The sequence below is a fragment of the Miscanthus floridulus genome, chromosome 4, assembly GCF_019320115.1.
Source record: "Miscanthus floridulus cultivar M001 chromosome 4, ASM1932011v1, whole genome shotgun sequence".
In the NCBI taxonomy this organism is placed as follows: Eukaryota; Viridiplantae; Streptophyta; class Magnoliopsida; order Poales; family Poaceae; genus Miscanthus; species Miscanthus floridulus.
The window spans coordinates 106,102,635-106,243,606 of NC_089583.1; the positions used below are offsets into that span (position 1 = coordinate 106,102,635).

Genomic DNA, 140,972 nt, shown 5'->3' on the forward strand with positions numbered 1-140,972 from the left:
AATCTGAGGTATTATTGAGTGACGGATAATGATACCTCGTGTAGACCTCCAATGCCTATTGATGTATGCTGAGGTGGTGATATCAGTACAGTGCAAAACATTACCGATTCGTAGATGGAAAATGTTTTGGTTATAGGGCCAAATTTCCACATACTAACTGCAATTGAGGGAGCCGTATGATTGCAGCTGATGTATTTGGATTTATGACGCGTTGTGTAAATCTACATGCCACCAACTAGATGTTGGTAAATTGCAATTCTATTGTAGGTCATTAAACAACAAACTGGATTCTCTTAGTGAAAGATTCAGTTGGGCCATTATGTGTATGAACATAAGATACTTAATGATGTAGTCTCTAAAAATCAAACACTTCCATATAAATGGATTAGACCCCGCGTCCAGGATCATTTGCTCTAAATTGAAGAATTTGAGCAATGAGTTTGGCAAATTTTGTGGTACCTTATGAGTAAGGCACACACTTAGGATAACATTGTAGATGCATAAATGTGCATTACATAGTATCGTTATGGTCCATAAAATGGCAAATGGAGTCACATGTATGTTCTTGAATTTCTTTAAGAAATTTGGTGGCTCATATTGATGTTATGACCAATAGAATTGATAATAATTTTCTCATCATCCTGAATGTAGAATGATCAAGGCAAATGTGCCTAATCTTGATGGGATCAAGAGAAAATTATTTTGTACGCAATACATATTATGGGATTGATGTATGTATAATACCCCCCAGATGATATGGAAGAAATTTGCATAATTATATAGTTTTCATATATGGTGCACTAAGTTGAGTGAAGATTTTCATCATCGCTTCTTAGTATTGAGTCCTCATTTGGAAACTATGCAATTCAATACATGAAAACATCATAGGGTATTTGTAGAATTGGGATACATAGACATATCCATAATTAATTGAATACCCATGGAGAGAGCGTAATCTCTCAAAATTGTGTTAGCGGTATTGTCCACTTAAACAAGATTCCTTTCCATCTGGTTGAATCCAAAATGATTCTACATAGAGCGAGGCAAAATCCAAAAGAATTTGCACTCATATAGAATATGTATACCATGTATGAGGTACATGATATTATTTGGTAATTGACAACATACTACATGTGGTAGTACGACATTAGGCTAATAATATCTCTAATGAAAATATGGAGACTTTTGCAAGCGTTTGCTTGTTGAAGTGAACTTCAAAACTGTTCCAAAGAACTCGCTTGCCTCCAATGAGTTGGAGGTATAATTGAGCCAAATATTTGATTTGGCATTTCTATGTACATGGATTGTATAATCACATTTTTGTGAAAAGAATGTGAGATTTGTCACACATGATCACTTTTCTAAATGAAAAATGATGACCGCATTCATGAGCATCCATTATGTTGTAAATTGCCATGAACCAAAGATCCCTGATAAACAAATAATTGAACACTTGTTTATGATTTCGGTAATCTTGCATCCTTTGTTGAAATCCCAATGAGGAAGTTGCAAAAGGTAGATGGATGTCACTTTCTGAATACTTTAGATTGGTAAAAATCCACGTGTGGGACTTGCATAAAAAAGCACAAGTGTGGCAATATCCAGAAATGAAATGAGCTTTTGGTTGGGGTTGAGCAATAATAGCAGTGATGCCATATGCCCCCAATGATATCATTGATATCTTAACGCTCATATTAGGAAAATAAATTCCATCCAATGCGAGTATGCAAAAAGTCAAAATTGAAAATATTAGCCCTATTCGTGTGTTGAGTTCATAAACCCGAGGTCCCTAATGGACTCGCTTCCTAACAAAACTCGACCCAACAGGCGGCCCAACGATAGCACACGCCTAGGCTAGCCCAGATACACAATGATAGGCCAAAACCACGATCCGGTCCTCGACTGGCACCTCCGGGCAGGAGATTTGGTCGAAGCCCCGACCTCTAGGTCACGGGCTCCGCCTCGCTCGACCTCTGGGTCATGGACTCCGCCTCACCCAACCTCTTGGTCACGGGCTCTACCTCGCTCGACCTCTTAGGTTCGTGCTTTGCCTCACCTAACCTCTTGGGTTTATGGCCCTGGCTGACGGGACATAGCCTGCCCAACGAAATGTTACCTAGGCAGGGCTCACCACTACTACAACCTAGGCATGGGAAATGAGGCATAACCACACGCGAACGACCCTCCGCCTTCCCAGGCAGGGTTTGGAGGGGCCCACCGACGGAATCTCCATCGAGGAGAGGCCAACTGGTCACCCAAGTCGATCGAACAACTTAGGCGACTGTCGAGAGATAGGTAAGGAGCAGTGGGATGCCCCATGAGAGTTATGCCAACTCTATCACGAACGATGGGCTCGGATTCCACTCGAACATATCCAATAGGAGCTCCCCGAACCCGTCACTCGAGCCGTCAAGGTAACTTTACCAACACCCGTTCTACTTTTCCAGTGCATGATCATTCATTCATCCATTCCCATGCATGCATTCATACATTCATCCATTCTCATGCATGTATTCATACACTCATCCATACATTCATCCCATATATCCAAGCATTGCACATGCAATTGTTGCATCATAACGCTTTGCATCGCGTTATGAAGCAGTAGTCGTCTCATTCGATATGAGCGGTGACCGACCAAGGTTCGAAGGCTTGCCCATGATGGGCTCGAGGCTGCCTCGCATCAAATAGAGCCAGGGGAGAAAATGTAGATGAGCCCCAGCGGCCATTGCCTAATCTGCTCAGAAGCGGACAGCGTCACCTCGACCTTCTCGTTTGATCTTGATCTCGAGCCATGCCCACAGAATCTCCATCAAGGGAAGGCCAGCGGGCCACCTGAGTTGGTCTCCTGAATGGCTTGGACATCTACCGGGAGGTGGGTTAAGGAGTAGTGGAATGCCACATGAGGGCTATGCCGCCCCCATTATGAACGACAGATCTGGATTCCACTCGGTCATACCCGTTAGTGAGCTCACCGAGCGCGTCACCCGAGCTATTGAGGCAAGTGACGTTAGCTCAACCCTTCCAGTTGTGGAAACCATGGATGGAGTGATGCACGAAACTCGACCAACCCCTACTGAGCCCAACGGGGCTTGAGGGCTTAGGCCACTCGACCCCGACTCAAGAGTCCAGCCGACCGCACAGGTTGTGGTCAGAATAGACATGGGCGAACACCCTAATCGGAAGAGACACAAGAGTCCACAGCCCCAAAAAAGAGTACCAAGGTGCTCAGCCTCCGACCGACTCCCCAATCGGCCACAGGCTTAGAGGCTACACCCACCAGGTTCGCTCGCGCATACCCGGTGGAAAACAGATTACCAGCGAGTCTCCTCCTCAGGGGCTTAGCACCTATGTCTGCATGGCACATCTTCGCTAGTCCCTTCCTCAGGGGTTGGGTGCCAATATCCCTCCGGCATGCCTCCGCGCCCTTCACCAGTCCTCCCCACGGAGGCTAGGCACTCGTATCCACTTTGCGTGCCTCCACGACCTTTGCCAGTCCTCCACATGGAGGCTGGGTGCCTAAATCCTACTTGGTTACCCTACATGGTACAACAAACTAAGGGGGAAAATACCAAAGTTTCAATAACAGCCCCTTCATGAATTCACAGAAGTCCCAAAGGGGCTCGTGGGCTCCTGTCGGGTTCATAAACCTGGAGTCCCCAATGGACCTGCTTCTCTACAAAACTCAGCCCAGCAGGCGGTGCAATGACAGCACATGCCTAGGCCAGCCCAGATACACAATGACAGGCCAAGACCATAATCTAGTCCTCGACCGACCCCTCCGGCCAGGAGATCTAGTCGAAGCCCTGACCTCTAGGTCACAGGCTCCGCCTCGCCCGACCTCTAGGTCATAGGCTCAACCTGGCTCAACCCCTTTCTCCGACCAAGGATACGTCGGACCTCTGCTCGCTGCTCTTTCCCGACCGACACGGTCGGGGACGACTAGGACCGACCGACCATGGACGCCCGCTCAGTGTGGGTCTAGGGAGCAGGCGGAGCAGATAAGGTAAGGCGTTCAAGTCAACCACAATACTGAAGACCGTACCTTGCCAAACCCTATGCACCTGCAAGATGGTGCCTCCAGGTCATGATAGACGGACACTATACAACCTTCCAGACGCGTTAGACCACAAATGGTATTATGGGCGCCGACATATGCCGTACCAAGCAAACACAGTAGAGCCTGCCAGACGTGTCTAGGCATAAATAGTATTATGGGTGCTTGCAGTCATCTTGTACTTGATGGTGTGAGCAACAAGACTAGACAACATACGTATACACTTTCTCTCTTTCTCTCTGACTTGTAAGGCCATTCCTTTCAACTATAAAAGGGGATGCGCTCTCTCCTAAAAAACGATGTTGTCTCTCTCTCTCGAAGACTCTCACGGCGACTCGAGAACACAACAGCTCAACAAGCTTTAGAGACACAAAGAGCATATGCTCTAATACTTAGCATACGTAGAGCCCCCGTCACTCTTGGCCACTCGGTTCAGAGTCTGACTGGGCCTCTAACACCCCCTTCTCATTCCTATTTGTTTGTAACCCCATAGGCCACAGCAAACTTTGAGCACCTAGGCTCAAGAATAAAGTCATCGACCGACTGAAACTGGATGTAGGACACGTTGCCTGAACCAGTATAAATATTGTATCATTGAGTGCTAGGCCACATCCGATCATAACGCACAACAAAACTACAAATATTTACTTGTTGGTCACTTTTCGCACCGACACCATGAGTTGATCATGTATGAATTTACTTGAACAGTAAATTATATAGCAAGAAAGACAAAATTTTGAGGTTCAAGGTAATACTTGATTATAGACTAGCCATTCTATAAAGGACAGGCGACAAAGTCGCTGCTAATGTTTTGGGATCCATTCCTGTGGGAATATATGAGATGATGTAAAATCATTGCCAAAACATAGGCTCTGTATATTATAGAAAGGAGTCCCCAAATTATGCACTATAGATTGCTATTTATTTAAGCAAATGGTTACTTAAATAATTTTAGATTTAATATGAGTCTTGAATTGGCATATGCAAAATATTGTGAAGTTAAGATGAATCTCAAATCACATATAGTGTTTACCTCATATTGGATAGGCGATAGAAAATCACTACTATCACTGTGAACGATAATCATTGCCAAGATATAGTCTCAATAATTATATATTAGCAAATTAACACATGGAAGGTGCAAACCAAATTGGTGACCTTGTAGTAGGGGAGCATAATCTATAAATATGTGCAGTAGATGTTATCCCACTACCTTGTGTTTATGCTAATAGTATAGGTTGATCACACTTTGAAGGTAGTCATATGTTAGGAATATGACAAAGACCTTATTGGGTGATTTAACTTGGAGGTAGTCACTATGTTTATAGAAACATAGTATAGACCTCAAACTATGAGACTATCACTTTGGAAGTAAACACCAAAATAGTGTAAACTGTGTGTAATTCATATTTAGATTGAGCAAGCACACGAGGATAGTCTCTATGTGTTGGACATAGTGTAGATCCTGCAGTAGTATTGAGATACTAGCTTGTGTCTGGCCAATCCAAAAGATGAATTATGACAATCATCTGTAGGTGTAGGCCCCTTTGCGGTTCATATTCAAAATTGGGTACGCACACTGAGGATCAAATCCCACAATAGCACTATGGTTCTACCTTGTATATGGCCAATTTTGAAAAATGAACAAAAGTAGTCACCGTGAAGGTGAAGGTCATTTGTTCTAAAACTTGATATTGAGTACGTACGTTGATGATAATCACTATGTATAACACAGTATAGATCCCGCAGTAGTACTATGGTACTACCTTGTGTATAGCCAATATGCAAAGTTTTAGAACATTATACACAAATGATGAGATAATCACATAAAATATTTGCATGAAAATGAATTAAGCACCTGGAGCTTAGGATATAAGCTATTGGGCTTAATTAAAAGGGCAAAATAAATTGCATATATAAAATAAATTGCATAGAAGAATAAAGTGGAATATATTGTTATTGGGAATGTCATATGACAACACTTTGAACAATATATTCAACACATCGGCTACATGTTATTGAGAATTGCCATGGGCAAACACTTTGAACAATGTAACTATGGTGGTACTCCCTCCATACCTACAAAGAAAGTCGTTTAGGACATGATTATGTTTACCAAGGAGTGATTAATTAGGGTAGAGTTATAGTAGAGTTTTACCTATTTGTCCCTAATAAATACGCCTATGGCTGCATTCCATAGGAGAAAGTTCCTGAGTTTTACTGGCAAGCGCAGTTAGTCCTGAGTCTGGTGGTGCTGTGTTTGAAACCCCGCGGACTCGAACTTTTTTGCATGTGGCTGCTGCTGCCGAATCTTTTTTGCATGGCACTGTTGGCTCACGCGCTGCTCGCTGTGGAGTGCTGTTGCTGCATGGCGCGCGCTGCATGCGTTCGTTGCCAAATTTTTTTGAAGCGCGCGCATTTCGTTTCCAAATTTTTGTTCTTCGCTATGAAACGTTCGCGTGGCGTGCTTTTTTTTGCTGGCGCGCACGACGACCCGATTTCATCACTGCGAAACGTTTGGACTGTCTGTCTACGCCATCTATTTAAAGGCAAGAAATGTTGCTTTCCTTCTTAGCTTCATGTTACGACTGTCCGGTGTTCTTCTTAGCTTTTGTTTCCATCTATCAAATGAAATGGTTGATCCAAGGAATGCTGCCTTTGATCTCAATGTCCGCATAGAAGAAGGTGACGGCAATGCTGGTATTGTGCCTATTGTTACTCAATTTGGATTTTCCTTTTATGATGTTCGTAGCATGCAAATTTCTCATTTTGTTGTTTCCTTATCTTTAGGATTTGATTTGAACCTTCCATTGGATGAATTTGGCGCTGTTGACTTAGGTTACGTTGCAAATGTTGCTGGTAATGCTCTCGGGTTGTTTTTCCTTTCATTATGCTCTCGGCTAAGTAGATGAATGTTATTCATTTTTTTGTTTTACTAGAACATGTTGTTGAGGTACCGATTGAAGGACATGGCCGAACAACAAACAAAACAAGTGTACCAAGCATTGTTAGCTAGGAGTAAAAATGGGAAACTTGGCAAGAAAGATACAAGCATTGTTGCTGATCATTTTGGACTCCATATTCGAACTGTACAGCGCTTATGGAAGCGAGGTAAAGACCAACTTGCCAATGACATTCCGGTTGTGGTTGCTAGTCAAAAGAGGGGTAGATGTGGTTGCAAGGCAATCCCTCTAGACTTGGAATAATTGCGTAGCATTCCACTCAAACAAAGAATGACTGTAGAAGATGTGTCTAGCAAACTTGGTATAAGCAAGTCTAGGATTCAAAGGTATTTAAAAAAAGGGTTGCTTAGGCACCACTCTAGTAGCATCAAACCGTACCTCACTGATACAAACAAGATGACTAGGTTGAAGAGGTGTGTTGATATGGTTGAGCAAGGTTTGGTTGGTGATCCAAGGTTTAAGGATTTTTTTGACTATGTGTTCATTGATGAAAAATGGTTCTACTTATCTCAAAAATCCAAGAAATATTATTTGCTACCCGAGGAAGATGACCCTCATCGCACTTGTAAGAACAAGAACTACATCTCTAGGCTCATGTTCTTGTGTGTTTGTGCTCGGCCAAGGTTTAGGAATGGAGAGTGTGTTTTTGATGGCAAAATAGGTTGTTTTCCCTTGGTAACTTATGAACCGGCGTTAGAAGAAGTCAAAACCGTCTTCGTGGAGAACTAGTGATCAAGCCAATTACTTCAATCATAAGAGATGTGATTAGGGATTTCATGTTAAACAAAGTGCTGCCCGCCATTAGAGCCAAATGGCCTAGAGAAGATGTGAGCAAGCTGATATTCATTCAACAAGATAATGCCCCTTCACATTTAAAATTGGATGATCCTGAGTTTTGTGAGGCTGCTAAGCAAGAAGGCTACGACATAAGACTCATTTGTCAACCACCCAATTCTCTGGATTTTAACATTTTTAACTTGAGTTTTTTTGGGCTATTCAAGCAATTCAATACAAGAAAGATGCAAAAACAATAGAAAATCTAGTTCCAGCCGTCCAACGGGTAAAAAGATCAATTGTTCACATGTTGCAATGTTTATTTAACATGAAAATGTACTCATTCATTGATTTTCTTCAACACATGTTACATAGGCATTCATGGAGTACTCCCCATGGAAAGCAAACAAGATATTTGTAACACTTCAAAGTGTTTTGAAGGAAGCCATGAAGGTTAAAGGGTGCAACAAATTCAAGATACCTCACATGCACAAGGACAAACTAGAGAGGGAAGATAGGCTGCCACTACAAATTGGATGTGAACTTTCATTGCTTGCTAAAGCCATTGCTACTGTCCCTGAAACTTAGAATGATCAAGTTAGTTTATGCAGATTAGAACATTCAAGTATGGAGATGCATGTATCTTAGGTTAAATCATTGTACCTTAATGATCTTTGTTTGCCACTGAGTGAATGTGCTCATCCAACTTCTTGATAACTTCCTCTGGCAAAATAATGGTCTCACCATCCATTTGAAGTTTGTGCACGTTAGGAATGTAGATCTCACACTCAAACTTCACCTGGTCATGCAATATCTGTGCTAATAGGTCATAGTCTTCATGCATGAGTCCACAACGTGCACACCTACGAGCATTGCGTCGTGCATGGAAGCAAGCTTCTGAGAAGACGCTGCCGACGTGCAATGTGCCACAGCGAGCACATTGCCTGCCCTCGACGGAGTCCAACACCTTGACGACGGAGACCGGCACCTCCTGCGGTGCCTCGTCAGAAGCCGACACCTCTATGTAGATGGAGTCCTCGACGTCAGGCTGCACCTCCATGATGGAGTCCGGCACGTAGATGGAAGCCGGCAGCGCCTCGACAGAGTCCTCTACGGAGAGCAGCGAATCGATGGAGTCCTTGACGGAGAGCAGCGCCTCAACGTCGTCCATGGCTCGATGGAGTCCTCGACGAAGAGCGGCGAGACGATGCTGTAGATGAAGGCGCGCGGCGAGGCTGCGGTAGATGAAGGGGCACGGCGTTTAAGGGAGGTGTGCGAACGGGCGTCAAGTGAAACGAAGCGGCCACGATTACTGCCGCTATGCACGCTCACGGAACGACAGACTCTGTGATTAATGCAGGGGCAAACGCGTCCATAACCACGACCGCGCGGCCAAGACGACAAACTTTGCGAAATCGGTGGTGTGAGCCAGGATGACTTTCTTTGTAGGTATGGAGGGAGTATGTGTTATTGGGAATGTTATTGGACAAACTCTTTGAACACTACCAGAAATTTCCAGCAAATAAAGGAACAGGAATGTATGAATTTACTGTTGTACATATTATGATGGGAAAAAGTCTACTTAACCCCCCACCTTTCATACTTGGTCTACTTCACCCCTCTAACTATGAAACCGTCTGTTTTACCCCATGAACTTTCCAAAACCGTCTATTTTACCCCCCGGGCGGTTTTTGACAGCGGTTTTTCTACAGTAACAACGTGTTTGCTACAGTAATGATGGGTTTGAATTTTTGTTTTCGGTTAATATTTGAAAAATCACAGTAAATCATAGAAAAATCATAAAATAAAAAATCTAATTTTGTTGGACTCCACATGAGTAGATCTATATAGTGAATATATAATACGGTATGTTTTAGTATAAAATTTTTACTGTAGCCTTAGATTAATTAGAAAATCTAATTTTGTCTGTAATTAATTGAAATAATTCATAGCTGCAGCTTCTATGGTCCAATTGTGGTGAAATTTTTATGGTACGCTAATTATTGTATGCTTGAACTATAGTAAAAATTTCGTACTCATTGGACTATGTATAACTTAGTTATAGATAAATTCTAATTAATTACAGACAAAATTAGATTTTCCAATTAATCTAAAGGTACAAAAAAATTTGTACTAAAGCATACCGTATTATATATTCACTGTATAGATCTACTCATGTAGAGTCCAATAAAATTAGATTTTTCATTTTATGATTTTTCTATAATTTACTATGATTTTTAAAAAATTCACCGAAAAAAAGAAAACTCAAAACACCGGCACTGTAGCAACCCACCGTCGTTGTAGCAGAACCGTTGTTACTGTAGCAAAACCGTCACTGAAAACCGCCCAGGGGGTAAAATAGACGGTTTTAAAAGTTCAGGGGGTAAAACAGACGGTTTCATAGTTTGGGGGGTGAAGTAGACCAAGTATGAAAGGTGTGGGGCTTAAGTAGACTTTTTCCTATTATGATGCAATTTTTGATGACGTATGATCTCAAAATATTTATTTACATGAGGTAAATATTGTGCATCATAATTCATTTAAAATGAATATTTACATGAGGTAAATATATAGTACGCTGCAGTTACGTTAAAACCTGGTGATGGTTGAAACATAGAAAAAAGTCTACTTAACTCCTCACCTTTCATGCTTGGTCTACTTCACCCTCTTAACTATGAAATTGTCTGTTGAACCCCTGAACTTTTTAAAACTGTCTATTTTACCCCCTGGACGGTTTTCAGCGGCGGTTTTGCTACAATAACGGTGGATTTGCTATAGTGCCAATGGTTTTGAATTTTTTTATTTATTTTTGGTGAATTTTTGAAAAATTATAGTAAATCATAGAAAAATCATAAAATGAAAAATCTAATTTTATTGGACTCCATATGAGTAGATCTACACAGTGAATATATAATACGGTATGCTTTAGTACAAAATTTTTACTATAGCCTTAGATTAATTGGAAAATCTAATTTTGTCTGTAATTAATTAGAATAATTCATAGCTACAGCTTCTATGATCCAATTGTGGTAAAAATTTTATGGTACGCTAATTATTGTATGCTTGAACTATAGTAAAAATTTCGTACTCATTGGACTATGTATAACTTAGTTATAGATAAATTCTAATTAATTATAGACAAAATTAGATTTTTCAATTAATCTAAAGCTACAAAAAAAATTGTACTAAAACATACCGTATTATATATTCACTGTGTAGATCTACTCATGTGGAGTCCAATAAAATTAGATTTTTTATTTTATGATTTACTATGATTTTTTAAAAATTCACCGAAAATAAATAAATAAAAAAAGAAAATTCAAAACCACCTGCGCTGTAGCAAATCCACTGTTACTGTAGCAAAACCGCCGCTGAAAACCGCCCAGGGGGTAAAATAGACGGTTTTAGAAAGTTCATGGGGGTAAAACAGATAGTTTCATAGTTGGGGGTGAAGTAGACCAAGTATGAAAGGTGGGAGGTTAAGTAGACTTTTTCCTTGAAACATAATTCTGAAATATATTAATAATCCATTTGGACTATCATGTAATTCACAGAATACAAAGGTGTTTGTGCAGAAATGCACAAACTTATCCAATCCTCCCACGGACGGTTCCTCAGGAGGAAAAACCGTCGCTTGGCCGCGCGGTTCCGCCGCCGTCCAGTTCGTCGCTGGCCGCCGTCAGGTGCCACCAGCCACCGCCGGGGTGCAGCCAGCTGCCACCGCCGTCGTAGGCCGGGACCTCAGCCGCGTGGGTTGGGGCCGCGTGAGGGCCCGGTCGCTGGGCGCGAGGCCGCGGCATGAGGCCGCCGGTTACGGCGAGGAGCAGGCCGCGGCGCAAGGCCGCTGGCCGCGGGCACGGAGCCAGCAGCGGCACGCGGAGCCAGCAGCGGCACGAGACCGCTGGACGCAGCGGGCGCAGAGGCCGCCGGCCACAAGGCCGCGCTGAGCTGCGGCGTAGGCGGCCGCGCGTCGGGGCGCAGGCGCGGGGCAAGAAGCCACACGCGCGCGTGCCTGGGCCATCGCACAGAGCAGCAGGGCCGCTTCCCATGGGCACGGGAGGCCGCGGGGCCACCGAGCGCAAGCGCGAGAGTGGCTCGGTCGCCGCCATTGGCGAGGACGAGGCCACGGACATGGGTGCCGCGCGTGTACGAGCGCCGGGGCGAGGACGCCACGCGGAGGGTGCAGGAGCCCCCGGCCACCGCGCGCGAGATGCCGGCACGGGGCCACCTCCGTGGGCTCGGGAGGGGCCGCTAGCCGCCTCGATCCTGGCTGCCGCCAACCACCAGACGCCGGAGTCTGGCCTGGCACGCGGGCTCGCTGTGGTTGCCGAGGGTGCAGACGAAACCGCCGTCTCCGGTCAGATGCAGTCACCACCGTGAGGTGGGCGTGAAGGCCTTGCCATCGGCCAGAGTCGGGCCGCACAAGGCAGGCGCCGACTGATCCAGGCACAAATGTCATAGCATCCACGGCCGCAACCACGATGCCCAGAAGCGAAGAAAACATGACGAACACAGTTAACAGGTTCGTTTCGTACCTTCTGTATGCGGAGATCATCAATTTAATGTAGAGGCAAGCAAATTTGCCTCGATATATGACTTATGTCACCGTTGATCTCCACTAGTGCAGGCCGATGTTATTCTTCGTCTTCCCTGCTGCAATCTGATGGCGGAAGATGATTCAGTAATGGAAGATCACGAGGCAATAAACCATGGCCGTATATTCGTTCTTGGCAAATCTCCAGCGGAGTGCTCCAGGCTTCGAACTTCTCAGCGGAGAGCACGTGCGTTGTTGCCCGTGGCCTCTGCTTCTTCACTTTCGAGAGATGGCAGAGAAGGCAATGGGTGCTGATAACGTGTTTAGCGTAGAGTGTCTTTGATGTAAAGCAAAAGATTCGAGAGACAAATAAGAGTGAAAACTCTTGTTAATTCATTGATCCATGGTTATATATATGTATGTATGTATGTACGTGTATGTATGTATGTATGTACGTGTATGTATGTATGTATGTGAAAGGATATTTTCGAAGGAGTGTCTTCTAAGAGAGCGGTCGATAACTAATAAAAGTGACTCACAGCACTCTCTTGCGTCTGTTGCTTTGAGACCGTGACGGGTCACACGACGATCGTTTACGTGTGGATGGTGCTCCGCTATATAGATAAATGCTGGAATTATTGATTAGGGACAAGTGCGCACTGTGCTGCTTTGACGGCGAAAGGTTTGTGATATGGGCGGCAGGGTTCATTCAAAACTCAAGGGCATGTTTGGATTGCATGAAAAAATTCCTGTTCCTTCATTTTTTTCTATAAAATTAAACTGATTCATGTGAAATTCGAAGAGGTCTCTTGCCTTTCCGTACCGGGCTTCTTCAGCTTCAGCTGGCTTGCACTGAACTGGCCACGCAATGTCGCAGGTAACTAGCGGACCTACTAATCCGCAAACGTTGGCTGGATAAGAAACCAACGAACAATCTGATCATCCCGCGACTTTATCTATTCTGAAAATATTCATTTTTTTACTTTTTCAGTTTTCATTTTAGAAAACTACAATACTCAGTTACTCACAATTTTTATGTGTAACATTTTGCTTGACAAAAGTTATCATCATACTTCTTATCATAACTTTTTCAATACATTTTTCGTCATAATTTTATAGACAAATTCGTGTTGACAACTTTTCAGCATGATATTTTTCTATTTTTCTTACCGAAAGAGACAGCTTTATATTAACTCGTGGTGCACATAAGTTAATAACACAAGCTATGAAACATGTTCAAACTGGCATTGGAGGCTAGACCGCTAGAGGGTTTCATTTCATCTAATCCCGTACGTCGCAATTAAATATTGTGGCTTCCCTATAAAACCATGAAATGAAATTGTTCCTTTTTATCAGCCCAAACCCCTCTAGATAACGTGACACTCTTTGTAAACCACGAAATGAAAATCCCGACTTACCATTACACCTTCAATCAGTACCAACATGTAAGATACACAAAACACAAGACTATGCACATTATAGGCCAGTTGTGGTTAAAGCAGATTGCAGTACGTCTTCTAGGTACTTCTCTGCAGCTGCATACTGCCTCCTTTTGTCCTCTATAGCTAGTGCAGCCAGAGCTTTATCCTGAGTACAACAGAGTACCCAAGAATTAGCAACGGATTCCATCAGAAAACAAAGAACAGAACAAAAGACAAAAGGCATACGGGAGGTAAATCCTGGTAGCTTCTTAATGTATCAGCTATGGGTTTTGTCCTCCTCTCAAGATCCTTCTTATGCTCAGCCATTTCCATTAACACACCATGATTGATCTCTGGTGTATAAGCCACTCAGTTAAGCATTGCCTGATACAAGACAAGACAACAAGTCTAAAAGGCATAGAAGTAGATTTCCTAATAATCAGACAAAAACGTGTAATGAAATAGCACACAAACTTGACCTTCAAAGGGACAAATATCTTGAACCATTGTGGAAACAATGAAAAGAGAATACCAAAACAGCTGGAAATTGCAGTAACACCTTTTTGGAGTAACAGTATCAGACCTTGATGTCAGATTATTTCACTTCACGATCAGATTACTACATTCATCGCTAGCTATCATCACAGTATTAAAACAGGTAATGGAGGAACATAAGTGTGCATCATCGGTTCAAAGCTTCACATGATACACATTTATATTCATTCCCATGTCCAGCAATCCAGTCAAAGATATACATCTCAAGATTCTCATATCAACATGAAAAGACTGAAGGTAGCTTAGAATATATATATGTGTTCGAGGATATGCTCAGTTGCTCATAGTGCCAGGAATTATTGAGCTATCGTTACATAGTGCTTCAGCTCACAGAAAACTTATGAGAGGTTCCATCCTACTAATAAGGAAAGAAATCCAGTGAAAGCAGACCTGACCTAAAACCACTTATTGAATGCAAAGTTCAATCAGAAAAGCTAGCTACATAATTGCATAACAGCTGATGTAAAGTCTATCAAGAGCTTCTTCAAATACAGAAACAGCCTGACTAAGATGATTCAGATGTTGCACATTCAACCTAACAATCATATATCAGTATTATCATACCCAATTAACTACTACATGGAATTTACTAGATTCTTGCAATAGTTGACAGTTTATAGCTAAAAGGCATATGATTCTCTAGTCTAGCGATGAAATGTATCAGCACAAGTTAGTTTAGGGATCGTTGTCCACACCTAGCAGGTCAAAAATCAAGAACCGGAAGCACAGGCTGAAGCCAACTCCATATTTGAATCATAAAATTCGTTTTAAAAAAATTGAATCATAAATGCTACTCACCTTATAATTTGAGACTTGGAGGATATACTGCCTGTCGGGTTCATAAATCCGGGGTCCCTCGTGGACTGGCTTCCCAACAGAGGCTCGGCCCAGCAGGCAACGTTGCAAACAACGCGCAACTCATGGGCCGGCCCAAGTACCTAAACGACAGGTCAGAAGGGCGATCCAATCACCGACCGGAAGGCCTGGCCGAGGAGGAACGGCGTCCATTTCCGACTCCGGCCCACCTTGCCGACCGGAGCACTCACTTCGATCTCCAGCCCGCCTCAGGACGGCCTCTCCGACCGGAAGGCCTGGCCAAAACATCGCTTCCGACTCTGCCCCGCCCACTCTAGAGCCTTCCGCAACCGCGCCGCCTCGGCGCGATACTCTACCGCCTGCGCGCGCAGCCCCGCAGCCGCCATTCCGGCGGCGTGGGACCGTACCTGCGACGCCGCGGCTACCGTGCGGAGGTAGGCCACCCCGCGCGGTGTGCAGTCGGTTCCCAGCGAAAGCTCCGAGGCCGCATCTCCACTGCCGCCTCGCCCTCCCGCCCCGCCCGCGTTCCCGGACTCCGCGACGAGGGAGGCCAACCACGCATTTACCCCGGCGACGGCGGAGGCGGAGGAGGCAGCCGTCGGGGCGGTGGGGTCGAGATGCTCGGCAGTGTGAGTGTGATCCATATGATCGAGCGGATGGTGGGTCAGTCCGTCAGTGGGTGGCCGGCGATGTTGAGGAGAGGAAAATTGAGTTTTACGGTCCAGTAGGCCCATTTCGTCTGTTGGGCCTAGCCAGTTCTGAGCTCAAATCAACACTGGGCTTGGTCTGGGCTTCTGTCAAACAAAATACATGTTTTTGAATATTATTATATCCGATGCCACTCTAAGACTACAAATTAGGAACCAATGGTGGACATATATCATTGTGTTGCTAACCTTGATGAGCTAGAAAAGAAGGACAAGGAGATCCAAAGGATGAAAATGCTTGTCAAGAACGGATGCAACTGTGAGGCAGAGCTAAGAGGATTGAGATTAGGATGTTGAGACACCCATTCATCATGGCTGGTGTTGGTTTCGACAAATATGAATGAAGGATTTTTCTTGAAACAAGAACATCTATGATTAAATTGAAAGCATATATAGAGTTAATATGAAGGAAGGATCAAAGGACCCCTCAAAAAAAGGAAGGATCAAAGGAAGAGATATCATCAATGGCATTTCTTGTGTCAAATTCGACAAGGGCGCCACCCTTAGTGAAGTCATGCTCAAGACTCAAGAGCAAGACCTCACAACATGTCATCATGGTCAAGTCAAATGAAGAATCCAACAAGGCCAAGAACATGAAACAACTATGCCACGAGCGTCCATATTCAAGTGGTAAAAGTGGCATCAAGTACGTTTGGGCCTACACGAAGACAAGTATAATCAAAAGTAGCACATGTGTTTTCAAAGATTATGTGGCTAACCTCAAATGACCTGAATCAATATCAAGGAAATGATTTATTCTATAGGACTACTCGAGTGGAACAAGTTGGATATTGGATAGTGGTTGCACAAATCACATGAGCGAAGAGAGAAATATGTTCACCTCCTTTTGACTAAAGCATGACTCAAGTGAAAAACATTGTGTCTGGTAACAATTGAAAGCAGTAGGTACTTTGGTTAGGTAAAATTGTTATCTTAAATGACAATTCAATTTATAACATTGTATTTGGTACATCCGTTGAATTACAATTCGCTATCCATGTCACAACTTTTTGAAAATGGGATTACAATTGTTTCTTTATGGACGAAGGTGTAACCATCTCTAGAAAGAGGATTCTATTGCTTTTTATGGGTTGTCTGTCCGGCAAGCTCTCTATTTGCAGCCTGTTTGCTCGCTCGTATACGATCGTGGATTATAAGTTGGAATAGTATTTTTCTCTCACACCAAACCAACCAGCAGTAAATAATCCACGACCGTTTACGACGAAACGAACAAGCTGTTGGTTGATTGCGCAACAAATAAAGCCCGAGACTTAAAAAATTGGCGGAATATATAAAGGATGGTTGTTTTAAAGATCTTAGTTTTCATGAAGCGTTACCAGCCCCCTAGTGGAAAAATCCACCCGTGCCGGTCAAAGATTTAGCATCAACACTTGCCGTCACGTATCAACATTAATTATTTAGGACATATACTTTTGTTGCTAACTTTTATTAAATGTTGCCGGTGATAGTAAAATTATCCGTGCCAATGTTATTCAAAACCGGCACAAATATTATCCGTGTTATTTTATTAAAAAGTTTGGCAGAGGATATTCCTCTACGAACCTGTATGGGCTTAAAAACCGGCAGTGAGGTGTTATGAAGTAGTGGCTTGATTTTGTTCCTAATAAGTATGTCTACGAACATACAAGTTTCCTTCTATACTCATTATTTTGTTGTTGTAAACCAAAAAAAAAAACAAAATTATATGTGGCACCTATTTAATGTGAACGTACAACCCATTGCGAGTATAGTTTTTTTTTTCCAACTAACCTTAATGAATGTAATATAACGCCTTTTCCTTCAAAAGATCCACTAAGGCTTTTCTTAGCTGTTCTTTCTTTAAGCTGAAGATCTGTTTACTAGTTTTTTCTTGACAAATAGAGCATCAGATGTGTGGAGGTAGGTCCCAAGGCACAAAAGATTTGCCAGCCCATAATCCCATGGTAGAGTACACACATGATAGGTTGTCTTATGGTCCCCAGCTGTCTTTGTGATGAATGAGCAAATGATCAATGAATCAAAACACATTGCCCTACTAGCTTTTCTGATGGAACTAAGTACTGGCACAATGCATTTATCCCTTTAATTATTCCTCCCAAATGAACCAGATGAGAGTACTTAACAGCCGCTTGAGTTGTAGCACATGACAAAATTGACAACGACTTAAGTGCTGTTCCCTGGTATGAACTGAGGTCAAAGGTGTTAATGAAGAGACACACGGGACACTGCCCAAAATATTCTGCTCCAGACCAGGGGCGGACACAGCGGTGGGGCGGGGGCTTAAGCCCCCCTACCTAAAGCGGAGCAGTGGAACCCTCTGTGGAGCCCCATGAATTTTTAGACAAAGTTCTATAATGTAGGAGGACTGAGACTTAAGATCGAGCAACAGTGTTGTTCAGCCCCTGAAATATTTCTTGGATCCGCCGCTGCTCCAGACAAATACCAAAACACACAAAAATAAAAAAAAAATCTCCAAACTTATATAATTAATATAGTATGCTCTAAGTCAGATTTAATCTTGGCTACCACAACCGTGCCTTCGGTTTTGACTCACGTAATGGCGTGTGCGGCGTGAGAGACGCAGACGGAGTATTAGTTTGCGATGAACTCATGATAAAAAAAAAGAGAATCCAAAAAAAGACAGCTTCTGAATTGCTGGTGTTGCTTAGTGGCACGCACGCTTCAGTCCATCATTTGCCAACCCACAGCTTGCCTGTAGAATTTTAGATTTTATTTCCTTATACCACCCTTAGTTAGCAAGATTTTCATATAAGCCACCTTTTTTTTAGCCTTCTTCGTTTGTACGAGTAGTAGTAGTAGTAGAGAAGAAAACACTGGACCGCCTTCACCGCTGCGCTGCTTTTCTGCTTCCTTTCACCCCCGCTTGCGCTCTCTCGCTCTCCTCCCTCCCTCTCTCTCTCTCTCTCTCTCTATCTCCTGCGCCAACCGGGCGACCGCCGACGGCCTGCCGCCCGCCTCCCTGCGCCAGGCGCCCAGGTCTTCGTCGGTCTCTTCGCTCCGTCTTCGTCGGGGTCCTTCGCCGGCGACGATCACCCATCACCCACCAGGTATGCGCACCCCTTCTCCTCCCTTCCTGCCGTGCGAAACTGAGCACCCGAACCCTAACTTAAGCTAGTTGGCTATTTGTATTCGGATCTGATCTAATTACAAGTGCCTATTAACTTCGATTTTTTGCAAAAATTATTGGGTGTACATACATACTTGTGGACGCCCATGTCCTTTACTGGCTCCGCCCCTGCTTGCCCAGTTAGCTTGCCCTGAAGTCGATTGGGAGCATATTTACTTGTTTGCAATGCTTACCGTACTACTTTAGCTCCTCAGAGCTTGGCTGGAATTCGAACTGACGGGATAGGAGTCAGGAGGAGGAATGGCTGTCTGTGTTGGGCTATAGCAGATTAGTCCTGCCGTTCACTTGGACCAACCCTGCATGCGATCTAGCAGATTAGCCCTTTGCTCACTCGAGACCAGCATTGCACACGAGCCTTGGGCCACTAATGGATTTACATTGCCTTGCATTTCCTGACATGGAAACATATATCATCTTGCATCTTATTTGGATTCTGTGTTATCTGTTATAAGTGATTATAAGTTGTCGGCAACAACATTATTCCATAGTATGTCTATTCTGTTGTTTGACCTCGTTACTGAAACAGAGCCATATCACAGGGTGCTGTACTCTCCTTTTTTCTTCTCAATGCAATGATATGCAGCTCTCTTGCATATTCGAGAGAGAGAAAAAAACAGTATTGTAGTTCTTGCTCCTAACTTCACCTGCAATCTTTACTGAATGTAAATATATGTAGTCACATGTTATTGTGCATTGACATGCGTTTCTTGATTGGTAGATATGTTTTTCTTTTCTCGAAGAGCAACGCAGGAGAGCTGCATGTTATTTCATTAAAGGAGAGGCCAGCGGCCAACTCCCGCGGATGTCTAGTTAGTAGTTACAGACACAAACGACCTCATGAGTAGTTCATGGAGAGCTGACGCACAAGACAAAGTACTCTAATTTTCCACTGCATCTAACACTACCGAAATACAAGGCCTGCACCCTCAAACACACAAGCATTGCGATGTTTACCTATTTCCCAAGCTGCAAGGATGATGAAGGGAATTCTGCCCTTTCTTTCTGTCCTTTAGAACACCTCTGACCACGCCATGCCACCACTTGTAGAAACGAGTGGCAGCAGGCTGAGGATCAGGGGCAGCCAAACCCAATTTTTCGAGGATGTACAGCCAAATCTGTTTTATGAGACATCACAAAGGGGACAAGCAGTGGGATGTGGCAGCCCTCTTTTAGCCAAACGATCTGAAGTCCAGAACCTATTCTTGATTGCTATCCAAATAAAGAACTTGCAGCGGAGCAGAGCCCCATGATTTCCAGACATGTTTCCATCGTGTAAACATGATGGCACCGAGGAAATATGCATTGTAAGCTGACTTGCTAGTATAGGACCCTGACTGAGTTAGGCGCCATATGTGCTGGTCTGATACATTTTGCTGCAGAGTCAAGTTATCTAGCAGATCCTATAGGAGAAGATATTCAGCGAGAACTTGTACAGTCAGTGCTCAGTTTTTTTTGTTGTTACAATTAAGGATATGATGGATGGTGTGCCTATTTTGTTACTTTCATATCAGTAATATCATTCGAAGCTATTCTTGTAAAACCTGGATGCTCAGATAGATTGTTATATGTAATGATAGTGTTACTCCACATCGGCAAAATTGGCTATTTTAGTTTTCTCAGGATGGGAGATTATCTGTTTGTTTATTTGCTTACTATCCATGCGTTTCTTGTTCGCAGCATCCTTTTGGGTCTCGTTTGAAAGAAGAATTAGGCAACACTTCTTTACGAATTGAGGATGTCAGTTTCTATGAAGGACCTGGACCCAGCTTTCCGTGGTTCTGGACAAAAGGAGTATCCTTTTCAGGATTTCATTTATTTCGTTCCATTAGTATGTTATGACTATGTTTTTAGCGTTTTGTCATCTTCATGCTGGCCAAATCTCTAACCTCTCCCCTAGTTTTTGGTAGTGATTTTTGGCAATGACGTGAGGTATCATACAAGAAAATTAAGAAATCATTTTTGGTGTAGCACGAGATAGCCATTTTTATATCACACACGGGAGCTGTAGAGGAAAAAAATCCTGTACCTGTTTGACATAGATTTATTAATTACTAATTTGTAATGTAGTCATGTACATAAATGAACTCTCCTGGGATATGCCCTCTTGGCATGTTCTATAAGTCTAACACAGTAGAAATTGGTGCTCATTTCCTGGAAAAGGTGTATGCATTTTTGGATAACTAAATAGCAATATCAATGAGCTAATGTAAAGATTGAGCAATTACAGTGAAGGATGAGATTATAATAACTAAAGCTTGTCAAAGTTGAGTTCATCAAATATTTATGGAGCATGCACTTGATCTAAAATTTACTATTGAAAATTACTCTACAACTCCATTATGCTTTTGGTCTAGGTCCATGAATGGCTATTGTTATCCTTAATACCTTGCAGCGGCTTGGAAATATGGCGTATTGAGAATTTCAAGCCGGTTCCTGTCCCTGCATCTTCATATGGAAAGTTCTTCATGGGTGATTCTTACATTATCTTGAAGGTATCAAAGGGCATGATATCTTCCTGTTATCAGTTTGCTTCCTAGATTTAGGAAAAACTATGTCCAGCCAAAAAAATTTTACTGGTACCCAGGCACTTAGTTGATACTCCCTCCGTTTCTTACTATAAGCCATATAGATTTCTAAAGAAAATTCCAAAATATAGATACGTATCAGCTCCCACGCCGATTAGTTTGGAAACCTTCCCACTGTACATAGCACATGCCTCAACCAATCCCTTAGATTTAGGAAGCAATCTGATTGGAAGAGAGAAGATGATCTGATTTTCTTTTTTTTTTCTCGGTCTCATATCCTTCCTCAAGCCGTGCGTTAATATTGGTGCTAAAAACTATATGGCTTATATTAAGGAACGGAGGGAGTATATTTCTAGAATTTACATCTGTTCTTCAATTGTTATTTGTCAAAATTCTTTAGCATTTTGCCAAACATCTTGGCAGTTCAATCCTTATATTGCACAATGCTAGGTTCATTCTATATGACTTTGACCCTGTGATTTTTTGGTTTAAAAAGAATGAAAAAGTTGTTTTAGCTCCTCTTATGCCACAGCCTAGATCTCACCATAGCCATAATAGAACTTACAAAATTACAATAACTTGTGGACTTGATTTGCTAGAAAAGTGTTCACAGTTTAATGTTTACAAGTCGTCTAGTCGAACCTAGTCGTCATGGGACCGACCAGGCGATTAATCGTGATTAGTCGTCGACCAGGCCGATTAGTCGAGCCTAGTCGACCCTGTAGTCCCCTCCTTTTTGCTGCCAATTTTAGAGCCTATGCACAAGCAGCCACCACCCACACTACCCAGAGCAGTTTATACCCTATCCAATTATCCAAGCACAAGCAGCATACCACATCAAAGGAGTATATCCAAGTCCAAGATCCAAGCAAGCATAAGCAATATAGTTCAGATTTGTGAACAGAGGAAGGAAAGGAGAGGAAGAACAGGCCAAACTGGTCGTCCCTGTCCTAGTCGTCGACTAATCGGACGACCAGCTTTCTGATCGAGCTAATCGCGTCGGTAGCCCAAATCGGTCACCAGGTCGATTAGGACGACTAATCGTGATTAATCGCAATTAATCGGACTACTTGTAAACATTGGAGTTTATTCTATGGGATAAAAGTAGTTTGCGAATATTTAAATATGGATGGGGACTTCGCTGTAGAGTTCTGATATTTTATGCATTCTGAGTGTTTTCGTAAACATGTAATACATTCTGTGGACTACAGATGAAAATGTATGATAGAGGAATTGTATATATGCTATATAATGTTATTAACAAGATCAAGGAGGACCAGCTAAAATAATCTGAGTCATTCCTTGCATGCAAACTACTGTTTGTAAATTTTAAATTATATACTAGATTCAATTGTATTTTACACTTGGCCTTATTTGTTATTTCCATTGACAGAGGGATTAAATACAGCAAGTAATATTATATTGTTACTGTAAAACTTCACTAAAATTGAAGATTTTTGTTAGTAGATATGGTAGATACATATTAAAGAAGGATTAGTTTAGTAAGCTGCAGTTCATGAAACTGGGTTTATTGAGGTTGTGAGCTATGCATAGTTAAATATTTTCTTATAAAATGATTAATTCAATCAGTAAAGTTCCATGTTATTGTAAAGTCTGTAATCCTACTTTGTTTTTGGGTAGTGTGTCACATGATTCATAGACCTTAATCAACATTTTAGTCTCTTTTCTTGCCATACGTATGGTATCACTATTTTTATTTGACTTACTATGCTTGGGGATTCAATTGGATTATGCTCACGGGCATGTAACTTATTCCGTATCTTTTCCCTTCTTACAGACAACAGCCTTGAAAAATGGTTCTCTTCACCATGATATCCATTACTGGATTGGTAAAGATACTAGTCAGGTAATTTTCTCATGTCATTTGGTGATACTGTTTCGAAAGGTAATTGAATCCAATTTTGTCCATGGTAGGACGAAGCTGGAACTGCTGCGATTTTAACGGTAGAGCTTGATGCTGCTCTTGGCGGGCGTGCTGTTCAGTACCGAGAAATACAAGGCAATGAAACAGAAAAATTCCTGTCCTATTTTAGACCATGCATCATGCCACAGCAAGGAGGAGCGGCATCTGGATTCAACCATGTTGAGGTCAATGAGCAGGATCACAAGACCCGCTTATATGTCTGCCATGGGAAGCATGTCGTTCATGTTAAAGAGGCAAGTTATCTGCGTGACTGTCTTTTTTATTCAAATATGGATATTCATGTCGTATAATAAGACTTGCCATTTTACAACCAGGTTCCCTTTGCTCGATCATCCCTTAATCATGATGACATATTTATTTTGGATACGAAGTTCAAAATTTTCCAGTTCAGTGGCTCAAACTCATCCATCCAAGAGCGAGCAAAAGCTCTTGAAGTTGTGCAGTACATCAAAGATACATTTCATGAGGGCAAGTGTGAAATTGCATCTGTTGGTGAGCATCTATTGACCTTGTGTGGTATTGGAAATTATAATTTCTAGATATGACTTTTTTCACTTTTCTTAGAGGATGGTAGAATGATGGCTGATGCTGAAGCTGGTGAATTCTGGGGTTTTTTTGGTGGCTTCGCCCCTCTTCCTAGGAGGGCACCTGCAGAAGGCAATGAGAAACATGAGGAAACTGCTTTCAAATTGCTATGGTAATCAACTGAGTTTTTATTCTGTATACGGGAACTCCTTTTGTTTGATTTGATTGCCAACTAAAACAGTTTCTACTTGAAATCTATTAGTAATCTATGAAATGTTTACTTTTCAGTTTTGACCAAGGAAAGCTGGAGCCTATCGACTGCCAATCTTTAGCACATGAATTACTTGAGACAAACAAGTGTTACTTCTTAGACTGTGGTGCTGAATTGTATGTTTGGATGGGCAGAATTACATCCCTGCAGGAGAGAAAGGGTGCTAGTGAAGCTGCTGAGGTAACATTTGTTCAGCTAGTTACTTATGCTATTTCATCGTATTCTTAGTGCTACACTATTGAAAATGCTGACGAGTCTTGCTGACACTTGCTGATGGGCTCATTGATTTTGTAATATGGCATAGGCTCCTTCAGTTTTTACCTTTAAGGTTGTCTTTTGAATCTATATTCCTCTATTTTTTAGAGGCTTGGTTACTTGTTCATGCTAATTAGAAATATTGCATATTTTCAGAATGACTTCTTTGTGTTGACTATGTTGTTGTGATGTTTACTATTGATTTGCCTAATTGCCTATGTAGAAATTGCTCTCTGATTCAAACCGAACAAGAACACATATAATCAAAGTGATTGAAGGGTTTGAGACTGTTACGTTCAAGTCAAAATTTAAAGAGTGGCCGCAGACGCCTGAGTTGAAGTTGTCATCGGAGGATGGAAGAGGCAAAGTTGCAGGTTATTATTTACAAATTTACTAGCTTCAGTTTTCCGCTTTTAAATTTTTTGAAATGCTTTACACCCTTCACAATTTGATCAATTGTGTTTCTTTGTGAAGCTCTTCTCAAACGCCAGGGCTTAAATGTTAAGGGTTTGATGAAAGCTGTCCCTGCAAAAGAAGAACCTCAATCCTATATTGATTGCACTGGCAACTTGCAGGTATTTCTGCACTTTTTATATTAGCTTCATATTTTGTATGTCATCATTTTTTGGCTTCCCCCCTTCTCAATGTTAGGCTGCAAACATTCTTATCTTAGTTGCCTTACAAGATTCTGTACGTTTAAAAATATTTTTGGACAAGCATTGTTGCAAATAGTGGTTTCAGAAAGGGCATATGTAGCTGGCATGGGTGTACAAATCCATGGGAGCTAACTAGCTACAAATTCACTTTGAGACAAGAAGTTGGAGTGTGCTTCCAAGTTGTGCGCAAGGCTAAATGTTTAATTCATTTTTTTTTGATCCATGTGGTTCATTTTATTTTTTTAGCTTCCATATGCAAACTAACAGTGTTCTGACTTACTTTTCCCCCTCGATTTGATAGGTTTGGCGTGTAAATGATAAAGACAAGGTTCAACTCTCATCCTCTGACCAATCCAAATTTTACACTGGCGATTGCTACATATTTCAGTATACTTATCCTGGAGATGATAAGGAGGAATATCTTGTTGGAACCTGGTTTGGGAAAAAGAGTATTGAGGTAACAGTGTTTTCCATAAATTGAATTTTGTTGTGAAATTTTTGTGTTTCCTGCTGATGCTTGTACCAATCTCTGTGACTTTCTAGACTGTAGTTGCCTAATTTTAGTTAAGTCATCTTTGAAGTTCATAAATAAGAACTGAAAAGGTTTGAAGTATCAGCTGACATTGATTTCATGTTCTTGGTTTGTGAACTAAAAACAAAAGGTTACCTATGCTGTTTGTGCATATTAGTGAGATGGATAACCTTATGCTCATTGATTATGTAGTCTTCAGTTATCTTTTTAAATCAACTTGAACAATAAAGGATTTTTTCAATTCTTATCCAGGAGGATAGGGTAATAGCAGTTTCACTTGCAAGCAAGATGGTTGAATCTGCTAAGTTTCAGGCTGTCCAGGTAACTCACTGATTTTCTTTATGTGGAATTGTTAAACTTGATATAAACCCTTTTGTCTTCTTTAATGTATCCTTGCTTTGTAATCAGGCGCGCTTTTATGAGGGGAAAGAACCGATTCAGTTCTTTGTGATATTTCAAAGCTTGCAAGTGTTTAAGGTGTACATGCATTTAATGGTCTTCAGTTGTATTGGTGTTACTAGTTAACACAGCAGTTTTACCATCCCAAATTGTAATTGTAGGGTGGTCTTAGTTCTGGATACAAGAGATTCATCGCTGAAAATGGTATTGATGATGAAAGTTATTCTGAAGATGGGCTTGCACTCTTTCGTATTCAAGGTTCAGGACCAGAGAACATGCAAGCTATTCAAGTTGAACCTGTAAGTTTTTTCCCCTTGAATATGCAGGAGACTTATGCATCATTATATTATGAAGAAACAAGGAGTAAGAACCCTTTTAACACACACCAAGACAGTCAGTAAAAAATTACATAGCTTGTCCTTGATTGAAAATTAGAACGACCTCGACCTAGATAAAGGGGATAAAAAACCTAACCCCCTCATGTGGAAGTGGCATTTTTATTCCCGAAGGTTTATGTGACTGCAGATTAATATTATATTATTATACCATCTTCCTTACCAGTCATATACTGTACTGTATCTATTGTTAGGTGGCCTCATCATTGAATTCATCATATTGTTACATTCTACATGATGAACAAACTGTGTTCACTTGGGCTGGAAATCTGACCACTGCATTGGACCAAGAGTTAATGGAGAGGCAGCTTGATGTTATTAAGGTGTGGAACTATCGTCCCTAGTTAGATATTTGATTATCTTGTTGCAGAGATGTAACTATTCAAAGTCTGTAGATTTTTTTTCTGTAAATTTAATCATAATCTCATTTGATGATTTACATGGACTCTGCACAAATGTGCGCTGTAAAATCTGAGCCTGATAGGAGGATAAAATGGTATCTAGCAGGCCCTTTAGTCCTTACCTGGCTTGTATTGGCCCTGACATACTAGCTTGGCTTCTGGTGGTTATGGAAATTGGTCCAGCCTCCAGCTGGAAATATCTTTGATATCACAAATCACCAGCCTGCTTCTGTAAAACCATCACAAATATCACTTCATTCCAAATTATAGAACTTCTTAGTTTTGTCATAAGGCAAAGTTCTCTAACTTTGACCAAGTTTTTTGAAAAAATATATGTTATCTACAATACCAAATAAATGCACTATCAAGACATATTTCATGAAGAATTTTACGAAACAAATTTGATGTTGCAGAAGTCCGTTTGTATTTCTATAAACTTGGTCAAAGTTAGAGAAGTTTGACTTAGGACAAATCTAAAGTGAACTATAATTTGGAATGGAGGGAGTGCTAATTTTCGTGTCTTATTTATTCTTAGTCAAATTACAGAAATGTTGTAGTTTTGAAGTGGCTGGTTTTATATGGGACATGGACTAATTCAGTAAAGAGGACTCTGGCGTCAGTCAGTTAAATCCCAGACCCGCTGGGATACATGGGAGCTACTAGCTGTTGCTTCCTAGCACTTTTCTTGTATTTCATCAGGAATATTCAGCTTGACATAGGCTGGACTTCCACTGTTCATACTTTCAAGTCATTATAAGAAGATTTTTATTGTATTTGTTATACTTTGCTATGCCCTTTTATTGGTCTATAAGTTTTTCTTCTCATTTTTCCTTTCTACCATGTACAGCCAAATACACAGTCTAGGTCACAAAAGGAAGGGTCAGAAACGGACCAGTTTTGGAGCTTACTGGGAGGCAAATCTGAGTACTCAGGCCAAAAAATGGTGCGAGAACTTGAAAGTGATCCCCATCTTTTCTCATGCATCCTGTCGAAAGGTAATCAAGAATGTAGATTGAGTAGTTTTGTTGGGAAAGTTATCCATGTTAATAGTTCAAATACATACTGATCTCATTCTGCTGTTTTCCCAATTAATGTTCCTAACCTGTTGGGTCCATGAAGGCAATTTGAAGGTAAGCACAGTAGACCTGTAATTTAGTATCTTATGCTGTATGCTACCTGTTTTTACATTTAAAATCTGTATTCGAAATCTATTGAGCAGGTCAAAGAAATATACCACTTTACTCAAGATGATCTAATGACAGAAGATGTTTTCATTCTGGACTGTCACACGAGCATATTTGTTTGGGTTGGTCAGCAGGTGGATGTTAAAGTCAGGTTACAAGCTCTGGATGTTGGGGAGGTAACAATTTATATTTCTACGCATCTGCTTTATAATCCATTTTTTGTTTTCTTCTCTCATTACTTCACGTTTTCACCAGAAATTTATTGTGCTTGATTTCCTTATGGAAAACTTTGCCCGTGAAACACCAATTTTCACCATTATGGAGGGGAGTGAGCCTCCCTTTTTCACTAGATTCTTCACCTGGGACTCCGCGAAATCACTGGTAAGTAGATTAGTCATTGGTTTAGCCACTGAAATTGTTTATTCTTGAACATCTGAGCAGTTTGAAGTCCATACAGTAGAGAACAGCATGATCGATGCTTTGATATAGTATTGGACTCCACATTCTCTCCGTTATGTTTTCAGATGCATGGCAATTCGTACGAGAGGAAGCTTGCCATTGTAAAAGGTGGAGGTGCTCCAGCATTGGATGTAAGATGCCTGATACCTAATGATTTCATGAATCACGATAGTTGTCCATGCCGATATATCTGTTAACTCCATTTCTTGCAAACATTTTTCTACAGTACAATAAAGTTTCTCCTTTCTTTGTGTGATTTCCAGTAGTTTTCCATGTTCTTTGACGCACACGCTTATGTTTCTTTCCCTGTATATGTAAGTTTTACTGTTCGTAGTTGCTTCTCATATTAACCAAACAGGCAAACACCAAGCCTTTTTTTTTCTCAGAATTGCCTGTTATTTCTTCAGTCATGTTTTGCAATGCAACATATATTTCTACACTGCCACCCTTTTTTTGTATGTTTGCATATGTCCTTTTCCCTGTAGTTATATGACTGACCATATTTACATAAATGATAGAACTCGTGCTGAACATATATTTACATAAATGATAGAACTCGTGCTGATTCTCATGCGTTTTCAGAAACCGAAACGACGAACAACCGTCTATTCAGGAAGGAGTACTACACAAGATAAATCCCAACGCTCCAGAAGCATGTCCTTCAGCCCTGAGCGCGTCCGTGTTAGGGGAAGATCTCCAGCATTCACTGCGTTGTCTGCTAATTTTGAAAGTTCAAGCAATAGAAATCTTTCCACTCCACCTGTAGTTAAGAAACTGTACCCGAAATCTGTTACACCTGATTCGTCAAATACTTCTTCTAAGTCATCTGCAATTGCTGCTCTGGCTGGTTCTTTGGATCGCCCTTCTCAAACTCCTGCTTCAGAATTCGTGAAAGGTATGTGATACCACTGTGCTGGTGGAAATTCTTGTAAATAGAAATATAAAACTTATTGTAGCTTACTTTTTCTCTGTAAAAAATTCTGTGCAAATTAGATGGCTCTGAGTCAGAGAAGCCAAAACAGGAGGGAGATGGTAAAGGTGTTGATACTGTGGCCACTAGAGTTGAATCTCTGACTATAAATGAAGATGTAAAAGAAAACGAGCCAGAAGATGACGAGGGCCTTCCTATTTACCCGTATGAACGTCTGAAGACCACAGCTGGTGATCCTGTTACTGAAATTGATGTCACGAGGCGAGAGGTGATTTCCTGATCTCACAATACTCTCTTGTTCTAAAAAAAAGTGTAATGGTCACATTATTTTCAATTTGGTGTGCAGACCTACTTATCTTCGACTGAATTCAAAGAGAAGTTTGGGATGACAAAGGAAGCATTTTGCAAGCTTCCGAAGTGGAAGCAGAACAGGCTAAAAATTGCTCTTCAACTTTTTTAGCCTGATCATCAACACTTCCAATGTCTCATTTAATCCTTGGGGTCAAATGGCCATTTGGTGATCTGTTCTATATCTGATTAGCCCATGGCAACTGCCGTCATTTTGCAGAACGCAATCACCATCTGCAATGACACATCAATTTTCACATTGTCCTGGATTGGTCTCCTTTTTCCTAGCTCTGATTTGTTTTGCTAGGTTTCTTATTCTTCCAATTCATAGGTGTGCTTTTTTCCCTTTTTCCTTTTTGTCAAGTGCTCTACATTGATTCAAGGGTCACACAGGTTTGATTCCGAGGCTTGAAATTTTTCTGTATCAACTCTGCCTTGCTGTGTTCTTTTTTTTTTTGGTTTTTGAGATGAGTTGCAGTTTGAGGGAGCGAGAAGTATGTACAGCAGAGTGCCGGCACTGTAAAATCACAATCAATATAGTTGTTTTTTTTGTGTAACTTAAGATTGTTTTCCAGAGAATTCCATGGAAATAGTTGATATGCATTAAATGTGAATGACTTATTTTATGCTCTTATATTTATAACAACTTAAGTTTTTCGGCTGATTTCATCGACCCTTATTTTATTAAATTCAACTCGGTTCATTTTCCTTTTGCCAAGGATGTAAACCATGTCTTGTCGTCAGTTTGTTTTTCTTTTACTAAAAGATGTTAAGTTAATAATGATGCATTATTTAAACTCGGGAGTTTTCTACGATGCACTTGAGCTGAACTAAGCCGAGCAAATAACCTATACTCGAGTTTCAAAATAACCGTACATCTTATTTTCGAGGAGTCAATTTTCTTTCAAGTTTGATCAAATATATATAAAAATATACTAATATTTATGATGTGTATTATGTATTATTAGATTAATTATGACGTATATTTTGATAATAAACTTATTTAGAGATACAAATATGTTACTCATCGAAAAATTGATGGAATGCTAATTGCTAAGTAAGAGAATATTGGAATTATTTTACACCATTAAAATTAACAAGGTTGCCCCTGCAAATAGCGCGGCTAGAGTAAGAGTTTTGTTCTTCCTGCCTACTACCGTGTGATTGCGAGCTGCTACTTGCTATGACAAACGGTAATGCTCTCCTTAGAGCGTCCGATGCTCCGGACGTGCCCTTTGTGGGCCTACGGAGCCTAATACGAGGTCTGCTCCTGGCTTCTCCAAAAAGAAAAAAGAAAATGATTCCGCCACTTTCTTCAACTCAACCACCCGTTGTTCCTGGCGGCATCGAGCTCGGTGCGGAGACGCGCGTTCTCGGCCTAGAGCCACGACGTTGCTCTCGAGGAACGACATGATAGCGACGGTCTCCTTGAGGATCTTGTGCTCTAGCAGCTCAGTGCGGAGGCGGGACTCCTGCTCCCGGAGCTTCTCGACGACGCACCGGCTGCACCTGCGCGGATGGTCGCGGGAAGTAGCACGAGAATGGTCCCCATGGCCGCGCAGCCGCCTTCCCGCTTATCTCCCTTCACTCCGCGGCATCAAGCTCTGAGTCGATGAGCCTCCATTCATCCAAGCAGCAAGCAGATGCTACGCTAAAAACGCATGTAGTAAGAGTATGTTTCTAAGTGTTTCATATGTTTTAGAGGTATGTTGTAAGTATTGTATATTGATGTTGCAAAAGTAGATCGGGATGTTGCACATGTTATAATGGCTATACACGTATGTTTCAAGTGTATGTTCGAAATGTTTCATCTGTTCCAGACGTATATTGCAAGTGTTTTATCTGGATGTTGCAAAAGTAGATCTGGATGTTGCATATACATGCATGTTGCAAGCATATGTTTCAAGTGTTCCGGGTGTTTTGATACGCATGTTTGCAAGTGTTTCATCTGGATGGATGTTGTATATATTTGTAATGGTTTTCAAGTGCTTTTCAGGCGTTTTCCACAAGTGTTTCAGACGCTTATTTTAAGTGTTTCATCTGCCTCCAGACGCATGTTGCACTTGTTGTATTTGGATATTTTAAAAGTAGATCGGATGTTGCATCTCCCTCCTTACTTTTCGCTGCCTCGCCTCGGTGTTTCCACCTCTTCTGGCGCTAGTTGGGCATCTGCCGCCCCCTCTCCCTCTTTCTCGATGCTGGTGAGGTTCGGGACGGCGTGGGCCCTGCGTGGACACGTGAAACGGCGCGGAAAACGGCTACAGGCACGGACGCCCCATCCATCTGAGCGCTAGCAAGCCCGTAGGACAAATCATAGCCCATGCATGCATTCTACCCTAATCAACAATATCGTCACATCCACAACCAATGGTCAAGTTCAACATGAATTAGTGCTGACTAGTAGTGAATATGCTGAAATGCTCAGTGGCTGAGAATATTTTGCCGTTGGTAGATGTTGACTCTCCTCAATTTATGAACCTTAGTCAACAGTCCCAACCGCTACGATCATATCTTTGATTCCTGGCTCCCCACAACGCGTTGTTCAGTAGCAACATTATTTGCCCTTGGTCAAAAAGAAGGGTTCGGCTTGTCTTTCTCCACGAGACCGCGCCATGCCTCGCGCCTGCACGGCGACCGTCGTCCTGGCGCTCGCGCTCCTCCCGGCGCTGGCCGCGGCCGCGGCGGCAGCCACCACCGTCTACCGCCGCGTGGCCCCCTCGCCCGGTCACGAGTGCGGCGTGCAGGGCACGTACGCTCCCAACAGCACCTACGAAACCAACCTGCGGGCGCTTGCCGCCACGGTGCCCGCGCAGGCGAACGCGTCCTCCTGCAAGTGTTCGCCCGGCAACCATGCCGGCGAACGCCCCGACATGGTCGCCGCTTCGGTGTACTGCTACTGGCGCCCGGAGGCGGGCTGGTCGCCTGACTGCGGCGCCTGCATCACGCGCGCCTTCAATTCGGCGAGGCGCAGCGGCTGTGCCCGTACCACAGGCAGGCCATGGTCGTGGTGGACGGCGGCGAGTGCAGCGTCAGCTTCCATGGCGTTCAGCAGATGGAGCAGAGCATGGGCCTCGGCAGCCCCGGGCGTAAGTCCCATGGTGAACAAGAAATCTATGCCCTTCATTAGACATTAATATAGGTCCCATGGTGAACAAGAAATCTATGCCCTTCATTAGCCCCTGTGCCCGTACTCATCTTTCTCCCTCTCTATATGAACCCCATTAGACATTAATATAGGTCCTGCTCCAATCTATGCCCTTCATTGTCTGTCCCATGGTGAACAAGAAATGGAAACTAAGAAAATGTTATATGTTCTCAGAATTTTCAGTGCTGCGGCAGGATGGGGATCATGTATCATTCCTTAATTTTTGCCAAGATATCAAAGAACTGACACGCTATATGTCCGAGCATGAAAAGTTAGAATTGAAGAACTTTACTGGGCTTTGAAGTCAACCGTACCACGATGCTTTCGTAAAAATAGCAGCCAAAACAATTGCTTTTTGTTTTCTTTACCATTTTTCCTCCTTTCTCTTTATTTCTCCTAAAATCTTCCACCTGAAAGGGTGAAACTGCCCCTGTGCTAATTGATATGCCTCTGGACAGCGCTGGCTTTCTTCGTCTGCCTCCTATATATAGCATGTTATAAAAAAACTAATTCATAAATATTTATGAATGTATAGAAAAGAACTTATAATTAGATATAACATAAAATATATTTTTATAATATGTTTAATCGATATCATAAATATTCATGTTCTTTTTATAAATTCTGTCAAACATATAAAAAACGTTGATTTAAGACAAGAATAATTTATTTAGAAACAGATGAAGTACAAACATATAGCATATATTAATTAAGGAGAATGCTCAATACAATGCGGCTACGATAAACTAAGAGAATATGTTTTGGGACTACTCCACCAACTCTATAGTCTACATCGCAAACTTTACCGTGGATCAACTTAAAAAACCCCTGGAGTATAAACATGGAGAAACTTCCTTATTTAGCATCACAAAATGACGCAACTCCTTATTTAGCACCGAAATATAAAAGTTCCCCAAAATAGCACTGACTTAATTTTTGATTCTCTAATGCCTTTAATTTGATGGGGGAAAAGACCATTTTGCCCCTATTTTTTTTCATGTGTAACACCAACACATTAATGTGATTTTCTTAACAGTTTTTTAACAGTACCATTTTTTGACATTGAACATATTTTGCCGGTACATTTTTTTACATTGAACAATTTCTTGCAGTACCATTTCTTTGCACAAATTATTTATGAATTATGACAGCATATTTTTTTGACAATGTACCACACATGAAAAACAGGGGCAAAACAATCTTTTTTTCCTCCAAGTTAACTGTGTTAGATGTCAGATCTAACGGTAGTGCTATTTAGAGCCCGTTTGGCCGGGCTACGAGCGGCTCCGACTCCTCTAACTCCTCCTCTGTTCATCTCCTGTAGCGACACTGTTTACCGGAGTCGTTTTTCTCTCTCCTCCTCCATCTCTCACTGACAGCGCCGGAGCCAGAGAAACTTGTTTTTTTTCTCCTCCGATTTCAGCTCCTGCGCGCTACAGTTGCGCTACAGTGTGGAAGCCAGAGCTGGCGGGAGCCTGGCCAAACACGCAACGCGCCCTTAGAGAACCAAAACTAAAGCCAAATACTATATTGGGAAACTTTAATCTTATTACGATGCTAATAAGGCATCGCATCTTTCTCCAATGCTAAAATAAGGAATTTTCTCGTAAACATGCCTTATTATATTGGACAGCGGAGCAGGCAGCCGCCAAAGGCGACCCAGATGCTGTGGTCAAAGTCGCGGTCCACGCGAGCCACTTGGGAGTTGCTTGCTACTAGGCTTTATAATCCACAGCTCCGTGACTCCATCACCGCCGCCACCAGTCAACACCACCATGAAGAATCCTTGGCTCCTATGCCTCGTCCCCCTCCTGCTAGCCGTGTCCTCGTCGCTGCCTCTAACCGCCGCCGTGTGGCGGCCGCTGCGTTTCCCTGCCGCAGGGCAGTCGCCTGTCGAGTGCGTCGGCGACGGCGTCTACGCTGCTAACAGCACCTACCAAGCCAACCTCCGTCGCGTCGCCGCCCTCCTCCTAGCCGAGGTATCCGCCACGCCCGGCCACTCTTACGCCACCCGTGCCGTCGGGTACTGGCCGAACCGGTTGGTGGCCAGCTCCCTTTGCTGGCCCGGCTACCGCTGCGCCGACTGCATCGCCGGGGCCTTCCTGGAGGTGGAGAGAGCGTGCCCGTACCGCAGGGAGGCCTTGTTTTCCGATCGCAACTGCACTCTCGAACTTGCCGAGATCCGCATCTTCGGGACTGGTGGCATCTTGCGTGAGTTCTTCTTCTGGCCTTCTGCCATGCTTCGTAAGTTTGTATACAAAAAGTCTTGCCGGTTTTTTCAATTTTAACAAGCTTTGCTTCTAGGGAACACAGCCTTAGCTTTGCCATGTCACCTATAGATTTGTGGCAACTGATCGACTGGCTCAGGATTGAGATTTAATTTGGAGACTTATATTGTCACACAATAGCCTAAGTTAGCAGTGGAATGTAGCAGCTATACAGATTAGAAGCACAGGAGTTTCAGGAGCAGGCTAAGCATTGTGTTCAGGCTTGTTTTGGCATGTGTTAAATTTCTTTTAGCTTTGTCGTGCTAACCTGTGTGCATTCTCGAATGCAACGGTCAGAATTCATATTCCATTGTTTAAATGAATATATGAGTTTGCTTTCTTTCTTACCCAGCACCTCAAATTTATCATTGCCTACATTCAAGTGTTTTAACTCAATGGCTATATACATTCATTCGTGGATGCAGAGGCCAGAGTGTTGTTCCTTCATCTAAAAAAAATGTTTTAACTTAAAACAATTTAGGAACTAATGTTCACTTACATATGCATTAACTGAGGTTCTTGTGTGTTTCATTTCAGAAGGGAACATACTGAAACAAGTCATGGCTGCGGGATTGGTATTTCAAGCAATTGGATTTGGTTGCCTTTTCTTCTTGCTATTTCAAGAATGGCGCAGCCGGAAAAGAGGCACTTCTATGTAAGACCCCACTTAAAACATAATAAGAGCTGATCGATCCCTTATGTCGTTCTAAATCGAACTATGCCTCCCTATATGATTTGAATTTTTTTCTTCTAGAAGCAAATGATTTGAATTTTTTTTATCAAAATGCCACACCTTTAAACATTTCTCTGAATTTGGAGTACCTGGATAAATATTTATTTACTTTGCTTTCTTACGTCATGCAGGGATTCCACCCCTCTTTCATCTGGAGATTAAAATGTTGGCAACACAATTTTGAGCTGCATTGTGTACAAAGGCATATGTAACAGTAAAATGGATGCATGAAGGGATCGGATTTTTTTTTTCTCAGGGGAATAAAGAATGAATACTTCCTCTCAACATTGAGGACTTCAATTTGATCGTTTCAAGCTAGTTCAAATGTTCATTTCACCTACTCTGATGTTTTCATTGGAATTTCATTCCCCACTTGTCAATATATCGAAATATGTATGTGATACAAAACCCCAAACTTGCTACGATTGAGCAGTACTCATGAATCATTAGTACCATATATACATCATATAAGTAAGAATGTGATCAACTGGGTCAACTACTCATTCTCACTTGCAAAGATCAAAACAGAATTACATCTTTGTTTTATCCTTGAAACATTATGGAGTTCTAGAAAAACATACCTCAGTGCTTGAATCATGAGTGTGTGCCAAAAGACGATCGAGTTATGTGGTCAATGTCGGTGCCGGCCGGCTCCACTATATCCTGTCCTGAGGTTATTAGTAGTCAAAGTCGTCCACCAGAAGCCTGCTGGTGACGGTACCTACGCGGCTAAACAGCACCTACGAAACTGCGTGGTACTACGTCACATGCAGACGTCAACAGTCACAACAAACAGTAGATCTTATAAACCATACTTTTTAATTAAAGAATAGTATTTTTCTCTGGTAACGAATCAGCGCCATGGTTTACGGTCGTCGTCCACACGGGGGCCACTTGCTACAGCTACACCCAACGGCCAACTCCTCTCCTCTCTCTCTCTCTCTCTATATAAACAACTGTAGTCCTCGCCAATCGCCATCACCCCGGTCACCACCCACCATCACGGAGAATCTCTCCCTCAGTCGTCGTCCTCCTGGCCACCTCGCCCCTCGCCGCCGCCGCATGGTCGGAGTCGGGCGTCGCATGCGGTGGGAGGAGCGGTAGTAGCTACGGGGCTAACAGCACCTACGAAGCCAACCTCCGCCACCTTGCGGCCGTCCTCCCGGCCGAGACCTCTGCCTCGCACCGTCACAGCGTGGACCGTGCCATCGGGTACTGGCCTAACCGGGTGGAGACCAGCGCGAGCTGCTGGACCTGGACCGACGACGACGGTGACTGCGCCACCTGCATCGCCGAGGCCTTCAAGGAGTTAGAGCGCGTCTGCCCGTTCCGCAGAGAGGCCACCTTCTCCGGTGACGACTGCAATCTCCGTCTTGCCGAGTTCCGTATCTTCAGCATCGATGTCTTCCGTAAGTTCTGCGATTACATACTGAGACTCGTCTCTTTTGTCTCGCTGCGAGATACTATTACTGCTTGTGTGCTGTGGCCAAGATTTCCTGAAAAGAAACGCCGCATGAAACAGTCCCTGTGCCAAAACTTAACGGTGGCAATCACCCAGCAGAGTCGCATCAGACACAAGAGCAATCGATTCACAATGCAAATAAGCAGTTTTGCCTGACAACTAGCCATGCAAAATTTTCAGTCAGATACAAACAAGCAGCTCGCCGTTTCGTACTTGTCAGATTAATGGCTACTGGATAGTTCACAATTACAGTGCTTTAAATTATGGATGACTTACATGGTAACATAGTTCTCTGAGTTTTTTTGAAAGATCAAAGTGCTCCGAGTTCGTGAAAACTAGTTTTATGACCGGTGCTGCTTTGAATCATGATTTTTTTTCTCCAGTACTAAAGATTGACATAGTTTGTTTCGCACTTCAACATTTGTCGAACACACAAAACTCAAAGCGTAGCATTTGTTCCGATGCAAGTGAGTTATACTAACACATAATTTCTCTTCGCCCAAACAGAATAGGTAAACTTTCTCAACTCCTACAAAAACAGGGCAAATATGTAAAAGTAATTCAAGACATATGCGAAATTTGTATTCAAACATATCATGATATGGTTCTGCTCCTTTCTTTCCATTACCTATATTCCATTGGTATTCATATTTAAACAGTTTATTCATGTTTAAACAGTTTTATTTAACTGATGTAATCAAGAAATATTGTTCAGTTATACTTAACATCAGGTTATTTTTCTGCATCACATTCCAGGAAGAAACCCAATGTTTGAAGCCTTTGCTATGGGGATCATATTTCAAGCAGTCGGTCTAGCATGTCTTTTCTTCTTGTTTATACAGGCTTGGCGGCATGACAGTAAAAAAGGCACCATGACGTAAGGACCCCCTTAATTGTCCCAAACATTTACCTGAGGTTAAACTGTTTTCCTGTCAAAATCATAAAAAAGTTATGTTAAACTACCACCAAACATGTTAGGAGTCTTGTGCTAACAGTACAAAACATGATAGCTAGTGATTTCAACCTCTCAGAATTATTTTTCAAATGAATTTAGTCTTTGTGCTTCCAATTGTCATACTCTTAAAGTTTTATCTTCCTTTCTAATACAGAGTAGCATGGAACTATATAAATTCCTCATTTCCTCTGACATATAATGCAGGCGTCACACCCCTCTTCTATCTGGAGATAAATAGTTGAGCCGCTTGGCCACAAGTTTGATGAACAATGGTTGTGAATATTCTTATTGGCGAATAATGGAACGAAGGATACTGATTTTCCAGTAGCTCCAAGGTCTTCAGTTTGATCCCATAGGGGGAAGTGAGTCATCTCATAGGGGAGGATGGCGTGTAATTCAAAACCCTAACTATTGCCTCAGTAATTGTGTGAACTCCATTTTTATATCGGTGCCTCTGCTAGTCGAAGGCCTCCGCCCCAGAGCGGAGCCTACGCCCCCTAGTGTCAAGCTGCAGCAAGCTCGCCCCTCTCTCCCACTCTCACTTAGAAAACCCTAATGAGTTTCCTCCTCAGGCCTTTGCCCTGGGACCTTCGCCCTGGACCTTCTATCCAGAACCTCTATCTTGGTACCTCGTTCAATTGGTCTTCGTCCGAAACCTATGTCTCGGGATCTCCGCATGAGACCTCTCCTAGATAGGGATGAAAGCAGTCGGGAACGATCGGGAAAACACTTTAACCATTCCCGCTCCTGTATTTTTTGGCCGGGAACGGTAGCGGGAACGGGAAAGCCGGACAGGAAAACGAATTTGATATTACAGGATATCGGGAACGGAAAATTTCGATCGGGAACATGTGGATTACGATCGGAAATCGATAACACAAAACGGGAACATCGATATATGTAACCACTTAAAATAGTTAGCTCGACGCAACAATTGCAACCATGCATAATCCATATTCAAACAAATGAACAATACACAGATAAGTTCATAAGATATTAAGATCATAGATTCATAGTCTCATAGTACATAGCTGATCATCTTCTGCCTCTTTCCACAAGGCTGATCATCTTCATCAGGCACAAGCTCATCACCCTCAATAATGATGGCATTTGTTGTATCTATTCCTTGCTGTCCACCCTTGCCACCATCAGCAGCACCACCATTTCCACCACCAGCAGCACCACAGCCACCACCACTGCCACTACCACTGCCGCCTACATCAGCGGCGCCAGCACCACTGCCACCTCCACTTGGCAAAGAAACCCCATCATCAGTTGCTGTTGCTGGACTAGATGCAGGAGTTGCACTAGACAGACACAAACCACTTGTTGACCTTGGCATCTTAGATCCTGTCAAGAGAAAAAATTACAGTAAGAATTCAGCCTGTATGGGGACCGCAGTAATGATGAATACTGTAACCGTGTACGTTTTAAATAAGCACTCTGCTCCCGCTGTTACCCAAATGTGCGTTAAAACAGCTGGAACGCAATAGAGAAACTGAGCAACAAAATTCTCCATGTTTGTCTCACCAGAAACCTAAAAATATAACTCCCACCTTGTGTCAGTTTTATTGAAGGGGCATCTAAGATGGCAGCAAACGGCAAACGACTACAACCCACTCCCCTTCAGATTCCTCCCGTTCCATCGGCAGAAACACCCATCTTCTCAAATCACATAAGATCTCCTGAACTGTGTTAGGGTGATTTAGTTTACCTGGGGTTGGAGTTGGAGTAGGAAGCATGGTGCTATGCACCACCACCGGTCCTAGCGGCTCCAGGATGAGCCAGCGCTTGGATCCTGACGAGCCAGCAGCAGAGGCGGCAGGACCCCCAGTCGGCGACGTCATTGGTCCGCCGGGGGTTTGGCCGGCTGGGGCGGCAGGGGCCGGCGGAGGGGGAGGAGGAGGATGGCTGGCGGGGCGGAGGCCGGAGGGCGCTCGACGGGGCGAGGTGGAGGTGGGGCACCAGGGGTCTGGCCGTTTGGGAACGTGGCCACGGGAGCCTGGAGGCCGAGCCGAGGCGGAGCCTGCGCCTGGAGGTGGACCCTGGAGGCGGCGCACCGGCGCTTGGAGCCTGGATGCGGCGTGATTCGCGTGAACGAGTCGGGGACGGACGGACGGTTAGGGTTTGGCGATGCCACGGTGGCGCCGGTTTTGTTCGACCGTGTGGGGACGGACGAGGAGTGCCTACTGGGCTGGGCCAGTGGCGCGGCTGCGTGGGAGTTTCCTGGGCTACATGTTGATGTGGGCTGAATATGAGGTATAGGTGTATAAAATACGAGAATACCGCATGTAATAGTCCCGACCGAATACGGGAACCGTGAATACGGTCGGGAAAACCCCTTCCCTGATTCCGTTCCGGTTCCCGCCGTAAATTCCCATATTTTTCTCTCATTTTCCGTTTTTTCTTAAAAAACGGTATGCGATTGGTTAATGCGGTATACAATGTCGGTCGGGACGGGAATTTCCCGTTTTCATCGCTACTTAGCCTAACACCGTCATTCTCGACCCCTATTTCTCAACAGTCGTGTACAGTGAGTCGTCAAGTCATACAAGCCCCACACAAGTCAACACATGGGGCCTATTACAGTGATGACACAAACACACCCGTCCGCCGTCCCCTCTTCAATCATTTCGCTTCGCACGGCTCTGCCAGACCCGGTCCGGCACCACGCCACGGCTCCTGCCACTGCCATTGCGCCGCGGGCACCATGGCCATGGTTGCGCACCATCACCACCTGCAACCCTCCCTCGCCACCGCCACCGCGCTCTTCCTCGCATTCACCTTGGCGTCTCTCGCCGCCGGGGACCCCTTGGGCCAGTTCTGCGGTACCAGCGGCAACTACACGCGCAACAGCACCTACCAGGGCAACATCCAGCGCCTCGCCGCCACGCTGCCCAGGAACACCTCCGCCTCCCCGACGCTCTTCACCAGGGACACCGTCGGCGCCGTCCCGGACATCGTCTACGCGCTCGCGCTCTGCCGCGGCGACACCAACGCCTCCGCCTGCAGCGACTGCGTCGCCACCGCGTTCCAGGACGCGCAGCAGCTGTGCGCCTACAACCAGGACGCCACCGTGTTCTACGACCCCTGCCTCCTCCGCTACTCCAACCTTAACTTCCTCGCCTCCGCCACCAACAGCGACGACAAGTTCCTCATCCTCATGAACACGCAGAACGTCACCGCGCCTTTCAAGGTGTTCGACGCCGCCGTCGCCGTGCTCCTCAACGCCACCGCCACCTACGCGGCCGCCAATTCGTCCAAGCGGTTTGGCACCGGGGTGGAGCGGTTCCAGACCTTCGACAGCAAGAACCCGACCATTTACGGTCTGGCGCAGTGCACGCCGGATATGTCGCCGGCCGACTGCCGGAGCTGCCTCTCGGGTATTATTCAGATGGCCCCCAACTATTTCAGCGGGAAGCAGGGTGGCAGGATTCTTGGTCTGCGGTGCAATTACAGGTATGAGCAGTACTCGTTCTTCACAAGCACCCCGCTGCTTCAGCTGCCGGAGCCTACCGTGGCGGCCCCGGCGCCGGCGCCCGCGCCAGCGGTGGTGAACGGAACGCCAACAACACCGACGACCGGAGGAGCACGAGGTGAGAATTGGGGGGATTGGATTAAAGGTGCCATCTTTTGCATCCACGCGCATGGTTCACTATCTGCAACAGGGGAATTTAGCAACAAGGCTAATGTTGCTAAGAACCGACGAAGTTGCTTCGATTCCAATAAAATAAGTAACCGACGAGTGTCAAGATCACTAAACCCTGAAGGGCTGTTTGTTGTTTGTTTTCTTCCGATTAGTTTGTTCAATAATTTACATTAAAATCGAGGAATCAAGTAAGCGAAGAACAAATCCCGTGCACGTGTCTGCTAGTTTTTCTATGTTTGTTGGTCTGATCTTGACATTAAAATGCAGTCCCGTAGCTATCAGTTGCCTCACTAGTCACTGCGAACATGGAACAATAGAAGTTCACACATTAGTACATGACCCGACTCCTGAGTTCTGACCAGTTCAACATCTTGGCTGAATCGGAAGTTCTAGTCAAGAGTCAGGTGTTAGAAGTAAGGGAAAAGTGATAAAAGAAACTCCTTTATCAATTGGTCTGACCGTCTGAGGTTAATTAACATTGGTCATATACACAGTGCATTTTCTAGACTAGTCAGTTCAGGCAAGATTGTATGACTGTTAACCATAAAGCAAAATCGGAAATATCATTATCTGTCATTTACTCCTAGATGAATTTCAGATTAAGGGAGGAGTATAAGCTAAGCTGGTTCCTAGAGTTCTTTCTTTGACCTGAAACATAAACGTGTACAGACAGGTATCAGTTACTTTAATTTGCTAGTCGTTTTATATGGCAAGTTAAGCTTAGTTGCTCTTGTCTTGCTCAAGACTTATGATAATGCAGCAATACATAAAGGCTGTAGAACTATGAACATCAAATAGTTTTCTCCTTTTGTGTAGCTTATTGATTTTTGAACAATAAGATTAATATTGTTAATATGCAGGGATGGAGGCATCCCTACCATCTAGGAGGGCTCCCTTCATTCCTCTTCTCTTCCTTCTTTTTGACCCACCCCTGTTAGTACATGTATATGATGTGCCGGATGCATTAACCTTTTTGGATTCCTGTTATATTACTTTAACATTGATCAAATTACTAATTGATGCTTTCCATTTACAGGAACAACAGGAAACAAAACTGGTAGAGTTTTAGCCATTGCACTGCCTATAGTTGCTGCAATACTAGCTACTATAGTACTTTGTTCATGCCTCTGGAGGAGGAAGAGGAAAACACCAGGGAAGTCAACACTTCTAGGTAAGTCCCTTGTGCAGACTTTTTTTTGTCATGTCTAGACATAATCCTCTTATGAAAGTAGGAAATACACTGATGTTTTAGACATCATTATTAATTACACGTTCTCTTATGACAGATACAACTAATCCAGAGGACATACAAAGTATTGATTCTCTCATTATTGATATATCAACTTTGCGAGCTGCAACAGAAAACTTTGATGAAGCCAATAAGCTCGGTGAAGGAGGTTTTGGTTCAGTATATAAGGTACGACTCAAATATTATATAGACCTTTTTTGTTCTATATTTTGCAGTTTTGGTACTCAAATATGTTCATTTGTACAGGGAATCCTCCCTGATGACCAGGAAATAGCAGTGAAAAGGCTCTCACAGACTTCTAGACAAGGGATGGAGGAGCTGAAAAATGAGCTTGTATTGGTTGCTAAGCTGCAACACAAGAATTTAGTGAGGCTTGTTGGGGTTTGCTTGGAGGACCATGAAAAATTGCTTGTCTATGAATACATGCCCAACAAAAGCCTCGACACTATTCTATTCAGTATGGTTACTCACTCAGCATATTTGAGCAACAGTGAAACAACTGGAATTTTACAGCATGCATTTATGAGTTTTTTGTCTACATCTGACAGATCATGAGAGATGCGGTGAGCTGGATTGGGGGAAGAGGTTTAAGATAGTTAATGGGATTGCCCGTGGATTGCAGTATCTTCATGAAGATTCTCAAGTGAAGATAATCCACCGGGATCTTAAAGCAAGCAATGTTCTATTAGACTATGACTTCAATCCTAAGATCTCAGATTTTGGCTTAGCAAGGCTATTTGGAATTGACCAATCACAAGATGTCACCAATCGCGTCGTCGGAACCTAGTAAGTGTTGTTAACATTCATTGCCCTTGTATGACCTATATATATGTGTACACTAATGTGCAACACAATATTCTTGTCATAGTGGATACATGGCCCCTGAGTACGCCATGCGTGGGCATTACTCTATCAAGTCCGACGTGTTCAGCTTCGGTGTTTTGATCCTAGAAATCGTCACCGGAAGAAGAAATGGTGGCTCCTATAGCTCTGATGAATCTGCTGATCTCCTTAGTTTGGTGAGTGCATAACCAATACAAAACTTTATGCCCCAGTTACAGTTTACAGTTACAGGTTTAGAGCAACAACATTGAAGTAATTCGGTTATCTAATGCAGGTGTGGGAGCACTGGACGACGGGAACATTGATGGAGATCATGGATTCATCCTTGAGCAGCCTTGCTCCGCGAGACCAGATGTTGAAGTGTATCCACATCGGGCTCCTTTGTGTTCAAGGCGACCCCGGAGATAGGCCGATGATGTCTACAGTGAATGTCATGCTTAGTAGTAGTACGGTGACCCTCCAAGCTCCATCTAGGCCGGCGTTTTGCATCCCAAAGAGTGGCTTCAACTCAGAGATGAACTCAGAAGTGTACCCAGGAGCTTCACAATCTGCAAGCAGATCACCTATGTCGCTGAATGACGTTTCAATCACTGAGCTTGAGCCCAGATGATGATGATTCTCCTCGAAGAAGTGGCGGACCAATAGGTATTGAGGGCGAAATACGTCCTTATTGAGTGTTGTGTTTTACCTGGGCCGAGCACGTAAGTGTGATCGGTATACAAAACTATAGTAAACTACCAATATGATTCTCCTATAAACTGTCAATGTAGAGGTGAGTAGAAATAAGAACGTGGATAACAGAATGTATCGGTGGTTCCTGAAAATGTCGTTCCTGTATTGGTTAAAGTTGTCAGCCGTTAAATTTAACGCAAAGTCGTCACTTCAATGGTGCGAAATAAGGATATGGCTAAAGTTCGTGGAGCAAGGACAACTTGAGTACTTAAAAGATGACCAACATCAGTCTTAGTGGAGAGTTTCATGATATTGTTTTCAAGATTGTCATGTTATATAGAATAAAATAAAATATGGATGAAACCCTCAATCTCAATGGAGAGCTTCATTCTATAATTTCATGGACATTTAATTTTATGACTCATAGCGAGTTGGTATTCGTGTCAAAAGTGTTTCATCCCCATGAAACTAATTTCTTCTCTCTCCTTAAAAACCATGTCACATCATAAAAAAAACGCTTATGTGGTAGCTCATTAATTACAAATGAAACTCTGATAAATTCCCACTGAGACTGGCCTTGCCACTGATAAGGTAGGCAGTTGTTTTAAAGTGAAGCAGGTCATTCAGTAAAACAATAAATAGAGGGAGAACTCCAATTTTTAGCCACCCAACTATTGTTAAAGTTTGTTTTTTGTCCACATAACATCAAAAATTTTGATCACCGAACCATCAGTAAAGAAAAAATTTGGCCATCTACCAGGTTTCAATGGTGTATTTGAATTTTCTAAAAATAACAAAATTTGGTTTAGTTTCTAAAATTTTATCGACATATTGGTTCTCTATTAGGAGTTATTGGTATTTTAATTTTTCCAATTTTAGTGTTTTATTTCTCGTAGCCATGTTCATTATTTATTTAAATCATCTACAAGTAGCACGAGTGTAGCTGCACATCAGAGCCGCATACGGCCAAGGCCCGCAGCCACGGAGGCAGCTTGAACCAGCGGCCTAGGACAGTGGCGATTTTTTTTTTAATTTTAACACTTTTTTAAAAATAATTTTAAATCTAACACTATTTTTTTTAACTAACACTTTTGGCCGCGCGTATTGTCATGGCGCGGGGCGCTGCAAGCGGGTGACGTGGCGAAGACCGGGGCCGCTGACCGGTAACGTGGCAGGGTCTGCCGCGCCACCGATCTTGGCGCGGCACTGACGCGCCATAGAGCATGACGCGGCAGGATCAGATAAATATTGCCCGCGAGCCGCCCGCCCTGCCTCTGCCTACCGCCCCTGCCCGAAGCGCCGTCGCCGCCGCGCCCGCAGCGCCTGCCGCCGCCGTGCCTGCACGCCGACCACCGCGCCTGCCCGCCCGCCCGCTCATATCAAGGTAGGCTCTCTCGATTTCATGTTATTATGATTGTTATTTTAGTTAGGGTTAGTGATTTAGGATAGTTAGGTTAGTGAATTTGTTAGGATTTGTTAGTGATTTAGGATGGTGATTTAGAATTTGTTAGGATAGTGATTTAGAATTTGTTAGTGATTTAGGATAGTTAAGGTTTGATTAGGTAGTTAGGGTTTAGGGATTGATTTTGGGTTTAGGTTAGGTAGTTTTGGTTAGATAGTTAGGGTTTAGGTTACTGTTAGTTAGGATTTTGGGTTTAGGATTGATTGCCGGTACTTAGTAGTACGTGATACGGCAATTTGGATGACTTAATGAAGTTTCGTCAAATGCTTATTTTTCTAGTGAAGTTGTTTAATATGTTTGTTAATGTTACTTTGAATATATCCATGTGCTTTCATATTATGTTCGTATTGCATAACAAGTAGTTCAAATTTTGCAATGCTACATAATGTTAATTTGAATATTGTTAATTTGAATATTCTAACCCTTTGTTTATTAATTTGTAACATGATGGCTCCTCCCACGCAGCACCCGTTGTATCCCATTCTTGAGGTGGAGTACGACGACCAGCACCGAGCACACATCTTGAGTGACACCGATGCACAGGTGGCCTTGCCTACTTTGAGGCCCCGCACGCACACCAGGGCACACTAGTGGGACGAGCGTTACGCGCCGTATATACGGCGTGTCGGCTTTCTCGAGCTTGTTCGTGTTGTCAACTACGGTCTTCCACCCCTTGACCTAGCACTACTTACTACAGCTGTAGATAGGTGCGAGTGCCTTCTTTGTACATAAACATTCTTATAACAAATTTGAGACAACTAACAGTCATTCTATTCTTATAACAGGTGGAGGCCTGAGACCCACACGTTTCACCTACCTTGCGGCGAGATGACCTTGACCATGCATGACGTGAAGGCTATCTTTGGCCTTCGGTTGGGGGGACTTTCAGTGACAGGGATAGTTGACAATGATCACTGGAGGGAACTGGTGGCTCAGTTCACTGGCTTTCTTCCACTGGAAGACGAGGCTTCCAAGAAAAATAAGTGAGCAATTCAAGCCTATTTAATACTTGCATTGCTTTCCTGCAGTCATCGGGTATCATTTTCTTTGGTCAATTTTAGGAAAAGTTCCGGTGTTTCGTCGTCCTGGATCACAGAGCGCTTTGAATACTTGGACCCACAGGCTGAGGAGGCTCAGATCGACATGTTCGCGAAAGTGTGGCTCTAGCACTTCCTTAGTGCTTTCCTCTTCCCAGACGCCTCGGGCAACACCATCAGCTGGATCTTCCTTAACATACTACGCCAGCCGTGGGAGAACATAGCGACGTATAGCTAGGGCAGCGCAGTCCTGGCATGGACGTATCGATAGCTATGCGTTGCCTGCCGTCGCACCACAAGGTATGCGAACCTTGGGGGTTGCTCCTACCTACTCCAGGTTTGGTGTTGGGAACGATGGCCCGTTGGGAGGCCCCTTAATACTGGTTTACCGGTAAGTACTTCGGTTCACTATATTCTTCGAGGCAGTTACATATAATGAAATTATTAATGGCTAATTTATTATCATGTTCAATGCAACAATGGAACGGTCAGGATACACTCCCTACAGCTCTATATATCTGGATGGAAGCAGAGTTAGTTAGAGGAAATGCGAGGCGCAAGTACAGGGAGTACACAGACGGTCTCGACGTCCTGACACAGCACCAGGTTACGCTCTCTTTACTATCATATATGTGTCTTGTTCGATATACACTATATCACAACCTAACTCAATTACAAAATGTTCAGGTGCATTGGTGTCCTTGGGATGCTCTGGAGCTCGAGTACTATCTGAGTCCTGTCATTAGGGATGAGTCAGACGAGTATCGCTGCAACGTCCCTCTTATTTTCTTCTACGTGGTCGAGATTCACTTGCCCATCAGGGTCTACAGACAATTTGAAAGAATAACAGGCTGCCCACCACCGCTTTACTCCGCCAACCAAGGATTGCATGGATGCGTTATCGATTAATAATAAAGCTATAATTCAGAGGTTTGTGTGGTACAACTAACATCGTTTTGTTGCAGGTATGACCACAGGAAGAGGTACAAGACCAAGGATTGGCGTGTGACACACAACGCGCACATCCACTTGTGGGAGACCAGGGAACGGCAGCCGGTCCAAGCGGGTCCTCCACACGACCAGCACATCTTCGACGAGTACCTGCGGTGGCTTCACAGGTCTACGAGGACACATATCAAGCCCCAGTACACTGAGGAGGCGATTGACAATGACTCGGAAGAAGATATGATCGAAGATGTGTACGACGTTGTCACTAGGAAGGACACATAGCTATAGAGAGCCCCGTTTCAAAGATATGTGGTAAGATACTTGAATGGTACAATTTATTATCCTTTTGGTATTAAGTATGTGTACTAAAACTGTCCAACTGTGTCTCTGTACCCAGGCGACACAATTATCAAGGATGTCCAACGAAGCAGCGTTTTGGCTTCACGAGTCTAGAGGGCAGGGGTCAGGCGTTCTCGAGGCTTTTGTGGAGATAAACATAAACTTGTCCGTTCTGAAAATATTTCTTTATTGTATATGCATTTAGGAAATGCACTAACTTTAACCTCTATTTATGCAGAAGGTGAAGAAGAGCTACAGGAAGCTAGCTCAGAAGCTAAGCTACATGGATATTCCTTATGTGGAACCACCACTCCCGGCGCGGTCGGATGGCACGTCTTCAGCCTCTTTGAGGACACCAGCCGACTCTTCTCAGCCAGTGACAGGTGCCACTTTCGCAGTGCGTACACCACCATATCATAGCGCTGGGAAGGACCCTGCAACCAAGGACGCTGATGACGACGACCCCCGGGCTTCCGCAAACAGCACGGCCAGTGGGACGATTGGCCGTAGGACGAGATCAGCATGTGTCAGCTAGGTGGTGCCCCGCTTGATACCCAAGGAGTCTCACAGGTACTAACAAAGGTAGTTTCTTTAAATACGTAGACTCCATGAACTAACGATCATAAATATTATAAGTAATCGTGCATATCATATACTTGCAGGGTACGAGCCGTACACAACGGCGACGCGACCACACCGACGTTGGCTACACTCCCAATGTGTTGCCAACAAATCTGAAGAGACAGAGGCGTCCGAGGGATCCTTACACTCCTGAATCTTAGTTTGTTAGGTCGAACGAATATTGACATCCGAAACTTGCAGGCTTAATTGGTTATGTTATGTCGAACTTATGTCAAACCAATGAAAATTTTATGTGGCTGCTTGTCAACTTGCACACGGACTCCATTTATTTGCTTTATATTCGTTACAGTGCGTCGCGGCAGCACTGTCGGCGAGATTAAGTAGCAACTAGTTCGGGAACCGGCAGTCCCGGTGTATCTCGACGACGGTGGCTGGCGTTTTGACCCCGATCCTCCCGAGCTTGGTCATCGTCGCCACGAAATCGCCGAAGAAGGCACCCTAGTTAGACGCGCAGTAGTCGACCCTGTTGCGCGACCCCATGTCGGACTAGAGCACCTGGTCGGAGCCCACCAGGAAGGGGTCGACGAAGCCGGGGTCCATGGTCCATGATCGCGTCGCTGTCGATCCTCAACCAAAAGCAGCCGATCTTCTGTCTGTGCCCAGGTTCTGCCGCGCCAAGAACGGTGGCGCGGAAGATCCTACCACGTCACCGGTCAGCGGCCTCTGTCTTCGCCACGTCACCCTCATGCCGCGGCACCATACATGACGCGACACAGGCATTTCGCCGCGCCATGACAATAGACGCGGCCAAAAGTATTAGTTAAAAAATAGTGTTAGATTTAAAATTATTTTATAAAAAGTGTTAAAATTAAAAAAAAATCACAGTGGCATGGTGGCCACCATGCACGCCTGGGCTGGCATTGCGTGGCAGCACAGTTTGGTGACATGGCGTCCGTGTGGGTGTTGATCCAGTGATCCTAAGGCTTCGATTGGAGCAAAGGGGGCATAACCCATGTGAGATACTACCCCATCCACAAACGAATCCAATTTTAGAACAATATTGTGTTTTAGTATATCAAGTTTGAACAATTATAGATGAAAAATTATAAATATTTACAATATCAAATTAATACCATTAGATTAATTACGAAAATGTATTTTCATAATAAATTAATTTAAGGCCTTAAATATGAATAATATTCACTAAAAACTTAGTGAAACATGAATCATTTTTTTGTGACACGCAACCCATAGTTACATTCTTACCGGGATGGAGGTAGTATCATCCAAGCGTGGATTGGGTTGATCCCCTCCCACCACCCAATCCCCTCCCAGGTGGTGGGTTCAATCCCTTTGATTCCTATGGATCATTTGGGACAGCGTCCATATATACTTGGATTGCCTAGGAATTGACACAATGCTGTCACACACACATGTATGACCATGGTTTGTATATATGCATACCGAGGTATTGTCTTCGACTTATGGTTATTTGAAAGTGACATAGGCATGTGATGTTGGGATGGAAATGGATTGGATTCACATGGAATCGGATCCGGATATCACCTTTTACGGAATTTTAATCCTCATATGAATATCGATATTTTTTGAGAGCTTCCTCGGATTACACGGAAAATAAATATATGCTACTACGAGCAATAAGATCCAATGAACACTAATTAGAGTATCCAAATGTTCCCAACAAGATAGTTCATGATTTTAGGAAAAAATAGAAAGTAGTTTCATATTTTTCTGTGCTAAGCTGAATTGGTTATGAATTTTCAAAGACTAAAACATGTTTAATAATTTTAGAAAAATAGAAAAAAGAGAGGCCACACTTGACATCTTTTGGGGGGGTGGTGGGGCGGGGTTGTCGGTTCGGTCTAGGCTTGGTTCACGGTGATATGGCCGTGTGGCTCATGGTGGATGCCTGAGGAGGCCACGGTGAATCGAATCCACGAGGTCTACAGGCTTGGTAGGCTTGGTTCATGGCGGACCAGGTTTTGGGATGAGCCAAACGGTGAGGAAAGGCTGCCGGGGCTGTCTTGGCAGGCTGGCATCTCGGCTTTTGTTGGGCTTCGGATGGGTTTCGGCCTGGTTCGTAGGGAGGAGAGGGGAAGGAAAGGTGCCAGCCACCCGTTGGGCTGAACGCCGCAGGGGCACACGGCGCGGCGACTGCTGCGTGCGCCGGCGTGCACCTGTGCTGCTCGGGGTTTGGCTAGGCTAGGCACGAGGGGTTTTCAAGGGCTCCAGTCGACAAGGTTTGTCCTTGAGGCCGCGCACTTGGGTGCCGTGGTCGCGGGCTCGCTACGAGTGTGCGCAGTTCCCACGTGCGCTCGGACACCGTGTGCAGGCGAGGCGGGCGCGCGCCATGATGCGCAGCGCCGCGTCGCCAGGTGCGTGCGGGGGCATGCGTTTTGCCGGGGGCGGCGGATTGTTCACGACGGCTGCATGCCCAGGCCAGGCATGTGTGTGGCGGTGCAGTGGTGAGCGCGGCATAGCGAGCTCGATCGTGAGGATCAGTGTCAAAGGAGGAGAAGAAATAGGAAAAGAGAGATAGAACTGGCCACTCTGCCGGCGCCGCTCCGCGAGTCCACCTGCAAGGCCCCGGATTTTGGCTTCGGCGTGCTCCTGTGTGTGCTGTGTCCGTGTGCCGGCGTACGGCGTGCGCGTGCTGCTGCATGCTATGGGCAACCACGGCCATGGACACATCGCCAAGCTGAGGGCTTTGCACGCTGGTGGCGACAGAAAGGTATGGAGGCTTGGGCATGCACGTGATAGCTTACCGGTGGGCTTGACGCGGAGCGGCGGCAGGACACGTGATGCAGGAAGGTGTGCACGCATACAGACGATGCGCGATGAAGTCGCGGCGGAGAAGGGCGGCGCCGCGGTCGTCAGCGCCGAGCGGGTTCGGGCGCGCGTCTCGGGATCCTCGACGTCGTAGCTCACAGCAGCTCCCTGCCCATCTGATCCTGAGGATGATGCGTCGAGGAAGTTGGACACCGTCAGCATAGGCATCCGTATGGCAGCCGCACGTCCATGACCAGACGTCGTCCCGAGCGCCGAGCCCGGCCTCAGCACCTTTGCGTCCTTGCTGGCCATGACGGCGGCCACGTCCGGGTCAGTGATGCGAATGGCCTTCCTCGTCGTCATCGTCGGGGCTTGGTGCTCATCTTCAGGCAGCTGATATACGAGGTGGAGCAAGCTGTGGCCATCATCACTGGACGCCGCGGGCATCCAGACAGCGCAGTGGCTGAGGCTGAGGGCGTCGGAGAGGTGGAACACGGCGGTGCGCAGGACGGCGTGCGTGTCTGGCTGGAGAGCACCTCCGGCTCAGGCTCCACCGTCGCGGCGGATGTGCTGCGTGATGGCGCGGACGACGCGCGCGGCGATCTCCTCGCGGCGCCTGACGAGGGTGATGTCGCGGTCCTGCTGGCGCACCTTGTCCCGGAGGAGCGCCTCGCGGGTCTTGAGGCGGAGCAGCTGCTGGATGAAGGTGGGGAGGGAGACGGCGACGGCGGCCAGCGCCTTGGCGGCGGTGATGGCAACGAGGGGTCGGCGCGAGTCCGGGCGGGCGTAGGTGAAGACGGCGACGAGGTGGACGAGGCCGCAGAGCACGATGAAGGCGCCGAACTGGAGGAGCACCCACCGGAGCGGCTTGAGGTCGGCGCAGGTGGCGAAGTGCAGCAGCTCCAGCGGGATGGACATGTAGGACGCCCCGATCAGGAAGTCGCTCACCTTCTGCCACTGCACCAGCGCCTCCACGGCGCCGTCCTCACGCCCGTCGCAGCCGCCGCTGCACCGCGCACCCATTGATCCCGTTCTCTGCATTCCTTGGGCGCACACAGCTACTCAAATTGAGACACCATATCAAACACTGCTCATGCAGCTAGACAGATCACCTGTTGATGACTCACCAAGCGAGTCACTGGTGGGATATAACAGATGAAGAGACCACTGATCCGTCTCTCTCCGTGTCTATCACTCTCAACTCTGAAGAGAAGAGTAGGGAAGAGGAAGAAGAGACGGAGAAGATGAACCACGGCATATCATGCATTGCAAGGAGAAGAGAAGCGGGGGATGAACAAGGAAGGAGGCAGGAGCAACACCGTTGTAGCTAGAGTGTAGGATCGAGGCCGAGCCAAGGTGGACGCTGGCGCTGCACTGCATTCAGAGCTAGCCATTTCAATAGCTTGGCTGCAGGTCTGCCGTGGCCCTGCCTCTAGATGCTCGGGATTCCGTCAGACTTCAGAGACAACCATACCCATTCCATATGCCTGCTGCGATGCACCGCATGCAGTATGTGGCCGACATCAACAACAGCACCCTTCTTTGCTGTGCACAGGAAGAAACAAAAGGGAAAGGCTGCTGAAGCGTGCTGGGTTGCTGCGCAGATGTAGAGTGAAGTGCAAGCACAAAGTAACACTGGAGCGTGTGTAGGGCGCGCAGTACGCGGTCGGTGCCAGGTCCAGGTTCCGGTGTCTAGCTCATCCCCGGCGGCCGCCGAGGGCGGCCGTGGTTACGTCGGCGTGACACGTCGTCCATCGTGCATGCACTCATTCGACGGATGACAGCAGCTCGGGTGTGATATTGATAGAGCAAATAGCCGTAACATTGGGCCTGCTCGCTTTGCTATTTGCAGTTGTTTGGGCCGTGGCTGTACAGAAAAGCCCATCGGCAGTAGGCAAAGCAGCCGATGCTAAACGCAAAAGCTACAAAGTTTTTTTTTTAGAGTTTTAGATCAATACCATGCTTTTTTAAAAATACCTAGGTATCTGAAAGAAAGAAGTTGTTTAGATGCAATTAATTTGGAGTTTTAGAAACTACGGTATTAATAAAACTATAGTTTTTTTGAGTCTAAAAAACTCTGTCCCAACCCTCTTTATTTTTGATAGAGCTCGGCGCGCGCGCCCACCTGTGATGGTGTCTCATTTTCACTTCTATTTTGAGACATACATGCTATTTATAGCAGCAAAGACACAACCAACTAATCCCAAAGGCAACGTATTGATGTGTACCCAAACACGTTATGGCTTTTCTTAAACAGAGAAACACTGCGGTTTCTAAATACTATGGTATTACATGCCTACGGGATTTAAAACCGTGGTTTCGCAATACTACAATCTTAGAAAATAGCAACACCCAAACAGGGCCTAAGACGCGCTTGGTCCTAGTCGTGAGGCAGCGCGCGACTCCCTCGTCCATGTGCGTGGCTGTGGATTGGCTGACTAACACTAGTGCGACCTATGTCCCCATTCTATTACAGTGGGCTGGCAGACTAATATGGTTGTATAGAATAACTTATGTATATTAGTTGTGTTTAATAACTTTTGTATATAAGTTATGTTTCATGATTTTTGTGTTTTCAAGTTTTGGCATAATATATAAGCCCTTTTTGTTTGAAGAAAATTTACGTTTGGCCCCCTAGAAGACTTAAACTCATCTTTCGACCCTAGGGTCAACGCTAGGAATCATGGCGCCGAGGTAACATGTCTCGGCGCCATAGATCTTGGCGCCGAGGTGCCTGGCCGAGCACAGCAAGCCATCCTAGATGGCGTTCACGTGGCTGGCACCTTAGCGCCACAGATCTTGGTGCCGAGCTCGGGGCCATAGATCTTGGCGCCAACCTCGGTGCCATAGATCTTGGCGCCGAGCTCGACGCCATGTATTCTAGCGCCGAGCATTGATTTAAAATCCAAAACCAAGTTTCCCTTGCCGACGCTGCTCTCATTTCTTCATCCCCTCTCGGTTTCTTCCTCTCCCTACCCCGCCCAATCTCTTGAATTGACGGATTTGACCTTGGATACTTGGATTTGATCCATACATCTTCGCGAGCAAAGTATCCTCTCTCCCCTTATCAATTTTTATGCATTGATTTGGTATATATTACGTCTATTTTGCAACCCTAGATATGTTAGTACCTAATGTTTGAAGTGATTTTTTTTTATTTTTTGTATTAAGTGACGGTAGGATGCCAAGGCGTGGTAAAGCTAGTAAGCCAAGGTAATCTCTTATCATCGTGTTATATTATGTTTTTATTTTTTGTATTATGTTTTATTTTTTTGTATTTATGTTCAATTGTAGTTATGGCCGGATGACCGAAAATGCCTTCGACCCGTTGCCTCTGCCGAGTGGTGTTCCAGTGCCCATGTGCTTTTGCGGCGATCCTTGCAAGGTAGCTAAGTCCGATGAAGAGGACACGTATAGGCAGAGGTATTGGATGTGTGCCAATTTTGTGTTTGAGCCTACACTTCGTCAGTGCCGTATTAACAAGATGGTGAGAAATTAATGTTGTTTAATATTTATTGTGTCAAATGAAGTCTTGCATGATTTATTTGTTTTGTAACAATTGCATTTGTTGCAGACCCCTCCACCACTCTATGATTTTGAGCAGTGGATCGACACTGAGATCAAGCTAGAAGACAAGGAGTAAATGCAGAACTGTTACGGTGGGAGGCAGAGGACAAGAAGATGATAGAGAAGAGACGCAGAGAGAAGGCTCTAGAAAAGGAGCACAAGGAAGAGGAGGAAAGGAGGCATGTTGCTTTGCACAGGGAGGAGAGGGAGAGAAAGCTTGAGTGTGCGCAGCGAGCGAAGGCAGCGATGGAGGAGAATCCCGATGCCTAGAGGAAGAGAGAGTGGCCTCGTTGCACTCAGTAGTCTTCATAACTTGCTATTTCTATAGTATATTCACGAACAATGTTGTCTAATCTTGAACTTTGCATTGTGTTGTCATGTAATGCACTTTTAGTTTGTCATGTGTGACAGCCCTTTTCTTTGCCTTGTCGAGATGCTTATTATGTTTAGGTGCCCATTTCTGATTATTACTCTATAGTGTCATTGCTTGAACGTGTTTATCGTTAAACCATGCAACTAGCCTATAAAAGGTGAATGATACAATGGCATTGACGGGCATGGCACGTATACCCTTGAGTACACTATTAAATGACTCTACCATGTTGCTAGTCTAAAACTCATACCTCCATCCACCATCTTTATAGGCTCTTATCCATTTCTCAGGTTCTCTCATCAATCCTCTCAGCCACTGCTTACCTTCTGCGTTTGTTGCTGTTTTTAGCTGCTCCAACTTCTCCTCAAAGAATGACACCTCAAGCATGCGAGCAACCTCCTCGAATAGAGGAAAGTTATCCTTCGTACCATCCTTCCGAAGTAAATTCTCGGCAAGGTGTCGAGTGCACCAACAGTGGTGCAAAGGTGCATACCCTGGAATCTGCTCCTGTACGGCACTGATTATGCCTTGGTGTCTATCAGATATGACACCTACCTCCCTATGAGGGCCAACGACATGGATCCTAACAGGCCGCAAGAACCATCCCTAGCTATCTTTGTTCTCCCTCTCCACCAAAGCGAAAGCCAAATGAACCAATACGTTGTCTGCGTCATAGGAAATGGCTACCAAAAGTGTGCCAATGTACTTGTCAAGCAGAAAAGTATCATCAATGGATAACACTGGACGACAATGCCTGAAGGCCTCGACGCACTGGGGAAAGCACCAGAATGCACAAAAGAATATCTACCTCTTGTCCTTCCATTCATTCGGCTTCAGGATATACTCGTAATGCATGCCTGGATTTGCTGCTTTCATTGCATTGAACATTACAGGCAACTACTCGTACCCCTCCTCCCAGTCCCCATATATCATCTTCCATGCCCATTGCTTTACCCTCCATGCTTTCCCATACTTTATGTCATACTTAAATATCTCCTTACTCATCTCTATAATTGTCCTGACCTTCAAGTTGGGCTGACCCTTCAAAGTTGTGTATAACTTTCTAGCAATGAGGGTAGAGGTCAACTGTCTATGCTCTTGTTTTAAATCTGTCTGGGCACAAGTGTGTGGACCTACAATTTTGGTGATCTTGAATTTCCCTGTGGCCTTCTGTTTGCGAGCACAGACCCTCCAATTGCAATCTGCCATCTCGCACACCGCCGTGTAACGGCGCTCCACATGGGAGTGCCTCACCTTGAATGGTCTCTTACGTCTCACAGAATATTCCTATAGCCACCTTCTTAAGGTGAGAAAGTCCTTGAAGACCATGCCCAACTGAATTTCCACGCTACCATCGGCCTCAGGAGCCTCTAGCAGCTCGTCATCTCTTCCTTCTCCATAAGCATGTTGAGAATGACTAAGGTCGCTGAATTCATGAACCAGTGGATCACGATCAGGACACAAGCGTCTGATGAGCTCCATTTCTTGTTCGCTCAAAGCTGCAACTAGGTGGTCATCATCAGAATCAACGGCCCTTGCTGTGCCATAGGGCTCCTCATCATCCGAAATATCAACATCTACACTATTAGAGGCCGTAAACCCTGGATCCACGTTGGTTGATGGAGGAACAGGAGCACAACCATCATTATCAGGATTGTCTCTTGCATTTAAAGCACAAATATGGATACCACTGAGACAAAGGAATGGAATAAACAAAGAATAATGAGAGCCAAAGTGTTACTAAATCACTTACAAGGATGATTCTAGGTCAAAGGGATCTCCTGAGGGGCACCTACAATATCATCAGTCCCACATTCTACACGGACACCAGGACATACACCAACCTCATTGGGGCGGATTGAGCATCGGGCACCACAACCGCATCTTCCACATCCACCTCATGGTTGGGTAACAGAGGCTCATAGGGTGCCAGATTCTCTGGTGCTGGCGACAACCCATGAGGGGGTGAATACCCGTGAGGGGTGGGATCGTTGGACAACTTCTGCACAACCAAATCCAAACATTGAAACTCATTCTTCATGACAGTTTTAACATATTTGTCCCATTGAGCCTCTGATGCAATTGGGACCAACCGCCTCAAAATTGTCCCTGACCTGCCATGGTGAAGTACCCCCTCAACTAAGATGGCATCTTCATTTGAATTGCATTTAAGCTCATCACGAGCCCTACCAAACAACTCACAAAATAATGGCCGATCATCGAATATCACTGGCACCCTTTGCATTCCAACAAAACTGACATTACCAAACTCATCTTCCTCCATAGTTCCTCTATGATACAGGGTGACTACGTTGTCCATCTAGTTGGTATACACATCAACCAAGTTATTACAGGTATATTATTATAAGATAACTAACCATAATATCTAACTATATTTGTTAACTAAATTACCTAACTATCGACCTAAACAAATAAGTATCTAAGTGTCTAACTATCTCTATAACAAGATAAGAGATTTGGTAACTACACTTGCTTACTAGCTAACTAAATCAATAGGTAACTAACTCCCTAATTATGTCTCTAATAATCTAATCTAACTAAATAAGCTACATACATATATTCCTAAGTATATAATATAACTAAATAAATAAGCATCTAACTTTCAACCTATGTAATTAAATTTGCTAACTAAATTTGCTAAATATTCTAAAAAAATACTAACTAAATTATCTAAAGTACATTAACTAATTTAAGTTAACTAAAAAAATACTAACTAATCTAAGTTACCTGGATGGCCTGCTCGCGCACGGCCCGAAGGGGTAGGGATGCGCAGGCCCGGAGCCCAGCCGGCCGGCAGGAGCTCCGGCTAGCGGTGGCGGACTGCCCTCGCCGCCGGACAGAGATGAGGAGGGAAGGGGCGACGAGGGCGGCCGAGCTTCGCACGGTGATGGGGGCACGGCGGCGTCCTGCTGCGGGCGCTTGCGCGGGGGTGCAGGAGCCGGGAAAGGGAGGGGCGCAGGGACCGGACGGTCACTGGTGGCCTGCTGCCGGCGCAGGAGGCGCGGTTGACGATGGCGTGGAGAAGGAGAGCTACGGTCGACGGCGGCGCAGGAGGCAGAGACAGAGCGCGCACGCGAGAGAGAGAGAGAGAACTGCGGCCGCGGGTTTTGAATCAATGCTCGGCGCCAAGATCTGTGGCGCCGAGGTGTCGGCCACGTGAACGCCACCTAGGTTGGCTTGCTGTGCTCGGCCAGGCACCTCGGCGTCAAGATCTGTGGCACCGAGACATGTTACCTCGGCGCCATGATTCATGGCGCCGACCCACAGGGTCCAAAGATGAGTTTAAGTCTCTCAGGGGGCAAACATAAATTTTCTTTAAAAAAATGACCAAATTATAAAAAATTAGGTCAAATGCATGGAGTGGTGTTGTGCGCTCACAGGTAGCGCGACAGGTCGCGCCATATCTGCGACCCATGCTAAAGTGATGTAAAATTTAACGGCCAACTGATTTTAGACCATAAGATACAAACAATATACCTTGACTAGCTAGCCAAGTCTAAAACAGGAACCAAATACACTTATAGAGGGCGATTGACCGAGTGAAGCAGACAGGCTTAGGCTCTATTTGAATCTCATAGTCTAAAGTTTAAACACTAAACTTTAGACCAGTTTAGCTCTTGAGGTTTAGCCAATGTGATAAAAAGTTCATTATATTAGTTCATTAGAGCATAAAAATAAGTTAAAACTGATATAAAGTTTTGCCCTTAATTTTAACCAACTAATCTATTACATTTCATGGATCAAATTGGACACCTAATAGTGTTGCCTGGCTAGATAGCTCAGGCCAAGAGAGAACAAAACACGCTCGGAGACCGCAAAGTCTCATCCAAAACTAATTCGCAAACTCTACCGTGCTCTGCGCGGAGCGCGCGACACGTGCTCACCCTCCCACTGCTAGGGTTTCGGCAAGGACCTCGCCGACGCCAGAGACGACAAGCTCGCTGGCATTGGAGGCCGGAGTTAGGGTTTTGAGGTAAATTCATCTTCTCACCGGTAGGCTTAGAAGTTGCGGCCGGGACACCGCTGCCGTGGCGGGAGATGGCAGTTGGGCGGGGTTGGCGGCAAGAGATGGCGGTTGGGCAGGATTGGCGGTGGCGTCTGTGATTAGGGTGGGTAGGTTCGAGGGGTAGGGCGGGTTGCGGGTGGCGAAACGAGGCAGAGAGAGCTGCTCGCCGCTGGTGGTGGAAGCCTAGGGCAGAGGCGGGGCGAGGGCGAGGGTGAGGACTTCGCTGCGGGAGAAGAAAGCGTGGGGAGGGAACCTCGCGAGCTTGAAAACGGGACCAGTCGCACGTTAACAGTGTCCAAATTACTTCTACAAATTTTCCTACCTTTCGAAAAGGTTTAGAACATTGTTGGAAAGAGAACTACGGGTCTCCGTTGAACCGTTGGTCCACCGGATCAAGTTCCTTCGGGACATGACATCCACGAATTTTCCTTCAAGTGCCCTGTTTTCTCCTCTTACTAGACTAGTGTAGGTGCAGCGTTCGCACCCTGAAATCCTGAATGCCCCTACTGATAGTGTGATGCTGATACCGCACCCGGCACCACCGCCCCAGCAAGTGCCTGGGATTGACACGGTGAGCCCGTGGGCCCCGCACGTCATCCACATCGTTTCCCCCCTGCGGGCCCCAACGAACTCGAATGGTCTTGCCTACCATTCTAGTCAAACGATTGTCCTCATGGTCTTTCAAAAAAAAAAAACATTCTCCTTATCAGTTGTGCAGCAGGATAAAGCACATTTCCATAATTCCATGTTCCGAACCTCCCTAACGAGTAACGACTGCGACGCACAGGCACAGCACTACCCTCCTCGATCACTTCTCGCCACGCACGGGCAGCCGCAGCGCCATGGCCGCGGCCACGGCCACGTTGGTTCGCGGCGCCTCCCCGCGCCTCGCCACGGGCCACCTCCTTTTCCTCGCCGTCGCTTCCCTCCTCCTCCTCCTCCTCTTCTCGCCGCGGGCCGCCGCGCAACCGTGGCAGGTCTGCGGGAACACCGGCAACTACACGGCCAAGAGCCCCTACCAGTCCAACCTCGAAAGCCTCGCCAAGGCGCTCCCCGCGAACGCGTCCCGCTCGGGGAACCTCTTCGCGGCGGGCAGCGTCGGCGCCGTCCCGGACGTCGTCTACGCGCTCGCGCTCTGCCGCGGGGACACCAACGCCACGGCCTGCGGCTCCTGCGTCGCCACGGGGTTCCAGGACGCTCAGCAGCTCTGCGCCTACGACAGGGACGCGGCCGTGTTCTACGACGCCTGCTACCTCCGCTTCTCCAACTTGAACTTCATCGCCAGCACCACCAACAACGGCGATCCCATCATCCTCATGAACTCGCAGAACGTGAGCTCGCCGGTGCGGGCGTTCGACGCCGCCGTCGCCGTGCTCCTCAACGCCACCGGCGACCACGCGGCGGCGAACGCGTCACGTTTTGGCACGGGGGAAGAGGGTTTCGACGCAAGAAGCGACCCCACCATCTACGGGCTCACGCAGTGCACGCCGGACATGTCGTCCGCCGACTGCCGGAGCTGCCTTGGGAACATAATCTCGGCGATGATGCCGCAGTACCTCAGCGGAAGGCAGGGCGGAAGGATTGTAGGGATGCGCTGCAATTTCAGGTACGAGGTGTATTCTTTCTTCTCCGGAGCCCCCTCGCTACGTCTGCCAGCGCTGGCGCCGCCACCGGCGCCATCTCCTGCGCCATTTAACGTGACGCCAACGGCAACCCCACCAGGTGAGATGTCAGCAACAGATTTCTCGTTTTTAGTTTTTGTTCGGTTTTAGCGCTAGATGTCTCAAGAACACGATTACACGAAAAAGAGAAACACATGCGCACGGTCAAACAACACAAATTCTCTCTATTTGTTGCCCACTATACTAGTTTCGGACGGCTGTTGAATCGGCCATTCCAAACAAACGACTGAAACTGTGGATCTTCTGTTTGAATTATTTGGGAACTACTTACAATATTGTGAACAGATTTTGGTCGCGGACACAACCGTGTACACCGGTTTTCTTTGATCATCTTGACATCTATGCAGTCCCGTCGCTATCCTTTACTACTTTGTTGACCGGAAACAGCGATTACAGTATGCAGAAGACTTAGTTTTTCTTTTTAATACAACAAGACTTCTTAGTTGGTTATTTCCAAAGAAGAAACACATACTATGCATCAAGGCATCAATACATACAAGTAAGCATAAAAAACCACAGCCTTGTTATCCATTAAATAAAAACAACCATGTATGCCACAAGCAACATAACTCTTGTGTAAATCATGTACGAGAACAATTTGCCTTTGCCCGTTCCATTGTGTTTTCATTTAGCATAGTGATGTCTGTCAGTCTACAAAGCAATTGGTTAGTTCCACTTCCAATGGGGATAAGGCACTAATCAATGTTAAGTGTTTTAAATTATCTCATGGTGCACTGCATGATATGCCAATTAGGAAAGGGACAGAAAAAGAAGAAAACTTGTCGTAAAGTTATCTTTATTTTATTTTTCTGTTAGAACTTTTTGCAAATAACATATTGCAAAGGACCATGCTGCTAGTCAACTAGTAGTCGATTTCCATAATGTTTGGGCCTAGTACCACTAAGGTTCTTAGTGCTTGGACTCAAGTCCCCTACAACTACAAGTGCTTGAGTCTATATATGCACCTTAAAAAGAACCTTGATTGCAGTAAAATATGTTTTGTACGAAGTGGTTCATATTATAGCTTTTCTAAGATTTGCAGCATGCTTTTTGCTGAAGTTTGTGGCCTTTGTTTACAGGAAGAACCAGAAACAAAACAGGACTTGCTTTGGCAATTGTGCTGCCTATGATTGCTGCGGTGCTAGCTATCAGTACTGTTTGTCTCTGTTTCTTCTGGAGGAGGAGAAAACAAGCAAGGGAGCAGACACCATCTTGTAAGTTTTCTTGACAATTTGGAACTGTGAACGGGTTTGCAAGAGGAACCAATATATACTTGACCTTTAAAGAACAATACATATTTGATTATATATTAGTATATTACTCACTCTTTCCAAATTGTAAGTCGTTTCGGCTTTTCTAGATACATAGCTTTTAGAGCCATGTATCTAGACATAATGTATATCTAGGTATGTAGCAAAAGCATGTATCCGGAAAAGCTAAAATGACTTTCAATTCGTAATGGATGGAGTATTTTTTTATTGATTATAAAGGGCATTATATATATGTGTTTTCGTTATATATATTCTGATAGATTCAACTAATGATGGAGACATGGAGAGCATCGAGTCACTTCTTCTTGATATATCAACTTTAAGAGCTGCGACTGGTAACTTTGCTGAGAGCAATAGGCTTGGTGAAGGAGGTTTTGGCGCTGTCTATAAGGTGCTACTCATACTAGCTCAATTCATAAAGCATTTTCATTTTCAGCAACTGAAGGTTCACACTTACGCAGGGCGTCCTTCCTGATGGTCAAGAAATTGCAGTGAAGAGGCTCTCACAGAGTTCAGGGCAAGGAATACAAGAGCTGAAAAATGAGCTTGTTTTGGTTGCCAAGCTTCAACACAAGAATCTTGTTAGGCTTGTTGGTGTTTGCTTGCAAGAACATGAGAAACTGCTTGTGTATGAATACATGCCCAATAGAAGCATCGACACCATCCTTTTCGGTACTATTTTTTTGTAATAATCTGTTTCCGACAGCACAAATAGTATCAGAATTTAACATTCTGACATGAGGTTTCTTGTTCAACTGCCAGATCCTGAAAAAAACAAGGAACTAGATTGGGGGAAGAGAGTCAAGATAATAAATGGAATTGCCAGAGGATTACAGTATCTCCATGAAGATTCTCAGTTGAAGATTATTCACCGGGACCTTAAAGCGAGCAATGTCCTTTTAGACTCAGATTATACTCCTAAGATTTCCGATTTTGGCCTGGCTAGGCTATTTGGAGGGGATCAATCGCGGGAGGTCACAAGTCGCGTCGTTGGAACATAGTACGTCTACTTCCAAACTAGGGGGCCACCATGCCTCCCACCCACTTACCTAAAATTTGCATGCAAAGATAAAACACTTTTTAGCACAATTAATTGTTAAGCTTTTGCTCTTTCTAGCCCCATGCCTCTATTCTTGACTAGAATGAATTTCCCTTCATGTTGCAGTGGGTATATGGCACCCGAGTACGCCATGCGTGGCCACTATTCTATAAAGTCTGATGTTTTCAGCTTTGGCATCTTGATTCTTGAAATCTTAACCGGAAGAAGAAGCAGTGGTTCCTTTAACATCGAGAAGTCCGTTGATCTCTTAAGTCTTGTAAGACATTCTGTTATCCCAAAACTCTCTACACAAGTAATTTGCTTCAAAAACACTAACAAAATTTGCATTTGATAATCGATACAGGTTTGGGAGCACTGGACCATGGGAACAATTGTGGAGGTTATGGACCCATCTCTGAGAGGCAAAGCTCCTACGCAACAGATGATGAAATGTGTCCATATCGGTCTACTGTGTGTTCAGGATAACCCGGTCGATAGACCGATGATGTCAACAGTAAACGTCATGCTCAGTGGAAACACTTTCTCTCTCCAGGCTCCACTGAAGCCAGTATTTTTCATTCCAAACTCAGCTGTTTATTCAGAATCATATCCTACAGCTTCCCAATCCACCGCTAACGTTACCTCAGGGGCGATATCACCAAATGAAGTGTCAGTCACAGAACTGGAACCAAGATGAGCCTTGAAAAGCACATGTTGCCACTTGCCAGAGCAATTGGATTATTATTGTACGAATAAACTGAACATGGGGCAATGCTCTAGCGTCTGTGTTATTGACTTTTCAGTTATGTTTCCACTGGCCCCTCTAATCATAAGTCGTATATTTCAATTAGCAAATCTGAGTCAATTGTGAATTTATCTGTAGATGGTTATTTGAATTATCGTTACTTATGTTTCCACAAATGCAAGGACTTATGGGACTTTTACAGTTTTACGACAACTTATGGAGGTAGTGAAAAAACTCAGTATCCCTCAATCAAACACCTTAATCACAGTGATGCAGTTAGATCCTGGCTATTGGTAACCGATGCAAAGTGTTAGATTAGATCCTGGCTATTCATGTGAATTAGACTAGAAAAGTTCTTTTACATCTGTACAGAGGGAGTACTATCTAAGGTCACGTCTTTAATGTTTTAGACAGTGTGATCAAACTGTTTATTCTCTGGTAATAAAGCTTTCCAGGTGGGGACCCCCCCCCCCCCCCCCCCTCCTAAAAAAAAAAATTTAAATGCTAAGATTGAAAATGTGATCTGATATAGAGGAAAACGGATCAAGAAGCCGTAGATTAGTTTGAAATTATTCTTGTTCAATGAATGGAAACCTTGTATACGTATATGGATAGTCTTGTATCTTGTACTCTATATTCTTGTTCAATGAATGGAAACTCAAGCCAGTTACTCTTACATGGTATCAGCTAGGTACCGTTCCTCTCCCTGACTCCTCCCCTACCTTGATGCCCCGTCTTCTTCCATGTTGCGACGCCTCTCCTCTTCCTCGTCGCGATGCCCCTCCCTTCCTCTACCTCATCGTCCCCTCCTCCAACCTGATCAGAACATGTTAATCGTGCGATATAATGACATAGGGAGGTAGCCTGGAGGTCAGTATTTTACTGACATTAGTGATGGTTCCACAGTGTGTTCGAAAGGCTTGAGGCACCGATGGATGTTGACACAATGATAGGGCCGATGGCTACTTGAGATACCAATGGCTACAATAGAAATGAGCAACATTGTGGTGAACACAGCGATGTTAGAGAAGTGATGCAATACATAAGAGAAGGTACAAGATAATCCAAGATTTAGATTTATAAGAGGGTCAATGTCGGATTATTTAGCTCCAGCAATGCCTAGCAACGTGATCGCGTAGATAGATTCAGATGGTAGCACACGAGACACAAGGGTTTATACTGGTTCGGGGGCACGGTAGCGTGCTAATCACTACTCTAGTGGTGCGACTACTCTTATTTAGCTCCGGCAATGCTCGGTTACAGGGGTTGTTGCTCCTAGCTACGAGGTATATTGGAACGGCGGATGGTGTCATGGTGGACGTGACGATCGCGGAGTCCTTACCCCTCTTTATATAGGTAGAGGGGTAGGGTTACAGCTGAGGGCGATCGGCGCTACAGATTGGATTCCTAGTTTATTACAACAGATCAATTCTATCCTACCATGGCTACGATGGCGGCAGATATCTTCGATACGTCGTGATCCCCAAGTTGGTAGTTGCGCCTAGTCCTCACGGGCTTCCTCCTTAGTCATCCTCGATGGGTCAGACACATGGCCGGTGAGGGTACCCTAGGCCTATATCTTTGACAGCAGCCCCCGCAGGATTTAATAACGAGCTCGTAGAGCTTCACAATCCGTCAGGTACTGAAGGTCCCTATAGCCTTCAGGTACCATAGGTCCCGATGAGCATCTCTCGGGTGCCGAGATGTTTGAATACAACCAGGGTGGCCCCGAGTATCGGGACGACTATGAGCTTCGCACTTACCAGCAGTAATGCCTTCCCGAGTCTCGAAAATCGTGTGGGCGGAAGTCTCCCGCCCATTTGAACGCATCGTTTGCGCATCATTGAATCCTGTGAAAGATAAGGATGGGGGTGCCTGGGGACTCGAACCGTTCCGTTCCCCATGCTTTTACCTTGTGGAACTCTCTCGATGCCTGAGTCGGCCTTTAATGACAACCACCAAATCCCCCACTACCGTCTTAGGGGCGCTTATTTAAGCAGAGGGTAGGGAGGCCAGTGAGTCTCACTCCTCCTTCCTTCCCCCAAATCCTCTAGCCTTAGAGTGAGTGCGAGAGTGGCGATTCAGCCCGTGCACCATGGTCCACGGCGCTCTTCGGCGGTCGCACCGTCGCTAGGAGAAGGTGTGGCAAAACCACCCGAAATAGCACACTTCGGAGACGCTCGTCTTCCACTAGACACTAAGCACCTCAAAGTTGGCTACATCGGACAGTTTTATCGAGCACACACCAAGGGAGAACTCGAAACAATCCACGGTTTACATCCAAAATCTAATAATCAGTATGAGCTTACAATACTTAGTCCATTTCATACAACAAGAGTTATTAGAAATTATTTATTACAATACCAGAGTTCAGAGTGCGAGAATTAAATAGCGGAATGAAAATAAGCATCTAGTGGATACGATACAAGGATCCATCTGTGCCCACCAGAAGAATCCTCCACACAAGAGCTACTCCTCAAGTTGCACCTGCAACAGGGATAAAAAACCTTGAGTACACAATATACTGGAAAGACTTACCTGATTAGTGGAAATAGTTTTCCGACTCTAAGGAATATGATAGACAATATGGGTTTGCTGTTTTCTTTTTATTTACGAAAAGCATTACTAATAGTTTATCCTTACAGTCAAGTTTTATTAGCAGTTATAATTACTTCATTAGCTAACCATTCTAGGTAAGCACCTATTCTACTTTCAAGCAAGGGTTGAGCCATCATAATCATTTTTTCCATCTTTCATCTTCTAGTTCTTACTACGGTGCTAGACCATAGCCAAGTCGTACCGTCTCACAGAAATAGTGATTCGCGAACCAATGTATCCCAGCTGGGTACCCCAAAACACACGCCCCGTTTGTACCCTAGGCACAAACAAGACCAACTCATTCCACTCCTATCACAGAGTCCAGATCACCGTCCAAACTTGGACTCCAAGCCCCCACACTTGAGACCTAGTCTCAGTATGGTGCTTATACCTCCACCTTTCTCCGCCTCCAATCAGTCGGTTCGAAAAGAGCCAGAACCCACGACAAGAGTGTAACGAGCCTTCCCGCTTCCATAAATAAGTATGTGCTTAGGATAATAAGTCTGTGACCTGACTACCATCCACAACAACGGACAGTCCTTAATCGACACGAACTAGGGAAAACAGTATAACGAAGCTAAGCCCCATTGGCCGTGGGACATAACCTGTTACACCCACCAATATCCATACCTATATCCCTGCCCTAGTCTCCATTTTTCCTTTCATCATTTTATCATGAGAGTAATTATAATAATCACCTATTATGAGTAACGGTAGGTTACTCACGCTACCGAAAACCTAAGCATAGCAGCTACTTGAACCTGTAATAGTAGGACTCATAGGACAGTTATATCAATGCATGTGGTTTTCATAAAATTCCTGTAACATAAATGCACACAACATGTATAAACAATGATTATAAAAAAATAAGGGTTATGCACTAGGGCTTGTCTTGGACAGGTGTGGTGTCAGCTGAGTCGGTTAGTGGCGGCTCCGGGACCTTCTCCTACACAAGGATCTCCTCCTCGTACTCCTCGACGATCTCCTCAAACTCATGATCACCGATGGTCACGATCTCCGCCAACTCGTTCTCTACATGCATGCGATGATGATGCAACACTTAACATTTATGTAACATCAACTCTTAAAATAACAATACGCATAATAAGCTACTAAGCTAGCTCTAATAACTGAGGTACTAAGCTAACTATCATCTTTACCAAGCAAAGTGTTGGGTTCAACTGACAAACACCTAGCTTTACAAATGAAGAATATAATTTTATTTCTACTAATGATTTAATGTATATTGAAACAAAGAGCATTTAACTACCCTAATGCTTAATCTATTCTAAAGCTATAAAAATTACAGTGAGCACATAATAATACAATGAAGCTATCATAAAAATTTTAGAACAAAAACTAACACCAATTTACCATAAAAATTCCTACAATATTTAACCTAATAATATTAATCACTCTCAAATGATTTAATAGCCCCTAGTATCAACATATATATATATGAACTAAATACACTAACCGATAGAGCACAATTTTAGGAACCTAACAAAATTTATTTCACAATTTTTGGACACCTATATGATTTTATACGATTTACCAAAGATCACCTCAAAAATTAAATTAGAAAGCTATTTCCAATTCCTTATGAAAAAGAAAAACAAATTCGCCCGCACGGCCCACACACATGAGGCAGCCCGCGGCAGGGGAATCCCGTGCGCATCGATGATTTTGCAAAAGAGACCTCGCACTTCTCTTGAATTTCAACTAAGTCCTGGCGCTATTTTCCCCTCTCTCAGAACTTCTCACTTAACCCCCTGGCCTTTCCCTAATTCGCCCGCGCGTACCCCCGACGACCCAGCGCATGGTGGCACGGTGAGCGGCGGCACTGAGCGCTTACGCCAGCCACCTGGGACCTACGTGGGCCCACCTAACGGGTTGATCACCATCTCCTGACCCGAGCGGCTACGCTAAGCGGCGGTGAGGGGTGACGAAACTCACTGGGAAAGGCTGCGGCGGCGTGCGACCATCTGCAATGGCGACGCCACTATTCTAGTGAGCTAGGGTAGCTACAGACCTAATCGGTTGGTGCATGGGCATCATGAGGCTACCATGGACCAGGCCGAGGTGACAGTTGGGGCAGAAGGTGACTAGAGGAAGGCTGGCCACGTGCAGCCGAGCCATGCGGTGGCACATCGTGGTGGAACAGTCGCACAGTAGTAGTGCGCAGGCGATGCACCCACCCATTGTGGCCTTCTCCAGCGTGGAGGCGCTGCCCCTATGCCTCATCCCTGGCTGCTCTGTGGTCCGTGCCACCAGCCCATGCCATGTCCCCATCCACCTCGCCCATCGCGAAAGGGGAGGCATGCTCCTGCGCCTAGGGAGGCCTACGCGTGCGCCCCCATCAACCTTGCTTATCGACAAGAAGGAAAGGCATGCGCCTGGGTATACGCTGGGTCATTGATGTCCCCCTAACTAGCGCATGTTGCAATTGCATATTTTAATCATTTCAAATGTTTCAAAGGTATACTGCAAGTGTTCGTACTAGATCAAGATGTTGCACAGGTTATAATGGCTATACCTATATGTTGCAAGCGTCTGTTCCAAATGTTGTAGACATATATTGCAAGTGTGTTTATTTGGATGCTGCATATGTTTTACGCATATGTTGCAAGTGTTTTATCTGAATGTTCCATATGTTTTGCAATGACTTTTCAAGTGTTTTTAGGTGTTTTTGTAAGTGTTTCAGATGCATGTTTCATATATTTTATCTGTCTTCATACATATGTTACAAATGTTTAATCTGAATGTTTCAAAAGTAGATCGGTGTTGCACATGTTGCAATGGCGCTAGTGGTTGGCAGATAGCGGCCTACTGTAGGGCTTTGGCTCCTACCTCGCTCCTTCCTCGTGTGGCGCACCTCGCCCTCTTCTCTCCTCTCTCTCTCCCCTCCCTTCCCTTCCCTCTATTTTGCTGTAGGATCTATAGGAAGATAAAGAAGGCCTAGAGAGGGGGTGAATAGGCCTATAAAAATTCAACTCAGAACTCTGTTAGAATAGGGGGCGGCACTACCGGCCTTACAGGGCGGCACTATCGCTCTACAAAAATTAATCTAACACAGTTGAGATTTAACAGATATGAACTTGACCCCACTAGCTGCTTAATCCTGCAATATAACTTCAAGATTCAGTTCGAAGACTAGATATCATAGAAACTTCACACAAATATAAATCGAGCAACTAAACCCTAACAATAGCTAGCAACAAAGTAAACAACAAGTATAGTAAAGACGAAGCATGTAAGACACAAGATTTATCCTGTGGTTCAGCTCACCACTAAGGTTTGCCTAAGTCCATATTGTTGAGGAAGCCACAAAAGGCTTGAGCTTGCCACAAATGCTTGCCTTACCCTCGTTCTCAAATCAAGAGAGTGAACTCTTGAAGTGAGGGGTGATTTGTTAGCTTTCGAATGAGGTTACAAACCTCCCAAGGCTACCACACAAGTTGGCAAGCACAAGGGCAATGCCTAGCCAGCTAGAAGCAAGCTCCAAGAGTAACAAACCCTAGAACCGCTGACCAAACATGAACCAAATGCTCTTAGACTTTGGGAATCAGTGGATCTACTCTCCAATCGAGTTTTGCTGCCTTTTCTCTCAAGTTTTGATGGTTGGAATCAAGGATTTGCTTGAGGGATGGAGGAGCAACAATGGAGAAGAGAGGGTGAGCTTTGGTTCTGTTTTCTCGAGCAGAATGACTCAGTAGAGAAGATGACTGTTATGGGCCGGGCCTGAAGGGTATAAATACCCCCTGAGTCCAATGGTCAGTTAAGGGCAGGCACTGTCGCTCTTAACAGGGCGACACTGCCGCCCTAGCCAAAACAGGTAATATGATCTAAAATTTGGTTGGCTATTTTGACTAGGTGAGATAATGTAGATCTGTGAATTTGAGCATCTGGTTCAACAGTTGACCAACTGTCCTAAAATCCCTCTTAATAGTACGACTTTCCCTAAACTAAAATTCAAAACATAAAAGAATTTAAACCTCTTTTGAGCTGGGTCTAGCCACCTTTCGTAATTAGGACACCTGTAACCTATACATCATCCTCATTCTTTGATTCCCTGCTTGTCATCTCGATAAACCTCATTAGTCCTCTAATTTGGTGGTCATCAATACCAAAACCCACAATAGGGCTTGATTGCACTTACAATCTCCCCCTTTTTGGTAATTGATGATAACCCAATTAGAGCTTACATATGATATGAAATCTAAACTGAGATTTTCGAATCATGGATGTAGGAGCCTCCCCCTAAATCTGTGAATAGAGATTTGAATTCTCAAACTAGCCTAAAAGGCCATGATTCACATTTTAGGTGTGATGGGAGCCTCCCCCTACATCCATGCCTATTGTGGGGTGCTGAACAAAGTGTCATAGGAATAAACATGATGCATATGACAGGTTATATCAGTTCAAGCACACAAGATTCTGGCTGATACAGTAGAGGGCAGCACTGCCGCCCTGACTATGTCAGTTAGGTAGCAAACAAATTTCTACAGCAGATCATATGAATATAAAACAACTTAAGCTCAGAATATGACAAGCTAAAAAGTAACCATGAATACATGTCCATATCCGAAGCAAATAAACTCACAAAGTAGCATAATTTCATAAAATAGAGTTTTGAGCGACTCTCAAACTCACAACCTGACAACTACTCATTGGATCTGAACATAAGCGCAGCAGCAAAGAATCATATGGCGTCGAAAAACTCAAAAAACTATTGACCCCTCTAATTTTCTCCCCCTTTGGCATCAAGTACCAAAAAGAGAAGAAAAAAAGAAGAGAGATCACTCATCACTGTCGGAGTCGACACGGGCATGTCCTGGCGACGTGGGTGTGTGAAGTGAAGCGTGCTGAATGTCGTGGAGGTACTACCCCAGCTGATGTAGAAGGCCCTAGCTAATCCATCGAAGGACGCGGTCTCCTGGAATATGTGCGAAGCAAAGCTACATGAACCTGTGGATCAACCTCTGTAGGGTGAATCTCTACACCAAGGTCCTCCTGCCTTGGGGGCTCCTCAAAATGCTACCCCTGTGGGTACCTATAGTACTGACTGAATGGCTCATATGAGTGCCTAAACTGCTGATCTTCTGGCTGCTCATCATGGTGCTCATCTGCCTGATCCTGCTTCTCATTAGAAGAAGAAAGGCGAGGCAAGTTAGGAAACTGAGGTGGTGGCTGCACTGGTGGAAGTGGTGGCAGCCCTCCATCTCCCTAGCATGTCTCACTGCTTCTTTGTTCTCCATTCGATCCTCATAGGCAGTCTATGAAGCATATGTACACTGAGCAAAAATTGCTTTCATTCATGCACTCATCTTTCCCCACTTTGACTTCTTCTTTTGTTCCCTAGCCCTGGACTGTCTCAGGAATATCTCTGTGTTCAGCTCCAGAAGGATGAACGCCTGCTGCCCCACTATCTCCAAGTCCTCCAGTACTAGTGTGCTAAGTAGCTGAGCCAAGCCCCCCTAAACCACCATGGATCTTTTTGATCTTATAAACAGTGTGCTCACAATCCTTAGGGAACCACATGTCAGTTACTCTCTTAATCATAAACATGAGGTAAGGAGTATAGGGCAAAGATCTCCTCCCATCATCCATGGCATATGCAAGCTCAACCCAAATAAACCTTGGAACATTAAATTTCTCACTGTTGGGAAACCTAGACAACACATTAGTGATATAGCCATTCAAATATGTTGCATTGTCTTTAGGGTTGAGAGTGATCCTGAAGAGATTGTTCATGATGTAATAAAAACTCTTGAGCTTTGTTCTTGACCAATCAGGAACTGCAAGATTTTGATCCTCCCACATGAAGCTTACTTCCATTGGTTCAAAACGATGCTCATTATGTATCCTCTCATATGCCCTGTGGATGTGTCCAAAACCAAGAATTCGATAGAAGGTGACAAAATCAATGCTGATAATGTCCGCCCATCAGTCATCCAATGAAGCTCATCCACTTCCCTATTCCAATAGTAAGTAGCATGGAATTGAGCAAGAATCTCCCTGTTCCACTCATACCTGAAACTCATGATGTCTGTCATCTCAAAGCGATCACAGGTCTTGATTGCTGTAGCAAACTGATGATCATCCCTGCTCTCCAAGTCACCAAAGTCAATGTACTGCATCTTGCTAATCTTGCCCTTGGACTTAGACAGAATGGATGTAGCATAAAAATCAGATTGGAAAGCATTCCAAAATCTATAATCAATACCATTTGATCTATCAGAAGAGTAGGGATCAATCTCTCTGGCTTCACCTATCTTCTTCCAACTCATGGAATAATCAACAACTCTATGATCATCACTGTTTTGGGGAGGAATGAGATCGAACCTATCGATGTTATTTCTCATGTAGCTGCTATCAAACTCTGAAATATGCAAAGGAGAATTAGGCCACACACGAATAGTTCTTCCCATCCTCTGAATGTTTTCCTCTTCAGCAAGGTCTTCATCAAGATCTCTGTCTCTAGGAGCATAGCTCACTTGCCCCTGCCTCTCTTGACCTTTTGCTTGGTTGTCAACACCTTCCTTTTACCTTGGTCCATCTATGCAATATAAATGAGACTTGATAAGAAACTGTATAAGATAATGAGTTAGACATAGCTGCAAGCAGGTTTTAACAAGAAAAAGAACTTTGAAGATGACATAGGAAACTATGCTGGATTTGAAATCAGCATGGTAGGGTAGCACTGCTGCCCCCTGAGACCGACACTGCCGCCCTTAGTAGCTTCACTATTTCATCTTCAATTTTCTCATTCTGGTTAAATCCTATTTCCAATAGTGTCTATTCATCATCATAATTTCAGAATCACAGTCTAAACAGAGAACACATGAAACCCTAGCCATGGATTTAAAAGATTGAGTATGAAAATCTTTAAAACAATTTTTGATAAGTGAATTCAATCCATTCTAAACTTCATCAGCTATATAAAATTGAGTATAGCAGTTAGAATCTGCAAGGGGTGCCATCAATGGTCCTAAGGGCGGCATTGCTGCTCTCCCCAAAATCATCCAACTGGTGAAATCCAAAATCAACTCGATTCAACCATCAAAAACCTTTCTAAATCCTTCACACTCCCCCTAGAAACAGAAATCCATGACCAAAAGCTTCACATTGCATAGATCAAGTAGGGGTTAGGGTTTCACCTTGCTTCCAAACCATTGGAGTGGAGGGAGAAGAGAAGAAACAGCTCAGCCAGGAGCCTCCTGCTAGTGACCAGCGAAGAAGAGTCTCGGCCGGCTATAGGGGCGGCACTGCCGAGGTGGCAGTCCGCGAAGAATGGTGGCGGCGTGCGCTTGTGAGAGAGGAAGAGAGAAGCACAGGCGTCGGCGTCGGCTGGGAGAGAAGGAGAGAGTTGTGTCAGAGGCCAGCGAAGGAATAAGTAGAAGAAAATGGGCCCCGCGACCCAGCCAAAATTGGCTAAAAACGGCTTAGTTTTTAGGGAGCGGCACTGCCGGCCATAATGGGTGACACTGTTGCCCTGCCAATTTTGTAGGAATTACGCTGTAACTTTATGACCTCCTTAACCTTAGATATGGATATATATTCTTTAAATATCATGACCAGTAAGCAATCAACAATACAAATAATGGTCATGACACTTAGTTGGCCTTTTAAAAAAGGTTTTGAGATACAATGTAATATCTTTTTAAATCATTTTCCTATATTGCTAGTTTGTCAAACAGAGATGTGCCATATTTCAAACCATGTTACGAGAATCAAGTATATTTAGCTCACTATGCAAAGCACAAAACCTTGACTCATCGAGAGGCTTAGTGAAGATATCGGCTAGTTGTCTTTCGGTGCTCACATGACAAATTTTGATATCTCCTTTAGTTTTGTGGTCTCTCAAGAAATGATGTCGGATGTCTATATGTTTGGTTCTTGAGTGGCTTACGGGATTGTTTGCAAGCTTTATGGCACTTTCATTGTCACACAAGAGTGGAATTTTGGTAAATTTACATTCGAAATCAAGAAGGGTTTGCTTCATCCAAAGTAGTTGAGCACAACATGCATCGGCTGCAACATACTCGGCCTCAGCGGTGGAAAGGGCTACACAATTTTGCTTCTTAGAACTCCAAGACACTAGGGACCGTCTAAGGAATTGACATGTCCCTGAAGTGCTTTTTCTATCTACCTTGCAACCGGCATAATCGGAATCCGAATAGCCAAGTAGATTAAACTTGGAGCCTTTGGGATACCACAAGCCAAGGTTAGGAGTGTGTACTAAATATCTCAAGATTCTCTTAACAGCCACTAAATGGCACTCTTTCGGGTTAGCTTGAAATATAGCACACATGCACACACTAAGCATTATATCCGGCCTAGATGCACATAAGTAAAGTAAAGAGCCAATCATAGAACGATGTACCTTGATGTCGATGGCTTTCCCTTCTTCATTTAGATCAAAAATGTCCATTAGTTGGCATGGGAGTTTTGATAGGCTTAGCATTCACCATGTTGAACTTGTTAAGCATATCATGGGTGTACTTGGTTTGGCTAATGAATGTTCCTTCCTTCATTTGCTTGATTTGAAATCCAAGGAAGAACTTCAGCTCACCCATCATGGACATCTCAAATCTCTTAGTCATAGTCCTACTAAACTCATCCCAATACGCATGATTAGTACTACCAAATATTATGTTATCGACATATATTTGGCACACAAATATGCTATTTCCAACTTTGTGAGTAAAGAGTGTAGGGTCGGCTTTGCCTATTTCAAAGCCTTGTTTGAGCAAGAATTCCTTAAGGCATTCATACCATGCTCTTGGTGCTTGCTTAAGCCCATAGAGCGACTTTTGGAGTTTATAGACATGGTTTGGGAACTTGGGATCTTCAAACCCTGGTGGCTGCTCTACATACACCAACTCTTCTACTGGGCCAGTTGAGGAATGCACTCTTGACATCCATTTGGTACAGCTTGAAGTCATGATGGGCAGCAAAGGCTAGAAGCATTCGAATTGCTTCAAGTCTTACCACCGGTGTATATGTTTCATCATAGTCCAAGCCCTCTACTTGAGTGAAGCCTTGGGCCACCAATCTTGTCTTGTTCCTTGTCACCATGCCATTTTTCATCTTGCTTGTTGTGGAAGACCCACTTGGTACCAATGACATTGGTATTGGGCCTTTCCACCAAGTTCCACACTTGGTTTCTCTCGAAGTTGTTGAGCTCTTCTTGCATAGCCATGACCCAATCCGGATCTCCAAGTGCTTGTTCTACCTTGAGAGGTTCCAAAGAGGAAATAAACTGAGTAATATTGACAAAAATTTGCTAAATGTGAGCGAGTTGTTACCCTCCTTTTGAATGCTCCCAAGAATGTTGTCAATGGGATGATCCTGTTGTATAGTTTGACGTAGCCTTGGATACTCAACACCTCCTTGTTCTTCTTCTAGACCTTCAGTCTCTTCTTGTCCAAAAATAGGTTCCAGGTTGAGCCCTTGAAGTGGTGGAGTAGGAGTTGAAGCAGCTGTTGCTGAGGTGGATGGGGCAGCACTACCACCCTGTTAATGTTCAGTAGGTGAGTGCTGCCCTTGTCGATGAAGTATGTCAGCGGAAATTTGTGCAGCAATAGCCTAGGGATGCTCATCATCAGTGGCTCGATCTTCTTGTGGCCTAATGTCACCTATAGCCATTTGCTTGATTGCCTCACATGGTGGATCCTCCTTTCCTACAACACTTGAATCAACTTGCTCCACTTGAGAGCCATTAGATTCATCAAATGTCACATCTATCGTGACTTCAACTCTTTCCATGGTTTTGTTGAAGACACGATAGTCATGCTCATTTGATCCATAGCCAAGAAGAATTCCTTCATCAACTTTAGGTACAAATTTAGAGGTTTTGGGTCTTTTGTTAAGTATAAAACACTTGCACCCAAACACTCTAAAGTATGACACCTTTGGTTTGTTACCGGTTAGAAGCTCATATGAAGTCTTCTTGAGTTTCTTGTGTAAGTAGAGACGGTTAATGGCATGGCAAGCGGTGTTGACGGCGTCACTCCAAAAGAGGTCCGACATCTTGTATTCATCTAGCATTAGTCCTTGCCATATCAAGAAGTGTACAGTTCTTCCTCTCTACTACACCATTTTGTTGAGGGGTGTAAGGAGTTGAAAACTCATGCTTGATGCCCTCATCATCAAGAAACTCTTCAACTAGAGTGTTCTTGAATTCAGTCCCATTGTCACTTCTTATCTTCTTGATAGGAAGACCGAACTCCCTTTGTGACCTTCTCACAAATATTTTGACTTTCTCTTGCACCTGGGACTTATCATAAACAAAGAACACCCAAGTGAAATGGGAATAATCATCAACTAATAACTAGACCATATTTGTTACCCCCGATGCTTATGTAGGCGACCGGTCTAAAGAGATCCATGTGAATCAACTCTAATGGTTGTGTGGTAGTCATGATGCTCTTTGGTGGGTGTGGTACACCTACTTGCTTTCCGGCTTGGCAAGCACTACAAATCCTGTCTTTCTCAAATTGAATATTGGTTAGTCCAAGAATGTGGTTGTCTTTTAGGAGTTTGGCCAAGTTCCTCATCCTGACATGAGCCAGTCGGCGATGCCATAGCCAACCCATGCTAGATTTTGCCACTAAACAGGTCTCAAGCTTAGCTTTACTTTTACTGAAATCAACTAAGTAAAGCTTGTTCTTGAGGTGACCCGTAAAGAAAATTGAGGAATCCTCCCTCTTAGAGACTTCCACACCCTTATCCGTGAAGATACAATTATAGCCCATCTCACATAATTAAGAGACGGACAGCAAATTATACTTCAAGGAATCAACATGTAAGACATTTGTAATTGAATGATCAAGTGTAATAGCTACTTTACCAAGTCCAATCACACCCCCTTTTGAATTATCACCAAATATGATATTCTCATCTGAATTTGTAGTTGGGGAATATGATGAGAACATACTCTTTTCTCCGGTCATATGATTTGTACAGCCACTATCAAGCACCCAACTTAACCCACCGGAGGAGTATTCCATGTGACACAAGTTTAGTTCCTAGTCTTAGGTCCCCTAAATATTCTTGGGGCCTTGCATGTTAGTCACAAGAACTTTAGGAGCCCAAATAGAAGCATTATGATAAACATTTTGACCATTGCCAACAAACTTGGCAAACACCTCTCCCTTGCTGTTGTGCTGCAAAACAAAGTTAGAATCCAAATATTGAGGAGGTGTCTTTGCCTTTGGTTGATAAGCATATCTATTTGGAGTGACCCAGATAGATTTCTTTGGTTTCTGAACAACCTGCTCTAGAAGTGACACCTTCTTCTTGGGCTTGACATGAGCAGAGGAGTAGGAGGTGGTCTTCCCTTTTCTATGGGGAGCGGCACTGCCACCCTTCACAGCGGCACTGCCACCCATAGGCCATGGTGCTGCTCTGGGCTGGCCTTGTGCCACCTTCTGTGTAGACCTATCTATACCTTCCTGCCCTTTGCTCACGAACTGAACACACTCATATCCATTTATTACCTTTCTCCCATTGGTTTCACCTCCATGAGTATGCCCAAGCCCATCTTTGATGCGTGGATTTCTTCCATCTTTGTATTATGGCTTCTTTGGTTTTTCGCCTTTACCACCAGCAGGTTTCTTACCTTCCATGCCCCTTTTTCCTAACATAGCATTGAGCCTAGCAATCTCCTTTTTCATGACCTCCAAGTTTGCAAGGTTAGTGGAATAAACTTTTAAGTCAAGATTATAGCATTTTCCACACCCTTGGCTAGTGGAGGGAATAGAAATATCATTTGTGTTGGAGGGAAGTGGGGTGCTCTTGCATAGAAGGTTATATTGCTTCTCAAGTTTGTTGTGCTTTTCAACTAAGACACAATACTTGTCATTGAGTGCAATATTTACCTTCTTTGTGAGAGCATGTTCTCTTTGTTCTTCGGCCAAGGCCTTGTTCAAAGAGTCCACCTCACTTCTCTCTAACTCAAGAGCTTCCTTACAGCCAATATACATCTTTTCGATTTCCTCAAGATAATCATCTCTATCGACTAGCTCAACTTTGACACTTTCTAGTTCCTCCATTAGATTCATGATGAAGAGCTTGGTTTTAGAATCTAACTTTTTAGTCAACTTAACATATTTCTCAACATCACTAGTATCATCATCACTAGAATCACTAAGTTCACTACTAGAGATGTCACTAGAAGGTGGAGGAGATTTAGCTATTTGATTTACCTTCTCACCCTTTGCCATAAGACAAACATGAGTGGAGCTGTGGTCATCATCATCGGACATGTTGTTGAAGAGCCTTGATATAGAGGATGACTTTTGAATAGCCACGGTTGCAATCTTCACATCCTCTTCACTTGACTCTTTAGTTGAGTCCCACTCATGCCCAATGTGTGCCTCTCCCATTTGCTTATATCTCTTTTTGTGCTCATGCTTGCCCTCATTGTTGTCTCTCTTATATTTGTTCTCTTTCTTGTCATAAGGACACTTAGCAATGAAGTGCTCCGTGCTGCCATAATTGTAGCAAGTCCTCTTCTTCTTGTTTGAGAACCTTCTTTGCACTATTTTGTACCCATTCTTTTTCAACCCCTTGTGATAGCTCTTCATGAACAAAGCCATGTCATCAATCTTCATATAATCAGCCCCATCATCTTCATCTTCACTTGAGGATAAACTTGGATCATCATTTTGTGGAGTTGACTGATTTCCTTGGGTTGACTTGTTGATGCTTGCTTGCTGCCCTTTACCTTGTTGGAGATGCCTTGATTGCTTGATTTGTTGGCCTTGAGAGCTACTTCCTTGATCTTCATGCCTTCTAGCTTGGCTTGCAACTCACCAAGTCTTCTCCTCTCATTAGCTTCTTCTCTTTGCATGTCAAATGTCAACAATCTTCCAAGCACATCATTAGGTGTGAAGTGCTCAAACTTCTTCATATCCCTAATCAAGGTGACTACGGTCTCATTTCTTGGTGAGAAGGCCTCCAACATAACCTTCACAACTTTGTGATCATCAAGCTCATCACACACATAGCCTCTAATCTTGCCCACCAAGGTCATTAATCTATCAAACATCTCTTGTGGCCCCTCTCCATCTATAATTACGAACCTATTGAGCTTGGCCATCAACAAATCAATCTTTGCTTTCCTCACTTTATCTACACCTTCATGTGCTAGATGCAAAGTGTCCCAAATCTATTTTGCAACATTGACATTCATCACTCAGTTGTACTCATTTCCATCCAAGGCACTAAGGAGAATACTTGTGGCTTGGCCATTGAGATGGACAGCAGCTAGCTCTTCATTTGTTGGTGCTTTGGGATCTTCCGATGGCTGCAATCCATTCACCACAATCTCCCAAAGACCGGGGTGAAGACCTACAAGATAGGCACTCATCAAATGCTTCCACTTGACAAAGTTTGTCCCATCAAAATGAGGCAACTTTCCCGTGGGTACATTGACAAAGGACCTTTTGTTATGGTTAGACAAATAAGAATAATTAAAGGATACGGTGGTATATTTGTTCTTATTGTTGTTGCTGCCCTTGTCCTTGTTATCCTTTTTGTCCTTGCTCTTCACCTCCTTGCTATCTTTTGAAGCATGGTATGACACATCATCATCTCCATCGTCCGAGCTACTAGAGAGCTCACTAGATGATGCATCATACTCATTCTTCTCTTGCTCTTGAGTTCTTGCTGTCCCTTCTCTTAGCTCTTGCCTCTCTTAGTGATTCTTCTTTCTTCTTTTCTCTTCTTCTTGTCTTTGAGACGCTGCTCTTCCTTCTTCTTTTCTCTAGCTTCTCTTGTCGAGATCTTTGCAGCTTTTCTTTCTTTTCTTGCCTTTCTTCTTTCGGCATTGGTGGTCTTGGGTTCTTTGATGGTGGCATCACTCGCTGTGGACATGGACAGCTCGCTGCTGCTGCTGACATCCTCAATGTGTACACCACTTGCGTCCACAACGCGAACGTTCTTCGAACCTTCTCCTTCTTCCATACTTCACGCGGTGAAGCGTATGCGAAGCAACCTCGCTCTGATACCACTTGTAGGATCTATAGGAAGATAAAGAAGGCCTAGAGGGGGGTGAATAGGCCTGTAAAAATTCAACTCAAAACTCTGTTAGAACAGAGGGCGGCACTGCCGACCTTACAGGGCGGCACTACCGCTCTACAAAAATTAATCTAACATAGTTGAGATTTAACTAGATATGAACCTGACCCCACTAGCTGCTTAATCCTGCAATATAACTTCAAGATCCAGTTCGAAGACTAGATACCACAGAAACTTCACACAAATGTAAATCGAGCAACTAAACCCTAACAATAGCTAGCAACAAAGTAATCAGCAAGTATAGTAAAGACAAAGCACATAAGACACAAGATTTATCTTGTGGTTCAGCTCACCACTAAGGTTTACCTAAGTACATGTTGTTGAAGAAGCCACAAAAGGCTTGAGCTTGCCACAAAGGCTTGCCTTACCCTCATTCTCAAATCAAGAGAGTGAACTCTTGAAGTGAGGGGTGATTTGTTAGCTTTCAAATGAGGTTACAAATCTCCCAAGGCTGCCACATAAGTTGGCAAGCACAAGGGCAATGCCTAGCTAGCTAGGAGCAAGCTCTAAGAGTAACAAACCCTAGAACCGCTGGCCAAACGTGAACCAAATGCTCTTAGACTTTGGGAATCAGTGGATCTACTCTCCAATCGAGTTTTGCTACCTTTTCTCTCAAGTTTTGATGATTGGAATCAAAGATTTGCTTGAGGGATGGAGGAGCAACAATGGAGAAGAGAGGGTGAGCTTTGGTTCTGTTTTTCTTGAGCAGAATGACTTAGTGGAGAAGATGACCATTGTGGGCTAGGGCCTGAGGGGTTTAAATACCCTCGAGTTCAATGGTCAGTTAAGGGTGGCACTATCGCTCTTAACTAGGGTGGCACTGCCGCCCTAGCCAAAATAGGTAACATGATCTAAAATTTAGGTTAGCTATTTTGACTAGGTGAGATGATGTAGATCTAGTGAATTTGAGCATCTAGGTTCAACAGTTGACCAACTGTCCTAAAATCCCTCTTAATAGTACGGCTTTCCCTAAACTCAAATTCAAAATATAAAAGAATTTAAACCTCTTTTGAGCTGGGTCTAGCCACCTTTCGTAATTAGGACACTTGTAACCTGTATATCATCCTCATTCTTTGATTCCCTGCTTGTCATCTCGATAAACCTCATTAGTCCTCTAATTTGGTGGTCATCAATACCAAAACCCACAATAGGGCTTGATTGCACTTACACTCGCCATGATAGTTCTATAAGTGCATCTAGCCCTTTAGTGGGTTTTGTTAAATTGAATGACAACAGAATTAAAGGTCTAATAAGTTTGCTAAGTGTTGAACAGGAAATTGAGTCTATTGCATATACTTATGGGTTGTGTATTAACAAGTATATACAAGGTTCAACTAGTAGGCAAACTTGATGATATGCCACATTGTGTTAAAGTGAATGCCAAACTGTGTATTGTTGTATTAGAAGTTTTTGGAAGCAATCTAGTTCAAGTAAAAGACAACAATACAAATAGAATCAATGAAATGGCTTCTATGTTGTGGGATATCATAGCATCATATGAAAGCAAACATACTTGGTAAATGATAATGTATAGTGAATATAAGTCAGTCTCTACATTGGTTTGCTTACATGGATGAATATATGAAAGATCAATTGGAATGTCAAGCCAAAATGAGAAGGGAATAAGGAATCATGAATTGGCTTGACCATATTGATGTTGATCCATGTATGTCTCTATGTGAGACAAATGGAAGCTTGATTGATCTCAACATTTATATCTAGAAAGTATTCAAGCAAGGATCAAAATATTGAAGAAATGTTTTTCAATGGATGTTTAATATAATGTGACTTAAGTATGGCTTGATAGGGTGAAGATAGCAAGGAAAGGGCTTCGAGGTACTAAGCGAAGGTGAAGGGCAAGTGATGACTTGGCGACCAAGGTATCATGGCTAAGGTGAAGAAGAGAGTACTTGCATTGAGTTGAGGTACTAATCAAGCTATAAAGAGTCATATTGTGTTGAGGATCAAATCATTAGTGGAAGTGACTTGAAGCCATAAAGGTGAACTCATATGTATGGAAATGGTTCAAGTCACATAATCAAGGTATAATGAGAATGAGGAAAACATATTTGATTATAGAAGTTTTCAATTGCCAAATGAAATGGCAACCAGCTCAAAGGCATTTACATTACTTTATGCTTTGAATTTGAGTTTAGGAAAAGCCGTACTATAAAGAGGGATTCTAGTACAGTTGGTCAACTATGCAACCAGATGCTCAAAACTATAGATCTATATCCTCTTACCTAGCCAAAGTAGCCAACCAAAAATCTCTAGATTCTACCTGTTTTGGTTAGGGCGGACAGTGCCAGCCCATAAACAACCATTGGGACCCAAGAGGTATAAATACCATTTGGGCCGGCCCACAACGATCAACCTTCTTCTCCAACTGGTTCAGTTCGAAACTAAACAGACCAAAGCTCACATCTCTCTCCTCCATTGTTGCTCCTTCAAGCTCCCAAGCAATCCTTGATTTCCACCATCAAAATTTGAGAGAAAAGGCAACAAAACTCGATTAGAGAGTAGATCCACTGATTCCCAAAGTCTAAGAGCATTGGTTCACATTTGGCCGATGGTTCTAGGGTTTGTTACTCTTGAAGCTTGCTCCTAGCCGGCTAGGCGTCGTCCTTGTGCTTGCCAACTCGTGTGGCAGCCTTGGGAGGTTTGTAACCTCATCCTATAGCTAAGAAATTACCCCTCACTTTAAGAGTTCATTCTCTTGATTTGAGAACAAGGGCAAGGCAAGCCTTGGTGGTGAGCCAATCCTTTTGTGGATGCCTCAACAACGTGGACTTAGGCAAGCCTTGGTGGCAAGCTGAACCACAGGGATAAATTTTGTGTCTCGCGTGCTTCACTTTGTGTTCTTGCTGGTTCAGCTCTTTGCTAGCTGTTGTTAGGGTTTGGTAGCTCGATCCTCTCTTGTGTGAGATTTCTATGGTATCCAGTCTTCGAACTAGATTTTGTCTTTCTGTTGCAGGATTGAGCAGTTGAGAGGGTCAGATTACTATCTGTGAAATCTCAACACTATCTGCTTTATTGTTGAAGAGCGGCAGTGTCCGCCCTCTGTTCTAATAGAGTTTCGAGTTGAATTTGTAGGATTGAGCAGCTGAGAGGGTCAGGTTACTATCTGTGAAATCTCAACGCTGTCTGCTTTATTCTTGAAGAGCGGCAGTGCCTGCCCTATAAGGCCAGCAGTGCCGCCCTCTGTTATAATAGAGTTTCGAGTTAAATTTTTATAGGCCTATTCACCCCTCCTCTAGGCATCCTAGGCAACATCAAGGTCCTTTCAATTGGTATCAGAGCCTAGCTCTCAATTTCAGGCTTAACCGCCTTGAGAGAATGATGTCGACAAGTGAGGAGGTATCTCTAGAACTTTTACTTTTAGATGGCTCAAATTATACATCTTGGTCTGCTAGTGTGCTTGATGTTTTTAGGACCATGAGTCTTCAAATAGAGTAGATTGTAGATGTGAGCATTTCACCTCCTCATGATGATTTGATCTACTTATCTACAGAGGAAGTGAAATGCTTACAACTCAATGCTCAAGCTGCTAATGTCTTATTTAGTGCTTTGAGTGAAGATGTACTTGATGCTATCATATTTGGAGATGGTAAACCACTTGGTGATGCTCATATCATTTGGACCACGCTCAAGGAAATGTATGGCAACTCCAAATGTGAAGAGAGCAACCTCTCATTGGAAAAACCACTTGAGGAATGCTCAACTTCATCAACAAATGATGAGCCTCAAGTGATTCTCTCAAAAGGCCTATTTGATCATGCGACATCCACTTCCTCGCCAACATATGACTTATTGGATGGTAATGAAATAGTTGGTGAGAACAATATTTTTACATGTGGTACTTCTACTTTCTTTAGTTCTTGTGAGACTAACATTTTGAAGGAAGAAGAAGCTTGTGATCGGTGGAAGCCAAATGATGAATCCACCTTATCAAGAAGCTCAACTCTCTATACCACTTCGCATATCGGTCTCATGGCAAAGAAAGAGAAGAAAGTGGCAAGTGAGAGTGAGAGTGATAGTTGTAGTGATGATGATGAGATCAATCAACACCTTGCACGTCTCAGCAAGAAAGAAAAGTTGATAGTGATCAAGTTCATAGAGAAGATTCAAGAGCAAGAAGAAGATCTCTACAAGCAAGAAGAGCTTCTCATTGAAAAGATCAAATGCTTGGAGAAGTTGACCAAAAAGCATGAAAAACTTAAGTGCTCTCATGCTCGCTTGGTCCAAAGGTATGAAAACTTGTTAATTGAGCAAACTCATACTATTAACTCTCTATCTTGTGTTGCTCAATTAGAAGATCAGAATTATATGCTCAAAGACAAGTTGGAAAGGCTTACTAGCAAAAATGAGACTTTGCAAGAAAGTCATGATAGGCTTTTGTGCTCTCATGAGAAGCTTATGGAGTCTCATCTCATGCTAGAAGTTGCTCATGAGGTTAGTGGTAACAACAGGTAAAATCATACCAACCTCACACTCATAAATGCACATATACACAAGTTTCATCTATTTTATCATGTGCTAACAAGTGTTGCTCTCAAGCAAGCCAACCTTCCGTTGAGCATGTAATTGTAGAAACTTATGATGATTCCATTGCAAAAGAAAATGAACAGTTCAAGGAAGAAGTTGAAATGCTAAAAAGGGACTTGATTCAATGGAAGGGCAAGTGTAATGCTCAACCTTCTCAAGATAACCATGAAGACATGGTGAAGAAGCTTGAGAAGGGACCAACCGATGCATGTATCAAGCCTTATCAAAAGGGTTACAAGTCCAACAATGGCAAAGTGAAGGGGATACTTAAAGAAGTGCAATATGCCAAGAATGCTGTAGTTCAGCCAGCTGCACAGACTACGGCAGTGCCGCACCTAGACAGAACAGGAAAGTTCCCAAGACCATCAAGGTGCAACGTCAATCAAAGAAGACTCTCATCAATTGCTTCAAGTGCAAGAAAGACAGGTCACTATGTCAGAGATTGCCCCTTGAAGAAAGAAGAGAAGGGCGTGAGCAAGATCCAAGAGAAGAAGAAGATGGCTCATGTCAAGTTCTCCAACATGGGACGTAATGCTTCTATGTGTTCCAACAAGGTCGATGACTAAGCCACACTTCCAAAGAACAAGACAAGAAGAAGCAAGAGGAAGTGTTATGGTTGTCATGAGAAGGGACATGAAATTGGCTCATGTCCTAATAAGAAAAGTGAAAGCTTGTCATCATCAACAAAGAGGTTCATTAGCAAGGTAGCAAGCAAAGTGCAAGAAGAGAAGGCTAGAAAGAACAAGAACTGCCTATGCTACACTTGCAAAGGAAAGGGACATTTAAGTAAGGATTGTCCCTTGGGTAACACTTCTAAGCTCAACTTGTCAATTGATTTAAATATGCTTAGGAGGCCCAAAAATGACACTTGTGCTAGAAAGATGATTGGTTCACCATGTGCTAGCACATAGGCCATTTGGGTGCCTAAGTCTCTTGTGACTAACCATAATGGACCCAACATAGTTTGGGTACCAAATTGTGCTTAGTAAGTGTTGTAGGTACTTGAAGGTGATATGAAGCTTTGGGGTGCTTGAGCAAGTTGATTGAAAATATTCACTCAAGCTATCAATCAATTCACATTGCATATTCTTATATGGTTGACCCGAAGATGAATCAATGGAAATACTTCAAACTTCATATTCACCTCGATAACTAGTACCTAACCCTTACTAACTAGCCACTTGACTGTGTGTAGTCTCTAATAGTTCACAAATATATGTGTGTTTGTGAATTATTAAGAGTGGCTAGAGTACTTCAAGTCTAAATGAATCATTTGCCATATGATGCTTTTAATGGCTCTCTAGTAGAGCAAGATCTTATTCATGTTGTAGGTAATGAGGAACCACCTTGTGGGGCAATCAAGAAAATAGCCATTGATGATATAAGACCACAAGAAGTACATGCTACAAAAGTGGAAGCTCCTCAAGTTGCTGCTATACCAAATTCCGCTGACAACTCTGATGCAGAGGTGCAGCACACCCCTGCTACAAATCAGCAGGGCGACAGTGCCGCACCCAAGGGCGGCAGTGCCGTCCCTCCTACATAGTAGCAGCTGACTCCACTCTAGTTCGTGGACAAATCTACAACCTTCATATGTGCAAGATGAAGATGAAAAGACCACCTCATCCATTACAATCAAGAAGGGTGATAACATCTAAATCTCAAGTGCAATTTATTTGAAACTAAACTCCTTTGTGTCTTGTGTAGCCACTTAGGATAATAGAAGCACTTGAGGATATTCATTGGTTGCTGGTCATAGAATAGAAATATGATCAAAATTGAATTGATCATCCACATCAAGCAAAATAGGTGACTTGACTTTCCTTTATGTACTTCAAACCAAGAAAAACAAGATGAAGCAAGTTTATGTTCGTGCACATTATGAGTTGGTTTGATGGATTTGGAATCTTGGTACACATTGGAGGATACAAGTGGATTTCAAAATGGCCAAGAATAAAGAATCAAGCTCAAGTCAAGTAAAAGGACTTATTACTCACAAGTCAAGAACTTCCTACTTGATGGAATCTTGTCATATGTTAGATTGCCAAATTCTCATTCTCATCTTATGGGCATCTACATGCTATAATGGTTGTGAGTATCTCTTGGCATAGTTCAAATTGATTACACTATTGTTGCCATGACCTAGACATAGAGTGAAAATCTCAAGTTCTTAAATGAATAAAGTGCTATGTGAGAAATTCAAATACTTAGAGCACTTATAAAAGGAGACTTTAATCTATGGCTAGAGTTGTGAGACTAATCTTTCTCTCTAAGTGATTTATGTAGTCTCACTAAATGAGAATATGTTTCTCAAATAGAGTGTGCTATTATATGAAGGCTATCAATCCAAAACCATGTGATGTATTTTCTCTCTAGCTAATTTGGATTAGATTTATCTATGTTAGCCACTCACCATAATATAGGTTAAATCTGCCCTTTGGACTTAAATGACCAACCATGCACATTTACATTTCCATTCCACTCAAAAGAATATGCATGAGACATCAAGGGAGATTTAGTCCATGTTATGAGGTTTCTCTATTTTGGTAACCCACTTGTCATCCACATATAAATGGTTACTAAATGGAAAACTAGTGCTTGTGTTACTAATGTCTTCTTGCAATTGAGCTTATTCATAGAAAATCAATAAGAAGATGTTGTGCTAATTTAATTCACAAGCTTAAAGGTTATTCTTCACCTAAAGAAAGATGTTGCTGCTAAAGACCATTTAGATCAAAAGTTTCAGTTTCGCTTGAATCAAGGTTGAGGTTGATTTGAATAAGCTATACAAGAAGAATTCACAAGATTATGAGTGTTGGTGAGAGGACTGAATGGATATAACATCTTGTATGTATTCTCAACTGAAATCACCTCACAGATTGGACAGGAAAAGAAGAAGAATCATCGATCATCAAATCTATCTAGAAAATTACAAATCTGAGTTAACTGCCTTCAAGCATGGATTTGGAGATTCAAATACTGATAAATTGACCTGAAACTTTGTGAGCATGCTATACACATCTAGTACTTGTTGCTATACAATTGGTATGAAGATTGGTTTTGAAGAAAATCAGTTTTGAGTTGGTTTCTGTCAGCTTCAACAGTGTAGTTTCAGATTTGAGCAGTTCTGGTAGAAAATTATTTTCACAGACCAAATGGAGTTCAAATGAGCTAAATTTTTTAGAGAAGTTAGAGGGCTCATAGATGACGATCTCTACCAGATTTCATGCATATTGGGATAGTGGTCTGAGAGATATGGATTTCTTTTTCCTTTCCAAGGATGACAGAATCTGAAAACTGACTGAATGGAATTGGATTGCATTGTGGCAACAAGATTGAGTTAGCTCTCAAGTTGGTCATGAAGAATCAGTAAATATAAGAAATATAAATTTGGTCTAAAGGAGTTTCAATGAAAGAAAAGAACTCACACAAGGGTCCAAATAAGTTGCAATCTGAGTACAAGCAGAAGCAAGTGATTGCAACTAGTTGGAACAAGAAGTAATCAGCTGAAACTATTGAATTGCAAGCAGTTTCAAGGAGTTCAAATCAGTTGAAGTATAGTGCAAGTCACTCCCTTGACCTCATATTGTTATTGTGCTTAAGTGAACTTTGTGTACTCTTGTATACACAAATTTAGGGGGAGCTTAGCCTATATCTTGTGGGATTATTGGTTTCTTTCAAGTGTTTGATGTGCAGTCCCACACATGGAAAAAGGAGGATGGGTAGTTCCTTTGGATTCTCTAGGTGTTTCACAATTATTCTAGGAGGTCTCGGTCTTTATAAACCAAGTGCTCCTAGTTTAAATGTTAAATGTCCCAATCCTTTAAATGGACCTTGATTTGGATGAGATGGAGAAAATAATTGAAGAGTGGGCTTTCATTGCTATTTCTCCTCTCTAAGTGCTCATCAAGTACCTATGATCCATCCCATTGATCTTCTAGGATCTTATCAATAAAGAGTGGTAACTCCTAGTTCATAACTTGCAAATTTCATGAATTTTACCTTTGCTTTCTGTGTGAGTTGCTCTAGGTAAAGAAAGAACTAAGAAACTAATATGGATCTTGGATGATCACAAGAGCTCAGTTTTACCACATTTCATCAAGTGAGAACTATAGTCATCCAAATCATTGAAGTCTCACCTATGATGGTCATATCGATGAAAATTTATGTCGTGATCTATCTACCTTGGTGGTGGTATGTTTCCTTGGTATAATTTCAATTGTTGCAAATTTATCATGCCTTGACCAAGATATAGGATGAACTTCCTTCGACTCTTAAACCGATTCTAGTGCATTTCACAAGTAATTCAAGCACTTGATGCACATATCAAGGGGGAGCCCATCCTATGCCTTGTGTCTTTTAAGACTAACCTTTTCTTCTAGTGAATTTGTGTAGTCTCTTGTTGAGAATGAGTCTCTCATGAGTATGCTACATTGACTCAATCCAAATTGGTTATCTCTCATATTCATTTGGATTGTGTTTTTATCTCTTAAGTAGCTACTCTCCATAATATAGCTTAAATTCCCTTGTTTGGACTTAATTGACCAAAAGTGCCTATGTTCTTGCCTTCCACATGTATATGTATGCACTATAAAAAAAGGGAATTTACTCTATGTTATAAGTTTTTGCAATTAGTGATCTACATGCCTTCCACATCCAAAATGATCATAGTTGTGAAATTCTCTTGTGCAATTTAATGCTATCTCTTGTCTTTATGAGCATTTCCTAGGTGACATTATGAGATATGGGCATTCATTCCAATTGGCATCAACTAGTGAAGATCCTTTCAATAGAACAACACTCGCACTTGTTGATCTTTGGGATTTCTCTTGGTTGGGCTGGATAGCTCTCAAAACAAGCTTTCCAGAAAGTCCAAGATCACTAAAAATGGAGTTCGGACTAAAGAGATATGACGTTTTCTGTGAGGTGACCTGTGCTGTTTCTGAGAGCTGCGGCAGTGCCACGTATAAGGGCGGCAGTGCCGCACTTGTATAGGTCTTGATGGCTAGTTTTTGAACTCCAATGTCTTGTTTTGGTTTTGGGTGTATATATACTCATCCCACGGCCCCTGGGCTAGCTACTGACGACCAAAACATTACAAAGCCTTGTGAAGACTCTCAATTGGTGTCAAAATTATGAAGATCATATTTCAATTGGTATTGATTGATAATCTTTAACTTGGTATATCAAGAAATATGTCTTCAGCTGATATCTCAATATGACAACAAGAGCTAGCAATGGACTTTCAATTGATATCAAGCACAAGTTTATGATATCTCCTTGAAAATGATGATGATGAGAGATGGGCACAAATGAAATTATCTTGCATAAAGAAGTACTAGCCCCATCAAAGCACTAAATCCAAGTATTGAAATCATCTTCATGGTGGAGATTATGAGGCTTAGAACAAAGGTATATCGCTCCATGAACTCATGTGTTACCTTTGTGCATCTAGGCCTTTACATGCTAGTGTGTGCATGTGTATGCAATTTTTGAGTCACATCATAAGTTTGTTCTTATGGTGGCGATTAGAGAATTCTTTAGATATTTGGTTGATACCTCTTGTGGTGATGGCATAAGTTTGTCTCATGTTATACTGTCATCTAAGTGAGGTATGAGCCAAATATGCTAACCTCTCAAGAATCTTGACCTAAAAGTTGCATACTTTGTTTGGTAGAAAATAGGTGAGAAATTCCATATGCTAAACTTTTACCTCTCTTGCCCTCACTTGTCAACCATCATTTCTTCCTTTTGGTGGAGAGATCCTTTTTGGAGATTAATGCCAAAGGGGGAGAAATATTGGGGGAGAATGTAAGGGGAGAGAGATTGATATGAGGATGGAAAGGGGTAAAGGAGAGTTTAAAAAAATATTGTGGTGTGTGTAAGGATAGTTTAAATTGATGCTCTTGATAAGGACTATTTATGCTAGTGTGTGGCATTCATGCCTTGAGTGATGCTTGTTTTCTCCTGTGCTGGTCAGGCAGGTGCGGCAGTGCCACTCTCTGGTGCAGGCAGTGCTGCCCTCTACTGGTCAGCAATCATTGAGTGCATGAACTGTCATGAGCATCATGGTTATCATGTTACACCTTGCACCCCATGGATGCTAAGATATAGGGGAGTTCCCACACTTCATCTTAAATATGTGCATTTGTCATTTGAGGCCAAAATTTGAATTCCTTCAATGCACACATTTAGGGGGAGCTCACTATATAATAGGATTTCAAAATCTTAATAGTTTATCAATCTCTTATAAGCTTTAGTTGTGTTGTCATCAATCACCAAAAGGGGGGAGATTGTAAGTGCATCTAGCCCTTTAGTAGGGTTTTGGTAAATTGAATGACAACACAATTAAAGGTCTAATAAGTTTGCTAAGTGTTGAACAGGAAATTGAGTATATTGCATATACTTATGGGTTGTGTATTAACAAGTATATACAAGGTTTAACTAGTAGGCAAACTTGATGATATGCCACATTGTGTTAAAGTGAATGCCAAACTGTGTATTGTTGTATTGAAAGTTTTTGGAAGCAATCTAGTTCAAGCAAAAGACAACAATGCTAAATGGAATCAATGAAATAGCTTCTATGTTGTGAGATATCATAGCATCATGTGAAAGCAAACATACTTGATAAATGACAATAGTATAGTGGATATAAGTCGGTCTCTACATTGGTTTGCTTACATGGATGAATATATGAAAGATCAATTGGAATGTCAAGCCAAAATGAGAAGGGAATAAGGAATCAGTGAATTAGCTTGACCTATATTGATGTTGATCCATGTATGTCTCTATGTGAGACAAACTGAAGATTGATTGATCTCAATATTCATATCTAGAAAGTATTCAAGCAAGGAATCAAAATATTAAAGAAATATTTTTCAATAGGATGCTTAATATAATGTGACTTAAGTATGGCTTGATAGGGTGAAGATAGCAAGGAAAGGGCTTCGAGGTACTAAGCGAAGGTGAAGGGCAAGCGACTGGCTTGGCGACCGAGGTATCATGGCTAAGGTGAAGAAGAGAGTACTTGCATTGAGTCGAGGTACTAATCAAGCTATAAAGAGTCATATTGTGTTGAGGATCAAATCATTAGTGGAAGTGACTTGAAGCCATGAAGGTGAACTCATATGTATGGAAATGGTTCAAGTCACATAATCAAGGTATAATGAGAATAAGGAAACATATTCGATTATAGAAGTTTTCAATTGCCAAATAAAGTGGCAACCAGCTCAAAGGCATTTACATTCTTTTATGCTTTGAATTTGAGTTTAGGAAAAGCCGTACTATAAAGAGAGATTCTAGTATAGTTGGTCAACTGTGCAACCAGATGCTCAAAACTATAGATCTATATCCTCTTACCCAGCCAAAGCAGCCAGCCAAAAATCTCTAGATTCTACATGTTTTAGCTAGGGCGGCAGTGTCGCCCATAAACGATCATTGGGACCCAAGAGGTATAAATACCATTTGGGCCAGCCCACAACGGTTAACCTTCTTCTCTAACGGTTCAGTTCAAAACTGAACAGACCAAAGCTCACCTCTCTCTCCTCCATTGTTGCTCCTTCGAGCTCCCAAGCAATCCTTGATTTCCACCATCAAAATTTGAGAGAAAAGGACAACAAAACTCGATTGGAGAGCAGATCCACTGATTTCCAAAGTCTAAGAGCATTTGGTTCATGTTTGGCCGGTGGTTCTAGGGTTTGTTACTCTTGGAGCTTGCTCCTAGCCAGCTAGGCGTCGCCCTTGTGCTTGCCAACTCATGTGGCAGCCTTGGGAGGTTTGTAACCTCATCCTACAGCTAAGAAATTACCCCTCACTTCAAGAGTTCATTCTCTTGATTTGAGAATGAGGGCAAGGCAAGCCTTGGTGGTGAGCCAATCCTTTTGTGGATGCCTCAACAATGTGGACTTAGGCAAGCCTTGGTGGCGAGCTGAACCACGGGATAAATTTTGTGTCTCGCTGTGCTTCACTTTGTGTTCTTGCTGGTTCAGCTCTTTGCTAGCTGTTGTTAGGGTTTGGTAGCTCGATCCTCTCTTATGTGAGATTTCTGTGGTATCTAGTCTTTGAATTGGATTTTGTCTTTCTGTTGCAGGATTAAACAGTTGAGAGGGTCAGGTTACTATCTGTGAAATCTCAACACTATCTGCTTTATTTTTGAAGAGCGGCAGTGCCGCCCTATAAGGCCGGTAGTGCCGCCCTCTGTTCTAACAGAGTTTTGAGTTGAATTTGCAGGATTGAGCAGCTGAGAGGGTCAGGTTACTATCTGTGAAATCTCAATGCTGTCTGCTTTATTTTTGAAGAGCGGCAGTGCCGCCCTATAAGGCCAGCAGTGCCGCCCTTTGTTCTAATAGAGTTTCGAGTTGAATTTTTACAGGCCTATTCACCCCCCTCTAGGCCTCTTAGGTGACATCAAGGTCCTTTCAAGTTCGAGCTCGGCGAGGAAATCCTACCCGACGCAAGCAACCGTGGTCATTCGTCTAGGCGTCTGGACATTAGTAACGCCCTAATTAATTGGCACCTGATAGCTAGGATAAACACAAATTCCATCTAAAAGTTGAAAGGGGAAGGAGATGGGGTGGGTGTTGTATTCCCTTTTCAAAAGGGGTTTGAGATATGATTTTTGTTATAATTGAGAACAATATTTAAAGAAAGGGAATCATTTTTCCAATCTGCCCCAGAGTGTTTTTACCCCTCCATATCCTATATGAAAGGTTTTAGGAAAAAAAGATCTATTGATCTATCTTGTTTAACAAACAAAGTTAAGAGTAGAGCTAGAAACTAAGTTTGAAAAGAAGGGAGTTGAGTAGTCCAAACAGGCTGTAGGTACGTGGGGATCACTAGTTCAGCTGTCGTTGTGGACAACTCTATGAAGCTAAGCTGCCAGTGCTGGCAGCATGATGGGTTTGTGGATGACGCCATTCACTCCCGTCCGCTTGCACACGTCGCGGGCGTCGATGCAGCTTGCTCTCAGGTGGCAATTGCAAGCGCGACAAGTATGAGCAGCCTAGCTGAACCTATCGCTGGTGACCTCCCGGATCCTGAGGGCGACCTCAAACCCATCATCCATCACACTGGCGGCGTCAATGCTAGCTACGGCTGGTGTGTGTGGAGGTCTAGAAGCACCACCTGGGGTTGCAAGTAGGGGAACTAGAATGACGGATTATCGCTGCCGGCGGTGGCGCTCCCCAGTAGAAGGCTAAGCTAGTGCGCTTGCCGATGGGACCGGTAGCACATGGCGGCTAAGCCTCTCCAGGAGCTTCCACATCACCTCCTAGATGGTGTCGTCACTGTCTGTCAGTGTTTCAAACAGCCGACTAGTAAATTTGTATTATTACGCGTCTGACCTGGATGGTGTGCTAAGAGGACACAAGGATTATACTAGTTCGGGCCAAATATCCCTACGTCCAGTTTTGGGCTGCTCGTGTTACCATCACTAAGTTTGTAGTAGGGGGTTACAAACTGGTGAGAGAGAGAGGAGCTCCTAAGTCTCTATGGTTCGATTGCTCAATGCTTCTACTACTAGATCTGTCGGTCGATTGATCTCCCTCTCTAAATGGTGTCCTGCCTTCCCTTTTATTGACCAAGGGGAGAGAATTGGATACCAGAGACTAAGAGAAGGGAAGAGGGAAAAAAGAAAGAGAAATAAGGCTCCTAGGGGAGTGTCATCCTCCTCTTCGCGTGGGTCCCACTGACCCTATAGATCATGGTGGCAGCAGCGTCGCACTAGGATCCTATTGGCCGCTGCAGCATACGTGCGGGCATCGTGCGTCATTCTTGTCTTCCATCCCATTCGAGCGGACGGAATGGTCAAAGGGTTCCATGACAGAGGCCATATGGGGGGCTAGCGATACAGTGCCAGTCAACTGACATCGGTTGACTAACATTGGACTATGGTCAGGTAGGGAGTTGGTGGCATAGTGCTAGCCTATTGACGCGGTGGGTGATGTGAGCCTCCCAGCATGGCCTGATGCGACCGCCAGTCGCATCAGGACGCGCTCGAGATGTGCTCCTGGGCGTGCACCTCCACGCCATAGTGGTTGAAGCGGTTTGGGTCCCACTCTAGGGCCACTGCTTTTGTCCAGTAGCAAATCCAACCCCTAAGGAACAGGTGAGGCAGAAATCTCACCCTAGGGGCTAGGTGAGACGGAATACGATCCTCGAGGGTTGGGCGAGGCGGAGCCCTCCCTGTGGGACCAGATGAGTCGGAGCCCATGCCCTAGGGTCGAAGGAGCCAGAGCCCATGCCTTGGGGTCAGACGAGGTAGAAACCTCATCCTCGGGAGTCAGCCGAGGCGGAGCCAACCCTCGGTGGTCTGGTGAGGCGAAGCACGCAGCCTCTGTGTCCTCCGAGGTGGAGCCAACCCTCGGAGGTTGGACGAGGCAGAGCCCATGGCCTTGGTAGTCGGACAAGGCGGAGCCTAGCAAGAGGTGTAGTCGTGCTCTTGACCGCTCGAATGAATCAACATTGATGGTTATTAGCTCCTCCTTTTCGGGTACCCTAGTATTGGTCCCTGACAGTAGCTCCCGAGTGATTCAGATAGAATCGCCTAGGGGTTCTTTCAACTTGCCAATGGGTGCACGCGAGTGCACACCCGGTGGGTGTAGCTCGCTTTTGTCCAGTTGCAAATCCAACCCCCAAGGAACAGGTGAGGCGGAAATCTCGCCCTAGGGGCTAGGTGAGACGGAATACGGTCCTCGAGGGTCAGGCGAGGCAGAGCCCTCCCCGTGGGACCAGACGAGTCGGAGCCCATGCCCTAGGGTCGAAGGAGCCAGAGCCCATGCCTTGGGGTCGGATGAGGCAGAAACCTCATCCTCAAGAGTTAGCCGAGGTGGAGCCAACCCTCGGTGGTCTGGTGAGGCAAAGCACGTAGCAGAGGACACAGAGGCTGCATGCTTTGCCTCACTGGACCACTGAGGGTTGGCTCTGCCTCGGCTGACTCCCGATGATGAGGTTTCCACCTCGTCTGACCCCAAGGCATGGGCTCTGGCTCCTTCGACCCTAGGGCATGGGCTCCGACTCGTCTGGTCCCACAGGGAGGGCTCTGCCTCGCCCGACCCTCGAGGACCGTATTCCGTCTCACCTAGCCCCTAGGGTGAGATTTCCGCCTCACCTGTTCCTTGGGGGTTGGATTTGGAGGAGTGAGACACTCCTACAAAAGGCTTTTTGTGATTTGTTGCTTGAGGGCTCAACCAGAGGTGACTCGTCATTTGTCTACGATCACATGTTCGGTCTCTTTGCGATGATGAGCCCCCAAGCCCCCGCTTGTAGCAGGGGTCCATTCAGGGGGGTCAGTTCGTCTTGTGATCATCGTCCCTCACATGTTCATTCGCTAGAACGGAGGGGCTAAGCCATGCCATGCTTTCCTCGCTAGACGGAGCACGGTGCTCGGTGAGTTGTTAACGGGCTTGTTCAAGTGGAGCCCTGGCATCCCCTTCGTGGGGGCCTGGTTCAAGATCAGCTGGTGGCTGACTCTAGATTCTTAGCGATCGATCCATATAGTTCTCGGATCCATTCAACCAGTTCGAGAGCTCGATGCCTTTCTTTGGGGGAAACCATGGACCTTGCATCATCCAAGACTCAAAACAAGGGTCAAGATGCCCGTGGCACTTCGTGCGCCTCAGGTATTGGCTGCTAGTGGGCCCGTCCTTAACCTCTCCTCACTCTAGGGTGCCCTAGAGTGGCTGTGAACCCACTGGTGGGCTAGCCTTCGAACTCCTAGGCGTTAATGGGCCATAGGAGCATTTTCAGCTCTGTATGCCACTTACCTACAGCGGCCCATAGCCTTTGAAGGTGAACCATCAACCGGTGGATCCTTCATAGGGAAGATTTAGATAGGCATGCATTAGTCTCTCAAGGCAGTGATACGACTGATGCAGTCATGGAATAATGAGGGCACGAGCCCCGAAAAAAGCGGATCTAGCGAGGCATGGGGCACGTTAATTTAGGCAGATGGTTCGCCCCTCGCCCGTTCTGCCCTTACCTTATAAACAGAGCAGTTTCTCCCTAGCCTCCGTACGCATAGCCACATCCTTGCTCCTCTAGTTTTTCTACCTTTTGCTCTCAAGTTCTGGCCTTCGTTCCCCTATTTCTGCTCCACCGCCGGAGAAGTTCTCGCTCTCTAGCCCTACGCCACCGCTAGATCTTTTTCATCGCCATCCCCATTCCTCGATGGAGCCATGGCTTTGCTCTGACATCCTCCATGCATGTATGGAGGGTCTAGTTAAGAAGGGCCTTCTCTGTGCAAGGACCGTGGCAATGGAGTGGATCGTACCTGGTGGCGAGGATGAGCCATCGCCGCCCGATGGCTACGTCGTCTCCTTTGTCCCCTTCCACGAGCGGGGGTTCATGACTCCTCTCCACTGATTCCTTCCGAGGGCTACTGCACTACTATGGGCTTGAGCTGCAGCATCTGAATCCCAATAGGATTCAACACATCTTGGCCTTCGTCGCGCTGTGTGAGGGGTATTTGGAGATTGAGCCCCACTTTGAGCTATGGAAATACTTCTTCGCCGTCGAGCTACAGAAGAAGAAGGAGAAGAAGAAGCTAGACCTGGCGGTGCCAATGGGATACACGAGCATCCGTCTTCGGGGTAGCCGATCGTTGGAGTACATGTCCATCCCGTTGTCGAAGTCCAACAAGGGGTGGCATAAACTCTGGTTCTACTTGAGGAACGACGATGACACCCCCTGTCGATCTTCACCGGTCGCCTGGTCGAGGAGGCACCGGACGTGTGGAGATACGGGCCCATCAGGAAGGAGCAGAAGAGGCTCGACGACCTTCTCAACGCTATCACGACTATGAAGAGCCATGGTCTTCATAGGACCGATGTCATCGGAGGATACCACGTCAGGAGGCTAGCGCCGCTGATGGCGCGTGCTCTTTTGATGTACAAGATGATGCTGGATTCCTCGCCCAAAGGGATGGTGATGGTCGCCGGTGAGGCCCTCAGCGTTGGCAAAATGGCACAACGCATCAAGGAGGCAATGGAGTGCCCAGTGGATCCATCGGTGGATCTCGCCCTAGTGTACCCATTCCTGGGGCATCCTACGATGCAGTCGGACGCGGGTTTCTTTGAACTGGTAAGCCTTGTTAGAGTTTCTTTCTTTGGCCGACCCTCCTCTGTTCTTAGATTCTAAGCACCGGATTTTTAGCCTGGCCTCATCACCCGAGAGTCTGACCTGCCACTGCCAAGAGGACGCAGCGCAGGAGGGCAGCGAACCATGCCGCGGCTGAGGGTTGCGAAGGCGGAGAAGGAGAAGGAGCAGAAGAAGGCGAAGAAAGAGCGAGTGAAGCTCCATCGTGGAAAGCGCTGACAAGGCTCGGAGGAGAGCAACGGCGATGAGGAGGAGGAAAGAGAAGGAGGACGAGCCCGACCCCAACATCCCATGTGGCACGCTTGCGCGTGAGGATGAGCAGGCTGACACAGGGCAGGCCAACCTGACCCCGATTCCGTAGCATGCCCCGGCGCAAACCAAAGAGGATGCGCCTCCAAGATCGGCGGGGCAAGTCCGCCCCGTTTCGACTGATCCCACCGGGGGATCAAAGCGGCCAATTGCCGATGTGGCAGAGTCAGAGTCAAGCGACCAGCCCTCGAAATATTCTCGGATAATGGCGTCAAGGTGAGTTAGCGACTTCTTCGCCCTTTCGTTGCGTTCTCGGATTTCGTCGTGTGACGTTGGTGCTTTTCACCGGACCGGCCCTAGCAGCTTCCTAACGTTGGCGCCATAGAAGATCCTGCCGCATCGGCCAATTCCCCAGGAGACGGCTGGCGTGGTGCCGGGGGCGCACCGTGATGGCGCTGAGGCAGACACGCCGCTGTCTGAGGAAGCGGGGGAGGTGGAGGTGCCGATTGTGCATCACAATGAGGTGCATTAGGACCTTTATGGTTGTGTTATGGCCTACCCTTGGTACTCACAGGAGGCACTCATGTTTGCCCTGGTTTACCTACTGAAGAACAAGGCTGAGGGACTTTGCTTTGTTCAGATGACAGAGGCTCATATGATCCTGTGGCTTAGGACCTACCTAAGCACAACCTACTTTGCTTAGATGCATATGAGTTGGCCTCTCCACTTTTGCATATAGCCATGCTATCTGTCTTATGCTGTAGGAAGTATTTTGATGTGTAGCACTGACCTCATCTGGTGCTACAAAGAACCATTTGCCGCCTGACCAAGGCTGCACCTAGTTTTGTATAGCATAGGAGCCATGGTGATGGATGTGAGGCTGTGTTGATATGTGTGGTGTAGACATTAACAATGGGTGATGGATTGTCACTTAGTTGATCTGAGCCCTAAAATACCTTGGATTGTCATTTAGTTGATCTAAGCCCTAAAATACCTTGGATTGTTACTTAGTTGATCTGAGACATTTCAGATGCTGTTATTGTTCTTGTTATTCTTATTGTTGGAGTTCCTATTTAGTCGATGATGCAAACTATATCAATCTGAGGTGGCTTGTGGGTATTCTTTATGTTGATGCTTTTATTGTCTTCTTGTGTTTTCTCATATCTGTCATCAAACCGTGCGATACGTCAATTCCCAAGCAACTGTTGTAGGCATGCCTACCGGATGGCTAGGATAGACGTGTCGCACGCTTCCATGGCAGCCATGAACTTGCCTCAGCAATTTGTGTTCTTATTTGCCACCTAGGATGATTGCAGTTAGCTTGCAAGATGATCATAAGTTAGTTTATAGTTAGCTGAGTCCTGCATTTTTTGTGCCTATGATGTCAACCATTTTTTTGACTGAGGCTGATACAACTGTGAGATCCTTTTTATGCCTATGAAGATAACCGTGCCAGTTTGAGTAATGAATTATGCACACTGATGACCTTGAACTTGTGAGGTACTGGAGCATTATTTCTTCTATCTTCTACTTATGCTTCTCATGGCTGTCATCAAACCATGAGAGACATCCATGCCCAAGCAACAGCTGGGCGGTTGTGATGATCTAATGACTGAGCTGGACGTCTCTCATGGTTTCATGCCTGTCATGATCTTGGTTTTCTACTATCTGCTTGAGGTTTGTTGATGTCTATGTTTCTTAAGCACCAAGTTCAAGGTCAAATGAAAAGGACAATTAAATCTGAGGCAAATCGATTGAACTAACCCTTATCTTATCAACATCTTATACTTACTTTTATGTGTTTTTTAAGGGGCACATGGCTTGGTATGTTGTGTACCGTGGCAAGGTTCCTGGGGTATATGCAACCTGGGCTAGATGCAATGCCTAGGTAACTGATTTTAAAAACAACAGCTACAAGAGCTTCCCTACCAAAGAAGAGGCAGAAGCATCATACTTGGAGTTCATGGGTTGTGAAGATGACAAAGTTTTTGTCAAGCCTCCATCAAAGGTGGCCAGGAACACACCGATGTTATTTGTTGTGGCTGTGGTGTAGACTTTTTTCTTGCTGGTGCTCCTGTGGTTCGTTCTTGCTCGTTGCTACAACTGTCTGTGATGCTCAAAATAGTGTCGTGCAAACTTGTAATGACAAAGACCTTATGAGGTATTGTGACCCTAATATTGTTAACTATTATATGCCAGGACTGTTGTATGGTTCAAATTTATCATTAGATGCTCCAAGATCATTGTCGATGAAAAGGCACAATGAACTGAGGCAAACAAATTCTCTGTCTTGCTTGTTTTCCTGAGAAGTGTGGTAACCTCACTAAAACCATACCTTGGTGCCCAGACCTGTTGCTGTTCGGCAAACCAAACAAAGCTAGGGGCACAACTTCATACCACTTAACGCTCCATGCTGGCAACCAAACGAGAAGGAAGTCCTCCAGTACGTAAGCCTCGAGTACAACCAAACACAGGAGGGCAGTGGCGAAGCCAGCTCAAAACTAAGCCTGGTGCACTCTCTATTAAATATCAAGGAATCTATACAATTACAAAGGAAATGCATTGAAAAGATGAGGTAGACATTAGTAATTTTTGGTTTTACCGTGGTGCACGTGTATCAAGGAAAGCCAACGTGGCTTCACCCTTGTAGGAGGGTGAACGGTGTCAGCTGGGCTAGGAAGAGCCTGGAGGGCCTTCATCCGGGATGAACGAGCTCTTAAATTGCACGCACCTTTTAGTTGCTCAGCATGTCTCGCCCTGTCGACTCCTCGCCAGTACTGAGACCACTGAACAGTGAGGACTGAGGACTGAGGAGCATGGCCCTGGCTCGTCTCTTCGTCGTCCTCCTCGGCATCGCATTGGTTCTGCTCCCCTTCTCCCCTGCAGGTAACCGCGTTCGGCTCAGACTGCTGTTTATTTTCCAGGTCCAATCGCTAGTGAACACTGTTGTTCATTGTGTACAATACAATGTAGATGCCGGCGTGGTGGGCGTGAGCTACGGCCGGTTGGGGAATGACCTGCCGGACACGGCTTCGGTGTTAAAGCTGCTGCAGAAGAGCGGCATCACCTCGGTGAGGCTTTACGACGCCAACTCCAAGGCGCTCAAGGCCCTGGCCAACACCGGAATCACGGTGATGGTAATGCTACCCAACGACAACCTCGCCGCCGCGGCCGCGGACCCGTCGAGCGCGCGGCGGTGGGTGCGGAGAAACGTGGCGGCGTACTACCCCGCCACGCGGATCCACGGCGTGGCCTTCCGCCGGCCAACTGCAACGCGGCGTCAGGCGTCTGGAGCGGGCTGGGGACGACGCGGCTTCGGTAGCCAACGCGCAAGCGTACAACAACTACCTCATCAACCGCGTGGTGTCCGGCGACAGAACCAGAAGGGCGACGGAGCGGACGACATCGAGCAGCACTTCGGCCTGTTCTACCCGAACCAGACGAAGGTGTACGAGTTCGACTTCCGGGGCGGCGCGCTGGCGAGCTGGTGCGTGGCGAACGCGGCCGTCGGGGACTCGCGGCTGCTGGAAGCGCTGAACTACGCGTGTGCCAACGGCGCGGACTGCAGCGCCATCCAGCCCGGCGGATCGTGCTTTGAGCCCGACACCGTGGTCGCCCACGCCTCGTACGCGTTCAACAGCTACTACCAGCGCAACGGCCGTGCCGACGGGACGTGCGACTTCGCCGGCGCCGCCTCCGTCGTCTACCACGCACCAAGTGAGTCCACGCTTGTTTCTTTGCTCGCATTATTATTTTCTCGCTGTGCCTCCAGCTGTTCCTCACTTCTGAAAGTCTGAAACATGTCCCACGTGGGGGATCCAGACATCCAGTTAACTGTAATCTCACTGTTTTTTTGGTTCTGTGTTTACCTTCAGAGATTGGAAACCGCGTCCTACCGTCGAACGCTTGGATTATGGTTCCTAAGGATACACTGCAATCTGATGCTCAATACTGTAACTTTCAAGAAAAGTTCAGTTTGACCTTCGATTGCACTAGTAGAAATGTAGTAGAAAAGTGTAAAAGCTAGGCATCTGCACATCAGAATAACAGATGCATTTGCTTGCTTTGCTTTGCGGATACTCATGAATCATGGTTCCCTATTTTCCTGAGGTGAGGTGGATCTCCTGCTAGCTTTGGAACCGGCTTTATCGTACACTGTAGCTAGACTTTAATAAGAAGCTGGTTCTATCTTTATTCTGTAACACCTGTTCGGCTGATGGTTTTTGCAGCTGATAAACCAGGCTACGGCTATTTTATTAGAGAAAAACGCTGTATAAGTGGCCGATAAGCCGCGACGCTTGTTTTTTCTTCACTGGCCTCGGCCTTCCCCTGCGCTATAGTAAAGAGTTAACAAAAAAAAAAGCCTTACTAAAGAGTCAACAAAAATGCCGTACCAAACGTGCCCTTGGGGTTAACAAAAAAAAATGCAGCATGCAGCATGCAGCATGCTTCATCATCTCGAAATTCGAAGCATGCTCATCAAAATAGTTCCGTCGCACTGGCCGCACTCGCCTAGGCCCGGCCCTGACCACAACACAACTATACGAACGGTGATATTAAAGACATCGTGCTTGGTGGACTGGAAGGCCGGGTATACACTACAGCCTATTCGTGCGACCCAGCTAATTAACGGACGACCGCTGGTCTAGAATCAGCGGTCAATCCCACGACCACCTGACTTTCCTTTAAAAAATATATATATATTCACAATTTTTTTAGGAAAATTACAAAGTTATATGCCTAAATCAGTGAACCACAATTCCATATAGGCCCCGCGAATTTTCTTTGTGGAAAAAATTATTTCCACAACTTTTTTTAAAAAAATTACAAAGTTTTGATAATTACACAGTACAACGTAGACGTCCACAACACGCACGCATACTCATCCCTATGAACACACGTACGCAAATCCTACCCTAATGTGCACCCCCGAAGGACCTTGACGACAGATCTTGAAATTCACGAAGTCACCACAGACGTCTCGATGTCGACGGGACGTCGTCTATCACTGAAAGTATAGCGCCGTTAAATCCTGAATAAATCCAGGAAAATACTGAGCATCCGTATCAAGTTGAGGACTTAAACCCGGGTGGACAGGTTCCACCACAAGAAATCCCAACCAACTGATCTATGATTAGTTCGTAAATTTTTTTTACTAAGTTATACAAATAACTTTTATGTATAACTTTATGCAGACAAAACTTATCACCATATTTTCTTAAAAAGTTGCAAAGTTATACACAGAACTTTTATGTATAATATTTTTGCAAAAACATAACTTATGGGCTTAGTTTCATAAAAAGTTACAAAATTATACACATAAACTGTATACATTCTTCCGAAACAAAACTTGTCACCATAATTTTATAATAACTTTTTCAATATGTTTTTAAATATAATAAATTTCACAAATAACATAACTTGTACGCATAAGCTTTTGTTATCTAACATTTTTATGTAACTTATTCTAGACAAACATGTAAATCTAAAAAAATATGTTTATAATATAGGCAACAAAAATTGATAGACAACTATAAAAAAGGGCTATTGTGTTCTTGTCCCTATTTTAAACCTCAATTGTGATTTTACTCCCATTTTCTTTCACTTTGTGTTTTTACCCCTGCTTTTTTAAAACGAAGGTTCAGTTTACCCCTACTCCGTGAACAGCAGGTAACGGTATTAAAAAAGTTGACAGATGACAAGGTTGTCCTTCCGAATATTACGTTTTTACCCCTATTTCAAACCCTAATTATGATTTTACCCCCACTTTCTTTCACTTTTTGTTTTTACCCCTACTTTTCCAAAATAAAGGCTCCGTTTACCCCAATTCTTAACTCAGTTATCTACATTCGGATCAAAGCAATTAAAATTTAACAAAAGCCCTAGTGAAAAGATAAACTTATCCATTATCTCTCGGTCGTCTCTCTCAGGGTCGTCCCTCTCAACGCTAGCAGGCAGCGGACGGCTGGGTGTGGCGGCGGTGGCGGCGGAAGGGTAGCGTCGGGCCGTCGGGCGGGCGCGTGCGGCCAGGCGGAGGAAGCGGCGCGGGCGCGCGCGGCTTAGCCTGACGTGGGCGCGCAGCCAGGCACGTGGCTCTGCTTGGCGCGGGCGCGGGCGGCTTGGCCAGCGTCGTGAGCGTGCGTCTCGTGAAAGCAGCCGACCATGGAGGGTCTCGTGAAAGCGCGTCTCGTGAATCTAAAAAATATGTTTATAATATAGGCAACAAAAATTGATAGACAACTATAAAAACACTAACAAAATATAAATATAAAATAAAAAGGGAAAATAGAAAAGCAAAAAAAAACTATAATTAATACGCTAATACGCTAGCGGATGGTTCGCGAACACAATGCCGAAAGGATTAAAAAAAAAGAAAAATGAGCCCTACAGAACTGCATGCGCTTGTTTCGAGCAGATGGCCCACCTCATATTGGACGGCCGATTTCGTTGGTTGCGAGCCAAACGATCGCCCAACTGGAATTGGGCTATCCATCGGCGATATGCAAGTTACTGCCATTTTTTTCTCTTGTTCCACGCATGGTTCAACGTAGACGCTGTGGCCACTGCCTGGTGGTGGCCGAGGGTCCGCAGCCAGTTTGTTTGGCTGTGGCGCTTGTCGTAAACGATCGTAAATTTTTAGTTGAAATAGTATTTTTTTCTCATACAAACCAGCCAACAATATTTCTTCACGAACTAGCAACGATATGAACCAGCCAACCGAATGGGCTCATCTTCGTCCAAGCCCGCAAGATCGAACGTGCCCGAGACCCGCGTCGTTGTCCAAGTCACATCCGCGCGCGGAGCATTTTTGACACGTCCAAGTCCTGAAGTCCACCACTGGACACGAACTATGACGAAATGGCAAAAGGCGTGTCGTCGTCCCCTTACCGAGGTGGTTTCATGGTAAAGCAAAAGTACTGGCCTCCTCTACTGCAGGTGCAGGGGACGACGCTACTTGGCAGTCGCTATGTCACCCTCGCCGCCGCCGTCGTCGTTTGCATCGCCGCGGTGCCCCCACCGTCCGCGGCGACGACCCTGCCGCATTTCTGTGACGTTGGCTATCACTACGCGGCCAACGGCACGTTCCACGTGAACCAGCGCGTGCCGCGGCGACATCATCAACGCCTCCGCTTGCGCCGCCTGCGTCGCGGAGGCATTCCGGGACGCGCAGCGGGTCTGCCCGCTGGACACGGGCGCCACCGTCTACCGCGACGCCTGCGTCCTCCGCTTCGCCAGCTCCCGGTTCGTCGACTTTCTGAGACAGGACCAGTGGCTCGTCTCGGAATTGACGTAAGTATATATATGGACTACGAACCCCAAGCTTGCATTTTTGTAGGTACGTGTGCCTTACAGACTTACGAATTTGTTACTGCAACAAGTCCTGTGATCGACATGGTCCTGGGGAACGTCAACGCCCCGGATGCATGGTTCAGCGCCGCCGTCACCGGGATCTTGAGCGCCTTGGTCGACCGCGCGGCGGTGGCGAGCAATTCGACGAGGAAGTACTTCGCCACGGCGGAGATGGACTTCGACCCCAAGATCTACGGGCTAGCGCAGTGCACGCCGGATCTGACACCAGGGCAGTGCCGGGGCTGCCTCGAGCGCCTTTTGGTAAGGACGACGAACGAGTTCCTAATAAGCCGGCGGCCCCTGGTGAACAACGCCTTACTGGTGTGGTGCCAGCTTCGGTACAGCGTGTCGCCGGTCTACGAGGGCCAGGCGATGCTGCAGCTCCCCGCGCCACCAGAGCCACCAACTCAGGGCACGCTCGCGCCTCCTATTTCAGAGTCCGGAGCAGGTAGGAGTAGGGCACTCAAATTCATGTTGATCTGTGGCTCCGTTCGGCTTACCCCATATTCGGCTGTTCGGCTTGTTTTTTTAGCCGGAACAGTGTTTTTCTCTCACAACAATTCAGCCAGAACAGTGTTTTTCAGTCAGTTTCAGCCAAGATTCAGCAAGCCGAACGAGGCACATAACATTTCTTTCAATCATCACTTTTACTGTGCAGCTAAGTAGCAACCGCAGCAATTTTTAAATGTTGTCAAAATCACCACCAATAAATCTACTCCTGAATTCTTCACAATTATATAAGCAAGTTCAATGTTGTACATGTTTGATGTATGCAGGGACAAAAAGGAGTAGAGGAGGAATTATTTCTGTTGCCGTCGCCTGTTCCGTTCTGTTGGTGTTGATTCTTTCAGTTTTTTTCTTGGTTCGCCACAGGCGAAGGATTAAAGCATTTATAGGGCTATTACATATTCTAAGACTGTCCCTAGGTATTTGCCTCGAACCACTTAGCCATAGGGGCAAAATGGTCCATAATGGATTCCATGCATCGGACGGCCACAGGTCCTTCATGAAGTCCTTCGTCTCAATGCAAGCTCCCCGATGACGCCACATGCCATCCCGTGATCCTGTCTAGGGTTTTGAGGCCCAAATCCAGCAAACATGCCGTTCACGGTTTTGAGGCCCAAACCGCCAAACCCACTTGGAGTCGCGTAGACGCTATGCCTTCTTCATGATGTTGACGCATGTCCCACTCGTCCTCGACCGTCTGATCATCAAGTGCTTGCGCACTGGCCTTGACTTGGTCCGATCGTCGTGTTGACTTCGGTCAACACCGTCTCCGTTACCATCTTTGCATGTACACTCAACTTGTTGACGTACGTGTCCAAGTGCTTAGCCGTCCACGGTCCATTCTCCGGCCCTTGGTCCCTCGGTCCAAGCCTTCGCGTCAGCCCTTCACCGCTCCCGGTCCATCGCGCACGGACTCCTCCGTTGACCTTGTCACCTGCGCATTACAAGCCAAGAGACATATTGCATACACATCTCACGCCATGGTTAGTCTCACGCACACTTAACTAAAGCTCTGATCAACTCTTAATCACTCATCACTTATACATGGGCACGTATCAACTATGTGTTCGCACATTTTCTAGTAGGTGTATGCAAAATTTCAGGTTGAATCAAAGCTTACGCGGCTTATTAGTTCATATCTTACATTTTGGTAATAGGGTAACGGTACATATATGTTCCCAATTGTGGACTCCCATGGCCAGGCTAACCACTCAATGACACTGTCGACACGGCTGTGTTGGCGTTGTTGTTCCTGGCGAAGAATCCCGGCTTGGATGGAGCCTGGAGGGTGACCGTGTCGCTGCCGAGCATCATCACGACCGACGACATTACCGGCCGGGCCGCAGGGTCTGCCTGGACGCACAGCAGGCCGATGTGTACGCACCTCAGCACGTCGCCCTCCGGGAAACTGCCGCCCATGCTCGGTTCGACCAACTCCGCCACCGTCCCGGCCTCCCAGTGTATCCATACCTGCTCATGGATGGATTTGTTGCGTGATGAGCCAGCAAGCTGCAATGCAACTTACGGACCGGAGCTGTATTCTTCGGTGTAGATATTGTACTTACTGTGGTCAAGAGATTACAGCCGTCGTTATTGTTCTTCCGACCCGTTACGATTTCCAGCAGCATGACACCAAAGCTAAACGCGTCCGACTTCACGGAGTAGGTCCCCCGCATCATGTACTCGGGTGCCATGTACCCACTGAAATAAACGAGGAAATCAAAGCAAAAGCTCATGCAGTTATTCAGATGAATACTGAACTTGAAGCAGTTAATGGAGCTGTTGTGTTTTTCAGTACTGACTAGGTGCCGACGACGCGGCTGGTGACGGCCTGCGTCTGGTCTTGGACAAAGATCCTGGCCAGGCCGAAGTCTGAGATCTTGGGGCTCATGTTCTCGTCGAGCAGGATGTTGCTGGCCTTGAGATCACGGTGCACCACTTTGAGCTGGGAGTCCTCGTGGAGGTACTGCAGTCCCCGAGCGATGCCGTTTATGATCTTGTACCTCTGCCCCCAGCTAAGCTGCTGCTCACTTTTATCAGTACCGAAGAGTATCAGGTCGAGACTCCGGTTGGGGACGAACTCGTACACGAGCAGCCGTTCTTGCTGCTCCAGGCACACGCCGATGAGCCTGACGAGGTTCCTGTGCTTCAGCTTGGCCACCAGCGCGAGCTCGTTCTTCAGCTCCTCCACTCCCTGCGATGAGCTGCTAGACAGACGCTTCACCGCTATCTCGTCGCCGTCCGGGAGGACACCCTAAACGTGTCGAAACTCGAAAGCAAACATACATTAGGTGCAATGTTTCATGTTCTTTTTTTCTTTTCAATTCAATTCAGAATCATATGGTACGTGTTTGTCAGTGCTACCTTGTACACAGCACCAAAGCCGCCTTCGCCAAGCTTGTTGCTCTCATCGAAATCCCCTGTGGCGGCCCGTAGGGTGGAGACGTCCATCATCATGGAGTCCACCATTTCGGTGTCCTCTGCTTCAGTGTAATACATGGGCTCTGTTCAAGTATGGATTGGATGAGTCATTTGTTTTCATATCCTTCGAAGCGTGTTTAACGCTGTGCAAACAGATAATGTTGAAGCAGCATACTTTGGTGTTTGGCCTGTCCAATTAGTAGCCGCCGCCGCCTCCGCAAACAGAGGCAGGCGACAAGGTTCAAGGCGGCTAGAGTTGGTAGCACAACTGCAAGAACCACCCAAGGCACACGGTGCTTTCGTCCCCCTGTGAACTAGCAAATGTGTTAGCAAACATCACGGCGGCAAATGTGTGTCACAGCTTAGATATCATCAGAAATGGCACTTTCTTGGAAGGAAAATTCAAGGGGAAATGTAGAATGGCATTTAGCTCCATTTGTTGGTTCATGGAAATAAATAAACCAAAACTCAGGTGTTCTATATATAATATAGGCGCTTCCAAAGCATGACTAGCTTTCCAAAGAAAAAAAAATGCATTCGCTAGTTGCTACTCTCTCTTCCTTTTTTAAGTATCATCTAGATTTTTGTGCAGGGCAAACTTTCTTAAGTTTGACTAAATTTATAGAAAATATTAGTAACATTTGTATCTTCAAATAAGTGTATTATAAAAATATGTTCAATGATTAATCTATAGGATACATATTACGCACCATAAATATCAGTTATCTCCTGTATATATTCAATCTTAAATACGTTTGATACCTCGATATGTGAGAACGACACTTAAAAATGGACCGATGGAGTATATGTATAGCGGCTTTTGCATCCTTGTACATACAAAATTTTTTAAGTAAAGACGTGTGGGGAACCCTCCCCAAAAGGTTTTTTACTGTTCTTGATAGCGGGCTAAGGCACTTAGCGATCTCCCTCCTCAAACAGCTACTCCCTCTGTTTCATTTTATCTGGCGCAAGTTAGAATGACACGGTCTCCTATATTATACTTTGACCATTCATTTGCTTTATATTATATTATTTATGCTTATAAACTTATAATCATTGGATAGTATAATTTCTGACAAATCTAATCATATAAAGTTTGTATTATAATAGTTAAAAATTATTAGCTTAATTATTGGTTAAATTTTTAAAAGTTTGAATCTTGATATACGTGTGTGCCAGATAAATGGAACGGAGGTAGTAATAGCTTGCTAAATTAGGCTATGGCTGCTAATAGCGGTTAAATTGTACATACAAACAAATTGCTTGACCCCCTACAAACAGCTATATCCAAAGATAGCGGCAGCTATAGCGGGAGATTTAAAACATGTGGTTTCTTGCTAATTTGTTGCCTCTATTCCAAATTATAGTCCACTCTTGCTTTCTCCTTAGTCAGATTTCTCAACATCTAGGCCCTTTCAAATGTAGGAATTTCATAAGAATCAGTTTATTTCCACAGGAAAAATGACACAAAATAGGAAAGATTTCTGCATTCCAAAGGGGGCCCTAACCATGTCAAATTAGTTTCTTCAAACTATCAATGAAATATGTTTTGAAAGTGCATTTATCTAAACCTATAGATAGATATTAATGTACTCTTTTCTAAAACCTAGTCAAAGGAAAAAAAAAATTGACCTAAGACAAACTTAAAGTGAAGTATAATTTGGAAACAAAGGGAGTAGTACGTCTATGGTTCATTCTCTACTAACATTAATATCCTAGATAACATGGAGTCAACATTCAAATTGTTAATCATCCCAAACATCCCAAACCCCTTTTAGATTTTTCGCCAAAAGTAGTTGGACAATATTAATGCCTAATTTTCAAGCTACTCGACCATTAAACTTGGGCGTCAAAGTGTTTGGGCGTGTGTTATGTGTCAAACAAAAAGACCAAAGGATGGCTTTCATGACGCACTCACCTTCTCCGGCGGCCGTCGGCTGCAGAGCCGGCGCCAGCGCCGGCGCTCTAGAGCTTGGTGGTGCCAGCCGCACCATCGCCCGTCCGTTGTAGAAGGGCGCGGTCTCGTACCGGTAGGTGCAATCAACCCCAAGCACCCTGCCTCCGATACTGCCATTGAACTTGAACGCCTCCAGGGTAGCCTCTACCATCCTATCGAGGCACTTGTGGCACTGCGCCGGTGTCTGGTCCGGCGTGCACTGAGCCACGCTGTACACCTTGGGGATCGTCTCCTGGTTGAAGTCGGCCTCCCCGGTTGCGAACCGCCGGGAGCTGTTCGCGGCGTATTCGACGGTGGCGTTGATGAGGTCGGCCAGGAGGCTCTTGAAGCGGGCCGCGTCCGCCGAGGTGACGTTTCCGTTGTTGGTTACGACGTACGTGTTCATCATCGGGCCAGTGTCGTCGTTGGGTAGAGTGTGGACGTCGGAGTAGTGCACCATACAAGGGTCGTAGTAGATGCTAGCGCCCTTATCGTAGGTGCAATAGTTGGGTACCTCTTGGAAGCCCTGGGTCAGGCACTTGAAGCATGTCGAGGCGTTGACGTCGCCGCGGCAGAGCCCCATGGCCCAGAGCTGCTCCGGGATTGTTCCGACGACGGCGGTGGCGAAGAGGTCGGGGGACGAGGAGGCGTTCTTGGGAAGGGTGGCCGTGACGAAGTCGAGATGATCCTGGTATAGTGGTATGTGCTGTTAGCCACGAAGTTGCTGCTTGAGCCGCACACACACCACGGGTAACCCGCAGCGCGGCGGGCTAGAAAGCCTCTACAGTGAAAATTTTAAATTAAACCCAGTGACCCTATAGGGATACGTTGCGGATCCCTCTCACTGAAAATCTTTCTGGACTCCCATGGTTGGCTAGCCCTTCACTGACACCGTCGATGCGGCTGTGTTGGCGCGTTGTTGGTCCTGGCGAAGAACCCTGGCTTGGATGGCGACTGGAGACTGAAGGTGTCGCTGCCGAGCATGATTACCCACCAACGCGAGCTCGTTCTTCAGCTCCTCCACGTCTAGCGACGATAACGAGGCCGTTCGGATAATCGGGCAGATGAACAGATATAGGAGTCACTGAGGCTACGTTTAGTTCCCAAATTTTTTTGGGTTTTGCAACTGTAGCACTTTCGTTTGTATTTGTCAATTAGTGTCTAATCATAGATTAATTAGGTTCGAAAGTTTCGTCTCGCGATTTCTCACCCAATTGTGTAATTAGTTTTTTTTTCGTCTACATTTAATATTCTATGCATGCGTCCAAAAATTTGATGTGACGGGCAAAAACCAAAATTTTTTTTGAACTAAACGTCGCCTGAGTTGCAATCGAAGCGAATACGGAGAGACCGTGCGGATGGTGGGCATTCGGGGATTCGACAGAAAGAAGGTTTGGACTAAGAATTGTGTGTCTAATAATTGGCTAAAGTCTTGAAATTATATATGGGCCCTTACAAATTGGAGACCCAGTTCCGTCGCACTGGCTGCACTCCCCTAGGCCCGGCCCTGACCACAACACAACTATACGAACGGTGATATGACATCGTGCTTGGTGGACTGGAAGGCCGGGTATACACTATAGCCTATTCGTGCGACCCAGCTAATTAACGGACGACCGCTGGTCTAGAATCAGCGGTCAATCCCACGACCACCTGACTTTCCTTTAAAATATATATATATATATTCACAATTTTTTTAGGAAAATTACAAAGTTATATGCCTAAATCAGTGAACCACAATTCCATATAGGCCCCGCGAATTTTCTTTGTGGAAAAAATTATTTCAACAACTTTTTTTAAAAAAATTACAAAGTTTTGATAATTACACAGTACAACGTAGACGTCCACAACACGCACGCATACTCATCCCTGTGAACACACGTACGCAAATCCTACCCTAATGTGCACCCCCGAAGGACCTTGACGACAGATCTTGAAATTCACGAAGTCACCACAGACGTCTCGATGTCGACGGGACGTCGTCTATCACTGAAAGTATAGCGCCGTTAAATCCTGAAATAAATCCAGGAAAATATGAGCATCCGTATCAAGTTGAGGACTTAAACCCGGGTGGACAGGTTCCACCACAAGAAATCCAACCAACTGATCTATGATTAGTTCGTAAATTTTTTTTACTAAGTTATATAAATAACTTTTATGTATAACTTTATGCAGACAAAACTTATCACCATATTTTCTTAAAAAGTTGCAAAGTTATACACAGAACTTTTATGTATAATATTTTGCAAAAACATAACTTATGGGCTTAGTTTCATAAAAAGTTACAAAATTATACACATAAACTGTATACATTCTTCCGAAACAAAACTTGTCACCATAATTTTATAATAACTTTTTCAATATGTTTTTAAATATAATAAATTTCACAAATAACATAACTTGTACGCATAAGCTTTTGTTATCTAACATTTTTTATGTAACTTATTCTAGACAAACATGTAAATCTAAAAAAATATGTTTATAATATAGGCAACAAAAATTGATAGACAACTATAAAAAAGGGCTATTGTGTTCTTGTCCCTATTTTAAACCTCAATTGTGATTTTACTCCCATTTTCTTTCACTTTGTGTTTTTACCCCTGCTTTTTTAAAACGAAGGTTCAGTTTACCCCTACTCCGTGAACATCAGTTAACGTGGTTAACAAGTGACCAGATGACAAGGTTGTCCTTCCGAAGATTACGTTTTTACCCCTATTTCAAACCCTAATTATGAGTTTACCCCCACTTTCTTTCACTTTTGTTTTTACCCTACTTTTCCAAAATAAAAGGCTCCGTTTACCCCAATTCTTAACTCAGTTATCTACATTCGGATCAAAGCAATTAAAATTTAAGCAAAAGCCTGTGAAAAGATAACTTATCCATTATCTCTCGGTCGTCTCTCTCAGGGTCGTCCCTCTCAACGCTAGCAGGCAGCGGACGGCTGGGTGTGGCGGCGGTGGCGGCGGAAGGGTAGCGTCGGCCGTCGGGCGGGCCGCGTGCGGCCAGGCGGAAGGAAGCGGCGCGGGCGCGCGCGGCTTAGCCTGACGTGGGCGCGCAGCCAGGCACGTGGCTCTGCTTGGCGCGGGCGCGCGGCGGCTTGGCCGGCGTCGTGAGCGTGCGTCTCGTGAAAGCAGCCGACCATGGAGGTCTCGTGAAAGCGCGTCTCGTGAATCTAAAAAATATGTTTATAATATAGGCAACAAAAATTGATAGACAACTATAAAAACACTAACAAAATATAAATATAAAATAAAAAGGGAAAATAGAAAAGCAAAAAAAAACTATAATTAATACGCTAATACGCTAGCGGATGGTTCGCGAACACAATGCCGAAAGGATTAAAAAAAAAGAAAAATGAGCCCTACAGAACTGCATGCGCTTGTTTCGAGCAGATGGCCCACCTCATATTGGACGGCCGATTTCGTTGGTTGCGAGCCAAACGATCGCCCAACTGGAATTGGGCTATCCATTCGGCGATATGCAAGTTACTGCCATCTTTTTCTCTTGTTCCACGCATAGGTTCAACGTAGACGCTGTGGCCACTGCCTGGTGGTGGCCGAGGGTCCGCAGCCAGTTTGTTTGGCTGTGGCTTGTCGTAAACGATCGTAAATTTTTAGTTGAAATAGTATTTTTTCTCTCATATAAATCAGCCTAACAGTATTTCTTCACGAACTAGCAACGATATGAACCAGCCAACCGAACATGGGCTGCATCTTCGTCCAAGCCCGCAAGATCGAACGTGCCCGAGACCCGCGTCGTTGTCCAAGTCACATCCGCGCGCGGAGCATTTTTGACTACGTCCAAGTCCTGAAGTCCACCACTGGACACGAACTATGACGAAATGGCAAAAGGCGTGTCGTCGTCCCCTTACCGAGGTGGTTTCATGGTAAAGCAAAAGTACTGGCCTCCTCTACTGCAGGTGCAGGGGACGACGCTACTTGGCAGTCGCTATGTCACCCTCGCCGCCGCCGTCGTCGTTTGCATCGCCGCGGTGCCCCCACCGTCCGCGGCGACGACCCTGCCGCATTTCTGTGACGTTGGCTATCACTACGCGGCCAACGGCACGTTCCACGTGAACCAGCGCGTGCCGCGGCGACATCATCAACGCCTCCGCTTGCGCCGCCTGCGTCGCGGAGGCATTCCGGGACGCGCAGCGGGTCTGCCCGCTGGACACCGGGCGCCACCGTCTACCGCGACGCCTGCGTCCTCCGCTTCGCCAGCTCCCGGTTCGTCGACTTTCTGAGACAGGACCAGTGGCTCGTCTCGGAATTGAAGTAAGTATATATATGGACTACGAACCCCAAGCTTGCATTTTTGTAGGTACGTGTGCCTTACAGACTACGAATTTGTTACTGCAACAAGTCCTGTGATCGACATGGTCCTGGGGAACGTCAACGCCCCGGATGCATGGTTCAGCGCCGCCGTCACCGGGATCTTGAGCGCCTTGGTCGACCGCGCGGCGGTGGCGAGCAATTCGACGAGGAAGTACTTCGCCACGGCGGAGATGGACTTCGACCCCAAGATCTACGGGGCTAGCGCAGTGCACGCCGGATCTGACACCAGGGCAGTGCCGGGGCTGCCTCGAGCGCCTTTTGGTAAGGACGACGAACGAGTTCCTAATAAGCCGGCGGCCCCTGGTGAACAACGCCTTACTGGTGTGGTGCCAGCTTCGGTACAGCGTGTCGCCGGTCTACGAGGGCCAGGCGATGCTGCAGCTCCCCGCGCCACCAGAGCCACCAACTCAGGTCACGCTCGCGCCTCCTATTTCAGAGTCCGGAGCAGGTAGGAGTAGGGCACTCAAATTCATGTTGATCTGTGAAGACATAACATTTCTTTCAATCATCACTTTTACTGTGCAGCTAAGTAGCAACCGCAGCAATTTTTAAATGTTGTCAAAATCACCACCAATAAATCTACTCCTGAATTCTTCACAATTATATAAGCAAGTTCAATGTTGTACATGTTTGATGTATGCAGGGACAAAAAGGAGTAGAGGAGGAATTATTTCTGTTGCCGTCGCCTGTTCCGTTCTGTTGGTGTTGATTCTTTCAGTTTTTTTCTTGGTTCGCCACAGGCGAAGGATTAAAGCATTTATAGGGCTATTACATATTCTAAGACTGTCCCTAGGTATTTGCCTCGAACCACTTAGCCATAGGGGCAAAATGGTCCATAATGGATTCCATGCATCGGACGGCCACAGGTCCTTCATGAAGTCCTTCGTCTCAATGCAAGCTCCCCGATGACGCCACATGCCATCCCGTGATCCTGTCTAGGGTTTTGAGGCCCAAATCCAGCAAACATGCCGTTCACGGTTTTGAGGCCCAAACCGCCAAACCCACTTGGAGTCGCGTAGACGCTATGCCTTCTTCATGATGTTGACGCATGTCCCACTCGTCCTCGACCGTCTGATCATCAAGTGCTTGCGCACTGGCCTTGACTTGGTCCGATCGTCGTGTTGACTTCGGTCAACACCGTCTCCGTTACCATCTTTGCATGTACACTCAACTTGTTGACGTACGTGTCCAAGTGCTTAGCCGTCCACGGTCCATTTCTCCGGCCCTTGGTCCCTCGGTCCAAGCCTTCGCGTCAGCCCTTCACCGCTCCCGGTCCATCGCGCACGGACTCCTCCGTTGACCTTGTCACCTGCGCATTACAAGCCAAGAGACATATTGCATACACATCTCACGCCATGGTTAGTCTCACGCACACTTAACTAAAGCTCTGATCAACTCTTAATCACTCATCACTTATACATGGGCACGTATCAACTATGTGTTCGCACATTTTCTAGTAGGTGTATGCAAAATTTCAGGTTGAATCAAAGCTTACGCGGCTTATTAGTTCATATCTTACATTTTGGTAATAGGGTAACGGTACATATATGTTCCCAATTGTGGACTCCCATGGCCAGGCTAACCACTCAATGACACTGTCGACACGGCTGTGTTGGCGTTGTTGTTCCTGGCGAAGAATCCCGGCTTGGATGGAGCCTGGAGGGTGACCGTGTCGCTGCCGAGCATCATCACGACCGACGACATTACCGGCCGGGCCGCAGGGTCTGCCTGGACGCACAGCAGGCCGATGTGTACGCACCTCAGCACGTCGCCCTCCGGGAAACTGCCGCCCATGCTCGGTTCGACCAACTCCGCCACCGTCCCGGCCTCCCAGTGTATCCATACCTGCTCATGGATGGATTTGTTGCGTGATGAGCCAGCAAGCTGCAATGCAACTTACGGACCGGAGCTGTATTCTTCGGTGTAGATATTGTACTTACTGTGGTCAAGAGATTACAGCCGTCGTTATTGTTCTTCCGACCCGTTACGATTTCCAGCAGCATGACACCAAAGCTAAACGCGTCCGACTTCACGGAGTAGGTCCCCCGCATCATGTACTCGGGTGCCATGTACCCACTGAAATAAACGAGGAAATCAAAGCAAAAGCTCATGCAGTTATTCAGATGAATACTGAACTTGAAGCAGTTAATGGAGCTGTTGTGTTTTTCAGTACTGACTAGGTGCCGACGACGCGGCTGGTGACGGCCTGCGTCTGGTCTTGGACAAAGATCCTGGCCAGGCCGAAGTCTGAGATCTTGGGGCTCATGTTCTCGTCGAGCAGGATGTTGCTGGCCTTGAGATCACGGTGCACCACTTTGAGCTGGGAGTCCTCGTGGAGGTACTGCAGTCCCCGAGCGATGCCGTTTATGATCTTGTACCTCTGCCCCCAGCTAAGCTGCTGCTCACTTTTATCAGTACCGAAGAGTATCAGGTCGAGACTCCGGTTGGGGACGAACTCGTACACGAGCAGCCGTTCTTGCTGCTCCAGGCACACGCCGATGAGCCTGACGAGGTTCCTGTGCTTCAGCTTGGCCACCAGCGCGAGCTCGTTCTTCAGCTCCTCCACTCCCTGCGATGAGCTGCTAGACAGACGCTTCACCGCTATCTCGTCGCCGTCCGGGAGGACACCCTAAACGTGTCGAAACTCGAAAGCAAACATACATTAGGTGCAATGTTTCATGTTCTTTTTTTCTTTTCAATTCAATTCAGAATCATATGGTACGTGTTTGTCAGTGCTACCTTGTACACAGCACCAAAGCCGCCTTCGCCAAGCTTGTTGCTCTCATCGAAATCCCCTGTGGCGGCCCGTAGGGTGGAGACGTCCATCATCATGGAGTCCACCATTTCGGTGTCCTCTGCTTCAGTGTAATACATGGGCTCTGTTCAAGTATGGATTGGATGAGTCATTTGTTTTCATATCCTTCGAAGCGTGTTTAACGCTGTGCAAACAGATAATGTTGAAGCAGCATACTTTGGTGTTTGGCCTGTCCAATTAGTAGCCGCCGCCGCCTCCGCAAACAGAGGCAGGCGACAAGGTTCAAGGCGGCTAGAGTTGGTAGCACAACTGCAAGAACCACCCAAGGCACACGGTGCTTTCGTCCCCCTGTGAACTAGCAAATGTGTTAGCAAACATCACGGCGGCAAATGTGTGTCACAGCTTAGATATCATCAGAAATGGCACTTTCTTGGAAGGAAAATTCAAGGGGAAATGTAGAATGGCATTTAGCTCCATTTGTTGGTTCATGGAAATAAATAAACCAAAACTCAGGTGTTCTATATATAATATAGGCGCTTCCAAAGCATGACTAGCTTTCCAAAGAAAAAAAATGCATTCGCTAGTTGCTACTCTCTCTTCCTTTTTTAAGTATCATCTAGATTTTTGTGCAGGGCAAACTTTCTTAAGTTTGACTAAATTTATAGAAAATATTAGTAACATTTGTATCTTCAAATAAGTGTATTATAAAAATATGTTCAATGATTAATCTATAGGATACATATTACGCACCATAAATATCAGTTATCTCCTGTATATATTCAATCTTAAATACGTTTGATACCTCGATATGTGAGAACGACACTTAAAAATGGACCGATGGAGTATATGTATAGCGGCTTTTGCATCCTTGTACATACAAAATTTTTTAAGTAAAGACGTGTGGGGAACCCTCCCCAAAAGGTTTTTTACTGTTCTTGATAGCGGGCTAAGGCACTTAGCGATCTCCCTCCTCAAACAGCTACTCCCTCTGTTTCATTTTATCTGGCGCAAGTTAGAATGACACGGTCTCCTATATTATACTTTGACCATTCATTTGCTTTATATTATATTATTTATGCTTATAAACTTATAATCATTGGATAGTATAATTTCTGACAAATCTAATCATATAAAGTTTGTATTATAATAGTTAAAAATTATTAGCTTAATTATTGGTTAAATTTTTAAAAGTTTGAATCTTGATATACGTGTGTGCCAGATAAATGGAACGGAGGTAGTAATAGCTTGCTAAATTAGGCTATGGCTGCTAATAGCGGTTAAATTGTACATACAAACAAATTGCTTGACCCCCTACAAACAGCTATATCCAAAGATAGCGGCAGCTATAGCGGGAGATTTAAAACATGTGGTTTCTTGCTAATTTGTTGCCTCTATTCCAAATTATAGTCCACTCTTGCTTTCTCCTTAGTCAGATTTCTCAACATCTAGGCCCTTTCAAATGTAGGAATTTCATAAGAATCAGTTTATTTCCACAGGAAAAATGACACAAAATAGGAAAGATTTCTGCATTCCAAAGGGGGCCCTAACCATGTCAAATTAGTTTCTTCAAACTATCAATGAAATATGTTTTGAAAGTGCATTTATCTAAACCTATAGATAGATATTAATGTACTCTTTTCTAAAACCTAGTCAAAGGAAAAAAAAATTGACCTAAGACAAACTTAAAGTGAAGTATAATTTGGAAACAAAGGGAGTAGTACGTCTATGGTTCATTCTCTACTAACATTAATATCCTAGATAACATGGAGTCAACATTCAAATTGTTAATCATCCCAAACATCCCAAACCCCTTTTAGATTTTTCGCCAAAAGTAGTTGGACAATATTAATGCCTAATTTTCAAGCTACTCGACCATTAAACTTGGGCGTCAAAGTGTTTGGGCGTGTGTTATGTGTCAAACAAAAAGACCAAAGGATGGCTTTCATGACGCACTCACCTTCTCCGGCGGCCGTCGGCTGCAGAGCCGGCGCCAGCGCCGGCGCTCTAGAGCTTGGTGGTGCCAGCCGCACCATCGCCCGTCCGTTGTAGAAGGGCGCGGTCTCGTACCGGTAGGTGCAATCAACCCCAAGCACCCTGCCTCCGATACTGCCATTGAACTTGAACGCCTCCAGGGTAGCCTCTACCATCCTATCGAGGCACTTGTGGCACTGCGCCGGTGTCTGGTCCGGCGTGCACTGAGCCACGCTGTACACCTTGGGGATCGTCTCCTGGTTGAAGTCGGCCTCCCCGGTTGCGAACCGCCGGGAGCTGTTCGCGGCGTATTCGACGGTGGCGTTGATGAGGTCGGCCAGGAGGCTCTTGAACCGGGCCGCGTCCGCCGAGGTGACGTTTCCGTCGTTGGTTACGACGTAAGTGTTCATCATCGGGCCAGTGTCGTCGTTGGGTAGAGTGTGGACGTCGGAGTAGTGCACCATACAAGGGTCGTAGTAGATGCTAGCGCCCTTATCGTAGGGGCAATCGTTGGGTACCACTTGGAAGCCCTCGGTCAGGCACTTGAAGCATGTCGAGGCGTTGACGTCGCCGCGGCAGAGCCCCATGGCCCAGAGCTGCTCCGGGATTGTTCCGACGACGGCGGTGGCGAAGAGGTCGGGGGACGAGGAGGCGTTCTTGGGAAGGGTGGCCGTGACGAAGTCGAGATGATCCTGGTATGTGCTGTTAGCCGCGAAGTTGCTGCTTGAGCCGCACACATACCACGGGTAACCCGCAGCGCGGCGGGCTAGAGACGGTTCGGTAGTGCGACTGTCCAAACCGTCCCTGCAAAGGTTACGAGTCATCCCTAAAAATAATTTTTATAATAGTGATAATTGTCTTTTTACCATAAATATTACAAGATTAATCACAATGCTGTTGTACCTATACCACGAGTATCCCAATATACCGAAGAAGGACATGGTTGTAATAGCTACTAATTAATAATTAGGAGAGAATTACTTATATGGCCTTAGAAAAGTGTGTCTTCCTTCTATGGTTCTTTTTTTTTCCTGAACTTATCTACCTGACCGGCCCAAAACGATTTTCATTACGGCCCCGTTCGGTTTACCCCATATTCGATTTGTTCGTCTTTTTTTTTCAGCCGAAACAATATTTTTCTCTCACAACAATTTAGCCAGAACAATATTTTTCAGCCAGTATCGACCAAAATTCTGCCAGCCGAACGGGACCGTGCCCTTTTCGTTAAGTCCCCGTTACTTCTCTCCTATAAGCTACGCGAAATGTCCAAATTACCCTTCTTCTTTCTTACCATCTGTTACGCACGGGAAGTCTTCGCGTTCGGGAAAAAAAGGAGAGGGGCGCGTGGTGGCCGGCGCACGGAGGACGGCCGCGCCGATGGAGGCTGCCCGGCGCCGGCGAACTCCTCTGCGGCGCCGAATCCCGCTGGATCTGGGCCAGCGGCGAAGGCTGGGCGCGGCTGCGCAGCCGTGTAGTTCCTGTCTCGCGTGACGACCAGCGGCGGCGTGCCGGGGCCAAACACCGTACCTCCGGTGAAGCGCTTCGCCGGGCGTGGAGGCGAGGTTCCGCATCGGGAGCAGGAACCCGCTGGCGCCCGTGGGCGCCATTACGTAGTGCCTGACGTACCTCCTGCGCCACGGCAGCGGGCTCCGGTTCAGGAACTCGAGCGGGAAGTAGCCGCCCTGGCCGTGTGACACGATGACGACGGTGCGCTGCCCCCGTTCTCCCTGGTCGCGCGCTCCACGAGCGCCCTGAGCCGCCCGGTGAACCACGCGAAGGCGCGGCAGGAGCTTGCTGGAAGTCGTACGGCGCGTCGAACAAATAGCGTCTCGCCGTCGCGGTACCCGGCCTGCTGCAGTGCCTCGATGAGCCTCCCCACGCAAAGGTCTTTGTATATGGCCGGGCCATACGCACACGTCTGGTCAGCATGTACGTGTTCATGACTGTAGTTAGGCCGGCGACGATAATATACTTTTAATTTCATTCAATTACGAATACTTTAAACCATGCACAATATTACTCCAAATGTAAAACAGACAAACTAAATTTTGTATTTTAATATTTGTTCGCAAGGGGTAAAATAGTTATTTTATTCCTCACTTAACACCGCAAAGTAACTGAAATGGACATTTTTGTTTTCGGGCCTTACAGGTAAGTTAAAAAAAAATAAGACCATGAAAAGAAGTCACAATTTTTTTGAGGCAGGTATTTCTCACAATAATTAGGCTCCGTTTGGCACAACTTAGCTTTATAAAGCTATTTTTTTAAATCAGTTTCATAAGCAACTTTCTAGATATAGCTGAGCTGTTTTGGAAAAACAGTTTGGCAAAATAGCTTCACCAACAGCTTCATGCATGGATGAGAGAGAAATAAGGGAGAAAGCTGGGATAAGCTATTTTTTTCAGCTTTATCTTAACTCATGTCTTTGCGAGAGGAGGAAAAACCAGCTTCAACCATGAAGCTATTTTAAAAATAAGTGTTTGATAAAAAAAATAGCTCGCAACGGCTTATGAAGTTACTGTGAACCGTACCAAACAGGCCGGGCAACATTCAGGCAAAAGCCTAGCTCGATCAAGGCAGGCGGTCCGTGGCCCCGGCCCATCACGAGCACCTCAACAGAACTCATGATCGACGGAGCCAGCATGCTGACTCTGTGCTTGGGATGATGGGCCCAATAGCTCAGTCAGAGCCACCCCAATTGAGTGCGTGGTTGCACGACCCAATAGCAGTAGTAAAATCTCCGGCCAAGCCTCTCAACAGCTAGGTGCAGCTATAGACATTTAGTTGTCTTTGAAAAATGAAAAAAGTCTACTTTTGCTCCCTCATCTTTTGCGCTAGTTCACTTTTGCTCCCTCATCTCTAAAACCAGGCACAAGACCTCCCTCATCTCTCCAAACCACGCACCTGACCTCCCTCGGTGGTTTGGCCTCCGGTATTCGCTGAGTCAGGCTAAAAATAGAAGACGCGAGCGCCCGCTGGTCACGCTCCTCTTTTTCCCCGAGTCCATGCGCGCCGCCGCCACTCCATGCGCGCCGCCGCCACCGTCTTGCCACGCCGCCATTAGGTTCGTCGTCATTGCTAGCCTGAAATCCTCCATGGCCCCTGGCACATCTCGCGTCCTCCTGCCGCAGCCTCCGTCCACAGAAGCGCCGCCGCTAGGAGGGAGCGGGCTGCCGCTAATCTGGTGCCCATACTGCGGGAAGGGGCGGATTTTGGAGCTGATGTCGAATACAGATGAGCACCCAATGGAAAGGTTCTTCAAATGCCCGAGGAAGTATAGACAGGTTAGATTTTTGAAATTTTGTGGTGTTAATTGAAAGCTGGGGTTTGTACAGTGCAAACTGATTTTCCTTTTTTTTAGTTTCCTCGCTGTGATTTCTACATGTTCGAAGAAGAATATGCCAACTTTCTTGTTCATTATGGGATGCTTCAAGAATCCGAGATGTGCCATTACCGTCCACTGGAGACGACAGATTGTGTGGAAGCTGAGGTGTATGAATAGGCGCTACCACTGATGAAGAAAGAACCTGTTGGGGTGTATGATCCTCGGAGGACTGTGGCTTCGGCCAAGAAGGGAGGCACGAAGAAGCAAAAACATTGGAATTGGATGATGTGTGTTGGCGTTGCTGTCCTAGTGTTGTTAGGTTTCAATTCGGCCATTCTCCTTGTGTTGGTTGTCATGCAAATGTATAAATGACAACTGTTTATGTTTAATTTTCCATTGTAAAATGGTTCCAGTGACTTGTTCCTCAGTTATCAATGCATATGACTATGGAGCTCTTTGCTAGAGAATGACCTATGGTCCAGCACATGATATTGCATCTACTAGCCAAAATGACTAGTGAAACTAATTTTTAGCATATTCATCAGGACAATATGACGACATCAGAATGAAGGAGACAACCAAACAAACTTATTTATCAGATTATACAGATTTTCACTAGTAACGAAACGTCCTTGTCAGTCAGAACCAGTAACGAAACGTCGACGACAGCAGAGTATCACGAGCAACCTAACTTGCCCTTCTCCGCCTAGAGTAGTGCAGGTAAGCTGAATCCAGGCCCTGATTATGACATTGTCACGCGTCTCCGCCCAGATGGGTATTGCACCTTTCAGAACTCACCAGCTACCAACTAAGAAAGATTGTGGCACATGTTCTGCAGAAGAGAACATGCCCTGGTTGCTGCTGGGTTCGTGGTGCATATATCACTTCTTCACCTCACTGGACTCATCTGCATACATGGAATAGGCTTGCAGGTTCACTGGACTCACTGGACATATATCACTACAGGTAAGCAAGAGAACATGCCCAGATGGTTCACATAACTTAAGACAAATTGTCATACATGGCAGTTCTAGTTTACTGCGTACATAAGAGGAAATAGATAACAACAGTCTTATCAGGTAGCATACATAATTGTCATACATCATAAAGGGCATATTTATTCAAGTTTGGCATACAACCAGACACACAAACACATCACAACTTATCAGATTTCTATGGAGGAAGAATCTAGAGTGGATTAGTTCCATATTTGTTTGGAATAGGCTTCTTCTTTGCTGGCTCTTGAGCAGACACATGAGCAGATGCAGTCCCACCAGTTAGCTGTACATTAACACTGCAGTTAACATTGGAAGTGGGCACTCTAGCTTGCAGGTTAATTGTAGCTGACCCAGAAGGAATTGTTGAAACCCTTGCACGTGCACTTGATTTGATGACGTTTTGTGAGTTTGTTGCCTTTGCCTACAACAATCAGAAGAAGCTAGAATTAATTTTAAATACAACTTGCATAACATAAAACTTGGAGATGTTGGTAAACATACCTTTTTCATGCTCTGTGCACTAGATACATCAGATGTGGCAGTCCTTTTTGTACCACTTGCCGTGCTCTTTTGTGTATTGGAAAGCACAACCATAGCATTTGGGTTACCTCCTGCAGCTGACTGAGATCCTGTTGGCTGTGATACTGGAACTGACTTATATCCTGTTGGCTGTGATACTGGAACTGACTGAGAGCTACCTCCTGCTCTCTGAGAACCTCCTGCATGTGAAGGTCCTGCTCCACTTATGTTCGTACATGTTGACTTATTGTGTCCAGGCAAGCGGCATTTGCTGCATCTGATAATTGTTCCAGTTTTTGACATTTTAGTGGCCTTTCTCACTTCTGTTGGTTCCCTTCTCCTCTCAGTCTTTGGCCTGCCAGGCATTTTCACATAACCAGGAGCTCTAAGGGGTTCCCTATCAGATGCAGGCCAGCTATTCATACCCTCAACTGGGTTTAAGCAATGACTATATGTTTGGTTGAAGTGGTGTACAGAGTAGCAGTCAGCCACATATTCATCTAGGCAGTTGGTCTTGAATAATATACATGAAATGGCATGGCAACAAGGAAGTCCAGACAATTGCCAATACCTACAGGAACATTTCTTTGACACCAAATCAACTGTGAATCTATTGTCAAAATGCTGAACTTCAAATTTGTCGTTCCCATTGCAGATGGCATGGCAGTGTGTAGACATAGAAATGTAGACATTAAATTTTTTATTGATGTTTGGGCAGATAACCATTGTCCACTTCTGTGATTTAGTTCTTTGTTCTTGGATCCTAACCATTACTTTCCTTCTAATAGTTTCAAGCATGGTGGTTATAGGAAAGAACCTAGCCTCAATGATCCATTTGTTGAATGACTCACAAATATTATTATCTACGGAACTCCTTCTAGTTTGCATAAATGTGCCTAGCACAGTTCCTGTGTTTAGCTTCAGGTGCCCATTTGCTGACAGCATTAAGAATTCCCTGAACAAGTTGGAAATATTATAAATCATCTGCCTTCATAGTTACAAATTTTAACATAACAAATGTTTTACAGCAGCATACCTTTTGCTGGTCTGAGATGAAAACCCATCCATGTCCTCCCTGCACACCAACATCCCTAAAGAGCATATCACAGAACCAATCCCAATTGTCGTTGTTCTCCTTGTCCACAACTGCCCAGGCAATAGGGTACATCTGGTTGTTGGCATCCCTCCCAATAGCACAAAGAAGTTTACCGTTAGTTGCTCCTTTGAAAAAGCATCCATCTAACCCAACAACTTTCCTACAGCCAGCTTTGAACCCTTCTTTGCAAGCATGCAGACATATGTACATTCTTCTAAAAATAGGAGGCTCTACATTATCTTCCTTGTTCACAATAACGTTGCTTCCTGGGTTGCTTCTGAGAAGCTCCATTTGGTAGTCATACAGCCTAGAGTACTGCTTTTTAGTTGCATCCAAAGCTTTCTGCATCACTAGTGATTTTGCTCTCTTTAGCTTCGACTTAGAAACGGTTGCAAACATTTCTTCTTGAACTGTCTGCTGCATGTGAGGTATTTTCCAGCATGGGTTGGCAAAAATAAACTTTTCATATTTCCTAGCAATTACAGCTGAGGTCACTAGTTTATTGTCTCTTCTAGGTGGACACATGTGATTATTTGTAAATGTAGATATTTGCCAACTATCAGACCTAGAAGTATTTGACAACAGACATACCCATGGACAACCTTCCCAGTCACATATTGCCCTCACCCTCTTTGGGTCATTCTTAATAAACCGAATAACCTTTCTCTCATCCAAGCCATGCTTAAGTGCAGCCTTCTTGAATTGCTTCTTGGAACTAAATTTCATTCCCAACTTAAACTTGACAACAGGCTTCTTCTTGTTAAATCTTGGATATAGGCTACCTTGCCCTGTACCTCCTAACTCATCAATAGATTCTGCATCACTACTATCTAAATATGGAGTGTTGTTGCCATCATCCTCATCCTCTTGTTCATTTTGAGGCCTAGAATCAACATCTTCATATATCACATCATCTAAGCTTGCTGCCTCACCCTTCTTTATCTTCTTCTTGAAATCCTTAAATTTCTTATGAATTTGGGTTGCTTCTTCATCATCACTAGAACTACATGAGTCTCCAGGCATGTACTCATCGTCAGTGTTAGACATCTCATCTCCATTTGTGTCTCCTGGCATGTTATTTGGAGTACAGTAAAATTGACTGACAAGGTCAACTTGCTTGTCTATTTCTTTGCTTTCACCTTTCCAAATAGTCAAAGGTTGCAGATCTTCATCTTCTATCTCATTATCCTTGGAATTTTCTTCCATCTCTTCCTCATAGACACTTGCTTCAATAGCTGCATCATACTCATGATTTTCAGCATACACATCTGCAACATCACCTTCAACAATGCAGTCAGACATGATCTGGCACACTTTGTCACCAACTAAAGCTCTTAGGCCTATGCTCATGTCTCTCCCTAGAAATAGCCAATGCAAAATTGTGCCTTCTTTGACATTGCAATGGTCACGGAGATGGCCAACAACTTCAGGCAGCGACAACTTGTCTCGGTCGATGTAAGACATAGCTTGAGTACCTCCAACATAAAACACTCCATTGCTATTCCTCAAGAACTCCCCATTAAAATGAAACCGAACAGGGAGGAAGTCGCAACCATCCATGCCTAATCACGTGACACCTACATGCAGAAGATACAGGCTACGAGGTTCAGTACTAATAAAATAGGTGCGGTAAGAACATTAGTGCTTAAAATAGGACTACAAGTGCTTAAAATAGGACTACTGATGTACCCATTACTTGTTAAATTACACAATCACCAAGAAAAACAACTCAAAAATACAGGATCCATTTGCGGCTTAGCGCTCACCGTGGTCAGCGGCACCGTGCTCGCGAGTTGGAGTGATGCGCTCGCCGAGGCCCAGTAGCACCGCTCTTGCATGCGCGCTGCGCCCGGCGCCCGCCCAGGCCTAGCGGCACCGCTTGCTGCGCCCAACGCCCACTGCCCCGCCGCCTCTCGCAACTCGAATGCCGGAGCTAGGGTTCGTCAGTTTGGGGGATTTTTTTTGAACGAACAGAGTCGATCAGATCTTGGGCACGGGCACTTCTACTTGATTTAGTGCTGACTCAGCGAATACCGGAGGCCAAACCACCGAGGGAGGTCAGGTGCGTGGTTTGGAGAGATGAGGGAGGTCTTGTGCCTGGTTTTAGAGATGAGGGAGCAAAAGTGAACTAGCGCAAAAGATGAGGGAGCAAAAGTAGACTTTTTCCTTGAAAAATCAGAAAAAAGTATAGAACCTTGGCATAACAATTACTAAGTTCCAAAACCAATTCGTTTAGACCATCAAACATCAATTTCAGACAATTAGATATACCATCAAATATCACCATCAGTACCATCGGACCATCAAACATAACATAATAGCAGATTCATGACAGTAAAACTAAACATACATTAAACAAGAATAGATATTTAATGGATTGCAACTGGAACAGGGACACATAATCGCTGGTGAAGCGGCGGCGCTCGACGGCCGGTAGGAGGCGAGGCGGGAGGCACACCGGTTGCACGCACCTTGAACACAGTCTCCATGTAGTCGGTGATGCCAGAGAGCTAGTCCCCGCGGCCTCCGTGTTCCCGCCGTTCACGGGCTCCGCGGAGACAGCGACATCCGTGATGGTATAGAGGAACGCCTCGACACGGCCGAGCAAGTCGCCAGTGTAGGCGGTGCTAGTCGGCGTAAACGGGCCGTGTGTCGACCGGGTAGATGTGGGGGTGCAGGAGTAGGAGCGGAGGCCGGGCGGAGCGGCGAGGGCAAGCACCGCCGCTTTCATGCCTCTGGGAACCGGGAAAAGCTACAGTCGCCTCTGCTCTCATGGCTCCAGGGACCAGGTGCCACCGCCGCCGTCTCGCTGAGGAGTCAGAGAGACACGAGTGGAAGAGAATGGAGAGAAGCGCTAGGTTCTGAACGTTGAAGAGTGGGCAATCGCAAAAAAAAAAGGAACGTTGAAGAGTGGGCTACCATTTTGGACCATGGCAGGTTGCATTTACGTGGGCTGTGACCATTTTTTAAGCTTTTAGCTGAAGCTCAATAGGCCATTAATTAGCGGCCATCTCCTCCTCTCAAAAAAATTATCGGGCATCTGCAGTTACCTTTTTTTTTTTTGCTAACGTGTTATAAAACATATTGCTAGTGGTTAGGATCTTTCTCTCTTCGTCTCTCATGATCAATACAGTAGATAAAATATAGAAAAATAAATAGACACAAGATAGGGAGACTATTCTTTATTCCTCTGAATTTACAACATAAAACTCCCATGTATATATAGTCCTGTCAAGACCTAAGAGTTTGGTAAGAGCACACATATAAACGGACTAGGATTATGATTCCTCATTCTCCTTTGTATGTGGGCTCTTATCAAACTCTTAGGTCTTGGCAAAACTATATATACGTGGAAGTTCTATATTGTAATCATCAATATTGAGAAGAATAAAGAATAGTCTCCATCAGCCTGTTTGGTTGGCTGGTTCGTATCGTTGCTGGTTTGTGAAGAAGTACTGCTGACTGATTTGTGTGAGAGAAAAATACTGTCCCGGCTAGAAATTTACGATCATTTACGACAAGCCACAGCCAAACAAACAGGCTGCATATCTCTTGTGTCTATGTGTTCTACTTTTATCTATTGTGTTGATCATGAGAAACGAAGAGAGAAATGTCCTAACCGCTGACGACATGTTTTATAACATGTTAAAAATTAGCGGTAAGGTTGCTTAGCGCTAAAAGTAGTTTCTCTTAGCTTTACTCTTCTCCAGCAGTTATCTTCAGCTATCGCGACCATAGTCAGAGATTTAAAACCTTCCCCAACAGTCGGGGGATCTATACCGACTTAGCGAGTGCGCCTGCACCATGCGGGACCCCGCCAGAGGCCTACCTGTACGAGCACAAGGCTAGGAGTAGTGCGATTTTCATCTCCTACATGCGGGGCAGAGACCGCCAAAGTCCTTACGACGCTGGGCGTTCATGCCTTTTTCGTACCACACATGTTTAACATGGAGATATAGTAAGCACAATATTTTCAATTTAACTTAGGGATAAAATTATAGCAACTAATAAGATTAAAATATCAAAGTCGAAACCTTAGATTAATGGTCCGTTCACTAGTCTGAAACTGACTGAAAAACACCATTCTAGCTAAATTTTTGTGAGAGTAAAATACTGTTCCGGCTAAAAAAAGAAGCCAAACAAGCTGAATATAGGGTAAACCGAACAGGGCTACTATAAAATATGGCTGCAAGAAGAGCTACTATAGTTTAAGCCAAGGTTTCAACTAAATGCATAATGAAGAATCACAGAGATGCTATGCAAAGAACAAAACTATATGTGATGTGAATAGAAAAAATATATAGATATGTAATTGATAGTTTATCATATCTAGATAGGGACACATATCTATTATACCAATTGTGTTATAAAATGAAATCTGATGGTTAGATCGTTTTGCTGGATAGAAAGACATATTCTGGACTTGTCTCCCATGTTCTGGTCAATCTGGAGATCTGCTGATGGGAATAGACAAAGCACTTGCCATGTGTCAGATGAGGACAGGGGAGAATTCTATCAGAGCTGTACACTAACAATGAAATCTGATGGCTTTCAGTGGATGCTACTAAATATTTATGGCCCTGCGCATGATGATAGGAAAATGGAGTTCTTAGAAGAAATCCAAAACAAGGTTTTGAGTTCTGATCTACCAATGATGCTTGGTGGTGATTTCAATTTGGTCAGGAAAGTGGAGGAGAAATCATCAGGCAATGTGGATGTGCACCTAATGGATGCCTTTAATGAGATGATCAATGTAACTTCCTTAAGAGAACTACATCGTTCAGGTAGAAGATACACTTGGACCAATAAGCAGATTCCTCCCACAATGTGTGTGTTAGATAGAGTTCTGGTTTCAAATTTATGGGAAGATAAGTTTGATTTGACTACAGTGACTACTGCCCCTAGGCTTGGGTCTGATAACAACCCCCTGTTGGTTGACACTGGTGAGGGTGTGGTATTTCAGCAACATTACTTTAGATTCAATGCTCACTAGTTAAACCAAGAAGGATTCAGAGATTGGGTTAAGGATAAATGGCCAGCCAGATTCAAGTATGATCCATTGGATCACTGGCACATTACCTCAAGCAAACTTAGAAGAGCTATCAAGGGTTGGGGGCAAGACTATGACAGTTATCAAAAGAAACTCAAGAACGATATTATGAAGAGAATAACTACATTAGATGAATGGAGTAACTCAAGAATTTTGGCATGAATAGAATGGACTGAGAGGTATGAATTAGAGAAATCATTACAACAAATCTTGGCTGATGAGGAGATACAGTGGCAAAGAAGGGGAGGTGAGAAATGGATTCTGGCAGGGGACTCTAACTCCAGTTACTTTCACAAATGTGCTAATGGCAGAAGAAAGAAGATGCAAATTACTATGCTAGAAGTGGATGGGCAGGAAACAGTGGATCCCTAGTGTCTGAGAACCCACATCACAGATTATTATAAAATGTTGTTTGGAAGTGTTGAGGTGGCAGATATGCATCTAGATGCAGATTTATGGCCCACCAGCCAGCAGATCTTGGAAACTGACAATGAGTTCTTGACCAGACCTTTTACTCTAGAAGAGTTGGATATAACAATTAAGGAGATGAGGAATAATACTGGCCCCTAGGCCTGATGACTTTTCAGTAGAGTTCTTTAAAGCATTTTGGCCACTGATTAGAGGGGACATTAAAGAAATGTTAGATAAGTTGTATACTGGTCATCTAGAATTATGGATGTTGAATTATGGGGTCATTATCTTGCTGCCCAAAGTCAAACCAGCTACTAATATCAAACAATTTAGGCCATTTTGTCTCTTGAATGTCATCTACAAAATTATTACGAAGACTCTGACCCTAAGGTTGACTGTTGTAATTGACAAAGTGATTAGTCCTTTCCAAACAACATTTATACCAGGAAGGAACATCTTAGAAGGTGTGGTGATTTTGCAAGAGGTTTTACATGAGTTGAGATCTAAAAAATCTTCTGGAGTTCTTATCAAGTTAGATTTCGAAAAAGCCTATGATAAGGTCAATTGGAACTTTTGGAGGAAGTATTACACAGGAAGGGCTTCGCTGAGACTTGGATCCAATGGATTAGCAAAGCTGTCAGAGGAGGCAGGGTGTGCATTGACCTAAATGGTGAGAGAGGTGATTTTTAGAAGCTACAAAGGACTGAGGCAAGGGGATCCTCTGTTCCCTTTGCTTTTTAACCTAGTGGTAGATGCTCTTTCAGCCATGCTTTCTAGAGCATGTGATGCGGGTGTTATTTAGGGTTTGGTTCCTCATTTGGTAACTGGGTCTGTCACATCTTCAATATGCTGATGATACAATAATACTCCTTCAATATTCTCCTGAGAATCTGAGAAATGTTAGAATGATACTGACTTGTTATGAAGCTATGTCTAGGATGAAGATTAATTTTGAGAAAAGTGAAATTTTTACAGTAGGCCTCACTGAAGAAGAACAATGTTTGGCAGTAAACTCACTGGATGTAAAATTGGGTCCTTCCCAATGAAATACTTGGGCATGCCTGTCAGTAGCTTCAAAATTTCCAAAGCCTAGTTGAGTTATGTCAGTGAGAAAACTGAGAAAAGACTTGGAACCTGGCAGTGTGAATATTTGTCTTCAGGTGGGAAATCTACACTTATTGACTCTTGCATATCCAGCATTCCCATGTACACTATGGGGGTTTATCAGCTATATGAGGGGAATTTCTAGAAATTAGATTCAATCAGATCAAGATTTTACTGGCAAGGGACTTCCAAGAAAAGAAAATACCATATGATTAAGTGGGAAGCTCTGAGTAGGCCAAAAGAATTTGGAGGTCTAGGTTTTCAAGATGTGAGAGTTATGAATGTCTGTCTGTTAGCAAAGTGGATAGATAAGCTAGAGAGAGATGATAATAGCTTGTGTTGTTCCTTACTGAAGAATAAATATCTGGGCAACAAAAAGTATCTTTCAGATTAAAAACTAGAAAGGTTCTCAATTCTGGAGATCGTTGCTTGACATAAGGGAGTGGTATCAGAGAGGCCGGGGTGTTAACATCAAGTCAGGTCTTCAGACTAGTCTCTGGCATGATTGCTAGCTAGGAAAGTACCCTCTAAATGTCAGTTTTCCTAATCTTTTCAGAATTGCAGTCACATCCTAGATTTAGAGGTGGCCAAGGCTTGTGTGAATGGTCAGTGGCATATAGAGTTCAGGTGACAGCTGAATGACATCTTGGTTGAGGAATGGGTTCCTTTCTAGATCTCTTGAATGATATTCAACTGTATGAAGGCAAAGATGAGGTTTTCTAGTGCCTGGAAAGAACCAAGAAATATACTTCTAGATCGTTGTATAGATTAATGACATATGGAGGCACTGTTGACCGTTGTATGATGATAGTATGGCAATGCAATATTCCTTTTAAGGTGAAGATCTTTCTGTGGATGGCAGTACATGACCGTATACAATGTGGAGTTCAACTGAAGAAGAAAAAGTGGACAGGGCCCGAAGAATGTTTCATGTGTGGCAAATTGGAAACTTTTGACCATATCCTATTTCGATGCCCCATAGCTAGGTTCCCTGGACTTTCCTGAGAGATTGTTTGGGTTGGGATGTGTCCCCAGTTAGTTGTGACTCCTTTAGAGATATCGTGGAAAGATGTAGAGGAAGAAAGCAGGGGTGACTCTATTCTTTTGTGAAGGTGCGCTGTGGATGATTTGGTGTTCAACGTGCTTGGAAAGAACCAAGAAATATACTTCTAGATCGTTGTATAGATTAATGACATATGGAGGCGCTGTGGACCGTTGTATGATGATAGTATGGCAATGCAATATTCTTTTGAAGGTAAAGATCTTTCTGTGGATGGCAGTACATGACCGTATACAATGTGGAGTTCAACTAAAGAAGAAAAAGTGGACAGGGCCTGAAGAATGTTTCATGTGCGGCAAATTGGAAACTTCTGACCATATCCTATTCCGATGCCCCATAGCTAGGCTCCCTAGACTTTCCTGAGAGATTGTTTGGGTTGGGATGTGTCCCCAGTTAGTTGTGACTCCTTTAGAGATATCGTGGAAAATGTAGAGGAAGAAAGCAGGGGTGACTCTATTCTTTTGTGAAGGTGCGCTGTGGATGATTTGGTGTTCAACGAGAAGATGCTACCCTCACCGATGGTGCTCATCTACAAGGTGATTTGTGGCAGAATCGCCTAATCTAATGCCTCCCAGGAGTACTTGTCTTTCATTGACACTAAATACTCAAGGGATGACACTAAATTATGTAGTTCCGTCAGGCACACCCTAAGGGAGAACCCGAAAATCCATATTTTTCCATTAGGGTCACAAATGAGCGAATAAAACTTACACAATTCTTAAGTCATTTCTTACATCATTTTTCATGCAACATCAGAGTATAATATTTATTATTTATAACAACGGAATATAACCATGCTATCAGAGTTTCAGTGGAAATAAAATCATTTAATGACAAGTTAAACATTAACATGATGATCCATTATATACATCATAGCAGATTATAAGTTTTTCTATTGTAAAACATTTTGAGTGAAACTTTCAACTAAACTCTATGTCCGCAACGTTAAGAAAATCATCACTGAGCCCATCAGGAGGTTTCCACACACAAGTGTTAGCTCCACATGTTCCTGTCACCTGCAACAGGGTAGAACAAACCTTGAGTATTCAATTGTACCCCACAAGACTTACCCATCAGGAGGAAAGAAAAGACTCCAAAGATATGCAAGGCTATCTGGCTTATGGATTTATTGCATCTACAGGAAACATTATTAAACGTGCGTACTTATATTTCATTTTATTAGCAGTCATCCTTAGTTCATTAACTAACCATTCTATGTAAGCATATATGCTACTTTTAAGCAGGTGGTAAGCAATCAGAACCATTTTTCTATCTTTCATATTCCAGTTCTTACTACGGTGCTAGATTGTAGACAAGTCGTACCAGATTATCTGACGATTTGTGAATCAATGTGTCCAGTTGGGTACCCCGAAACACATGCCCCGCTTGTACCCTAGGCACAAGCAGGACCAACCCACCACTCTTCTGTCAAGGGTTCTAGGTCCCCGTCCAAACTTGGACTCCAAGCCCCCACACCTGAGTCCCGGACTCAGTGTGGTGCTTAGACCTCCACCATCCCCACCTCCAATCAGTTAGTTCGAAAAGAGCCAGAACCCACGGCAAGAGAGCAACGAGCCTTCCATGCTCCCATAAACAAGTATGTGCTCAGGATAATAAGTCTGTGACCTGACTAGAATCTAATGCAATAGCTGGTCCTTAACCGATATAGGCGAAACAAGTGCAACCTGAACCTTGCTCGAATGCCAAACCAAGTCTAGATCCAAATTACCATTCTACCCGATCTCCAATTATCATTCATATATATTCCATATGATAGTAATATAATAACAACAATAATATATTTCCTATCTCTCGTGAGTGACAGGCAATCACTCGACTTCTACCGGAGTCCTATAGCATAGCAATCTACACGATCCTGTCATACTAGTAAGACTCATAGGATAAGGATAAGGATATATATATATATATGCAAGTGGGTTTCATTCAATTCCTTAAACTTAATGCACAAGCATAAATTAAAGTGCAGAATAATAGGGGTTATGCACCGGGGCTTGCCTGGGTAAGATATAATCAAATATTAGCATTCCATCATGGCGACACGATCAATAAGGAACCATCTTTTCTGCTACCCTGGTCAACACTAGATCCATCGTTGTTCCTATTATGACATTCATGGATAAACGTGGAAAACGTAATTAATCAATGGCAACTACAACGCTTAAAATACGATTACACCGCTAGGCTAATGGGCTAGCTCTAATGACTAACGTACTAGGCCACATATGTAACACCCTAGGTGTTTGTCACCAGTTAAGCAATGGGTTTGAGCTCAAATATGACATGTTAAGTGGTGATGAAGGTGAAAGATCAAATCTACAAGAGTGAGCTCTAACTTAAACTTGGACAACACACCCTTATTTACATGTGGACCCTTGTTAAGATTATGCAAGAGTGTGGTTAAACATGCTCATTCCATGTACATTACATCAACATGCATCCATCTAGACCAGTGGAAAAGTTTCATGAAGTTTAGAATCAAGAAGTCACATGAAATGATAAGTTATAATCTTTCTTGGATTGCTTTATTAAGTAAATGGGAATATGAGATATCAACCAAACCTTGCTACCTTACCCAAATGACTCCAAGTGAACTCTACAACAAAAGTTATGAAGGGTTCATGTTGAGCAAGTGGCCAGAAAATTCTTCAATAAATCAAAAAGGATAATTTAAGCTTTATCGTGATGCTACTTTAACTTGGTTTGAATAATGGCTTAGAGTGTTTGCATGGTAGTGTAACCTAAATAAAAGTTGTAGTCCATCTTATGTAGAACAACCTTTGTTTAATGGTCAAGAGCTAAATCAGTGTCTAGATTAGCCAAACAGAGCTCACAAGAATAAAAAAAATGTTGTTTTAGAATCCCAAAATTTGGTTGTCTGGGATGACTGAATTTTCTTGTTTCCGTTTTCATGTACCTGTCTTTGGTGAATTTTAGTTTGCAAACCCTATTAATTTTGACCAAACTCATGAAATCAAGGTTGTAGTACTCACGTAGAACTAGAACAAGGAGATATTGGTTTATTGAATCATCAAATTGTTTGGGAGATATTGAGTGGAGAAGTTGGAGGTTTCAGTCGGCTTGAAACTGATTTCAGTTTTCAAGTTTCGTAAACCCCACTTTGGAACCTTGTATCTCTCCAACCATGCCGAATTAGACTTTGGCACTTTAAGCAAAGTTGTAGATCTCGCGTAGCTCTACAACATTTGTTACTACTGCTTGTGCAAAAACTAAATAAATTTGGAGTTAAGAGGGGACGAAGATTGATGTTTCCGTGTATTTTTGCGGTAGAATTAGTTACTTCCTTTAGGTTTGAGAAAGGAATGGTGTCGTGGCCGACCACAGGCAGGAGAGTGACGCCGAGTGGCTCCTCTATGCTGCCCTCGCTTGCCACCTCACCCCCATGTGCTTGAATACAGAGACCCAAGCTCCCCTGCCCTCTCCACTCTCTCCCTCTCCCTTCCCCATCCACCGCCGTCACCCTGCTCCTCTCCTCCTCCTTCCTCCAGTCACTCTGCCCACCGCTGCTGGCCATAGCAGGGCCACAACCAGCCACAGCGCCACCTCCTCGCCACACTGCCTTGTCCTCCAGCCAGTCGCTCTCAGCCACGGTCGCGGCCGGTGGGCCATAGCCGGCCGCTGTCTGTTGCTCGGCCTCACGACACCATCATGCTCGACCATGTCTACGCCACCAACCTAGAGCCGAGGCCCCATGACTTTGACCTAAAACGGCCACCAGCCTACCTCGATGTTGCGCCATCACCGTGGCCTCGCCTCGTCGTGCCTCGTCGTCCCCTGCACTGAGCCTAGCTGGCCGCAGCTGGGAGTTGCCAAGCCCGGATAGCCATGGCCTAGCCATGGTGTCATCCGGTCGGCTGCCAGCATGCCTCGTCGACCAGAGCACCTCGGCCTTGGCCTGCTCCTCCAGCCCGGCCACCCCCTCTGCGCATCTTCCCTTCCCTGCTGCGTCCTGCGTCGTGAGGTTGAAGAAGCAGGACCTAGTCGTAAATAAAAGCTTTTTCAAGTGCTCACTTTGCATAAATGCCAGACACATATATTTACAGATATGGGCTTAGTTGGTTTCTGAGATCTTCAGAGTTCTCAATGCAAAAGTATTTTCCTTTTTCGGTTTAATCCTTTCTTTTGTAGATTTCAGTGCTGAACTTTGGAAAATCGTAGTAAATTGTAGAAAAATCCAAAAAGAGCAAATGAGGACTTTTTGGAATCCTTGTGAGATTATCTATGCATCAGATCTATAATATATCATGATTTAGTTTAAAGTTTTGATGTAAAAATCAATTTATGCAGTTAGGTTTCTAATACTAGTTATGTCTTGTCTTTTTTATAACTGCAGTTGTTTTGCTCAAATAAATGTAAAATTTTTATGGTAGGCTACTGATGCTATGTGTATGCTGTGGTATAAATTTTAGGAGTTTAGGCTTGATAGTTTAAGATCTATAAAAATAACAAATGCCCTATGTTGCTTTGCTCCTATTCTGAATAGGCCTGCATGTTGGTATTAATTGACTTAGTTATGTTATGAATCATGACTTGATGATAATAATAAAGTTGTAGGTAACTTCATAATATTTTCAAAAAGTTATGATTCATGTTTGTTGGAGGCCTAGAACTCCCTTTATATGTCTCTAAAGTTCCTATCAGTTTTATGTACCACTGTTGTTTGGGCTACATATGCAGTTTTGCTTGTGCAATTATTTTCGTGGTGGAAATGATGTTTGTTGTGGTTGTATTGAATACCAAAGTTGTATCTAATTTCATAATCTTGCTTGTGTTTAAATTGCATGACCATAGGCCTGGTAGTTTAGGAGTTATGAAATTGACAAATGATCTATCATGTTTGGTCTATGCTCTGTGCAGATTTGAAGGATTTTATTGCTTGACCTAGTTAAGTTTGAAATCATGTATTGGTGATAATATAAGAGTTTGGTGTTATAGAGCTCCAGTTATAAGCTTGTGAAGTTGCATGGCAGAATCTGTCCAAGTCTAGACAGAGGTGCTCAATTGTGCTTGATTGACCTTGTTAATTATTGAATCACCTTGTGATGATAACAAATATGTTTTAGATAATTTAATAAGATTTCTAGAAAGTTAAGGTTCATGCTTGTTTGATGTCCATAACTCTAGTTATGCATTGTTGAAATTACTACTACTTTTATGTCCTAGTTCTGTGTAGATCTAAAACATTGGCATATTTAACCTGGTTAGCTTTGGAATAAGCTTTTGGTGATAATAACAATGTTGTAGGCAATTTTATTATCTTTCCAAAAAGTCTAGGATCGCCCTTGTTGGATGCTTATGTCCCTAGTTATGAATAAAATAAGTGACTGTTGTGCTGCTGTCCTAGATTTTTTATACATGTGCTAGGTGATTGCTTTAGCTTGCTCTTGTTTGGCTAAACATATTGGTTAGTTCTTGATCGATGCATGGGTGCAATATATGAACTTAAGTTCACTTGTGTGCCATGCCTAATATGCTTGCTATCCCTTTATAATAGGTTGTGTGATGTTTAGTTAAATAACTCTAGGTGCCTATGTCTTGCATGACCTTATGGTTGCCTTGAATGCTATTATATGATGCATCTCATATTACCATTCTTTATATTCATGCATTTGCATCTTGCATCTCATCTAAGGTACGCTAGATGAACCACGTGAAGGATGTGATATTAGAGCCAAAACCGAAGACGGTGTATGGTGGACCTATCCTGAAGATGGAAGGACCCCTAGAGTACATGCCTGAATAGGAGATGCTCGTCAAGCGAGTGTCATCTAGCAAACACTAACCTAGTGTTGGATCCCAAGGCAAGCCCCAGAGCATTCTAAGCCTCCTACGTTTTTATAAATATCACTTGAGTTCTTTATGTTTGATGCATTAGGTTATAAGAGTTGATTGGAGCCACTTGATGCATATAATTTTCTTGTCCAGCAATATACCTTGAACCCTATGTAGGTCCAAGATCGAATACATGCTTAGCCATGCTTAGACCGGTAGAAGTTGGGTTATTTCCTATCACCTGTGAGATATAGGTGGATATCGAAGCACGGTTGGCTATATTTGCTATCGTGGAAAAGAACCATAGGGTAATATAAATAGAGGTGGGGCGGAGTCTATGTGTAGGTTGACTCATGTGATTTTGTCTGTGTTGATTAAGGACCGTACCGTTGTTGGCACTTCTGACAAGATTGAACGCATGCCTATCACTTAGCTGGCCGGATAACTCATTCCGATCGCGAAGCCGAGTAGTTCCACTCAGGCCGGCCCCATTCTATAAAAGTACGCACTCTAGATGGTAGTAAGGATGTGTGGGGAGCCAGACAGGAGCCCAATGGCAGGGTAGTCCTCATCGTCCAGGTAGCTGGTCATCCCTGATTGTATGGCGCTAGACGAACCCACGAAATGTGGACCTAAGTTGTACCAAACGTGATCTAAGGCTACCATAGCTGGTAGACCTAGGTTTGTGTTAGAAATAAATTCCTAGTTGGTTGAAATCGATTTGAATCGTCGTCTCTCCCGGACAGTGAGAAACTTGGCTAGCTCCAACATCGTAGTAATTGTATTATGGAATGTGACGGTTCGAATGAACATGAAATTTCTACACCGGCTATGGTTACTATTTCTATGCTACTAAATGATATACCACATGTTTGGCACAGGTTAGTGCTAATCTAGAGATAAATAGCTATAATTAACTTGATGATTGAATTATAAAATATATATCTGAATTAGTGGCTTTTTATGCAAAATGTTGTCAAGCTACCTCCACTTATAAAGCCTTGCATAATCCTTAGTGTCACTTTATTTTTGGTTTATGACGGGTAAGTCAAGCTGAGTACATTCGAGTACTCAGGGTTTATCCCACCATATTGCAGGTGAAGTTCTTGGCCTG

The 140,972-nt window shown here is 44.5% G+C and overlaps 11 protein-coding genes and 3 pseudogenes across 12 annotated transcripts; 7 read left to right on the forward strand and 7 right to left on the reverse strand.

The window, feature by feature from the left end:
* Positions 1 to 13,742: 13,742 nt before the first annotated feature.
* Positions 13,743 to 15,764, reverse strand: LOC136549005 (AUGMIN subunit 1-like; annotated as a pseudogene).
* Positions 15,765 to 18,662: 2,898 nt separating this feature from the next.
* Positions 18,663 to 30,416, forward strand: LOC136550243 (villin-5). The gene is made up of 23 exons (XM_066541744.1): positions 18,663 to 18,895; positions 20,653 to 20,766; positions 21,368 to 21,467; positions 23,299 to 23,367; positions 23,436 to 23,678; positions 23,760 to 23,937; positions 24,010 to 24,142; positions 24,259 to 24,421; positions 24,720 to 24,870; positions 24,971 to 25,071; positions 25,454 to 25,609; positions 25,937 to 26,005; positions 26,093 to 26,161; positions 26,245 to 26,382; positions 26,673 to 26,801; positions 27,727 to 27,874; positions 27,999 to 28,009; positions 28,099 to 28,239; positions 28,319 to 28,444; positions 28,588 to 28,653; positions 29,105 to 29,417; positions 29,516 to 29,721; positions 29,800 to 30,416. Exons 2-23 carry the CDS (start codon positions 20,711 to 20,713, stop codon positions 29,911 to 29,913), a joined length of 2,880 nt encoding a protein of 959 aa, XP_066397841.1. The 5' UTR covers positions 18,663 to 18,895; positions 20,653 to 20,710; the 3' UTR covers positions 29,914 to 30,416.
* A 1,970-nt stretch (positions 30,417 to 32,386) lies between these two features.
* On the forward strand, positions 32,387 to 36,445 carry LOC136549006 (uncharacterized; annotated as a pseudogene).
* A 362-nt stretch (positions 36,446 to 36,807) lies between these two features.
* Positions 36,808 to 38,849, forward strand: LOC136549007 (cysteine-rich receptor-like protein kinase 6). Its single transcript, XM_066540328.1, has 4 exons — positions 36,808 to 36,817; positions 36,909 to 37,355; positions 38,165 to 38,285; positions 38,568 to 38,849. Exons 1-4 carry the CDS (start codon positions 36,808 to 36,810, stop codon positions 38,599 to 38,601), a joined length of 612 nt encoding a protein of 203 aa, XP_066396425.1. The 3' UTR covers positions 38,602 to 38,849.
* Positions 38,850 to 39,381: 532 nt separating this feature from the next.
* LOC136549009 (uncharacterized) lies at positions 39,382 to 40,210 on the reverse strand. The gene is made up of 2 exons (XM_066540329.1): positions 40,078 to 40,210; positions 39,382 to 39,713 (listed from the first exon to the last, which is right to left on the reverse strand). The coding sequence occupies exons 1-2, from the start codon at positions 40,208 to 40,210 to the stop codon at positions 39,382 to 39,384; spliced, it is 465 nt and encodes a 154-aa protein (XP_066396426.1).
* Positions 40,211 to 41,058: 848 nt separating this feature from the next.
* Positions 41,059 to 44,907, forward strand: LOC136550244 (cysteine-rich receptor-like protein kinase 6). The gene is made up of 7 exons (XM_066541745.1): positions 41,059 to 41,959; positions 43,049 to 43,183; positions 43,299 to 43,429; positions 43,508 to 43,718; positions 43,810 to 44,047; positions 44,130 to 44,280; positions 44,379 to 44,907. The coding sequence occupies exons 1-7, from the start codon at positions 41,074 to 41,076 to the stop codon at positions 44,712 to 44,714; spliced, it is 2,088 nt and encodes a 695-aa protein (XP_066397842.1). The 5' UTR covers positions 41,059 to 41,073; the 3' UTR covers positions 44,715 to 44,907.
* A 6,544-nt stretch (positions 44,908 to 51,451) lies between these two features.
* LOC136549010 (ethylene receptor 4-like) lies at positions 51,452 to 52,975 on the reverse strand (annotated as a pseudogene).
* Positions 52,976 to 60,683: 7,708 nt separating this feature from the next.
* On the forward strand, positions 60,684 to 64,804 carry LOC136552476 (cysteine-rich receptor-like protein kinase 6). Of its 2 annotated transcripts, none has more exons than XM_066544047.1 (7): positions 60,684 to 61,623; positions 62,663 to 62,797; positions 63,115 to 63,245; positions 63,316 to 63,526; positions 63,617 to 63,854; positions 64,020 to 64,170; positions 64,258 to 64,804. In XM_066544047.1, the coding sequence occupies exons 1-7, from the start codon at positions 60,744 to 60,746 to the stop codon at positions 64,588 to 64,590; spliced, it is 2,079 nt and encodes a 692-aa protein (XP_066400144.1). In that variant the 5' UTR covers positions 60,684 to 60,743; the 3' UTR covers positions 64,591 to 64,804. The 2 variants fall into 2 exon arrangements, with proteins under 2 accessions (XP_066400144.1, XP_066400145.1); XM_066544048.1 differs by having other exon boundaries at positions 63,133 to 63,245.
* A 37,193-nt stretch (positions 64,805 to 101,997) lies between these two features.
* Positions 101,998 to 103,398, forward strand: LOC136549011 (glucan endo-1,3-beta-glucosidase 13-like). The gene is made up of 3 exons (XM_066540330.1): positions 101,998 to 102,096; positions 102,184 to 102,927; positions 103,086 to 103,398. Exons 1-3 carry the CDS (start codon positions 102,027 to 102,029, stop codon positions 103,235 to 103,237), a joined length of 966 nt encoding a protein of 321 aa, XP_066396427.1. The 5' UTR covers positions 101,998 to 102,026; the 3' UTR covers positions 103,238 to 103,398.
* A 2,670-nt stretch (positions 103,399 to 106,068) lies between these two features.
* LOC136549012 (cysteine-rich receptor-like protein kinase 6) lies at positions 106,069 to 107,226 on the forward strand. Its single transcript, XM_066540332.1, has 4 exons — positions 106,069 to 106,229; positions 106,309 to 106,500; positions 106,590 to 107,008; positions 107,219 to 107,226. The coding sequence occupies exons 1-4, from the start codon at positions 106,069 to 106,071 to the stop codon at positions 107,224 to 107,226; spliced, it is 780 nt and encodes a 259-aa protein (XP_066396429.1).
* A 939-nt stretch (positions 107,227 to 108,165) lies between these two features.
* LOC136552477 (cysteine-rich receptor-like protein kinase 6) lies at positions 108,166 to 111,699 on the reverse strand. Its single transcript, XM_066544049.1, has 6 exons — positions 111,407 to 111,699; positions 109,664 to 109,795; positions 109,432 to 109,571; positions 108,870 to 109,321; positions 108,633 to 108,768; positions 108,166 to 108,537 (listed from the first exon to the last, which is right to left on the reverse strand). The coding sequence occupies exons 1-6, from the start codon at positions 111,594 to 111,596 to the stop codon at positions 108,271 to 108,273; spliced, it is 1,317 nt and encodes a 438-aa protein (XP_066400146.1). The 5' UTR covers positions 111,597 to 111,699; the 3' UTR covers positions 108,166 to 108,270.
* A 5,531-nt stretch (positions 111,700 to 117,230) lies between these two features.
* On the reverse strand, positions 117,231 to 121,194 carry LOC136550245 (cysteine-rich receptor-like protein kinase 6). The gene is made up of 6 exons (XM_066541746.1): positions 120,471 to 121,194; positions 118,730 to 118,861; positions 118,498 to 118,637; positions 117,936 to 118,387; positions 117,699 to 117,834; positions 117,231 to 117,603 (listed from the first exon to the last, which is right to left on the reverse strand). Exons 1-6 carry the CDS (start codon positions 121,069 to 121,071, stop codon positions 117,337 to 117,339), a joined length of 1,728 nt encoding a protein of 575 aa, XP_066397843.1. The 5' UTR covers positions 121,072 to 121,194; the 3' UTR covers positions 117,231 to 117,336.
* Positions 121,195 to 124,578: 3,384 nt separating this feature from the next.
* On the reverse strand, positions 124,579 to 125,884 carry LOC136550246 (uncharacterized). Its single transcript, XM_066541747.1, has 2 exons — positions 125,309 to 125,884; positions 124,579 to 125,228 (listed from the first exon to the last, which is right to left on the reverse strand). Exons 1-2 carry the CDS (start codon positions 125,747 to 125,749, stop codon positions 124,998 to 125,000), a joined length of 672 nt encoding a protein of 223 aa, XP_066397844.1. The 5' UTR covers positions 125,750 to 125,884; the 3' UTR covers positions 124,579 to 124,997.
* Positions 125,885 to 126,203: 319 nt separating this feature from the next.
* Positions 126,204 to 127,982, reverse strand: LOC136549013 (uncharacterized). Its single transcript, XM_066540333.1, has 2 exons — positions 126,363 to 127,982; positions 126,204 to 126,281 (listed from the first exon to the last, which is right to left on the reverse strand). Exons 1-2 carry the CDS (start codon positions 127,980 to 127,982, stop codon positions 126,204 to 126,206), a joined length of 1,698 nt encoding a protein of 565 aa, XP_066396430.1.
* Between the last annotated feature and the right edge of the window lie 12,990 nt (positions 127,983 to 140,972).

Excerpts from the sequence above, each read along its gene's own strand:
- LOC136549007 (XM_066540328.1), top strand. Across the intron at positions 37,356-38,164 it reads CTTCAGCATCGATGTCTTCC|GAAGAAACCCAATGTTTGAA; the intron begins GTAAGTTCTGCG and ends ATCACATTCCAG. Across the intron at positions 38,286-38,567 it reads AGTAAAAAAGGCACCATGAC|GCGTCACACCCCTCTTCTAT; the intron begins GTAAGGACCCCC and ends CATATAATGCAG.
- LOC136549012 (XM_066540332.1), top strand. The coding sequence starts at position 106,069 with ATGGCAAAAGGCGTGTCGTCGTCCCCTTACCGAGGTGGTTTCATGGTA. Across the intron at positions 106,230-106,308 it reads ATCGCCGCGGTGCCCCCACC|CGCGTGCCGCGGCGACATCA; the intron begins GTCCGCGGCGAC and ends CACGTGAACCAG. Across the intron at positions 106,501-106,589 it reads TGGCTCGTCTCGGAATTGAC|TCCTGTGATCGACATGGTCC; the intron begins GTAAGTATATAT and ends TACTGCAACAAG.
- LOC136549009 (XM_066540329.1), bottom strand. The coding sequence starts at position 40,210 with ATGACGTCGCCGACTGGGGGTCCTGCCGCCTCTGCTGCTGGCTCGTCA. Across the intron at positions 39,714-40,077 it reads TACTCCAACTCCAACCCCAG|GATCTAAGATGCCAAGGTCA; the intron begins GTAAACTAAATC and ends TTCTCTTGACAG.
- LOC136550244 (XM_066541745.1), top strand. The coding sequence starts at position 41,074 with ATGGCCATGGTTGCGCACCATCACCACCTGCAACCCTCCCTCGCCACC. Across the intron at positions 41,960-43,048 it reads GACGACCGGAGGAGCACGAG|GAACAACAGGAAACAAAACT; the intron begins GTGAGAATTGGG and ends TTCCATTTACAG. Across the intron at positions 44,048-44,129 it reads AATCGCGTCGTCGGAACCTA|TGGATACATGGCCCCTGAGT; the intron begins GTAAGTGTTGTT and ends TTCTTGTCATAG.
- LOC136552476 (XM_066544047.1), top strand. The coding sequence starts at position 60,744 with ATGGCCGCGGCCACGGCCACGTTGGTTCGCGGCGCCTCCCCGCGCCTC. Across the intron at positions 61,624-62,662 it reads GCCAACGGCAACCCCACCAG|GAAGAACCAGAAACAAAACA; the intron begins GTGAGATGTCAG and ends CTTTGTTTACAG. Across the intron at positions 63,246-63,315 it reads GTTTTGGCGCTGTCTATAAG|GGCGTCCTTCCTGATGGTCA; the intron begins GTGCTACTCATA and ends ACACTTACGCAG.
- LOC136549013 (XM_066540333.1), bottom strand. The coding sequence starts at position 127,982 with ATGGATGGTTGCGACTTCCTCCCTGTTCGGTTTCATTTTAATGGGGAG. Across the intron at positions 126,282-126,362 it reads TCATCTCAGACCAGCAAAAG|GGAATTCTTAATGCTGTCAG; the intron begins GTATGCTGCTGT and ends CAACTTGTTCAG.
- LOC136550246 (XM_066541747.1), bottom strand. The coding sequence starts at position 125,749 with ATGAATAGCTGGCCTGCATCTGATAGGGAACCCCTTAGAGCTCCTGGT. Across the intron at positions 125,229-125,308 it reads GTGCACAGAGCATGAAAAAG|GCAAAGGCAACAAACTCACA; the intron begins GTATGTTTACCA and ends TGATTGTTGTAG.
- LOC136550243 (XM_066541744.1), top strand. The coding sequence starts at position 20,711 with ATGTCAGTTTCTATGAAGGACCTGGACCCAGCTTTCCGTGGTTCTGGA. Across the intron at positions 21,468-23,298 it reads ATTCTTACATTATCTTGAAG|ACAACAGCCTTGAAAAATGG; the intron begins GTATCAAAGGGC and ends CCCTTCTTACAG. Across the intron at positions 29,418-29,515 it reads TGCTTCAGAATTCGTGAAAG|ATGGCTCTGAGTCAGAGAAG; the intron begins GTATGTGATACC and ends TGTGCAAATTAG.
- LOC136552477 (XM_066544049.1), bottom strand. The coding sequence starts at position 111,596 with ATGGTAGAGGCTACCCTGGAGGCGTTCAAGTTCAATGGCAGTATCGGA. Across the intron at positions 109,322-109,431 it reads GCTTTGGTGCTGTGTACAAG|GGTGTCCTCCCGGACGGCGA; the intron begins GTAGCACTGACA and ends CGACACGTTTAG. Across the intron at positions 108,769-108,869 it reads AGCCGCGTCGTCGGCACCTA|TGGGTACATGGCACCCGAGT; the intron begins GTCAGTACTGAA and ends CGTTTATTTCAG.
- LOC136550245 (XM_066541746.1), bottom strand. The coding sequence starts at position 121,071 with ATGGGGCTCTGCCGCGGCGACGTCAACGCCTCGACATGCTTCAAGTGC. Across the intron at positions 118,388-118,497 it reads GCTTTGGTGCTGTGTACAAG|GGTGTCCTCCCGGACGGCGA; the intron begins GTAGCACTGACA and ends CGACACGTTTAG. Across the intron at positions 117,835-117,935 it reads AGCCGCGTCGTCGGCACCTA|TGGGTACATGGCACCCGAGT; the intron begins GTCAGTACTGAA and ends CGTTTATTTCAG.
- LOC136549011 (XM_066540330.1), top strand. The coding sequence starts at position 102,027 with ATGGCCCTGGCTCGTCTCTTCGTCGTCCTCCTCGGCATCGCATTGGTT. Across the intron at positions 102,097-102,183 it reads GCTCCCCTTCTCCCCTGCAG|ATGCCGGCGTGGTGGGCGTG; the intron begins GTAACCGCGTTC and ends AATACAATGTAG. Across the intron at positions 102,928-103,085 it reads CGTCGTCTACCACGCACCAA|AGATTGGAAACCGCGTCCTA; the intron begins GTGAGTCCACGC and ends GTTTACCTTCAG.